Source organism: Asterias rubens, chromosome 18, assembly GCF_902459465.1.
Source record: "Asterias rubens chromosome 18, eAstRub1.3, whole genome shotgun sequence".
Classification (NCBI taxonomy): domain Eukaryota; kingdom Metazoa; phylum Echinodermata; class Asteroidea; order Forcipulatida; family Asteriidae; genus Asterias; species Asterias rubens.
In genome coordinates, this window is record NC_047079.1 from 8,745,980 (window position 1) to 8,867,266 (window position 121,287).

The 121,287-nt window shown below is 38.6% G+C and overlaps 2 protein-coding genes and 2 long non-coding RNA genes across 8 annotated transcripts; 2 read left to right on the top strand and 2 right to left on the bottom strand.

Annotated features, from left to right (window-relative positions):
* Positions 1-10,290: 10,290 nt before the first annotated feature.
* On the top strand, positions 10,291-23,993 carry LOC117302205 (ski oncogene-like). The gene is made up of 5 exons (XM_033786022.1): positions 10,291-10,590; positions 15,877-15,960; positions 16,475-16,596; positions 17,037-17,257; positions 17,706-23,993. Exons 1-5 carry the CDS (start codon positions 10,442-10,444, stop codon positions 18,129-18,131), a joined length of 1,002 nt encoding a protein of 333 aa, XP_033641913.1. The 5' UTR covers positions 10,291-10,441; the 3' UTR covers positions 18,132-23,993.
* A 2,002-nt stretch (positions 23,994-25,995) lies between these two features.
* LOC117302724 lies at positions 25,996-30,413 on the top strand. The gene is made up of 3 exons (XR_004520447.1): positions 25,996-26,406; positions 28,198-28,272; positions 29,934-30,413. It is a non-coding gene; the product is annotated as an uncharacterized LOC117302724 (long non-coding RNA).
* A 1,624-nt stretch (positions 30,414-32,037) lies between these two features.
* LOC117302383 lies at positions 32,038-38,087 on the bottom strand. Its single transcript, XR_004520419.1, has 3 exons — positions 37,971-38,087; positions 36,780-36,864; positions 32,038-33,678 (listed from the first exon to the last, which is right to left on the bottom strand). It is a non-coding gene; the product is annotated as an uncharacterized LOC117302383 (long non-coding RNA).
* Positions 38,088-56,763: 18,676 nt separating this feature from the next.
* Positions 56,764-120,942, bottom strand: LOC117302230 (rho guanine nucleotide exchange factor 10-like). 5 transcript variants are annotated; one of them, XM_033786071.1, is made up of 26 exons: positions 120,758-120,942; positions 97,597-97,945; positions 89,010-89,613; positions 86,877-86,999; positions 78,936-79,213; positions 77,981-78,034; positions 73,039-73,141; positions 71,478-71,653; positions 70,800-70,979; positions 70,148-70,264; positions 69,424-69,516; positions 68,557-68,727; positions 67,755-67,808; positions 67,245-67,250; positions 64,628-64,719; positions 64,286-64,461; positions 63,807-63,913; positions 62,928-63,064; positions 62,478-62,569; positions 62,078-62,202; positions 61,073-61,410; positions 60,599-60,750; positions 59,907-60,049; positions 59,298-59,472; positions 58,515-58,787; positions 56,764-57,996 (listed from the first exon to the last, which is right to left on the bottom strand). In XM_033786071.1, exons 2-26 carry the CDS (start codon positions 97,651-97,653, stop codon positions 57,596-57,598), a joined length of 4,227 nt encoding a protein of 1,408 aa, XP_033641962.1. In that variant the 5' UTR covers positions 97,654-97,945; positions 120,758-120,942; the 3' UTR covers positions 56,764-57,595. The 5 variants fall into 5 exon arrangements, with proteins under 5 accessions (XP_033641962.1, XP_033641961.1, XP_033641959.1 ...); XM_033786070.1 differs by lacking the exon at positions 77,981-78,034 and adding an exon at positions 75,164-75,178 and having other exon boundaries at positions 88,962-89,613; XM_033786068.1 differs by having other exon boundaries at positions 88,962-89,613.
* Between the last annotated feature and the right edge of the window lie 345 nt (positions 120,943-121,287).

A 121,287-nucleotide genomic window follows, 5' to 3' on the forward strand; every position in this document is an offset into this window, starting at 1 on the left:
GGTTTGAAATGGCGCCTTTATGCAGCCAGACTCATCGACCCAAATAGTTGAATTAGGCCTACCACAATTGAAAACAAAAACGTTATTCTAATTTTTATCCAGTGCTAATTGATTTTCTGTTATTGACACCAATAATATTGGTGTCAATGGAAAAAATCAATTCCTTCGCTGACTGAAGCAAGGAATCATATTAGTTCAACATGCAATTATTTTTTTTTTGCAGCAACAAAGTTCAGGTCTGCTCACTGCTTACAATACATGCTTATCCTAACTCCCTTTACTGATGGCAAGAAATCTGCTGAGACTATCACAGGTAACCCAACACTTGGACTCTGATTATGTTGGTATGCTGCCACCGCCTACATTTTCCATGTAAAAGTACAGATTAAATTACATACGGGTGTAGGGTTAACTAAGGTGTTTTTAATTGAAGAAAATATTTATTTTGGGATACTGTGAAATGAAATGTGTAATTGAAATAAGGGAAGGAACTGAGGAAATTGGTGAAAACTGTCCCTGATCACTGAAGGAAACTTCCTGGCACAGTTTAGAAGAGGAAACTAATTTCTTTAGTTGTTTTTTGGTAGACGCTGAGGAGTCCGTTCAAGGGGGAAGACTTATTTTAAGGCGTCCCTTTTGATTTCCTTCTTTCATTTCTGACCTGTAACGGAAACGGGTGTCAACTTTATTCCCTTATATGGTCAGTATGTGCGTGTGCGTACCCCCAAGAGTATTACATGATAATGGTGACAAGGGGGAGAGGGGGACCGAAGGGACCGAAGGGACCGAAGGGAATGGGGGCATTCATGGTTCTTCTCTTAGGGTTTGGGTATTTTTTGTACTCGACACAAAACACAATGTCCACAGATTGAAATTAAAATGCGTTTTGCCGAGGTGCTGTAGTTTTTGAGAATTGAGCAGGCCTTCATTCTTAAAATTTTATGGCACAAAAATATCTTTATATATTATATAGATATTGCAAATTTTGTCTTGTGTTCTGGGGGATTTCTTGGGCCAAATATTTGTTTATTTCTCTTCAGGGAGCTGTCCAGCCTCAGCTGTAATTGTTGCTGACAGCAGATGAGTCGGGCAGTTGCAAGGCTCGTTAGTTTTTCTTGATCTGTACTTGACCAAAAAACAAACGCCTTTAAGAGCTGCTAATTGTTGATCCTGACATCTTGGGGTAACGGGGGGGGGGGGGGGGGGGGGGGGGTGATGGAGGATGCCTTTTGAAATTTGTTAAGTCGATGGTCTTTTGGGGTTTGGTTTCGATTCCTTGCGTGATCTGAATGATGAAGAGTATTTCCTGTACGGGCGCTGGATGCCCTTGTGTGTCCCTAGCCAGTGAAATGGTCTATGATTCATGATTGATAAGTCCAAAATGAAGGTTGGATTATAACATTGTGTGAAATCTGGCCAGTAAGACTTGTTCTTATCCTGTTGGACTGTAATAAATTTTAATGGAAGGCTTTGGGCATGGGCTGACAACGACTGATTTGTGTTTGATGACTCTTTTTGTGCAGGGAAACCTGTAGTTTTGTTTTTCCATGGTTTTTCGCATTATGGAGTAAGGATGGAATTGAAACAGGAAAGGCTCATTTAACCTGAGGATGAGTAGCATTCAGGAGTCAAAATTTGAAGAAAAATAATTCTTGCAAATTTACTTTCTTTTGTTTAATTTCTGTCTTCAAGAAGTCTTCTACATTCAAAATGCAACAGGTTTCAATCAGTGATCTATGTCAACATCTAGTTACACAGCCGTACATTGTAGTATGCGTCTTCATCCTAAACCTTGATGTGGAAATGAAATGTACAAGTTTAAATTCTTTGCGCTGGGTATTACCCTCTGAAATAAGGTTGCAAAATATTTTGAACCATCCCAAACTCGTGGAACTCCAACTCGGCATGTTTAGTTTGATTATTTTGGACTGAGGACTGCGAATTGGTATACTAATTTAAGCTGTAATGTTTGTGATCGTGCATACCACCATTCACAAGAGTCCAATGGGTTTGGGTGCCAAGTTACCAATTATGGCATTGGGTTTTGTTGGGAGTGAGGAAGGTGAATTGCTCAAGGGAATTCAGGGATTTAATCATTTGTGCGAGTTGAAAGACGGGGAATGGTCTTTGCCAAACTTTAACATGCTGCAAAGTCAACACTAAGGGTGTGTAGCAACTCATGCAATTACAGGTTACAAAGTGCGTTCAGTATTTACTGTGGAAAGTAAGTGCCACTTTATCATACATTTCTGACACTCTGGTGTTGACAAATGTTTCTGAAAATGTTGGTTTTTTTCTAAAGGGTACAAGGCTATCATCCTTTATATCAGGTGAAGTAAAAAATAGATGTTAAGTGTCCCCGCCAGCTTCCATTTGTTATATTTTTTTATAGGGGGGTTGGGGGGGGGGCACATGCACTTTATTTTTACAAATTTCTGAACTTTACTACAACCAAAAAGAAACTACAGTCAGACCCTGTGGCAACATTTAAATCACAATGCAAATAATACATCTCTGCAATATCTACATGTTATGTGGTACAACAAGCGCAGATAAAATCATCCCTGATTACTGACAAAACACAACTTGGACTTTGACAAAAACATCGAGGGCGCAGTGAATGTTTATTCTAACGCACAGAACTTGTTGACAAACCACCCTTTGGTATAATGACACCCACCCATCCTTTTAGTGATTGCCCCGTACTTGGTGCTGAAGTCCTCTATTGGAAAGCTATAACAGTTTGTAATGCATGATACATGATATCACTGTTTCAGTTGTTTAGTCACATTGTTATGTGTGTGGTTGCCTGCTTACCAGGGCAAATTTTCCTGCAGCTGTTTTAGCATGGAAGGCTTCGCTTAGGCATGGGCTTACAGAGTTCTGTAAAATGTGTTTGTGTATACCGGCTGTACTAAGGGTGGAAGCGCAGGATTGTGTGGTTTTTGGCGATATAAAATTTGGCCCGGGTCTTTGTCATTTGTAGCATTCACTTTACCCCCATGGAATAAGTAGCAAAGTCCTCTTGTCTACTGAGTGAAAAGCAACACTCTTTGAACTCCTAGTATCCATTTCACTCCTGGTAGCAGAGAAGCAAGTAATGTTCAATGGCATCAGACACATTCAGATGCCTTAAACAGACACTCTGACAAGAACTTTAAATTCAAACCTATAAATACATTCAGTTTAGAAATAGAAATAATCAAGAAGGTATTATCAGTAAAGGTCATCGGCATTGGATTATTGCAGTTACTGTATCCACATTCTTTCCGCTTACTGAACAGTCCCAGTGTGGTTCATGCTGCAACCATAGAGGTTGGTCTGCTCTATGTTAATTCCACATGAAAAGGTCTCATTGACTGTTGTACTCCAATACAACTATATAGAGAAAGGCAATACAACAAAAGTAAATAGCTATTACATAACACCATCCCCCATAACACCCCTGAAAGAATCCAGTCAGGCTTGCTGAGAATGTAGACTGTAAAATTGGCTCTAAGCCAAGGTACATACACCCCCCCCCCCACCCACAACAAGATTGGATCAGAGCCCCCTATAATCATGCCCCCAGACAAACTAATCCTTGCCAGTAAGCTGAAAAGACAACATCAATTGATGCAACCTACTACTCCCTGTTGCTGATAATCTATCCCCTTCTCACACCACAGAGCCTCCATGCTCACACCAATCATTGATCTCCTATACCATTCATACTGAGATAGTTAATGCTTTTTGTTACCCCTGAACGCATCAGTGCACCCCTCTGAATGATGAGAGAACCAGTATAGGCCTTTTCAAAACAATGGCTTTGGGCTCCATCCTCTCGTCTGAAGCCCTGAGCGTGTACGCAAAGCACCCTCAATATTGTCCAATCAACTGCGGGGCCTAGCTAGCCAGAGCCGAATCCAAAGCAGAAGCCGTGGTTTGCAGGCCCTCAAAATTATTACATCAGACAGATTTGAGAGACCAAATTATAAAGGTACAGTGTTAAAAATTGTTACCCCATTGTTACCCCATTGTGACCCCGGGTATTTTGGGCGCCTAGGCCCTTTTAATGCATTTATACCATAGGTCTTTTTGGTTGGTACTACATGGAAAAGAGTATGCGTGTCTGTGCTGTGCACAATGGTAGCCTTTCACCTTTCATGCATTCATGTTTGACCAGCTTTTGATTGTGGCACTGATCAAATGAAAATCAGTTGAATGTCAATGTAAGGCCCTTGCCACATTGGTAAACAAAATTAGCCGCTTTGGTAAATCCGGAAGTAAACAAACCAGTTTCAGGGCATTATTTCAAAAGCAGAAAATACTGCTCAACAAATTTCTTAGCTAAGCAAAAATTTAGTTGGGCACCAGCCACATCAATGTAAACTTAATTTTATTTTTAGCGGCCAATCTTTTTCTGCTAACAATACTAATCTGTGCCTATCAAGGTTTTTTGCTTACAAGCATGTCAGGAAAGTTTCATTTTAAACAGAAATCGCACCCCCCCCCCCTTCTACTATACAGCCCTAAAGCTGCTAAACTGATATTAAGTCAAACTTGTCCACACCCATAACCACAGTGCCTCTGATGTATTGTGCCTGACCTCCATTAGCAGTTTCCTTTCTTAAATAACCTTCAATATAATTAACCACAGGCTACAAATCATAATCCTTATTCCATAACTTCCTCTCCACCCCCCCCCCCCCCCCCCCCCAACACCACCCTCCCTTCCAACTTCAAACCAAGCACAATACACTTTTAATAACAAAACCCAGAAGCTGACTACTGGTAAATGAGTAAACACCCATTTCCCCCCAATTGAGCTCCTTTGGATTCTGCAAACCCTCTGCCATGCCCTGTGGTCGGAGACCCATAACTAGATAATCCTAGGCAATGTTTGTCAGCCAATTACTCAGTCCAGACATAGCTCAGACCCCTTTATTGAAGCTCACTGAGCTGAGACAAGTCATCAAGGACCAGACAACAAGATTGAAGAAAAGTAAGATTCTTGACAGACAAAACTCCAGATGGTTATGAAGTTAGTTTAATTCATTTCAGGTAGACTTCATTCTGGAAGATGAACCCACCACTACCCCATGGTCCTTTCACACTTGATGCAATTTACCGGGGTTAACCCTGGGTAGACCCTGGGTATAACCCTACTCCCAAGTAGAGGGAGCTATTTCCTTGGAGTTTGCTACGAGTAGGATTTGAAACTTTGCATGGTAAAAGTATAACTTAAAGAGGTTTGCACAGTTGCACTCTGTCCTTACTCTATGGTTGCACCATGTAAATATCTCTCATTGAGTCGTTAACCCAGGTTGTTTTCATTTTCAGAACCAACACTACTCAAAAAGAGGCATTCACATGGTGTGACTGCAAACCTGTCTCACTGTTTGCTTCAGTTAGGTAAATGCCAGCAAAATGTTTCCTACGAATGTCCTGGGATATCACTTAGTGTGGAGGGGTGGGGTGGGCTTTTGTGAAAAAGCAGCTAAATTGGGGGGGGGGGACACATTATTGCCTCTTCAAGGGTTTGTGGGTACATATTATTGCCATGGTGATTGGTGAGGATTAAGTAAACTGATGTTGGTGATTGTTGTTGCCTTCTGACATGACGTGACACTCGGCCTGGTCTCATTTTTTCTTGCTTATCGCTCAGAGGAAATGACGGAGATCAAAGTTCAAACTGGCACGAGAAGATAAACTTATCGTTTTAAAACGAGATGTGATCTTTCTGTGTTAAGTAGAGAGACAAATCAGATTGCTTCACTAGCCTGGTTTTTCAGGACATGGGGTGGAATTTACATTAGGACTTATCCTAAAGTATTCAATAACTCATAAAGAGTCCTACGACTACATGTACATTGTTGCCCAAAGTTAGGACTACATCTAATGAAAAGGGCATGTACAAGTATATTGCAGAATAAGTTATTTACAAAACCAAGATGCTTTCAGAGCCAGGCAAATCCCCCAAAAAATATTGAATAAAAATTGAAAAAAAAACCCCAATAATGTCGATGACTTGATGTGAATATAACGGTACTCGTGAGAATGGGTCGATATAGCTTTTCTGCAGTCAAGGAGAGGTGATCTAGACTTATTGTGTACATTCATCTCCACATATAATCTCGGAAATATGTAAACAATAGAAAGTCTTTTTCTGTCTTTGGCTCTCAACTGCAAACTGAAGTAGTCCTTTGGCCTGGTTTTGGGCGATTTATTTTTCGTTCATAAAAAAAAAACACTAACCAATGGACTTGGCTGGAGGTAGAAAACAGGCCTGATGCATGACAGACCCTCAAGGATCTGATCAAGTTGGATTACCAGCTAGTGTCAACCCTAAAAAGCAGGATCAGATCTGATTCAAGATCCAGCAATTTTAATCCATCTTTTACAGAGGGTTGATCCACACGTCTGTTTTAGACTGGCATTTGTAATCTGTGGTTCAAGAATAAAGTCCAGTAGTCGTGGGTTGAGGTATACTCCCATGACTTGACATGGATCTTACAGAGGGCATTGCCCTATCAATGCCTAAAAGGCCTTGTTCTTTTTTTTCTTATTTTAATCTTGTGGGGCTTTATGTTGTTTACAATGATGTTCGTTTATTTGTTTGTTATTTTGGGAATGCTCATTACTGAGGGAGTATCACAATTAAGTCGTCCCCGCTTCACAAAAAGAGGGAATGTTGAGCTTCTTTGTCGTTGATAACTGCTTTTTCAAAGTGTGTACAGGCATGGATTCATTGATAATGCGTTTTATTTAAGTGTGTGCAGCTTGTGATTGTGAGCAGGGGAGCGTGCAGCTTGTGATTGTGAGCAGGGGAGCGTGCAGTTATCTTCCATTCTGCCCAGTTTCGTGTGTTATAGGCCAAGTAAAAAAAAAAAACATGTTTAGCATCCGCGACCCCGCTTCCTTTTTAGAGACCGTGTCCTCTTTTTTGTCTTTCAGATGAAACAAATAAATTTGTGGGGGAAAAAAAAAAAAAAAAAAAAACAGCCGCTTAACTTAAAAAATGTGGGCAGCCATTTTAAAAAGGTTCTCCTCCTTTTTTTAAAGAGGTAGTACGTTAAACAATTTTATTTTCTGCCCTTTTCAGTACAATTGGAATTAACCAGGAGCCCTCTATTCACCAATGTTGTGGTAATAGCCGGGCTATAGTGCACTAACCAGGAGCCCTCTTTTCACCAATGTTGTGGTAGTAGCCGGGCTATAGTGCACTAACCATCAAGGCAACAAAAACCCTCTCCCTAGTGGCTTGCCATTCTGCAATGCTTCCTTTCTCTTCCTTTCTCTTCTTTTCTCTTCTTTTCTCTTCTTTTCTCTTCTTTTCTCCTCTTTTCTCTTCTTTTCTCTTCTTTTCTCTTCTTTTCTCTTCTTTTCTCTTCTTTTCTCTTCTTTTCTCTTCTTTTCTCGGTAGCTGATCGTAGAATCAGTCACTCGTGTGCGCTCTATTCAGTCACTGTATGACAAAGGACAATAGTGGATGCATAATTCAGTGTGATGTTAGAAGGCGTATCTATTCTTGGCCATTCGCTTGTTGTTGTTTTTTTTGTAGTCCGCAGTTTTATGGAACGATGGGGTTATATATTTCTGCGGAGAGATGTTTGGGGAGAGTTTCTTGGGTAATCTTGAGAGTTTACCAGACGTCTGATTTCTAATTATTCTAACCTGACGTAAGAATTTTTCTTAAAACGTTGTCGAGACTTCAAAGTTCCTTGATTGAAAGAAGTAAAGCACTTAGCTCAATGAGGTGCCTTACTTCTGGTTGTTTGTTGCTTTCAGAGTTTGTTCTTTTGTGGCGGGCAAATTATACCTTGGCTTGGAGCCAACCCTGGTCCCACTGTTGCCTATCCCTGCTGTGAGTTTAGCAGCGTGCTTGGCACAGGTTTGTTTAGATGTAAACACCACATGGAACATTCAAGGCCCCAACACCTCTTAAAGGGAAGATTGCATAATAGATAATTCAACCTTTTGCATAATTTTGTGCTGTATTTAAAGAGGGCGAGTGAATAGGTAATAGCCTGTAGCCTTTGAGAAAGACTCTGCTTGGGTCGAAGCGTCTCGGGCCATTAACTATTTTTTGCCATTATATGTCCTCTGGTTGGTAAGTACTTTGCAGGAGCTAGTTCTATTTTCTAGGGAGAAGGTATAACTTTGGTGATCAGGGTGAATTTTCGTGTACAATTATCATAAATGATAGTCTGGGATACAGGGAATGTGACACAGATTGGAAAAGAAAATGTATTGTTGTATTACTAATGGTTTTGCCTGCTTTTTTCTGTTGTTTCTTTTGCCAGTGTGTGTGTGTGCACAATCTGTGAGCGTGGCATGTCTTGCCTGGAGTGTTGTAGCTTTAATTGGCCCCTATGCAGGGTACCAACCAGAGAGAGGTCAGAGACCCTAGCAGGGTTTCTCTTTGCTCTTCTTAATCCAGCGGGAAAATATTTAGGTGTTTCAGCAACAGCCCAGACATCAACACCACTAGCAAGGATGTGATTTTCTGATGATTTTTACAAGAAATCCAGTTTTTGTTGACACCCCCTTAACCACCTCCATTTGTATAAAATTTATAATAACATGAAGATGAAACCATATAATGCCCCAGATTGCAGAGTAGCGCTTCGGAAACCATAGATAAATAAGCTGGAGCGCTTTCATGCTTTTGAGTTTACAGTTGAGATTGGTTTTTAACAGCCCATAACATCCCTGTTCTAGTCCAACCACTTATTGGTATGTAGAATGGATCCTATGGGAGAGAATGTTGCTTTCCTTAAAAAAGATAAATTGGGAACAGATGGTAGTTGGCAATTTGATTGCTCAACTCCCACCCCCCCCCCATCCCTATTTTATGATGAAAAGAAAATAGAGCCAGAGTTAATGTGGTAAGCTGAGGAAAATGGTGACAGTGAATCGACCTAGAATAATATGTGTCAATAGTAAATATTATGGTCTGCGTTTTTAGATAGTGTTGACTGTAGGGTCTTCACCTATTGATCGAGTTTTTTGGGAGATAAGTTATAAAAGAGGTTGAGGCCACAGCCATGCTTTATAGTAACCCACATCAAACGGATTGTGGTGATTATGTTTTTTTGTCATATTGCCAAGTTTTTGTGCGTAGGGTTTTATAAGATCCGCCTACACTGTACTTGTACAATTATTTACTTGGCCAGCTGTAATTCCATGAATCCAGGCACCTGCAGTTTATTAGGGACCGGGAGTCAGCTGAATGCAGTGTAGAGAGCAGATGCTGCTTTTGAAGTCAAGGGAAAGTCATTGTTGGTCTTTTGAACTGAGAGTTTATTTGTTCCGGGTCGCTGGGTTTTTAGAAGCATGCTCTTAGTTTAAATTTAGCTGTTGTACTATTTTGGAGGGTTCCTCAAGTTCAACATTTCTAGTCAATGAAATTGGGGCATGGAGGGAAATAGCATGGTGCCTTGATTATAACATGAGAATCCTGACTGTATTTGTTAGTGTGGGTTGAGGGAACCAGACAAACATGGCCGCCGCGTGACGTAGGCTTGCCGTGTTTATTTTGTTCACTTTGATCAATCGTTACGAATTGAGATCCATTGGATATAAACATTGGATGAAGTCAAGCAATAACATTACTGCGTTATTGCAGAACGCCTGACATAACCAGCTCTTGAAATTGGCCACTGGAATGTGTTTACTACTGAAGCCTGTGCTGCTGTCTTTTTTCAATTTTGATCTGACATGTCATTAATAACTATTACATATCTAGGCCATCCAGGCTAGCTTGGGTAGCACAGTGACTATCCCTGGTGTTGCCACTGCCTCCCCCCCCCCTCTTCAAATTTATTAAACCCTTTAGAAAGGACCTTGAGATAAAGTAGAGGACAATAGATGGTGGAAATAAAGAGAAATGGTTCAAATAGCAGAAGGAAATTGGCGCTGGCCTTGACGAGATGAGTTTAGTGATGGTTATAAAATAGGTTTGGCAGAAGAGGTATATTATTTGCAGGAAGGGTCCAAAGATTCTGCCTTTAGAGGGTTTCAAGGTTACTTTTTGTCTGATACAAAACACATTAAACTGAGGCCTACATGATGTAATATAATGACGGTAAAAAAAGCTTCCCTTAATATATAACTCGCTGAGGTGTTGTAGTTTTTGAAAAATTAGTAAAACGTTTTTTTGCAGCTCTGCTAAAAAAACATTGCCCTGTGTTTTTTTTTTTTTTTTTCGAAAACTTTGACGACTAATGAAGCTGAAACTTTAACATGTAAATTACATTACAAACATCTTTATTCACAGTGAGTAGGGATTCGTACATGGCCAAAAACCTTACCTACAAAAGATATCAAAACCCTTTAGTTGTACAGCCAAACATTGAGATATTAATTTTTAATTTTGTATTTATTTTTTCTTCGTTCATTCCAGGCTATCGATGAAAACAGCAACCCGAAGAAGATCAAATTGGAAGATGAACATCTTATGTCCAAAGACGCCATTGTCACGTCAGCGTGGTCAGCGGATGGGCTGTCCCTGCAACGACCGTCTGCATTCCGGCCATGGTCACCATCGGCATTGGGCAAGGACAACAAGGGGCTACCCGAGCATGGAACGGTCCTGGTCAGAGATAGGTGGGTATTGCGCACACCCCTGTGTCAGCGTGCTTAAAACAGCTCCCTCTTGTGATCATGTCTGTCCTGTTGAATAATGCATAAACTCAGCCCCGCTTAACTTTCATAGTCCACCTCTAGGTGTTGTTGAGTTATGGATTCATCACTTTATTATCAGGATAGGTTTATCTTGCCTGGAATTGAATCTTTGAGGAGAGAGCAAGGGCGTTTTTATTTTGCCAGCGGCACTTCTACTTGAAAATCTTATAGGCTGTGGGAAACTTTTGAAGGGGCACCAAGACTGAATATGCCCATATAGGGGCCACCTCGGAAGAATAGTCCCAGATAGGAATGCACAATCTGAAAAGTGTTACAGCGGGAATGCTTCTCAGATGCAAATACGTCCAAAGCGGTAATGCTTCTCAGATGCAAATACGTCCATGGTCCATGCAAACAAAATAATCCCACAGAGGATAACCTTTTCTTAATAGCTGTAATGCTTTCCAGTATCAACTTTGGGCACATACAAACCGATATGTTTTAACATGATAGCTGCACTACTTCGAAGTGAAATGTTTCTCAAAAATGCTTTTACTTTCTGAAGCTGCGTTAGGCTTCTAACCAATAGTTTCTAAACTTATAGGGTCTACCTTCCCTTTAAGAACAAACTCCTTTCCCATCATGCTGTGAAGTCCTCACACACATTGAGTGTCAAGAGCGCATACTGTACATAGATAAAGGCCAACGAACTAGTTCAAGAAAAAAATTTCTTCACCTCTTTATTGATCAAGGACATAATAAATGTTACATCTGATTTACCCCCTCGAGAATCTTGGACTGGCGCCAAAATGGATGGTGGATAAGGAACATTGGTTAATTGTCACGTTTGCCAGCGGCGCTGAAAATGTCAAAAGCAGATGACTGAAGTGGAACACTCATGTAACCTCAAAATGAAGAAGCTTAGATAATAATGTTGTGCAGGGTTTGTGGTACATGTTTCTCAGCGGTGTTCCAATTCTTTACATCTGTTGAGACCGCTGAAGGTCATAGGCTTCTAGGGCCTATGACCCCCCCCATGCACGCCCACGCACAGGATGTAAAATGAACCATCAGGAGTACAACATTGTACACGAACAGTGCTATCAAAATCGCACATTATTTTGAGGTAAACTCAATTTTTATTTGTTAGAGCAGGCCTGGAAATTACCCGCAGGCCCTGGTGGCTACGGCCTACATTTGTGATTGGCCTTGGCCTTGGTGCCCCATCAAAAGTTTCCCGAAGATTGTAAGATTGTGTAATGGAAGTGCCCTTTGCAAAATGAAAACAGTCTTGCCCTATCAAAGATGAAACTTCATGTCGATAGGAGTTTCAACAAATATTTATTTTGAAGTAAATTCCTTTAGGTGAGGACAATCATGTGAACTCACATGTTTGTACGCGCTAATGTACAGCTAGCAGCTGAGAGGTCTTGCGTTGACCAAACTTTTCATAAAAAGAGATCACATTTTTAAACCATCATTTATTCTGCATGGCCCCTTATTATAATTGTGGATTTGAGCATTCTCTTCAACAATAATTGGATTTCAGAGTTCAGTGGCAATTGCCAATAGTGTCCAGTGCCTTAAAATAATGAAATACTGAACTGAGCGAATCAACCCATCATTGACCCCCAAGAGTTGAAGTTTAGCTGACACTGCACCTATTGACACAGAAACCTAGAGGTTTATTGTTACTGGCCATGCTAGCATCAGTAGTGGGAGATCCCATCGCTGGTTCAGTTTAGTCCAGACGAAGCAGATCATAGATAATTGGTCCCACAGACATCTGACCCCTACAAATATGTGACCACAAAGATTTTTTTCTTCACTGTTTTTTTCCCTTTTTTTTTTTTTCTTTTTTTCCCTTCACATGATGTGTTATTCAAGTAGGCCACTGCGGTTTTCCTGTCTTGGTTTATTGGGTGGGCAAAAAATATAATCTTTTGTCTTTGGTTGCTTTCATTTTTATTGTTTTATATCTATCAGCTGTAAGGCCAAATAAAAAAGAAAACTTGTTTAGCATCCTGGCTTTTTGAAAAAATATAAGGTTTTCTTTTTGTGTCTTCTTTTTTGTTTCAAAAATGGCCACTTGACACATTTTTAAGACAAAAGCTGAGCTCATTTTTGATTTTTTTTGTTTTCCCCTTTTTTTTCCTTCCAGATTGTTAAAATGTAATTTTTGTTTGTGGCCTCTCTAAAGGAAGTGGGTGGGGACATGAAACATCATTTTTTATTTGTTCGGCCAGAGGGAATATCTTTTCTGGAAATGATAATAGGGAAGTTCTCACGCTAAATGAAAGTAAAATAGCGATCTGTCGGCCCACTGAGGGATTTTTTATGAGACATATTTCTTGACATAACAAAATGCTAGTTTTACATTGTTGGTTTCAAGTACCGCTGACTGAAGGAAAGGAAACTTATCTATCATTCTTTACTCATTAAAGGGTCTGTTTGTAACGACCCAGAAAATGAATGGCAATCAAATCAATGGAAATTTTTGATTTTATATGAACCCTGATTTGTTGCAAGCCAAATCAAAAATGAAAGTTCAACATCTTGCTTTGTTTTGTGATAAGAACAAAATGGAGTAAGAATCAAAGACATTAAAGAGAAGAAAAGCATAGCTTTATAAACATACACTGTAGACAAATTTAATGAGCACTTCTTTGACACGCCCTTCTGGTGTGTGAGTAGTGCTATAATATAAGAATGGATTATTGTTATTGTGGGCAATTTATTGCATTAGATTAGACTTTTTTATTTGTAATGCCCAGCATGAAAATCACTTTCTCGATTTGCACATTAAATACAGACACAGCACAGTGCATGTAGGCACAGTACACTGATTAAATGCACTGTACATAATATGTGTGTATAAAATGCATAATGTTAATTAGGCATTGTAGAAGTATAATAATAATAATAATAATAATAATGCATTTATAATGCGCCATCTATCTAGTGTACAAGACCCTATTCCCAGGTTCAGAACTAAAAAACAATACATACAACAGAAAAGAAATGTAGAACATAATACAAAATTATATAATGAATAATCTACTGTCAAGACATGTAATGAGCTAAGTGTAAGAGGATTTAAATAAATGAGTTTTAAGCAAGTTTTTAAACAATGGAAGAGAACTACAGCGCCTGATGTTATTAGGTAAAGCGTTCCAAAGGCTTATACCAGGTATTTGTTTTACATGATTTATGTATGTACTTGTACATGTCATGCTCATGTATGTGCACATACTTACTATAAGCATGCACGGGCCATTTAGAATAGTGGATATTAAAATTATGTTTTTGAAATTGGTTTTCACCAGACAGTATTGAAATCTATAACCAGCAAATCACCACTTGAAGTCCGGCTATTTTTAACCAAAAACCTACATGTAGCCCCATGCCAAAGGTTTGATTTATTTACACTCTTCCAAAGGGCTGTGACTAGAATCCATTTAATGTGACTTTAGATAGACTCGGCTGTAGACAAACTGGACTTTGCAAATATTGACTTCCAATGTCTAAGGTCAGAGAAGTTATTGCTGGTACTTGTTGTCTGCTTCCCATGAACTGATTGGCTTTTAGCATGGAGGTAGATTTCTATCATAGACATGACCTCAGAGGTGGTACAGGTCAAACAAGGTCAAATTGCCATTGGGAGACCATAGATTGAACTTTTAAGTACTAAAGTTTAAAGTTGCCCTGTGAAATGTTCTAGTAGAAATTAATATCTTCTCAATAATGTGTCTTTTACAAAAGGAATAACTGCCTTGCCCTACAATGAATCATGAAGTATAGGGGTTACTTGTACATTACTGTGTTGCCCGTTGTGAAATGTTCTAGTGGAAACTTAAATTTGTCCCTGGTTGAGGTGATTTTATTGAAAGGAAAGGTGGTCTTTCCCAACAAGGGGTTATTAAGTATTGGGCCTTCATTGCCCTGGTGCCCTTTGAAATGTCCTAGTAGAAATGGAAATATCTGTTATTTAGGTGCCTTTTACATTTATAAGGAAAAAACTGCCATGCCCTACAAGGAATTATAAAGTATTGGGCCTTTATTTCCTTGGTATCCTTTGAAATGTTCTAGTAGAAACGGAAAGTTCAGTTATTTAGGTGTCTTTTACCATACTCTATGCTTTTACCAAAGTAAAAACTGTGATGCCCTCACATGTACAGTGCACTATGAAGTATCAGGGCTGCATATGTCTTGGTGCCATTTGAAAACGTTCTAGCAGAAATACAATTTGTCCCTGATAAAATGTCTCGCCTAGGGAACAACACTGCTCTGCCCTTAACAACTAATGTAACGGCCGCCTTGTTTACATAACTAGATATTTACTCTGCGCTCAAACGATGACCCATACCTCTTGTCTGGCACTCGTGTCCTTGATCGTGACCCAGACCATCTGTTCAGCAAGCTTTAACCATTGACGTACATCACTGTAGACCAGACTAATCCAACACCTTAACTCAACCCAATGGTTGGCTGTGCTCTTGTCATGCAAATTTCCTCTCGGACTCGCTTGTGTCAATACCATTTTGTTGGACTCAGCCCTGCAGGCAAGCTGTTGCAGTTTATTTCCCACCACATGGTGGCTGACTTTGCGTGTCTGCATGGTTAGGGAAATATGTAGAGAATATATTCAACAAATATAGTGTACATGTATGCAATATGAATTATATGGGTTAAGTTTACAACAATATTTGTTAAACATGTTGTATACTTATATTTGCTCTTTGTATAAAGGTTAAGTACATACCAATATTAGACAGCGCTGCCATCCAGGTCAAATTTCATGAAGCCCAAGTAAAAAACCTTGCTAAGCACTGACATGTTTTGCTTAACAGAAACAGGTTATCAGCCAAAATTACATTAAGTTAACGTTGTTGTGACTGGTGGTTCACTTAATTTTTGTTGGGTAAAGAAATAAGCAGTGTTTGAAGGCACTGGACACCTTTGGTAATTATCAAAGACCAGTCTTCGCACTTGGTGTATCCCAAAATATGCATAAAATAACAAACCTGTGAAAATTTGAACTCAATTGGTCATCAAAGTTGGAAGTAGAATAATGAAGAAAAATCCTTGTTTCACAAACTTGTGTGTTTTTAGATGCATATTAAATATCTTCAACTCCAAATAATAGTACAAGCTTTGTGCTAGATTTTACTGCGTTTTCGCAGTTAGTGATCAGTTCTTTATGAAATTGCAATGAATTATACAAATTAATTGAATTGTTTTCCTTTTTCTTGTCTTTCTTTCTTGTAGTCGTGGGATCCCGACCTACCTCAGTATGGGTCCACCTGTCTTGCTGAATCCAGAACGGGTTGTGCCTCACACTGCCGCCTCCAAGTAAGTCAAACCACACCCTTCTTTAAACTCCCAATTTCGCCATTCCAACCTCCTCACAGCAATACTCAGAATTTAAACCAGTAGCACTGGTGACATTATTCACCTACTGTATACTAGGCCTGGGCAACTAGTGAAACTTATTACTCGACCAGTCGCACCTCACAGAGTTGTGACTAAAACACTAGTTGCGACTTTTTGATTCTCAAGACGCATTGTACAAATGTTTGCCGCAGGCCCAGTAAAATTCATGCTGAAAAGATTGAAGGATGTGTCACTGATGTCTGATTGTTTTTCAGAAGTAAATTATATTGTCGTAAAAGTTTCAAGGACACATCAAACTATTGAAACCAGGTCCGTGTGCAGTCACTTTAACAAAAGCTTGGTCACTTTTTCCTCATGATATGAGGCAAACTTGGTCCATCCAGTGCAATTTAAGCAAAGCTAAAACTGTCTCAAGAATTGGTTCCCACATTGGACGCCCAATTTTAAACCTATTTGTTGTTTTGTGTTGTAGTTTCGACAGTCACTACGCCCCCAATGTTACGTTGGCACCTCCAAGCAAGCCAGAAACCCCACTGAAGAGCGATGGAACTGATTCCAAAGATTCAAGCTCGGAATCCAGAGATAGGTCACCAGGTAAGCGCTTAGTCTACCCCTCAACATCCCCTTAGTCTTCCCCCAACATTCCTGTTAGTCTACCCTAAAATCCCCTTAGTCTACCCCCAACATCCCCTTAGTCTACCCCCAACATCCCCTTAGTCTACCCCCAACATCCCCTGTTTCAAAACCTGACTGTCACTCTGGCAAGGTCATTTATGTTGCATTTTCCCCCAAATCATACTAAATGAACTTTGCTCTTGAAGCCGCACAGCAATTTTCCTTTGGTGAGGGGCAATTCTATGAGGAAAACATCAGTTTGTTTTGGAACTTTTCAAAGGAAAGCAAAAGCACAGGGTGCCCACGTCTGGGTTTCGTGGGTTATTCAAGGCCTGTACATGGCAACTCAGAAACCTGAAAGTCACATCTCTACCAAGCAAAGTATCAAACGATTCCCGATCTTTTATTTGTGTGTTAAGAATCGCCAGACAGTCCGACAAACAAGAGACGGCGAGATGAAGACGTGACCATAGACACCTCGATAGAGCAAGAGATTGAGATGGTGCGCTCGATGCTAGAGGGTGACGTTGTGGAGACGAGAGCCGGCCGCGAGAAGCTTCTCCACGAGCTGGCCAGGATCCGTATGAGACAGGAGGAGAGACTCCAGAATGCATTGGTGGCCAAGAAAGACTTGCAGCAGGTATGTAGTTAGAGTTCATATAGCACTTATATACAGCTACAGTACTTTCCTGCAAGGTATGTGGGGCTACATTGGAATCATGAGACCTGCTCAATTTATGCTGCGGTGCAATATGGCAGCGCTAATATAAATACGCTTATTTTAAGTGCGTTACACAGCACACTGGACCAACTGCTTTACATGTACTTCCCATCCAAAGGACGAACTATCATGGCTAATACATGTAAACTTAAGGGATTCTTTAGATCATATCATCACAACCTGCTTCGTTTAAACCTCCAAATTGTATCCCTTGGCTGATGGAAGTGGATTAGACCTCTAGAGAATGGCTGATTCACAGTAGGCCCTACTCTGGAAATTTGGTAACTTTTGTTCTCGAGAGATGCAAGAAGAAAATGATAACTAGAATAACAATAATTAAATATTTATTTTGTTATCTCATCAACAGGAATTAGAGTTTGTCCGAACCACTAAGAAAGAGAAGTTGCGAGAAGCAGCTGAGACCAAACGCAACCTGAGGAAGGAGAACGAGCGACTGCGCACAGACTACGAACGCAAACTGCGGGAGCTCAACGACTCTAAACAGCACCTCAAGAACGAGGTAGAGATGCTTCGGAATCGCAAAGGTCCCCAGGACGCCGGTAAGGAGCGGGCTCGGCTCAGGGCCGAGAACGATTACATGAGGGAGAGGCTGGATGCTGTTGAAGGTGAGAAGGAGCAACTGATGAAATGTCTGGCGGAGAGGAATGCTGGAGAGGCGGGACAAAAGAGGGTCGAGGGTACCGGGAAAGTTAAAGTAGAGAAAGATTCTACAGAGGGTGGTCTCGAACCAGGAAATTGTCTCGGAAGTCCGAAAACACCTGTCCATACTTAAAGAAATAAAAGATAAACAAAATTTAATGATGAAAATACATTGGCAAAGGCTAAGAATATTTGTTAGACAACACACTCGATCATTGTGGCGATTTCAATGGCTGTTCTGCTACCAGTGGTGGGAAACTTCAGCTGAAGTGGGGTTCGGGATCAGATGTAGATATTAAATCAAACAAAAACAAAAGTAACAAAAATTTACCTGCAGTGTTTCCTTATAAATATGCAGAAAGATGGCTGTTGTGGAAACTTAAAAATGGTTTAAAGGCAAAAGAGGGAAATGTGGCTCTGTGGGGTACAAATGTGCAAAGTAACGGGACGCATCTGTGTCGTGGATTCAAAATAATTAAAATAGGAATCGTAAAAAAAAAATGTAATACAACTATCATTGTGTGCCGAGTTAAAGATTCTGTGTGCACAATTAATGGAGCAAACGTTTCGTAGCATGTAGCAAATTTCTTAGCCTTACGGACAGTGTGTAAATTTTTTGTCGAACCGATTGCTAACTTCCGAAAAATTAAAACTACCTCATTTTGCATATTGAATAAAAAGAAAAAAGAAGATGCTTGTTTGAAATGAAGAAATGCTTTATATTGTTATACCACGGTTGAGATTGCATTTCTGCCATTTAAAGAGTGCTGCGTTTCTGTATTGTAATAAAACAAACTGGTGTGAAAAGAGTTGATATATTTTTTTGCTCGGCGGAAGCGAAGTGTTGTTGGGTTTTTACTTTGTACAAGGGTGAAACCTGTTCAGTTGGTGTTTTGGTGTTCGGGGTTTTTCCCTTTCTTGTGATGGATTGCGAACTTGCCCACACTATGGGTGGTGAAAATCCACAGAAAAAGGCAGATGTGGTCACGTGAAACATATGTATAATCTGAACTACACGATCCTAAGTAATGTGTTGCTTTAAATTGGACCGACCCCCCCTTTGTCAGTGAACACGTAGATGATGTCGTTAAACTTGTAAATTGGCCAGTAAGTATTGTTCGTATAATGAGATGGTTGCGTAATGCTAGTTGTTGATATAAGATAAAAATAACGTATTTTAATGTAAGTGTACATGTGTAAATTACCCTTAGTTGACGCTTGAAAGACTGCGGGTAAGGTTGTGACCTTTGACCTGGCTGGTGGCTAGTTTTTAATTTGAAAGTTTCGCTATTAACAAAACAGCGTGTATATTCAAATAGTGTGGTGCCTTCAATGTGTATTAGGGATTGGAATTGAAAAAAAGATGCTGCATTCGGCAAAACTTACAATGCTTACCTTTTTTTATTAAGCATTAACATGTATATTTGCTTACTAATAATAACTTTTGACTTTCTTTGTACAGCTTTAATTACCTTCTGAACATAATGGTATGTTCCAGTTTATCTATAATGACATGCAAACAGTAGGACACTGTATTCCGTTTTCAGGGGTGTTTAATTTGTGAATAAATACTTTAGAGAAATTACAATATACAGCCGAAAATCACCCTTGAGCTTAATCCAGTGCCCTACTGTTTTTTTACAAGCAGAAATTTATTATCATTCAACAAATTTTATGTAATTTTATTTTTTAGAGTATGTGTATTGCATTTTGATTTTCTTTTTTTACAACTGTTTTTTTTTAAATGCATTTCAGGTTCTTGTAGTATTGACATGGTTCAGGGTCCAAGAGTTGTTTGTCATAAAAAACAACAACAACAACAATAACAATCTCATCCCCCTCTGTAGTATTGACTAACATACAATTGAAAGAGATAACACAGGTACAGGTTATTTAATTCCACGAACTTAGAAATTGTGGAGAGAAAGAAAAAAATATGTTAATTCTTACAGACGTCATTTGCAACATTTGCAAAATCCGACTGCACTTGATGCAATCTTAAGAACCAAATTGGCGTTAACCTGCACAATAGACTCCTCTTTCAGATTAGATAATACTCCGTTGCCGTGGCAACCATGCATTTTATTTTATTTTTATAATCTTGGATCCTGGCCAACATCAATTTCAAGAGTCAAAACGAGAAAAACAAAATCAATTCTTTTTTCTTCTTTCTTTTTTTAAAGCACGGGTATCAAACTAGTATAAATAATTTAGCAGAAATCTGCGACTGATTTATATGTTTACGAGAGATTATATTCAACGCTAACACTGTAGAGTTGCTACCTTGCCTTATTCGTTTATCTCATTATACTGGTAATTAATAAAATATAAACGAATATTGAGCGGTAACGTAGCTTTTATTTCTTGTACGGCTGTGGATTATTAATGGCGCAAAATTTACTGAAATAAATACCACAAAGCCACACGCAACAAATCTAAGTTCATATATTAAGTAGTAGTATTATTTTTTAATGTAACAGTAATGGCTCAAAATATTGTATTAAAATTATTTGCATTTATTATAAAGGAGCTGCATTAAAAGCTAGAAATTCCGGGACTAATTTAAACTCCAAAAATCATGTATAACCTCAAATCTTGACAAATCTGTATTTTCTGTTGAATGTTAAAAGTAAACATTTAAAGCTTGCTCTCATTCTTGCAATGGAGGATTGCAAGTGTGTAAACAACAACAATATGGCAACATCTGCATGTAATTTGCATATTATTAGCATCAAATTTGAATATGAATGAGTATCAAAATTAGTGACTAGCATGTATTTTGCATAGATCTGTTTTACAAATGTGAGGTTGCCAATTGTTTTAAGTTGAATTGGAGAGGTCCCCCAAACCAATATGCTGCACTGGTTATCAATGTAAACAGTCAAATCGATCAATAATGAATCCAGTGATTATAAGCTTCATTATTGTAACATATTCATGACGGACAACTGATCGATAATCGTGTTGGTGATTTTAGTTAAAATTCAAATGTTTTCTGTGTGCCAGGTCTCTCTGTCCCAACCTTTTCCTTTCTTGAAATCCAAACCAATGTACGCTAGTATTAAGACTGAGCATTGAGTGTCTGGAAAAATGTACGCTTTACTTGACAAACATTTAGTAAAATAACACAACTTCTTATTTATGTAGCGCTCTAATCTGTCAAACTCATGGCGCTCCAACATTATTATAATTTATCTTGCGAGGTATGTGGAGCTATGTTTTTGAAGTATGATACCTTTTTTCTTGACATAGTACCATGTATTGCAAGGTGCTGTGGCCTAAGTTGCATCCCATCAAAGACAGGGAGAAGCCCTTCTCTTTTTGATGAGTGCATTACACAAGACACTACGTCTTTACGTCCCATCTTAAGGAAGCAGCAATGATGATAAAGTGACTTTAAAGACAGGGTGTACTTTTGGTTTTTACTCCACAAAGTATGAGCATAAAAACTCACTTGGTAAAGAGCACTTGAGAGCTATTAATAGCCTTTGAAGTAATGTAGTTTTAGAGAAAGGTAATGTCCACCCCCAAGACTTGAATCTAAGGAAAGGCCTGAAGCCTTTCTCGGGAATCTCAAAGCACAACATTCTACGCAACAATGTTGGTTTTTTTTTTTTTTTCTTTTTTTTTTTTGTCTTTGACAATTACCAAACGTATACCCTGTCTTTAATAATAATGTGAAGGAAACAAACTCGCGAACTTTAGTTAGTCCCAATGTTGGGTTCCACATTAGACTTGCGCAGTCCATACTTCTCCCTCCCTTGCTCTGTCCTTTTTCACGATATGCAATGAATGGAGAAAAACAAAACATTTGTTCAAGTGAAAAATACACACCTTCGCAGCTTTACTTAATAATATATAATAACGATATATAATTTTGTTGTGTTCTTTATGTGAAATTTGTGTCATACAAATTCAATTTGTTTCAATGTTAAAAAGGGTTAACAAAATGTATATCGTAAAAAGACAGCGTTGTTGCTGTGTTTTTCCTTTTTTTTTCCCTTTTTTTTTTTTACACTGACTGTATATTTTGGGGGTGATGTTAAAGATGGCATTGCTGGAAAAGGGTGTGGGAATGACTCTGTTGTGTTTGATCTAATCTATGTTTACTGTGATCTGTAATTCGTCAGTGCAAGCATTGTTAGATGGTGCATTGTTCCACGAATAATACTTAGAATGGTAATATCATAGCAAAAAAAAACATGCCCGTGAATATGACCACAAAATCCACTGCGTTGGTGTTTGCCTAGCAACTACTTAGCAACCATTTTTTTATGATTTGCTTGACACTAATCATGTTCACGCATCTACTGTATTGCAACGGATGAACTGTTCATGGTGAATACCATGCATATGAAAAGCCAGGGAACCAAATTTGAATGAAATTATTAAAATGAGCTTTGAAGCACATTTGTTAAATTGGTATTTGTTACAAAAAAAACAGTATCCATTCTTGATGTGACCAAACAGATACTGAAACATGGATTAACAATTATGTGGAAACTTAAGGTCAATCGGTCATTGGAATCGCAAGAAAAAAAGAGGAAAACGCTAAGTTTGGACTTGCAAGATCAAACTAAAAGAGGAAAACGCTAAGTTTGGACTTGCAAGATCAAACTAAAAGAGGAAAACGCTAAGTTTGGACTTGCAAGATCAAACTAAAAGAGGAAAACGCTAAGTTTGGACTTGCAAGATCAAACTAAAAGAGGAAAACGCTAAGTTTGGACTTGCAAGATCAAACTAAAAGAGGAAAACGCTAAGTTTGGACTTGCAAGATCAAACTAAAAGAGGAAAACGCTAAGTTTGGACTTGCTTTTACTCGCTTCCCAAAAACAGTTTTTTTTAAATATTTCAATAACTTAAATGGTTACTGGTCACAGGTTTTTTTTCTGGCATCTCTGAAGGACAATTTTTGTCGGGGTTCAAAAACAAACAAACATTTACCTAAAGAGCATTTTTTTTCTGGGGCAAATCTTAGTAACGAGAGTCGGATATTCAAATAGAGGGTTTATGTTTTATTCTAATTTGATTGTTTTCCATTGCAACCAATGTGTGTAACAGACTGTATATACTTTGTACAGCTCCGGTTTTAATATAATATGCATGCCTGTTTTGGGTTGTTTTGTTTTTTATTTTCATTTTATTTTTGAAAGTTGGGCACGATTATAAATGAATTGTATTATAATGAAATGGCACACTGAGAAAAATCAAAATGTTTAAGGGATGGTCGTTTCGTGTTTGTACAAAATGTTTGGAGTGGGGGGGGGGTGTTGGCACTCAGCAATTCAAAAAATGATAATTTCTTGTGTCATGCTGTGTGTCTCTGACTTATTCGAAAAGTCTCGACAAACTTTCAAAACGGATTAATTTTTGTTTCTGTTTGTCATATTTGAAGTTCTGCTTTTTTGTGTAAAACTTGTGTATACTTACCTACTTGGCTATTCTTACAGAAATATGTTATATTAAAAGCAAATTAAGATTTCATTTGTATATATTAATTATTATATTAATATTATAACGAGTAAAAGATATAGGTTATCTCCATACGTATAATGTGCTTGTATTATTTTCCATGAACCATTTTAAACCTAAAATCACTGTTAAGTCTGTTGTATGGGTTAATTTAACGTTGATTCTGAAGATTAAATTTGCTCTTTTACATGCTAAGCAGAAATTTAGACATTGTGCGAGCCAGAAGTAATATTCTCACAAAGTATCACAGTAATTCTTGTAACTGAGAATAGAGATGGGCTCAATTTTCGTCCAAACTTTTCAGCAAGTTTTTTCTTTGCTTACTAATGTAACATCAGGGCACCAGTCAAAACAATATGAATAAGATGAGTAGTTTGGCTGGTAATCAATTTATACTGAGCAAATCTTTTTGTATAGGAATCTAACTGTTACACTCGCCCATTACGATAATGGAATTGTCATAAGAAACCTGACTGAAGAATTGAACTGAAATTAAAGCCAAAAGGGACAAAATCATATCACATGGACATGTATTTTTGTTGTTTTGCTATAAAGAGTAAAGTGAATTAAATATAAAGATATGGGTAATGCTGCACTTAAAACAATGTATGAAAACCAATGCTGTCTGCGCACAGAATATTGGAAGCGCAGGTCTGTATTGATGAAAGTCAACCAATAAAATCGTATGTCACGCTACCTCAGGGAAAATATGAAATCTGGTCTCACATTGGCATGTGTCTTATCCATCAAGTTAAGTTCTAAGGTGATGGGGAACACTTTGTGTGACATTTTATTGCTTGTAACGCGAAAACTCTGGTCTAGACAATAGTAAGCACACTTTTCATTTAACACACACTCGCAGCATTTGTAAGAAATTTTGCAAAAGATTACAAGGGGTAAAGCCAGCATTTTCTATGAATTTTGTAAAAAATTACAAGGGGTAAAGCCAGCATTTTTAGTGAAAGTTGGCATTTCTTTTATTTATTTTTTGAGGCAAAGCTCCAAGGCTAAGGCTTATCGCTTAAGATTTTTAGTAAAAGAAATGCAAGGTTTAGCAACAAAAACCTAACTTAGGATTAGTCCTAGGAGATATTAAAAGTCCTAGTTAGGACGAGTAACTCTTTATGAAGTCCACCCTGGGTAGTTATCCAGAATCTTGTCAGCTCGAGGCTTCCCATATCAATCTTCTTGTTGGGGGAGGGGGGGGTCTAAGCTCCTCCCCTAAGCTTCGTTTCCTGGCTCTGATCAACACCAATGACTCATACACATGAAGCTCTTGCAAGGCATTCTTACTTTAGCCCCTTCCACACGAGAGCAATTTAGCAAGGGTGCCTTGCTTAATATTGTGTCCTTGAGCAAGTCCATTATTGCTCCGTCCTTTTCGACATGGACGGATGATGATATTGCTTTGGTAGACTGGTCCCCTGTTCTTACAGCTATTGGTGTTTATGTTATGTACATGCATGTTAGATTTGACTGTGAATCTCCATAACAACAAAGGCCATGTGAAATGATGCGAAGTCAAAGGTGATGCACGCAATGCAAAACTAATTCGATTACAGCTTACGCGCGAAAGATCTTTTTAGTTGCAAAAACAAAAACGAGTTGAGCATAATGTCACTGGCCACAAATGGCTACAATAGGTGGGGGCTCATCCAGCTACAATTGGGTACAACATTTCGGGGACAACTTTAGTCAATTAGACCCCTATTCTTAATTGGTGTATATCCCTACATAACACAAACCTGTCAAAATGAGGACTCAATTGGCCATCAAAGCTTCAATTGGACGGGAAAAACAACCTCGTTGCATAGCACAGTGTGCTCTCGTCGGATGCCTAAAAATGCCTCAGGCCTAAGGTCTTTGAAAACTTGATTGAGAAGTTACCTCTTTTTCAAAACGACGTTACCTCAGAGGGAGCCGTTTCTCCGTTTTCTTGTTACCCATTAAGTTGAGTAATTACCAATATTCACGGCGTCCAGTGCCTTTAAACTTTTCTTTGATCTCATTTTGGGAATTGGTTGCAATGAGTTATGTGAGGGGCGGGGGTGGCTCGTCGCGGGCGGCAGCTGATGGGAACGCTTCTTAAGAGCAAGCGTCCGCTGAGACTTCACAAAGGCTCGAGTGAATAATTATTCCCAGATTTTCGAACCGCTGATTCCTGTTAGGACCCAAATTTATTTATACGAACTGTACCTTTGTAATTTTGAGCGAAATGTGGGTCAACTTGACTTTCTCATTCAGATAAAAAACTCTGTCACCCCCGCCCCTCCCCCTCCCTTTTTGTGCTAAATTCTAAACGTACAGACAGTTGTTTTTGTTGTTCAAGTCGATTGACAAGACGACCTGTCTCCCTATTGGAGGACAACGTGGGTCAAAAGGTGGGTGTTTAAAGAAACAACCAATAACTGTGAAAAGAACATGCTCCATTACTTAACGTATCAAAAAATAAATAACTTTCTGATTTGTTTTGTTTGTTTGTATAGAGTGCGCCCTCTCTAGTTCAATTGTAGGTAACTATGACATAATGCATCGTGCTGTGGAGGGAATGTTTACGTTCGACGAGCGATGACAGCTGAGTAATTCAACAAAATGTCTGGTTTGAACCATATCAACAAGGACTCTTCTTATAAAATGTGGCTTTTCATACGTCTTGAGGATTACTCCAAAGCTAAGAATCATGCATACACTCCTTGGTGACTGTGGTAGTGAAAACTGAAAGATTAGTGACACCTTCTTTTCCTTCGTCGTGCACACATGATGGAGTGTACTACTGTACTACTACTGCTGCCAGTGAATGCTGTATCGGCAGGAAGGACGACGATGGTTTGGTGGCATTGGTAACTTCATCATGTCCTCACATAATGACATGCTTTGACAAGTAGCTGGATAGATGTAGATGTCTATAGTATGATCCTCTCCATGATGGAACAAAGGTAATTGTCACTTAACTAAAATGTTTTAGATAACCAAGGCAACTCTAGTCAGACTCTGACTTATCACTTAGCCCCACTTGTGTGGCCAAGGATTCAGCTATCCTTGGCCACACAAGTGGGGCTAACTCTGAGAATCAGAGTCAGAGTCTTTATCTCTAAAACTCAACCAAAAAGGTGAAGCAAGGCTGCTGGCACATGACTTCGGTGAAAATTGTTTGTCAAGTGCCTCTGCCTTTTCTTGAGCCCTTACTAAAATTTTGTTGTTGATCTGAAGAGGGGAGACCCCAATCGATTACCGATTGTTAGTCTTGATGAAAGTTCCAGAAATGTTTTGTGTTGTTTGATTTGAGACTATTGCCAATGTGACGTCATACTATTAAAGGAACATGTTGCCTTGGATCGGACGAGTTGGTCTATAAGAAGCGTTTGTAACGTTTTTTTTAAACATAAAATGCATATGGTTGGAAAGATGTTTTAAAATTAGAATACAATAGTCCACACAAACTTGCCTCGAATTTGTTTTATTGTGCAAACTAACACGGTCGGCCATTTATGGGGTAAACAATTTTACTCCTTAAAATGGCCAACCGTGTTACAAAGAGGTAAAAGGAAAACCATGCAATTTCGAGGCATGTTTGTGTGGATCACTGTATTCTACTCTTACAACATCTTTCTACCCTGCATTTTAAGACAAACGGTTACAAACGCATTTCAAAGACCAACTCGATCGATCCAAGGCAATGTGTTCCTTTAACAGCCTTCCTGATTTTCCTCTCTACTTGTCTGCAGAACTTCTTCAATTGATCCAAGCAAGAATTTGTTTCCTGGATTCTTGCCTTATTGTATACTGTGTTTTTTTTATTTATGTTCCATGATTATTTAATATAAACACAAACAGCTGTTTAAGTACACGGCCCATCACAGTCCAATGTCATGATTAGCAACGATCGTTTGACCTCTATAGAGGGCGTTCTACTCCAATGGCGTGAACAGACCCCTTGCATGAAACATAATTATTTCTTATATTGTTGTGAGAAACGTGGTAAAGATGTTTTGAGAAAAAACAACAATTTCCAGTGAAGTGTATTATTAGTTTGTTTTTTTAACCTACGGATGTTTTTTTTCTTCACAAATTACAGAAATTATGTTAAAAGAAAGAAAACTGTTTTCTTTGTAACAGTCCTTTTTTGTGTTGGAAGTTCTTTGTTCATCTTTTGTAAAAAAAAACTTTGGGGGGTTTTCAGATTATTATTTTTTAAATGGTGTTTTGGGAAATATTTGGAAGGAAGAAAAACATTTCTTTGTTCAACTTTTGTACAAAAAAATCAAAAGGTGTTTCGAGAAACAAGATTTTTGTAAAGATATTTTGAGAAACAATTTATTCTTTATCCAGGGGTTTTGAGAAATGTAATTTCTTTAACAGGTGTTTTGAGAAACAGAAATGTTTAACACTGAAGTGTATAATAATAGATTTTAAAAAACACATGTTTTTTCCCTCAAATTACAGAAACTATTTTTAAATAAACAAAAGCACTTCCTTTGGCATAAACCAATCCATTTTGTGTGTTCCTGAAGTACTGTGTTCAGCTTTGTTAAAACATTTTTAAAAGGTGTTTGGAGAAACATGATTTGTTTTTTGCTTTAATCAACCATGTAAAGCTGGGGATGTTTTTTTCCCAAAACAATCTTTATTTAAAAATCCAACAAAAATGTTTATTGGCTTTCACTTGATTTACTGATTTTCCTCTGTTGATTTCTTTATAATTTGACCTCAATGTTTTTGTTTAATAGTGTGCTGTTGTTCCTGGTCAAGGTCAATCAAGCGTCATGCTACAGTGGGAACATCTTCATTACATCTTAAACATGGTGAGTAAACATGTATGCCAGTACATTGTACATAAATCCTGATCATTATTGCTTGGCTGTGAGTTCGTGGAGGACAATCTTCCATTAGTCACTTGACCCTATACTATGGCAACTGTATCTTCACTTGAGGCATCTTTCTCATCCAATTGTTACTTTTTTAATGCTGAAACCAATCACCACAAAATTCTTAAATTTTCCCAATATTTATCCAAGGTCATTGTACATAAATTTTATCGGGGGTCGACTGGTTCCCTGGTTACCCATCAAACTGTGTTTATCCCTGGACAAAAATGTTTTGTTGTGATACTGCATGTAACTTAAAAACTCGAATTTCTAACTTTAACCAAATTTCCAGATCTATTTGAAACCCAATTTTCAACACCCCCCCCCCCCCCAAAAAAAAAAGAAGAAGATAAAAGTGAAGTTTAACGGCAGTGGACACTAGTCTATTGGTAATTACTAAAAATAAATATTAGCATAAAACCTTACTTGTTAACGAGTAATGGGGAGCTGTTGATGGTATAAAACGTTGTGAAAAACAGCTACCTCTGAAGTAGCGTAGTTTTCGAGAAAGAAGTAATTTTCCACGAATTTGATCTCAAGACCTCAGATTTAGAATTTGGGGTCTTGAAATCAAGCATATGAAAGCACGCAACTTTATGTGACAATGGGTATTTTTTCTTTCATTATTATTTCGCAACTTCGACGACCGATTGAGCTCAAATTTTCACAGGTTTGTTATTTTATGAGAAGACTGATCTTTGACATTTATTTACCAATAGTGTCCACTGTCTTTAAAACAAAACCCTTTGCATAATTTTTGTGTACAGTGAATACATCTGAGAAACACAAATTTCTTTTTAATTTGTTTTTGTTTCCCTGTTTTGTTCAATTTGAACAATTTACTCTTGAAGAAACATATATTGTTTTTCTCATGGTTTTGTACACATTTTTGGCAGTTTATGAGTATGACAAACATAATTATTTTCTGCATAGGCCTACACAACTGAAATAGGCCTATACTTTGGGAAATAAATACTTTGGTTAAAATGTCAAATTCGTTTGCTGTAGTTGAAACTGTAAATTAATATTTATCATTGAGAAATGTATTGTTTGTCGTAGGGTATCGTATATTGATCAGCTTGATTAACTTTTATGTGCTTGATTATGACTAACTTGTCATAGTTTTTTAAGAAACAACTATTTTTTTAAGTACTGGAACACCAGTTTAGCAGTTATTAATGGTGAATATTATTGAAAAAGGGGTTTCACTCAATACAGGGCCCATTTTCATGGCTCTGCTTACCGTAAGCGAAAAATTGGCGATTACGGAAGCAGGAAAGAAGGGACTCTTGCCTTGTGTGATTGTGTACTCCACATTACTAGACATTCTTCGCTTACACAGTAAGCACTGGGAATTTGGGGCCTGCAAGCGAAGAATAGTGAAGCACAGAATTTGCAGTAAGCAGTCATTTAAAGCCTTTTTGAGGTATAGCGGATGTGATAGGAGTGTACTGTTTGGTTAGGGTGTCCCAAACCTTTATAGTGTTGTAGTTTTGTGTCCACCATATCTCAAAATGGCTAAATGCAATTCGCCCAGGAAAGTTTCGTTCATGACATTTTATTTACATTATTTTTGTGGTTTTCATTTTTGTGTGCAGGTCAGACATCCAATTCTTATATGGGCGGTGATGTTTGATTCCAACGTTGACATCTGCATTTGATTCCTACATGGGGCAGCTACGTTTGGAATTCTACAGATAGCAACATCTGATTCCTACATAGACAGCAACATCTGACTCCTAAATGGACAGCAACGTTTGGATTCCACATGGACAGCAACGGCTGATTCCTATGGACAGAGCGACGTTTGGATTCTTACATGGACAGCAACGGCTGATTCGTATGGACAGTGACATTTGGATTCGTACATGGACAGCTTCTTAAGGATTCTTAAATGGACAGCAACATCTGGTTCCGAAATGGACAGCAACGTCGCTGATTCCCACATTGACAATGTTTAACACAGATCTGTGTGTGCAAACTGTGTAGTAAAGAGAATCTTAGTTAAAAAACAACAACAACAATTTCAGACTTAATATTATGGTTCAATTTAAGGCACTGGACACAGTTTTGTCAAAGACCAGTATTTTCACTTGGTGTATCACAACTATGCATAAAGTAACAAATCTGTACAATTTTTTTGTACTCGATTAGTCATCAAAGTTGCAATAAAAATAATGACAGAAACAAACCTATTGCTGCATGCACTAAGTGTGCTTCCAATGCATAATACAAGGCTTCAGGTCTGATGACTTTTATTATTTGAGTGAGAAATAACTACATTACTCCAAAAGAATTCACAAATTAATATCCATAATCCAGGAGTGATTGTTTTCAGCTTGATGGATAATAATTAAAGAATTCACAAATTAATATCCATAATCCAGGAGTGTCTGTTTTCAGCTTGATGGATAATTTAAAGAATTCACAAATTAATATCCATAATCCAGGAGTGTCTGTTTTCAGCTTGATGGATAATTTAAAGAATTCACAAATTAATATCCATAATCCAGGAGTGTGTGTTTTCAGCTTGATGGATAATTTAAACAAAGTATTGTACTCAGGTTTTTGAGAAGACAAGTGTTATTTGATCATGTGTTAAATAATAAGTAATCAAACTTTTCTTATTTAGTTATCCATATCAAACTTGAGTTATAATCAAACGCAGTTTTAGGACTTTGAAATGGTTAGTATTATTTGATGTAAATAATTTACTGGTAAAAAGCTGATAATAGAAATTCTAGATTTAATTAAAAATGAACGATTAACGTTAATTGCTGTTATAGCATGGAGACTTTATTGTAATTTTGTGCAATATTAAAACTGTTCATTATTATTATTACTGTAATAAATAAAAATGGTACACTATTAATCTAAACCTGTTTTTGTCTGATTATTATTTTGTTGCCAAACCTGTATTTACTTGTTTAAAAAGCTTTATTTGACTGCATAAAACGAAACAAACATGGCAATCTTAGCTTATTCAAATTTTATAAAAAATAAAAAAAATGTTTTGTTTTTTTAATTAAAAACAAAACAGACAAACAAGTTTATGTTTCCATGTGGCCGAGTAGGCTATTGATTGGTAGTCTTGATTCAAGAATTTTCTTGAGAGAGAGCGCGCCCTCTTGTGACAATATTAATTGATTTGCCACTATTAATTACATATTAATTAATATTGCCACAAGAGGGCGCACTTTCTACGACTGAATCGCTACCCTGTATTTATGCGTATAATACATGTGTACATCAAATTTCGTTCTAATGTTTACCACATCGAAATTTTTTTTCTCCAACCCGGAAGACGCCATAGCCTAGCGGATAGGGAGACGGCTTCGGAGGACTACACTGGAGACATCGATGCGGGTTCGAGCCCCGGCCAGGACACCACACCTACATGGAGACACCAGAGGAACGCCCACGGACCCCGGACCACGACGAGGAGGCAACATGGCGGAGATACACCAGGGGGAGGCGTGGACCCGGAGAGAGAGAGAGGGGGGAGTGGTGGACCGGGTAGGAAGGAAAGTGGAGGCGAGATTTTTTTTTCAATTAAATTTTATTTAATTTTAATAAAAAAAATTAAAAAAAATTAAAATTAACGGTGAATGATTTTCTTAAAATCGCCTGAAACGTACGCTCGTTAATTTTTTTTATTTTCCATTAAAGAAAATCCAAAATTGTAAAAACTTTTTTTTTTTGGTAATTCATTTTCTTAGAATCGCCTGAAACGCATGCTCGTTAATTTTTATTTGAATATTTTTTTTTTGCCTAAAAAACTCTAAAAATCACTGAAAATTACAAAACTGGAGAGTCAAAACCCTTCAAAACACCCTTAAAACAGTACAGGATACACTACAGAGTGTCCTATTAACATTCTACATGTAATACGTATTCTGGTGACAAAAATATCCACAGGAAAGTGGTTTTTTCAATAAATATTTGCTTATATAACTCTAAAAACGGCACTTAGCGTAAATTGTACATGCTGTAACTCTTATTTACATCAATTTAAATGCACAGAACACACGTTCGTGACTTCTAACCTTCAAACTTCTTATTTTATATTGTAACAGATAGTATGCTTCGCTTTACTGTGAATTATGAAGCTGTCTTATTTAATTAGCTTGTTTAAAAAGGGTCTTTTTATACACAATAACCTTGATAACATAAGCTATATTTAACAAGTGTGTGAAGAAATTAGTCTGGTACCTACAGTAAGAATAGTGTTGTAAAAGCACTAAGAGACAGGAAGCCAGACTTCCAAACTGTTGCTAAAAATGGTATGGAAGCTTAGAACGACCATCTGCATTGACAAATTTCCAAGTTAAACACATCAAAAAAATCTAAAAAGAAATTGATAACTCTGTATTTTAGGGTTCTCATGTATTTGCAGAATCTACTTTTCAAGATAAAATGGTGGAAAGATACAATACGGAACTTTAAGTACTAAGCATAAAACTTTATGGACATGCAGATGTTCACTCTAAGTTTCCATATATTTGCATTCTGTTTAAAACTAAAGGCCCTGCTCAATTTGTACAATGTTTTACAGTTAAATATCATCACGTGTAATACAAATCCACATTTACCACATAATAAAAATCAAACTAAGCATTTCAAACATGTTTTAACTCTAACTGACCTGTGTAAAAATTATGTTCACTTTACATTAACCATGCATACGTACAACAAGATTGCATGACTTTTTTACTTCATTGCTTTGTATTCAGTGCTCTTTGATTTCTGCATGTCATTACCCATTCTTCAGGCCTGATGCTTCATTCTTGTAAGGGGAAGGCAGCTGTTTCTCAGTTAAACGCAAGAGTAAGAGGACCATTTTGGGCACCAAGGCAATGACAAAGACTGAGTGCATGGAGGCAATTGCAGCGTAATTTGTCTCCGCAAAGTATCAGGCCTGATGCACAGGAGTTATAAAATGCACACGACTATATCGAGCAATGTTTTTACTTCATGACATAAACAGCCACATAGGGCTCAACATGGCAAAGATCTGTTTACGCAGTACACTTTACTTTGATTTAAATTCATAGCTTTTGAATAAAATATAAACTTTGTCAAGTTGTAAACAGTAAAGACTGATGTCTGAGTGGTTTTTTGAGAGTCCATTTGTAAACAGATCTTTTTACAACAATTTAAAACTCACTACGTGAGACGTACCTTAACATCTTAGTATGGAATGAATCACAAAGTTGAACTGAATCAGCTTGAGACGCTGAGAAGATGACGTATTTGAAGTCATGACAAGGCAGCATCTCACAGGCTCTCTTCAATCAGGCTGGCGCATCTTTCATACCAATGCTTGTCGTCATCTTGGGTGTTCTATAAACAAGTTCACAAGACAAAATGAATGCTCATGAATTATATGTCAAGAGGAAAACATTGTATACAGATGTAATTCAGTTTGTAGAAGGGGCTGATGATTGGTGGTGGATCCAGATTGGCAGAAAAGTGTTGTACATCTCAAGGGATGTTCATATTGGGGACAGGTCAAGAACGGCAGATGGGTGGTGATGAGGATACAGAATTATACAGAATCATAGCGGCGACGGGTCTAGAAAAACAAACAAGTGTTTTGTACCTCAGGCAGTGATACAGATTTGAAGTACAAGGGGTAATAACATTGGCGGCGGGTCTAAGAAAACAGAGTAAGCATTTTGCACCTTCGGCATTGACACAGATTGAAAAGTACTAGAGGTAGGCTAAGGACGGGTTTAAAGGCAGTGGACAAGTGGAAACAGCTTTGAAGTCGAACCGTCCCCCCCCCCTTACCCCAGTCAATGAGATCATAGGCACATCATTGTACCCTCATAGTTGAAAAGTCTTGAAAAGTTTAATAGAAAAGATGTTGATGGTTTGATGGTTGACAAATAAAGCATGTGTTTACATGTTGTACCTTCGACACTAAACTAAGGGGCCATTCACAGTTGACAACATTTTCACAAGCGTACAAAGCATACGCTGGGAGAGGGGGTTTATGCCCGGCATACAGTTTTCTGAAAAAGTGTTTTTAAATCTAACATTAAACAATAAAATCTTAGCCTACAAGAAGTTTCATAGCCATTTTAGCATTGTAAGACTGACAACTAATTGAATTATACCATTTAATAAACAGTATCACTTTCTTCAAATGATTACCTCTAGCAAATTATCAAGCCCTTCACTGTCAGCGCAGCAACCACCACTCGGCTGCTGACACCCCCCCCCCACCCCCTGATAAGTTGGGTGGGGTGGGTCTTGAATGGCAGACACAGATTTGAAGGGGTAAAATGTTGGGGGCGGGTCCTGAATGGCAGACAAGTGGGGCGCATATTGGGATTGATACAGATTTGAAGTAGAAGGGGTAAAATGTTGGGGGTGGGTACTGAATGGCAGAAAAATGGGGTGCATATGATTGATACAGATTTGAAGTACAAGGCTAACATTTTGGGTCCTACTACTTGCCGTCAACTCGCCGTCAACTCACTTGCGCCGTCAACTCGCCGTCAACTCCTCCAATGTACATTTAAAACCCACAAAAGAAGCATAGAACTGTAAAGTATCAGCTCAAAGAGAATTCGCGAAAGTTTTAGGTCATATTTCGGAATAAAAATTGAGTTTTTCTCTCGTGAAAAAATTATCTCGAAACAGCAAAACCGTCGGCCGCCATCTTGCTTTTTCACATTGATTAGTCTTGGCCCAAGATGTCAATGATTGGTACTTTATTTCTATCAACACAAAGTCGTTTTTGTGAATGAATTTTTACCGAAAACCATGAGAAAAATGTAGTTTAGCCCAAACTTAACACTTCCGTGTCCCATGTATAAATTTTTCATGTAAATTTAATGAGTTGACGGCACGAAAATGAGTTGACGGCGAGTTGACGGCAAGTCGGCGAGTTGACGGCAAGTAGTAGGACCGAACATTTTGGGTCTGGGTCCTGCATGGCATAAAAGTGGGGTGCATAGGATTGATACAAATTTGAAGGGTAAAATGTTGGGGCGGGTCCTGAATGGCAGAAAAGTGGGGCGCATAGGATTGATACAGATTTGAATTAGAAGGGGTAAAATGTTGGGGGTGGGTCCTGAATGGCAAACAAGTGGGATGCATAGGATTTATACAGATTGATACAGATGTAGGAGAAGGGGTAAAATGTGGGGGGGGGGCCTGAATGGCAGAAATTCCTGCCATTCAGGACCCCCCCCCCCCCCCCCCACATTTGAGTGGGGTGCATATTTGGTCCTCTGCTGCTTCAATTTAATTGTTTTTAGAGTTTGTTTTATAAAAACACATTATGTGGTATTATAGAAATAGGGAGTTTACCTGTTCAGTTGGGTAAAAAAATGCTATCATGGATTTAAAAAGTGGCCTCCTTCTTTCTTGTATAAAGCCAAAACGAGAAACTGTTTTATTTTTTTAAAGTATGTAGGCCTAACATGTGAAGTAGAAGGGGTAACATGTTTAATGGCAGAAAAGTGGGGTGCATATTGGATTGATAGTGATTTGAAGTACATGTAGAAGAGGTAAAATGTTGGGGGCGGGTCCTGAATGGCAGACAAGTGGGGTGCATAGGGTTGATATAGTTTGAAGGGGTAAAATGTGGGGTGCATATTATTGTGTTCACTGCTGCTTAAATTTTATTGTTTTTAGAGTGTTTTTTAATAAGAAAACATCTAAATATTTTCATACTGATTGGAGCACTTTTTTAATGAGTGGTATTATAGAAATAGGGAGCTGACCTGTTCAGTTGGGTAGAAAAATGCTATCATGGATTTAAAGTGGCCTCCCTCTTTCTTGGAAAAAGCCAAAACGAGAAACTGTTTTTTTTAAGTATGTAAGTAGAAGGGGGTAACATGGTGGGGGCGGATCCTGAAGGCAGAAAAGTGGGGTGCATGTTTTGGGTTGATACAGATTGGAAGTGAAGAAGGGGGTAACATTTTTGGGGTGGGTCCTGAATTACAGAAAAGTGGGGTGCATATTTCGGTTTGATACTTGCGATCGAAGGGGTTATATGTTTTGGCTGACAGATTTCAAGTGAAGAAGGGGTAAACATGTTGGGGTGGTCCTGAATGACAGACAAGAGATGCTAAAAAAATGCTATCATAGATTAAAAAAGTGGCCCTTAATTTCTTGTAATAAACCAAAATGAGAAACTGTTTTTTTATTTTTGTATGTAGGCCTAAGATTTGAAGCAGAAGGGGTAACATATTGGGGGCAGATCCTGAAAGCCCAAAAGTGGGGTGCATATTTCAGTTTGATACTTTATAATTTTAAAGTTTTATAATTATACAGTTTCACCAGAAAACAAAGACATTTTCAAAGTTTGGTTACTTATATCTCCATGTAATTTTTTGAAGGGGCATTATAGACGTTAGATTCACATTATTGATTTCTAAAGTACACACATCTAATGATGAGAGTATTTGTAAGTTTTGAGAACTCACCGTTATAATTTGAAGCGGTGATGTTCAAAACTGAATTCCATGAATTCCATGGTGCAATTGGATTCCAAACATCCCTTGATGAGATCTGCACAAAAAAAATAATGTCAAACAACATTCAATTCCAATAAACTGTCATGGGAAATTATTATCATTTTTTCAAGCAGATTAGACTGAAAAGTTCCTAAAAAAATTTGAGTTTCTAAAACTATGTCAAAAATATTCAACCTTATATTACTTAAGTTTAAGGCTTGACAATATTTTGTGTTACTGCTTGGCATCCAATGACCTGAAAATAAATTTGTGTTTCTGACAAAAATATGCCAACCAATTTAAACTTAAAAGAGAAATTCTCGCAAATTTAATTAAGGGTCTGATTTTTGAGACAGGACAATTTTTTTATTCTAATTGGCATCAAATGACCCCCCCCCCCCCCCCACAAAAAAAGATAGATATAGATGGGGGAAAAACACTTGGTGCTTTGAAAAATATATAGTGACTAAATTGTCAACAAATTTAAATCAAAGAGAGAATTTTTTATAATTTCTCACCAAACAGATTTTCCAAACTGAAAAACTAAACCTATGGTGTTACTAACTGATCACAATAAAATATCTTAAGGCGAATCAAAGTAAAAAAATACCAGGCATCAAATGGCCTTAAACTAGTTTTCTCAAAAATAATCATAATATGAAAACTCGAACCAGAGAGAAAAGTTAAAACAAAAATTATTATCAATAGCATTGCAATCATTATCACTGTAAAAAATAAACTAATTCATGTACAATAAATGTTAAAGTCGCGTGAATTGTTTTTCTTTAATATGGCCCCGCCCCCCCCCCCCCCATAAAAAAAAGTTTCACAGGGAAAACAAAACAAAATAGAAACTAAACATTTAAATGTGTGGGGACTCAAAACACTGTTTGGTCTTTGGTTGGTTGGAATCTTGGCTTGAAATAGGACCAAAAACTACTGTAAGTGTAAGCAGAGACAACTACTATGTACACGTACAACTACGTACAGTCACCCACCACATGCCAGAGGGCCGCGCCGTACAATGGTCAGGTACCACCGGTCAGGGTGTACGGCGATCATGCGGTAAGAGTCGTGTTCTCGTTAAAATCAAAACAATAACATGCACACATAAAAGTATCAGGAAATGCGTGTTTCTAAATATATCACTTTAAAACATACCTTGATAGGTCCAGTCAGCCTCTGATGAACAGCCACATTTACATGAATCCTATTGATGGTCTTGAAGGAGACATTTTGCCTGACAAAAATCAGCATGATCAACGTCAAAATAATTTCCTTGTTTACTACCTGCCTAAAACTGACCTCTAAAGGGCGCACTCCGTAATCAAATTAAAAGGGGCTGGATTTCACGGATGGCACAGAAACACACACAGACCCTTTTCGAAACCACGGCTTCGGATTCGACTTAATGCTCCATCCTCTCGTTTAGCCATAATAAAAAATAAAAATAAAATAGAGTGTATACAAGGCTCATGCAACTGGCAGGGGGCCAAAACTAGCCTGGGCCAAATCTTAAGACAAAGCCGTGGATTCGAAAATAACCCAACTCTAAACTTTTGTAATTAAAGCAGTTTCAGAAATTAAAACGATGATAAATCTAACTTATTTGTTTACTTAAAGACAATTTACACTATTGGTAATTGTCAAAGACCACCAGTCTTCTCACTTGGTGTATCTCAATATAATTATGCACAAAATAACAAACCTGCGAAATTAATTTGAACTCAATATTATTGGTCGTCGAAGTTGTGAGATAATAATGGAAGAAAAAAACACCCTTGTCACACGAAGTAGTGCTTTCAGCAGATGTTTGATTTCGGCGGAACCTCAATATTCTACCTCTGAGGTCTCGAAATCATATTCAAATTATTTTAGTGGAAAATTACTTCTTTGTCGAAAACTACATTACTTCAGAGGGAGCCGTTTCAACAGCTCTCCGTGGCTTTACCAAGTAATTATTTTTGAGATAGTGTCCAGTGTCTTTAGCAAACTGTCTGGACTCATAAGTTTATTTTTTGAGTTACAATAATTTGTAGCTAGCTTTGGCTTATTGTTTTCTGGTCCTGAATGGCAGACAGTGGGGTTGAAACAGATTTGTAGGGGTAATTTGGGGTTTGGGCTTCTGAATGGCACAAAAGTGGGGCGCATATTGGATTGATACAGATTGAAGTAGAAGGGGTAGAATGTTGGGGGCGGGTCCTGAGTGGCAGACAAGGGGTGCATGTTTTAGGTTGTACAAATTTGAAGTAGTTAGAAGGGGTAACATGTTGGGGTGGGTCCTGAATGGCAGAAGAGTGGGGTGCATAAGTCCGATTGATACTTTAGATCGCCTAAAAAAAACAACTTATTTTTCACTGCTGCCTCAGTTGTTTTTTGTTCACAATATTTTCATCTGGGGATAGGGAGTTGACTAAGCCAGTTGGGTAAAACATTCTTTCTTGGGTTTACAACAGGGCCTCCTCATTCTTTCTTTTAAAAAGCCCAGACAATAAACTATTTTTCAAGTATTTAGGCCTAAGACATTAATTTGAAGTAGAAGGGGTTACACGTTGGGGCGGATCCTAAAAGGCAGAAATGTGGGGTGCATATTTTGTTCACTGCTGCTTTTTAATAAGAAAACATCTAAACATTTTCATATTGATTGGGGCACTTTTTTAATGAGTGGTATTATAGAAATAGGGAGTTGACCTGTTCAGTTGGGTAAAAAATGCTATACCGGATTTAAAAAGTGGCCTCCCTCTTTCTTTAAAAAAGCCAAAACGAGAAACTGTTTTTTTTTTAAGTATGCAGGCCTAACAAACACATCGAAGTAGAAGGGGGTAACATGTTGGGGCGGACCCTGAAGGCAGAAAATTGGGGTGTATGTTTTGGGTTGATACAGATACTTTAAGTTACAATAATTTAGCTAGCATTGGCTTTTTGTTTTCTTCATTTTCATAAAAGCTGTTTAGCAAAACAAAAATCTGCTTAGCAATATTAAAGTTTAGACTCCTCCATGTTACCCGAGGTTTATGTCCCCGCCCACCCCCCCCCCCCCCCCGACTAAAGCAACACATTTTGTACCATATCATCATGCCAGAGGGCCCAATATCATAGAGCTTTTTGAGCAGGGAATTATTGCTTAACAATTTGCTGCTTAGCAAAGTGAAGCATGATAGCAGAGATAAATTTTACATTTGACATGCTATTTTGGATGGTAACTCTATTCTGGTAATCATAATTATTTTGTGCTAAGCTACTTTTTGTGCTCAATAAGCTCTATGCAAGTGGGCCCAGGCTTTATAGACATGGACACCTTTGGCAATTATTGTCAAAAAGCAGTGCTCTCACTTGGTATATCTCAACATTATTATGCAGAAAATAACAAACCTGTGAAAAAGTTTGCTCACTTGGTGTATCTCAACTATATCATGCATATTAATAAAAGACCTGTGAAAATTTGGGCTCTTCGAATTTGCGAGAGAATACTTGGAGAGAAAACACCCTTGTCGCGCAAGTTGGGTGCTTTCCTAGCCTGGAATTCGAGGCTTCAGCTGAGGTCTCTTATTCAAATTATTTGAGTGATAATTTTACTTCTTTCTCAACAACTACGTTACTTCCGAGGGAGCCATTTCCCACAATGTGTTATACTATCAACAGCTCTCCGTTACTCGTTACCATCATGTATGATAACAATTGTTTTTAGTAATTACCAACAGTGTCCAGAGCCTTTAAAGGGAAGGTAAATGTTTGGTAATTACTCATAACAAATATTAACTTAAAAACCGACTAAAATAATAAAAGACTTCTAGCTAGGAGTCTTTTATTCTTATCTGAAAGCACACACATACAAATATTGTCCAACAACGGTGTTTTTTCTTTCGTCATTATTTTTCTCACAACTTCGCGAGCCCAAATTTTCACAGGCATGTTTTTATTGTTACTTTTTGGTTATGGTGGGATACACCAAGTGAGAAGACTGGTCTTTGACAATTACCAAACGTGTACCTTCCCTTTAATGCAACTAATAAGGATAACAAAACGAAGCTCTCCCCATTGGTCAAATCGTCATTGGACGATTTTATTGTTTACTATCTGAGAGTACTCCTATAACAAATTTGAATCCGGAGGCACTTTTTATTTGAACAGATGCTAACCTTTTATTAAAAAAGCATGTTCTCTCTGTAAACACAATGATAAATAAAATATACGATACATGTATTTGAATATATAATAATTAAATGTTGAGCCATTTTGTGCCTACCCCCCCCCCCCCCCTCATTCAGAGCTGAGAGTGCAGTTAAATAAAGTTTCACCCATTAGTCCATTGTTGATAAACAAAGTGCGCCGGTTGGCAAAACAATCAATGTGTTGAAAACATTGTGACAACATTCAACATTTTCGGTAAAGATTTATGGTTTGAAATATCTCTTTATAACTTGTTTCCAACAAATTAAACATATTTTTAAATATTTCTGTAACATTTCTACAAACGATGGAGATCTGTTTTTGATTTGCATTATGGCTTTCCATATCTTTCCAATTCGTTTGGCAAAAACTCAGGTTGTGACCTTACAATACGAAGGTCTATAGGTAAATACTGAGTATGCCACTCGGTCAGAGTGAGTCTCCATGACTACCGTAATGTTCCAACTCCCGAATTCCAGTTCCTCAATGTACTGTCCACTAGCATCCTAGAAAACAGAACGAGAGAAGACAGCACTGAGTTTATATTGTAACAAATTAGGGCAATTATATGCAAGCAATTTAGACAAATTATGCGAACAAGTGTAAACAAAATACCGTTAACAAAGGGCTAGATAGCTCAGCTGGTATATAACATCACACATTAATCTGGAGGTCATTGATTCAAATCCCGCCGTTTTTAATTTCCCTTTGTTTAACCACAAAGTATTTTACCCAATCAGTTTCCCTTATAATATAACTAAAAACCAAATACTTGCATTTGTAATAAGTACAGTTTTGAAACTAAGCTTTTAACAAGCACATGTAAAGAGAAAAATCAATATTTACAAACCTGTAGAGAAAAAAAATGATAAGTTATTTACAAACCTGTAGAGAAAACCCAAATTAATTATTTACAAACCTGTAGAGAAAAAAAAATAATAAGTTAGTTACAAACCTGTAGAAAAAACAAAAATTGATAAGTTAGTTACAAACCTGTAGAGAAAACAAAAATAAATAAATTATTTACAAACCTGTAGAGAAAATAGAGAAACAAAATTAAATTAGTTATTTACAAACCTGTATAGAAAAAAAATGATAAGTTATTTACAAACCTGTAGAGAAAATAAAAATTAATAAGTTAGTTACAAATCTGTAGAGAAAATAGAGAAAACGAAAATCAATAAGTTATTAAAAAACCTGTAGAGAAAATAGAGAAAACAAAAATGTATAAGTTATTTACAAACCTGTAGGAAAAACAAAAATCAATAAGTTAGTTACAAATCTGTAGAGAAAACAGAGAAAACGAAAATCAATAAGTTATTTACCAACCTATAGAGAAAACAAAAATTGATAAGTTATTTACAAACCTGTAGAGAAAAAAAAATCAATAAGTTATTTACAAACCTGTAGAGAAAACAAAAATTCATAAGTTAGTTACAAATCTGTAGAGAAAATAGAGAAAACGAAAATCAATAAGTTATTTACAAACCTATAGAGAAAACAAAAATTCATCAGTTATTTACAAACCTGTAGGGAAATAGAGAAAACAAAAATTGATAAGTTATTTACAAACCTGTAGAGAAAACAAAAATCAATAAGTTATTTACAAACCTGTAGAGAAAACAAAAATTGATAAGTTATTTACAAACCTGTAGAGAAAAAAAAAATTGATAAGTTATTTACAACCTGTACAGAAAAAAAAAATCATAAGTTATTTACAAACCTGTAGAGAAAACAAAAATTCCCAAGTTAGTTACAAATCTGTAGAGAAAATAGAGAAATCGAAAATTGATAAGTTATTTACAAACCTGTAGAGAAAACAAAAATCAATAAGTTAGTTACAAATCTGTAGAGAAAACAAAAATTCATAAATTAGTTACAAATCTGTAGAGAAAATAGAGAAAACGAAAATCAATAAGTTATTTACAAACCTGTAGGGAAATAGAGAAAACAAAAATGTATAAGTTATTTACAAACCTGTAGAGAAAACAAAAATCAATAAGTTAGTTACAAATCTGTAGAGAAAACAGAGAAAACGAGATCAATAAGTTATTTACCAACCTATAGAGAAAACAAAAATTCATAAGTTATTTACAAGCCTGTAGGGAAATAGAGAAAACAAAAATTGATAAGTTATTTACAAACCTGTAGAGAAAACAAAAATCAATAAGTTATTTACAAACCTGTAGAGAAAACAAAAATTCATAAGTTAGTTACAAATCTGTAGAGAAAATAGAGAAAACGAAAATCAATAAGTTATTTAAAAACCTGTAGAGAAAATAGAGAAAACAAAAATGTATAAGTTATTTACAAACCTGTAGAGAAAACAAAAATCAATAAGTTATTTACAAATCTGTAGAGAAAACAGAGAAAACAAAAATTCATAAGTTAGTTACAAATCTGTAGAGAAAATAGAGAAAACGAAAATCAATAAGTTATTTACAAACCTATAGAGAAAACAAAAATTGATAAGTTATTTACAAACCTGTAGGGAAATAGAGAAAACAAAAATTGATAAGTTATTTACAAACCTGTAGAGAAAACAAAAATCAATAAGTTATTTACAAACCTGTAGAGAAAACAAAAATTGATAAGTTATTTACAAACCTGTAGAGAACAAAAAAATTGATAAGTTATTTACAAACCTGTAGAGAAAACAAAAACTCATAAGTTAGTTACAAATCTGTAAAGAAAATAGAGAAAACGAAAATCAATAAGTTATTATTTTACAAACCTGTAGAGAAAACAAAAATTCATAAGTTAGTTACAAATCTGTACAGAAAATAGAGAAAACGAAAATCAATAAGTTATTTACAAACCTGTAGAGAAAACAAAAATTGATAAGTTATTTACAAATCTGTGAAGAAAATAGAGAAAACGAAAATCAATAAGTTATTTACAAACCTGTAGAGAAAACAAAAATCAATAAGTTAGTTACAAATCTGTAGGGAAATAGAGAATACAAAAATTGATAAGTTATTTACAAACCTGTAGAGAAAACAAAAATCAATAAGTTATTTACAAACCTGTAGAGAAAACAAAAATTCATAAATTAGTTACAAATCTGTAGAGAAAATAGAGAAAACGAAAATCAATAAGTTATTTACAAACCTGTAGGGAAATAGAGAAAACAAAAATCAATAAGTTATTTACAAACCTGTAGAGAAAACAAAAATTCACAAGTTATTTACAAATCTGTAGGGAAATAGAAAAAACAAAAAATCATAAGTTAGTAACAAATCTGTAGAGAAAATAAAGAAAACGAAAATCAATAAGTTGTTTACAAACCTATAGAGAAAACAAAAAATCACAAGTTATTTACAAACCTGTAGGGAAATAGAGAAAACAAAAATCAATAAGTTATTTACAAACCTGTAGAGAAAACAAAAATTCATAAGTTAGTTACAAATCTGTAGAGAAAATAGAGAAAACGAAAATCAATAAGTTATTTACAAACCTATAGAGAAAACAAAAATTGATAAGTTATTTACAAATCTGTGAAGAAAATAGAGAAAACGAAAATCAATAAGTTATTTACAAACCTATAGAGAAAACAAAAATTCACAAGTTATTTACAAACCTGCAGGGAAATAGAGAAAACAAAAATTGATAAGTTATTTACAAACCTGTAGAGAAAACAAAAATCAATAAGTTATTTACAAACCTGTAGAGAAAACAAAAATTGATAAGTTATTTACAAACCTGTAGGGAAATAGAGAAAACAATAATTGATAAGTTATTTACAAACCTGTAGAGAAAACAAAAATCAATAAGTTATTTACAAACCTGTAGAGAAAACAAAAATTGATAAGTTATTTACAAACCTGTAAAGAAAACAATAATCAATAAGTTATTTACAAACCTGTAGAAAAACAAAAATATTCATAAGTTAGTTACAAATCTGTGAAGAAAATAGAGAAAACGAAAATCAATAAGTTATTTACAAACCTGTAGAAAAACAAAAATATCATAAGTTAGTTACAAATCTGTGAAGAAAATAGAGAAAACGAAAATCAATAAGTTATTTACAAACCTGTAGAGAAAACAAAAATCAATAAGTTATTTACAAACCTGTAGAGAAAACAAAAATTCATAAGTTATTTACAAACCTGTAGGGAAATAGAGAAAACAAAAATTGATAAGTTATTTACAAACCTGTAGAGAAAACGAAAATCAATAAGTTATTTACAAACCTGTAGAGAAAACAAAAATTCATAAGTTAGTTACAAATCTGTAGAGAAAATAGAGAAAACGGAAATCAATAAGTTATTTACAAACCTGTAGAGAAAACAAAAATTCATAAGTTATTTACAAACCTGTAGGGAAATAGAGAAAACAAAAATTGATAAGTTATTTACAAACCTGTAGAGAAAACAAAAATCAATAAGTTATTTACAAACCTGTAGAGAAAACAAAAATTCATAAGTTATTTACAAACCTGTAGAGAAAACAAAAATTCATAAGTTAGTTACAAATCTGTAGAGAAAATAGAGAAAACGAAAATCAAAAAGTTATTTACAAACCTATAGAGAAAACCTGTAGGGAAATAGAGAAAACAAAAATTGATAAGTTATTAACATACCTGTAGAGAAAACAAAAATCAATAAGTTATTTACTTACTGGAAATTATAAAACTTGCGAAACAATTTAATTTTATACAAACCTGTAAAGATATGTACGTACACACGGTTGCAAATAATGAGGTGACCCAACCTAAAGACATCGATTATTACACATAATTGCTGGATATAGACGGATTTGACTTATGAGATGAACATAAGAGGAACCGGAACATTACCCCCTTTTTTCTAAAATCTCCTCACTTATAAAAGAATCTTAGATTCAAGCAGTATATTATTTTGGTCTAGTAGTAGAATCAAGGGCCTTTTGTTTGACGTGAACGTACGAGCTCGTTCCCATCCCCAGTAAACAACAAGCGCGTTCGTTGCATGCATACGGGAAACCTTTGGTACCAGACTACTCACGTCTTTAATTAAGGAGCTCAACAATTGGATCTTAAAAAGCCATTCATTCCTCGAGACCAATCAAAATCATTCTTATGTCTCTAGAAGAGAATTGTCTATTGCTTGCGATTCAGTTGTATAATGAATGGAACGGTGTTGCTGTTCAATCTAGTGAGCGGCCGGGGAAACCGAGTTTACCTCCATGAATGTACACTTTTGAGCTCTTTTAGTTAGTCAAAAAGGGGATAGTTGCATGTTGAGAAATACAGTTTTGGGTTTTTTCAAAAAGAACGCACTCGACTCATAGGTGGATGTATGGTGACCATGCGGTCAGGGTCGTGTAATCGTTAAAATCAAAACATGCAAACATAAAGGTGTCAGGGTATGCGTGTTTCTCAATATATCACTCTAAAACATACCTTGATAGGTCCGGCCATCCTTTGTCAAACAGCCACATTGACACGAAGCCTATGGATGGGCTTGAAGGAGACATTTTGCCTGAAGTACAACATAAAAATATCAACGATTATCAACATCAAAATTACCCGCTTCATTACCTACCTAAAACTGAGCTACAGAGGGCGCACTCCACAAATAAATCCTTAATAAGTTACGAAAATAATTGTTAAACAACTTTTGAATGATTTAATTTCAACGCCTAAATTTAACCTACCAATTTGTAATAGGAAGTTTGACAACTTAAAATATCTCTTATTGGCTATAATTGACCTTTATTGTGCTGCATCCATCTTGGTCACGTTCCTCGTATCAAACAATAGTAATTGATGCTAATAATCATTTTGCAAAATATGAAACAGACTATTTTGTTCTTCCAGCCTCAGTTTGGTAACATTGATACCAATGGGAGAAATTCAAGATGGCTGCACCATGATCAAGGTCTATAGGGGTGGCCCTACGCTAGATTTTTGGTTGAAAAAAACATAACTATCGACCGAAATCTACTAAGCCGACTGATGGTTCCCTCTCTGCAAATGTTGGTGTTTAGCAGCTCAATGAAATTGGGCCATGTTAACAGCAGGCATGCTCTTACATACTGGATGTTGGTAAATCCACACTTAATCTTTATTTATAAACTACCCTCATTGAAACAGTAGGCAGAACGGTCGGGTGACCGCAATCAGATTTGGCTCTTAATTCATTCCGTGCCAAGCAGTCTCAATTCATAACTGGCTGAGCAAACCAACTTTGTCAACTCTAAATAGGTCTCTGGTCTTACACGGAAGTTCCCATGTAGCTCGTCAGGACTAAGGTTGACATCTGGCAATCTGGACTGAAACTTTAAATACCTCTGAATCAAAGATGTAGCATTGCAGAGTACTCCTAGGTTCTTGAGGAAGGTGGGGGGGGGGGGGCGGCGAGTGAATCTGAAGCTGCCTGTTTTCAGGTGTCAAATAATATGGGCTGGGATGGAAAGTTGTCGACTCCAACAAATTAAGTTCTTCAGGAAGCCACACTCAGCGATATCCTGCTGAGGGTTACGTTTGTTTACGACGCTTTGAATTACTCATACTCTGGTTTATGAGGACAGTCATCCTTTCTGACTCTCTCACATCCCCCTCCCATCTCCTCTTCTTTCTTAGACAATGCAAAAAGTGTGAGAAACCGTCCCCAGGGAAAGCATGTCTCTCTCCGAAGTTAAAGGCACTGCACAGTACTGGTAATACTCAAAATAATTGTTAGAGTCAACAGCTTTTGAGAGCTGTTGATAGTATAACACATTGTGAGAAACTGGTCCCTCTCAAGTACAATATTTTTGAAAAAAAGTACTTTCTCTCCAGAGAAGTCTTTTTATTTAAATAGGCATCTTAAAGAGTTTATTCGTATCAACTGGTATTGGCCTCTGATGATGTTTTTTTTGTTTTACACGTGACGGTTGTTAGCAACAAAGTGTGGCGTTTGTTCCATTTGACTGCAGCGATTTTCTATTTATTTTTGTGAAAGATTTTAACGGCAAAAAAAAAAAAAAAAAAAGGAAGTTTGTGCACTAGTTCCAATTTGTCTTAATTGTTTTTCTGTACTCGGTTCGTTTTGTAACCCATCAATTAATTATATAAATTACGCTATCATCAGTCCTCCACTCTTTAGGGATCAACATTGAGGAAAGAACAAGCAGAACGATGTCTGGAATTCTCTTTATATAAACTATTGAAGAGCCACTCGTTCCGTCCCCCATACCAATCTTGCAAAGAGCCATAATCGCGGACAACTCTTTTATGAGTGAAACACGGGTACTTTCAACTCCATTATAGTAGAGTGTGAAGCTCAGCATTTTCTGTATGTGTTTCAATTTCTTTCCTGAAACATAACTTCAGTGCAGGTCAAATCTGAGGCAAGTTGTTTAGTGAAACTCTGTGTCTTTTAAAAGAAAGTCAGCCTGACTGGCTATGGTTGGGACTGGAATGTGATGACACTTTAGTACTACTTTGCCTCAAAGGAAGTGAGTCACTGCAATACCCTATAGGTTGAATAATACAAATCAACAATCGGTAACGGGTCCATGTTTCACTAGTTTGGGAGTTGGAAAGATTGAACAAACCAAGACTGAACTGTTTAAAGGCACTGGACACTATTGGCAATATTACTCAAAAATAATTTTTAGTTTAAAAAATCACATGGTAACGAGCAATGGACAGCTGTTGATAGTACAACACATTGTGAGAAACGGTTCCCTCTGAAGTAGTTTTTGAGAAGGAGGTAAATGACAATAGATGGACCAAAAGGCAATGGATTTACATGAGGAGGGTTACATCTCACACTGGATGCACACAGCCTAAATGATCAATGATGATGATGATGATGATGATGATGACGATGATGATGATGATGATGATGATGATGATGATGATGATGATGATGATGATGATGATGATGATGATGATGATGATGATGATGATGATGATGATGATGACGACGACGACGATGATGATGATGATGATGATGATGATGATGATGATGATGATGATGATGATGATGATGATGATGATGATGATGATGATGATGATGATGATGATGATGATGATGATGATGATGATGATGATGATGATGATAAAGGAACTCATGTTCAAATGAAATAAACACAAATAAACATAATAATGCCACTTGCGGTTTCAACAACATGAAGATAGCGACATGTGACTAATTGCTCCTTATACATTCACAAGATAAGTGCAAAAGTGCATTGACACTGCAGAAGATGTTGTGATCTTATAGTTCCGTCAAAGGAAGCTTAATGGGCTTGAATGATACACACGTTTAAAAGGTTAAGTTCACGATGTCTTACACATTGCATTTTTATTTGTATACAGTTTGATCATAGTGTTGTTGGTGTTGACCGGGAGCCATTATTGGACCCACAAGCGCATTATGCCTGATTCAACAGGATATTTACCGAAATGACCGCACAATAGACTGGTTCCTGCAAAGATTGAGGGCGGAATGACTAGCATATGTTTGTTAATTAGAGTGGCCATGGGACTGGAGTCATGACCTGCTGATGTCATCGGTGGATAGGTGCTTCAAGTGTACAATGTTTGTATTCATGTGCTTACATTTTTGTGGAAGCGAATTCAGATTTCTTACATTTTATAGAACTTTCTTTTTGGGACATCATGATTGTCGCGAGTTTGCCAATCAGTTGTTTGGTTGGCAACGGTAGAGGTGGGCTTCAGTGGATAAAAATGTATTAACTTATCATTATTTTTGTTTATTTTCAGGGAGAGTTGGCAGCGTAGCAGACCTACTGTGTCCCAGAAGGTAGCTAAACTATTTAGAAACATTGACAACAAAGGTTGTGGTTTACTCTAAGACAAAATGGGGGAAAAGCTAGACTTGTCAGGAAGCGAGTCGGGTGTGGTTTTCTATCTCCAGGGGGAGGAAGAGCGGAGGAAGGAATGGATCTCACCTCAATCAAGCCAAAGATCACAACATAGCCTGGACTTATTACCAATGTCCTCCAGAGAGCATGTGGTATTGTGAGCCGTCGCTTAGCAACCGCAGTACAACTTTGTGCATCGCTAGGCGTTGCCGAGGTATCGACTAATGTGAAGCGGGGACTCAATGCTAAGACGTTGATAACAAGGCAGAGAGTCGAGCTCCGGAAACTTGGCGGCTAGAAGCATTATTAAGCTCATGTTACAAGAAAACTTATATTGGAAGACTGTTCAGATTTCAGAGTGATGAAGAAGGTAATGTGTCATGAAATGATGACGCCCTCTGTAGATGATCTGATAGTCAAAAGTGTATCCCTTCTGTGTTCCGAAGAGGTGTATTTAGACCATTGAGATCAATGATTAAGACCCTTTCATAACGCGAAACGCTACAGGACGCGTTTTACGCACAAGACCAGCACAAGTCCAATCATTTGCCTCATTTGAGCCCAGTGAGGGGGCTATTTGACCCCAATGAGGGTGATTTTGAACGTGTGACGCAACGTGCAAGGGGTCTATTATGTTTGTCTCTGTCAAGTTATTATTTTTGTTGAACGCTTGGGGTGGCCAATTGATTGACACAGGAGACACATCAGTGATAACCCAATAGAATAGCAACAAGAAGAATGGGGAATATTTTATATAAAAGCAGAGAAACGACAAGTAGCATTTAATAGTATCTGAGCGGTATAGGACTAATTATATTCACTTCCACCTGATGTTTTCAAAAGTTTCCCACAATTTGTTAACACTTAATACTCAATAATGTTACTGTGCTGTGTGCTTGCTAGGTCTTGTGACAGTCAGCCTTCCCTTCCCATCCACACATGGGAAGTCTAATAATTGTTCCCACCTTAACAATGTCAAACTATGAAACAAGGTTTCCCTTCTAAGGAAGAACCCCATCAAATATTTGACGACATAATAGTTGAAATAAATGAGTGCCCTCGTACAAAAACAAGTGGGCTAATCCAAGCCACTTTCACAAAACCCACAAGCACAGCTTTTACGAGCCCAACTTTAGCAGTTGGGCCAGACCATAGTACTGGCTTTTATTGTAGTTATATTAAACTAATTAATTACCAAGATATTGGTACCGAACCGTCCCTTTTCATTAGTGTTGGATCCGCCCATTTATTGTAGCCATTATATCTCCCTTTAGTACAATAGTGACTACGCTTTACTCTGCCGACACCCCTTGTTCCGAAAACCCTTGTTCTGAAAAACACATTATAATTACACGCAATGGGTAGTTTAGGTTTATTTAGGGTTAAGGTTAAGATTAGGAAAATGCACAAGGGCGGTCGGAACATAGTGTCGAATTAGGCCTATAGGGATGTCGGGACATAGAGGTTCAACCATTGCCATTGCATGTGTGCTAGCACAGATCAACCAAAATTGAAAAGAATATTATTATTCAAAATGAATAAAAACACGTGTCAAAAAGAAACACAACTTCACTGTCAAAAAGCGCCAAGATAGTTCAGCATTTTATGACATTTGATTGTTTCAGGAAAGCAGTTCTTCACTCGCGTTGATAGACACGATTTAAACAACCAATATCACATTTCCCAGGCCTTGGCCAGTGTTTCCTTACAGGAAAGACAGGCCCGGATCCCCTTTAATTCTAGAAAAGAAAAGAGAGTACAGAGGGCTGATGGGGGTCAGGCCCCCCCCCATCAGGATTTGATCTTAAAGTGACAATAAATTCCTTTTAGATAAGATGAAAGAAACTTCCGATATTGATAACATGTTGAGAAAAAGTTAGAAGTTAGATGTAATGAGGGTGTCATGGCTGATCAGATAAGAGCACCAGATTTAAGCTCTGGTGTTCCTTTTCAGCGGAGAATGGCTTCGAGTCCCGGTCATGACACTTGAGTCCTTGAGCAAGACACTTGCTCAGCGTGGCAGGTGTGATATACTCATTTTTGGGAGACAAGAGCGGAGAGAAAGTGACCAGAGTGGGATAGAGCCTGTAACATCCAGGTTTAAAAGCCTATGCCCCCCAACTGAGCTGTAGAGCGAACTTTGTCATCAAAAGTCATCAAACGTAGATTTGAAAGGGGGAAGTACAGTTAATTTCCAAACAAATTAGAACTTCATTTTTAGAACCATCACAAACCAGGAAGTGTCTTAGTGTATTAAACTGATATTCTTGGATGACTGAAGACGCATTTTATAAACGAACCGTGATTTTAAGGAGGGGAATTAATTTTGTTTTTTTTTCAGGAAAAGAAAAATGTTTTATAAGGTCTGATTATGAGTCATATTTTGAGAGCAAAAAGTGATGATTGAAATATAAGATTCTTACTGAAAAATGGCTATCGAGGAAAGCTTCTCTAAAAATCTCTCTAATAAATACACAAATTAATATTCCTCAAATAATGCTCCCCCTTACAATAATAAGTCTAACAAAACACTTGGTCCCGTGTGTTGTGTGACGCAATAAAAAGAACCCAGTACACTTATTGACAGGAGAAGATTCGCCATGTTGTTCCCGGTTTGATTGGCTGCATAATGCACATTGTAAACCATTTCATGGTGCCATGTAAAAGGAATTGGAGACTGTTAGACGATTCCTTTTCCACAGTGTCTCAGACCTGCGCGCGCTCGCTCAGAGCCGCAAAAAAGTACCGTTATGTCTGCTGCCGCCAGCGTCTCAAAATGCTCCCATTGGTCGCATACTTTAAGTTGCACACAATATGTAATACAGGGAAGCATTGCATGTTGGATGCGCCTTGGGCATCACTGGTCGACAGATACAAGCCACTATTCCTGTTATTAGTATTAACTCTAACTAATGTCAACCCACGATGCTAAAGTTAGCCTTGACAAAAGACTAATTTGAGGGAAGCTTCATAGCTGTTAAAAACAAAACAATTTCGTATCACCCCAACCCCACCCCCACCCATCCCAAACGAAACCCTTTCCACAAAATTATGAAAAAAGCCCTTGGCATAATCATAGAGCAAGGACAATGGCATAATGAAGAAAGGTCCTTTGATCTTAAGAAGCAATGGCGCCGATTTACATACGTCACTATTCTTAAAGTTTATTATGCAACGGAAAATTGGATCAGAGCCAAAACCAAAGTAATTTACCTTCGAGGTCTCTGTGCATGCCTCGTTAGATTCTTCATTAAAATTACTTAATACAAAATCATTAAAAAACACAATTTTTAAACCTTGAATAGCACACAAACATCAAGTTAATTCGAGTCCGGGGGCTGCAGGAAATTGGCTTGGGTGCAAGTATTGAAGACATATCCTTGATAAAGACAAGGAACTGTTTTAAATTTGAAATTAATTTCTGGAGTCAAGATTTCATAATGTTGGAACCTATCACAAGAGTGAAAAGTATTCTTCTGAATTCCATGTTCTGCTTCTACTGGTAAGCTTACTGTCTTTGAACTGTCTTTGAATCAAGAAAAGGTATATAAGTGGTAATCATAAAACAAAATTAAAAACATTTGTTTTAACTGTTAAACTAGATGAAGATGTTTTTCTGAAATATAATTTCTGATATAATAGGGGTTTTTTCTCGGATAATTATAACGAGTTTACTCACATCCATACAAAGTATGCCTTTAAAACTTTGAAATTGAAAACAAAAAACTTAATTGACCCAAACATTTTCCCGGCGGAATCTTGGTTTCATATTTTGTTGGGGCAGTCAGCCACCAAAAATCCGTACAATGGTAATTACCACACAGTGAAAACCAGCTCCCTAAACTGTTATCTCCTAACATAAACATAAATGGATGGGGATCCTGTTTCATGTCATTTAGCCATCGACCTAACATGACAGAGTCTAATGTCTTGTTTTTGTTTCAACTTAATTAAATGACCATCCGTGCTAATTGGTTTATGCATAGGAACATTTTTTATATGGAGTGATCTTTCTTCTTGATTGTTGTGATTACATGAGCTGTCAGTTATACCTATCATGACTGGAAAGGACCCTCACACTACTGTCATAATATTAACTGAGCATGCCTGGTTGAAACACAATACATAACATAAATTATAGCTCATGTCATTGTACCAGACATTATTAAAATCCAACTCACAAATGGCTTACAGCATGCTACAAGTTTCTACAACTGACTTCTGAACATTCAAACACATCGCCTGATAGTAAAAGAGATTTGATTTAAAAAAAAACCTCTGGGAAACTTCACCAAAAACCACAAAAAAACAATATTTTTCTCTGATTAAAGTGCGCAATTTTATTAATTTTGATTTTTGTTTTAAACTAAATAGGTTTGGTTTGCACCCTCCAAAGGCCATGTCACACAGGTTTGGTTTGCACCCTCCAAAGGCCATGTCACACGAGGCAATTTACAGGCAACCAGTTCCAGTCAATCTCCAATTCTTTCACGTTTTAGTTGTTTTCATTATTTTCTTGGGGATAGTGATTTACAGCAACAAGAATGTCGCTTGTGCTGCCGAAATGTTCCGGCAGACAAATTAGTTGCCCCCACAAGTTTTCTGTTTGAATTGCAATGTGTGACAAGGCCCAACGTTACACATTAATAATCCATCACTTGCAATTTATTTATTTATCAATATCTGTATGACTTGAGATAGTATCTATACAAAGGGAAAGTTACAATACTGTTGTCATAAAATTGTTAAATACATTCGTTGTACAAAAGAAATTATTACAGTTTTGTTTTTGGTCGTTTATACCAATCTCACGTTGTTCTCTATTTACTTGTTTATTTGCACCAAAGAAATTAAGGGTCTGAATATGAAAATAATAAAATCAAACACGACGGAATTAAATGAATCATTTTACAATAACAAAAAGTCTTTAGTAATTTCTACAAAAATAGAACTGAATAGATTTAACAGGTGGTTCATTAAAAAAAAATCTTCATGTGAGATAATTCGATGAGGAAATTTTATAAACTTCTATTTGAAAAATATTCTGTTAAATTCGAAACTAAAAATGCCTCACTCAACCGTAGCGATAATTTTTTTTATTTTTTTGTGAAGTTGTGTGGGGACCATTCATCAAACAGTGTGTAACGCATGATATTTTGACTGGTAACACTTACTCTGCTAAGCTAGATTTTAACCGTCCACTTAGCAGCTTAGTAGTTACAGAAATCGATTTGTGTGAAAATGGTCCCCACACATATTTGCTAAGTAGAAGAAACTTTTAATCAATATTTTTAAGATGGCCTCGCAAAACTGTAAAATGGGTACCTGTAGGGCAGAGTTGTTTCTTGTGGTTGTTTGATCTTTGTGAAATACAAACTTGGCAGCACATGCTGTATACTCCCAATGGAGCTCAGATTGTTTAAGGAAGGAAATGAAGGGCCCCAGTGACCAGGGGTAAAAATGGTTTAAAGCGCAATGCTCATTTCTTTGGGATTGCACTACAAAAGAGCCATTAATATTGTTACTGCTATCAATCGTTCTCGTAAAAGTGTCGACAAATACTCGGATAAAAATAAAATAAAATAAAATAAAACAGTTATTGAAGCACTAATATGTATTTCAGTCAACAAATTAAATAAACACTACTTTGAAAACAACCTTGATCATCTAAAAATAACACCACAATCAGAGAGATTTAAAATTAAATTCCTCACAATAGAGAAAAGGTTCTATAATCAGGTAGTTTTTCAAATTTGTTCGTAAGATTATAGAAAGATTTGTTTAGTATTTTCAGAAAATTCTCTTCAGAATCAGGTCGAATTGGCAGCTCTGAAACACACCCCAAGAACTAGTTGTTTAACTCCAATAATAGATTGTCATTCACATTTTTTCATTAGAACGGAACTTTCTGCAGAATCAGGGAGAGTTTGGAAGCTTTGAAACACCCTAATAATCCTCATGATCTTGTGGTCATTTTAAACAAACGAGGAAGCGTACATGAGCAATCCAGGACTACCACATTAATCTTTTACACAGAAACATTTCACTTTTTTTTAAGACAGAAGAAGAAGAAAAAAGGATTTTCAGATCCTCTTTGCAGTTTACCGGACTGCAAATATGTCGCTCCGATCCCCTAAACTATTTCATCTTGGTTGGTATGTATGCTTGTTTGTGCAGCAAAACATGAGCGGAAGATAACACAAGTTTCCGAAGTAGTGATCCATCTAAAGGAAGTATGACTCAATGAGAGCAACTGTCACAATGTTTCTCCAAACACAAAATGAGTTTAAAGGCACAGGACACTATTGGTAGTTACTCAAAATAATTGTGAGCATAAAAACTTTACTTGGTAAATAGCAATGGAGAGCTGTTGATAGTACAACACATTGTGAGAATCGCTTTCTCTGAAGTAACATAGTTTTTGTCAAAAAGGTAATTTCTCACTGCTCTTGCCCAAGGGCCAAAACAAAACATTAAGTTTCCGAAAAATAAAGCCAACATAAATCTTAATGACGATAACCCTCCAGAAGAGTGGAATAAGGAGTCTGATCATAAGTTGCCGATGAATACAAGTGTAGCCTACTATAGTCAAGTTCCTTAACGTTATCTTTTCTACAAGCAAGTAACCAATAGTACTGTTTAACACTTCCGAAGTACTGCAGAATTTTTTGGTTTGTTTCAAAGTTCAGACACCAAAGTACATAAAAACAAAAATTACATTAAAAGACAAACAACATAGGTTCAAACTCCAAGAAGCTTTAATATATCCCATGTGCTATGAACACAACGGTGTCCATGTCACTGTCATTGAATCTGTATGTATAGTCGATCAGTGCCACAGATTGCCACGGCAGAAACTGACCAAGGTTGAGAACCTTATCTCTTCCAACAGTGGCTCGAATTCACTTGCAATGGGAGACTTTGAAACCCTAGGTGGCAGCAGACTAACCAATAAATTTCCATTGTTTACGTAGTTCTGAGCGTGCGCACATTACAGAGAACAATGGATTTTACCTGGTAAGTCTGCTGCCACCAAGCGTCCCAAAAGTCTCCCATTGACAACAGCTCATTGCTTCTCCAGTTTACCACTCTCATTGAAGCACTTACGGCTAGCACTAACAGCTAGGACTAAACTCTTTAGCTAAGCATGTGTGTGCCTCAAAAAGCCACAGTTGTGACACAGTGTGTGACTCAAAATGCTACTGTCGTGGCATATTGAGGTACGGGTTGTTTGCCCCCTAAAAACACACCAAATGAGGGTTTTAATAGCCACCATGGACAACTTTTACCCCTAGAGGGCGGTGTGTAACTACAATGGTGGTAAACCAACTCTACATTTTGCCATAGTTTGTTGTCATTGCTAAAAAATCTGAAGCCTTGACTTCATCAAACATTAAAAAGTGTCACAGTCAAACATTTCCCCGCTATAATACTCATCATTTTAAAATAACCTTTAAAAAAACAGACATCTTTCAGCTAACATTTACAGCCATTTATACTCTTTTCAAAACTTTATGCTGAAAAGATGTTGTAAGAAATCCATGTATACAGAGGGCAAGCTTGGGTGAGGAGGTTTATACTACAAACTTGATATATTCCACCTAAAAATCAGCTGTTTTTTCTCTTCAAAGAAATATAATTTACATTATTACACATTGCAATTTATAAGTTTTGTTCATTCGTTGCAAGTACTGTCATAAAACTGTGATGCTCAATTTTCACACACATCAATGATGCTTCCTTTTCACAATGCCTTCTCATCAGTTATCCATTGACGCCGTTTCCACAAAGATACTTAGATTCACATGCATCCATGTCTACATTGACACTTGCCAGATCAGGAGCTCTGCCTCGCGACTTTTGCCCTCTGACCCTGACCCCTCCTGCATAAGGTAGTTGTGTCCCTCGCCTCCACACAGCACAAGGCTTGTTGTGCTTGTGATACTCGCTGACACTTGGTCCATATGACCTTTGACCTTTGACACGATGTCACACCTCCCGCTTTCCTCAGAGAGGCTGCTGCTGCCGGCACCGCTGTCCGCAGTACTGGGTTTGTCGTCTTCGGCTTCGTCGAATGCCAACGAGAAGTACTCCGTCATTGGTGACATGGCAGAGGTGACAAGGTTTGCGGTGTGGGTGCTTGCTTTGGTACGGGGCGGAGTGCGTGGCGCATCGTCCGGTGTGGAATGTGGCGTTGGGGTCGGTGTTGGTGTAGACGCTGGGGAAAAAATAAAAAGGAATACAATTACAATCACTACTACCAGAGGATGATTTTATAGACAATCATTGTATGAGTTTCTCCTACATGGGCAACCTTGACTTATAAATATTAATAATAGCGGCTTCTTAGTGAGCATATCCATCTCGCAGTGACACTCAAACACTTTATTCTACAGTATTTTCCTGTACATTGACGTCTTTGTATCCATATCTGTATCCATAGCCTTGCAATACCATTCAATTAGTTTTTAAAACAAGTTTATGTATATAGCGCCCTCTACTGGTAAAGTAAAGCAAGGATTGTTTTATCGGTATAAACCACAAGGGAAACTGAGTGGGTAAATATTACCCAGTCAGTTTCCTTTGTTGTGGTTTATATTGATATCTGAAACAAAAACTTGCATCCCCTCGTTACCAAGTAAGTTTTTATGCCAACAATTATTTTGAGTAATTACAAATAGTGTCCACTGCCCCTTAAATCAGGCTAAGCCTCGACCACAAAAACAAATAATTTACCATCGTTACTGTCCTCCTTGGATGAGTAATGAATCCGATCGCTCTGCCGGTTGATCTCAAGGGCCAGCATGAATCGCACCGGTCCCCCGTGGGTGTGATACGCCACCATGGCTGGGCCGTTTACCAGGGGAACTCCCTCTAGCCGAGGCAACGGGAAGTTGACTAATATGCCAAGGTTGGTGCCGACCCACAGGGAGCCGTAGCACGCCAGCAGGTTAGTCACATGGACGGAGTGAATGTTGTGGAAGATCGCTTGAGATTTGACGCCCAGGCCTTCCAGGATGAAAAACAAACCACACACACATGATGTATTAATCAGAAGGAAATGTTGAGTTTTGAACACAAGGAGTACATTTTGGCGACCCCAACCAAGCCCAACCGAGTCAACAAGTTGGTTACCAATTGGTCTGAACAGCCTCGTCCGCGATTTAACTGAACACGCGAAAACGCTCAACCAATGACCAAAGCTCAAACATGTTTCTCGTTGGGGTCGCCAAAACGCAGTCAAGTAGAGAGAGTACAAAAAAAGACATTAACTTTTTGCTAATCTATGGATTTTCTTGTAGTGAGGCAAATATGGTTAATCTTAACACATGAGTAGATGCTTACTTAATGGTGACTGTTGAAAATGGCTGAATATGTTTGAGGGCCGAAGCGCCACTCCCTTTTGCTGTCACCCTCACATATCCTAGTGTAACCCCTACCCCACTTCCAGCCCCTCACCCTTCCCCCTACCCCACCCTTCCCCTACCCCACCCTCACCCTTCCGGCTTCCCAACCTACCTGCAACCATCCTCCCGATGGGGCTAGCCAAGCTGATATCCTGTAGGTGTTCGAACGTCTCCGTGTGGAATAATCTGATAATATCCAACGTCTGGAAGGAAACCCACACCCCCACGCCAGCCACCACCATACTCTGGACACTCTGAGTCGAGTCCTGATGAACCTCGAACTCCCTCTAAAGGAGGAAACAAGAATTTCAGGTGTCAATCACTTTTAAAACTCTTTCCTTTTGCAGGCAGAAACCTGACCTGTACCCATATTCATGCTTAAAAGCTGAAAACATTGCTTAAGAATAGTCTGCTTACACTGAAAACATTGCTTAAGAATGCTGCTAAGTGGAAATGAGCAGAATACCAGTCACAATTTGTACATGTGACAGGCTAGTTTTGCTGGTATAATTATTCTGGTAAGCATAACTTTGTTATGCTTAGCTACTGTTTGTACTTAACAGTACGGAAAAAGGACATAACAAGGGAAAGTACCGAGTATACAGTGCATTACACACATCAGTGTATGGGTAAAACACAAATCCTAGATGCAAACTTATTGAGGGAGGGGGAGGGGGAATGGGGAGGGGGAGGGGGAATGGGGAGGGGGTTCCCTTCCTACCTGTCTGAATTCACTCTCTGTGTCGACGACGTGTATCTGATTTCCACATCCACACCACATGTTCTGCTTGACTGGAAGGAGGGACGTGACTGGATTCGAACCCAACTCTGATATGCGCGGCTCTTTCACCTTCCACTCCCCCTCTGAATGAGAAAAGTTTGACAAAAATTGTTTGAATCTTTACAGACAAAAAGATTTTCCTTAAATGATGTAAAGATTTAATATATCCTAAAAGGGTGGCCGATTTCACAAGGCCACATTTGTATAACAAGAGGACAAAGATTTGGAATCACAGAATAAACAATAACCCCAGAAAAATGGAAATTACGAGCATGAGTTCCAGTAACTTCTGTCCCTCTTTGTATGGGAGAAAGCGGAAGTGTAGCATGGTAGATGCATGCCTGTGCACACTACACAATGGAATGTGTGGGTGAATATACAAGTCGGCCATTTTGTAGTGTTAGTTTACAACGTATAAGAAAAACAGTCAAGGCATTTTTGTGCGGATCAGTATATTCTACTTTTAAAACATCTTTCTAACCATATGCATTGCATAACAAACAGTTACAAACGGTTTTCAAAGACAAACTATCCCAATCCAAGGCAACGTGTACCTTTAAAAGGAACTGACTATATTATTATTATTAAAAGAAAGAGCCATCAAATTTTCAAATGAGCAGCTTCGTATTCACCTTCTGTCCGGACATAGATGAGGACTGTGCCATCTTTCTGAGCCAGAAACATCCGATTGTTGAGATATTTCATGGATGTGACGGCTTTGGGAACTTTGAAGCTGACGAGACACTGCGTTTTGTCCATCTGATTTGCTTCATAAATGCTGATCCTAAAAAGAGATTCAACCAGAAAAAAGAGATTAAAAGGTTTTGATATCTTTTGTAGATCAAGTTTATGGCCGTGACATGAGTTCCAACTCATTGCGAATGAAGATGTATGTAATGTAATTCACCTATAGAAGTTTCAGCTTCCATTAGTCGTCAAGATTTTGAGAGAAAAAGTGAAAAAGCAGAGTGTCAAGGCCAAGAGACAAACCCACACTCCACTGATCTGAAAGTTTGAAACTGGTGCTTTACATCCGTACCACAACCTCACCACTTGAATATAAAAGGACTCTATAAGCAATGATATTGGGTCCCAGACAGACTCACCTCCCACTCTCCGTGCCGAGCCACACCGTTGTCTTCAAGAAACAAAACTCGCTCCGCCTGACGCTGTCCTTGAAACTCTTACCCGAGGTTCCATTCACCCCGAGCAATCTCCTGATCCCTGGCACACACTCAGAGCACAGTATCCTCAACTCCCCGAGCTCGAACGTCTCCAGTATCTTTGGGGATGGAGGTTGGAAGCCCACGATGCTGACGTAAGATTTCTTGTTGTCGGAGCTGACGACCCACAGACAGTTTTTGGCCGCCTCGCTCTCAATCGTTCGTTTCCGCCTACTTCTGGAGAAGGAGGGCTCTAATGGGCAGAGTGTGGCACACTGCACCTGTCGGGGAGATCAACAAGAGATATTGATAGAGGGCGCTGTGACATGAAAATGGTCCCAGGCTCCAGTTTGAAAATCTTATAACAATAATAATCGTTTTTATATTGGGCTTTTCACACCCAAAAGTTGTGTCTATTGTTTGGTTCCAGGAGGGGAGCCATGGTTGTGGACTGAACAACAATCGACCAAAATAGTATTCATAATAATAGAGCGTTTCTATATAGCGTTTTTTCACGCCCGAGGGGTGTCTCAAAGCGCTTCCTATACTATTACCCCTGGTCACTGGGCCTTAAATCATTTCTTTAACCATCTCAGCTCTCTGGGGAGTATATGGCCTGTGCGCAATATATGCGCTACTCGGCTAAACAAATCACAAGAACTATCTCTGCCCTCACAGGTACCCATTTACCCCTGGGTGGAGAGAAGCAATTATAGTGAAGTGTCTTGCTCAGGGACACAAGTGTCACGACCGGGATTCGAACCCACACTCTGCTGAACAGAAGCATCAGAGCTTGAGTTTCGGTGCTCTTATCCACTCAGCCACGACACCCTAATAGGAACAGCTTGAAGCTGGTCCAGTACACCCAGTTGCTCACCTGGTTTTAAGACACCAGGTGAGATACCAGGAGAACTTTTTTACCATGGAAGAAAATATCTCACGCCTTACCTTTGCTGAATGCCTGGTAGTGAATACTGGTAAGGCTGTCATGAGAAGTGGCACGCCATAATTCATCTCAGAGTGGGCGCTATCACTTTCCTCCGGAGCGTACCAACCCGGGTTGTTGTGAGGTTCTGTTAACAAATAAACGAACAAACATTTGCTACAACATTGCTAAAATAATTGTTCTCTCCTGAGACGAATATTATTTTGGTGACATTGTTTTACACATATCTCAAAGACTACAGCACCTCAGCAGGTAATATTTTAAGGGCGGAAGCTTTCTACCATCACTATCTTCAAACCTTGTAAGTTGAATGCAAATCTGTGGACTTTGTGTTTTGTGTCATACAAAAAGTACCCACAGTTCTTTAAAGTTTAAATCAATGTGAACAAGCTGTTGACTTACTCAAGGCAAGTTTGGCTGTTTCCAATGCCGTTATCCAGTCCAGTTTGGTCTTAGAGCTGACAGCATCAAACACTAACGTTACACGTTTCTCCCTATTCAGTTAGGATAAATTGATAACGATTTGGTTACTATCTGACCAAGAAACATCAATACAAACAATGTGCGGAAAAAGTGAAATTTGCTAAAGATAACATCGACCCCAACTCCAGGCATAGGCTTAGCAGCAAACCAAAATGCCAACTTAAAAGTGATGAAGTGATTGCTCAAGGGCACGAGTGTCATGACCAGGATTTGATCCCACACTCTGCTGCTGACAATCTCAGAGCTTGGGTCCAGTGAACTAGACCACTCGGCCAAGACAGGCCATTGGAAATTGAGTGCATCATAAATACTGAATTAGCCCTTAGAGCCCATTCTTTAAAAACAATTAAAGCAAAACATAGGACATACATTGCAACAGCTGGTAGTGAGAGCTGTATTTTACTGACATCAGCTTGTCTGATATCCTGACTCTTCTTATTTATAAGCTTCTGGATGATGTCAGACCAGTCTTCAACGTCATCCTTAGTCAGCATGCCATACGACCCCTGAATCAGAATTAATTAAATTAATGATAAGTTGATCAGCTCGCTTCACAATTAACCCTTTGGTGCACAGATAAAGTTTGAAAAAGCAAAAAATGAGCATGTTCAACCGTTGTTTTCGCAAATTTTTTAATAGCACCCCCTGTTGAACATCACACCAAAGGAAAGCTCAACACTCTCTCTAAATAATCGAATGAGGGTGTTATATTTGGGGGTTGTAGTTTTTAAGTTAAGACTGTTTATAAAAAGTCCAATTTGATGGGTTTTGGGTGGTCGCTAGCGACTGCCTTGTGTACCAAAGGGTTAAACATTCCTTTCCTGTCACTTGCGCAGGACTATTTCAACTTGTAGCTGAGTGTGATGTGGTAACCAAGGATACCTCATAAGCGAACTTCATCACTGTAGCTCGCAATCCTAAGGAAACCTGAAACCTGTAAACAAAGGTACTTGCTACCTGCTACCCCTTCTGGTAAAGAAAAAAAAACACGCAAGGACTGGATGCGTCCAAGTCCCAATAGACCGTATTGAATACGATATCACAGTTCAAATATCTGCCCTACAACATGGCGCCTGTGTGCGTGTGCGTGCCTGGTCGTAGAAATCAAACCGAGAAAGCTGCATGTTGCGTGCTTCTTTGATGTAAGCGTTTAGACGCGCATACAGTTTGCCCTACAAGATGGTTTACGACTTTTACAGCAACAAAGGGGTTATTCAATACAGTCTATACAACTGTTTGTGTACCAACCTTAAGTGTTGTAAGCAGAGCACCAATCTGTTTGACCACTGCCATGTCATGCATTAGGTCGTTGCGTTCCTGGTACATCTGACGAGCAGACCCTGCATAGGTATAATCTGAAGGAATAAAAGAAGACCAACAAAAAACTCATCACAAAGAATCAGAATTTTACCAAATTGGGAACTATTAATTTTTGATATTTAGGAAAAAAAAGAAGAACAAAAAACTCATCACAAAGAGTCAGAGTTTTACCAAATTGGGAACTAAATATTTTTTATATTCAGGTGTACTTTTTTTAATAGTTCGTATGACATGTCTATTTTTAACAATTGTAATGACTCTGTAATTTGACCTTCGGGTCACGAAGATTGTCAATTTTAATCAAATTCAAATTCAAATTCAGGATTGCTGGGTGTGGCCAGTACCAAATGAGATAATCTACTGCAAAAAAATGACGTCAATGAAAACACCCTGAAAGCTTTTCTCACCGCGTTCTTCGGCCTGCTGCGTTGTGATCGTCAGCTTCCCAGGTTCTTGGGAAACCTCTACTTCTGCCCCTGAATCCCCCGATGGCTCAATAATCTCCACTTCACCGAGTGGTACGCTCCATCTGTGCTTACACCTCGGCATATCAGAACCAGGTGAGAGACCTGGGGAAGAGGTTCTGTAAGGGACAAACCATTTTAAAAAGGGGGGTGTTAATGAACTCTTAATCTTCCAAGTAACTTTTTTGGATTGCCTGTTCATCAATAAAAAATAAAAAAATAGAGCTTGAGCTCAGATCACTTGATCACTCGGCAGCGACAACAACACAGGATGGGTTTACTCACTTTGATAAAACAGTTGTACAAACAAGAAGATCGTTCAGCATGAAGAGGCGCCTCTCTTTGCATTTTATCGACTCTCCTTGGCTGTCGTAGGTCTAGTCAAAACAAAACAAGGAGCACAAATTACTAGGTCTATTATTAAACCATTTATGATTCCACATCATGTGGAACTCTCTTCAGAAAGTCATTTGATTTTATAGACCGTCCAAGCCAATGATTTTGCCCAAGCAATGGTGACGCAGGCCACCGGCAGCATACAGCACTTGCGCGTGCGGGCTTAAATGGAATGGTCTATAGGATTTGGTATTGTAGGCCCAAAATACTAGCTTACTGTTAGGTCTTTCATGTCAATCTGATCAAATTCACAGATGCTAAGAACATGCATGCAATGTACAAAAGCAACCTTTTCAGTTTTCAAAACAATGTTAAATAGTGTGATAGAGGCTTAATGGGAGTTAGGTTTGTTAATAGAGGGGTAGGGGCAAAAGGGAGAGAGAGAGTTAGTTTTTAATCTCCAGTTATCAGGGCCATATTCTGTACACCATGCCAAACCACAATCACTCTCGTTCAAACCATGCTCTACTACTTGTTTACTCGTGCATAAATTATGCAACTGAATTAGGAAGAACAAAAAACGGAAAACAAAAGACAATCTTAATGTGCAGATTACTCATTCATGTGTTTGAGAGGCGGAGAAAAGAGGTGAGGTGAGGGAAACTAATTTCACCTATAAAAACTTGTTGAAGTCTATGATTATTTATTTACAATGCATTTAATTAATAACATGCTCAGATCATAGAAAACAATCACTCAAATCATTCGTAGCTGACGACAACTACGACAATATTTTCATCTCATTATCATACTTGAATAAATAGTATCTTATATCAAGGCATTCCATCCATGCCGATATCTTAAAATTTGTATGCAAAAGAGTTGTATCTGATGACCTATGTTCTTTTCCTTGTTGCACAGTGCTACAGGCTTTAAATACAGGCATTATCATTGACATCACCTGACCACAAAGGTGACAGACGCTCACACGGTGTTCAAAGCTGTAAACAGGTAAAGGAGGATTACATTACAACCATGCCTGGTGAAAGATTTAGGGTCAGGGTTAGAAGAGAAAGGGTGAGTGTAGCCTGCTCCTTGCTAGCTTGAGACACTGGGTATGAGCTCTCAAAACTCCAGGGCCCAATATTTCCATTGGCTCGTCTCATGACAAGATCAACATCTGAAACCAAGGTGCTCCAGAGTCATTCCAAATGGCTGCAACAGTCAATCTTTCAGCTTTTGGCCTGCCAGTCGCTCCTAACTGTTTCAGACGTCAAGCTTTTCATGTACTTAATTCAGAATTTGGTTCTGCGTGACTCTGGAGCGCCTGTCTGAAACAAGTGTTAGCCAGCCAGCCACATTGACCAATATTGTGACTGAGGAGCACAGCCAGAGATTGAAAGTGTTTGCTTGTTCCAGAGGGAGGAAAACCGCAGAGTCTGGAGAGAAAAAAACCTTGTGGAAAGGAAAGAACCACTGACACATCTACTCACTTATAGTCTGAGTCGGGAATGGAACCAGGGCAACATTGGTGAGAGGCAAGTGCTTTATGCACAAGCCAACCATGCCAAGATATTATTTATAGTAACATACACCACAAAGTAATGCTACGATCACATCATGAATAACAACATCAAATGGATCAACAAGAAAAACATATGGTAAAGACACAGGGAGTGTTACTCTTAAAACATCGATACCGCCAAGTTTTTAGGGTTTAGTTTACAATCACCTCACGACAATCTATAGTGGGGGGAGGGGGATCGGAGCATGCATACATATTTAGGTCAATGATTCTCCACTTGCAGAAAAGGAAAAAAAAAAATTTGGGGAACACAGAACTCTGTATCTGACTGATGAAGTTTCACTTCATTTTTTTTCAATTTTCGCCAATCTACAACGTTTGTAAGCTGGAACATCAGTGTCTTGCACCAAAACATGTTACAGTCACAGAGCTGCCAATATTTGCATCTTGCAATCGGGGAGTTTTTGTACAATGATCAGGAAGATATTTATAACTATATTCAACATCATAGGTGGAAAACTTCCACATTCAGGGAGGTTTTTTTAAACTAATAAAGGCCTCAATGATAGTGAATCTCTATCAAATGCATATAAAAACTACTTTTGTTCTTGTCTGATGAATCTACAATTTCAACTCTGCCATGGAGTGCACATGATAAAATACTTGTGGTTTTAAATTTGCATATACATATGGTGATTTATTTTGGCATGATGGGTGATTTTTGTCCATGTGTATTCTGCCTACTCTCTATTAGCGTGGGTAAAATCACTGACCCTACAATGTGAAAATCTGGACTACGGGAGAGCCATTGAGTTTTGAGTCTTTGAGTTCTAAGTTTTTTATTAAGCTACCTCTACAATACAATATTAGTGAACATTTTAACAATGAAGGATAACAACAGAGCCATTGTTCCCTTCACAAAGTTTACTGAAAACTCAACAACTCAGTTCAATAGTTCCATCAACTCAAAACTCAATGAGTTAACTCAAAACTCAATGACTCAGTTTTACAGTTCAACACTAGACATCTGCCAGTACTCACTTCACTCTATGATAAAAACGTCATTGGCCGAAGGGATGAGAAAAAGTAGTCAAAGGTCAAATCATTAAATGAAAATGTCAAACTTTAGCTATATATAGATTTATGTATATTATACCCCCCCCCCCCAAAAAAAAAAAAAAAAAAAAAAAAAAAAGTGATGTTTTGATTAATGGTTACCAATGAAAAAAAAAAAGTGTAAATAAATTAAACCACCATTGGAAAGACCATTTGAAAAGTGGAGACCACACCGGCTCTTTTCAGAGCCAACAATCCCTCCAAAGGGATGTACACGGTTGTACCAGCACGTAATACTATTTATTGATGGTTTCTGTCTATTTATCCACACCATGCAAAGCTTTGAACAATACTTTTATAACGGAAAGATGTCTTTTGAAAAAGTAAAGTAATGACTATTATAAGCCTTGATACTTCATGTTTTCTTGTACTTTTTTTTATTTGAGAAAGTGTCTTCACCTCCTTGAAAATGTAGAAATGAGTGAAATAACTTACAGTTTGAAGCATATCATCTTGTCTGATCAGCCATCGGCTTCTGTCATGTTTGAACTGTTTAAAAATGGAAAAAAACATGGCATTATCGTAACAAAGTTGTGACTCAAAACATCAAGGGAGGGGGGGGGGGGTGTAATACTTTGACACATACATTAATTGATAAAGATTGATAAGTGATGGCGCTGTCCAATTTTAGAGACACTCCAAGACTAGTTGACTTGAGAATCATAAATTTTTAAACTATTGTTACACGTTTTAAGGATGTGATTGATGTCAAGAGTATTATATTCATATTTTGTCATATTGCCTTTTTTTAGGGTAAATATTATGTGACCAGGAACAATCTGATAATAGTCATTAACCAGTCTTTATAAAGTGCATTGAACACTGAAGGCGCATCTCAAAGCGCTTCACATTATTACCCCCTGGTCACTAGGCCTTAAATCATTCCTTAAATCATCTCACTCCCTGGGGAGTATACAGCCTTGTGCAACAAATATGCACTACTCGGCTAAATCAATCACAAGAACCATCTCAGCTCTCACAGGTACCCATAACCCCTGGGTGGAGAGAAGCATGAAGTGTCTTGCTCAGGGACACAAGTGTCGCGACAGCTGAACCCACACTCTGCTGAACAGAATCACAAGAGCGTGAGTTCGGTGCTCTTGTCCGCTCGGCCACGACACCCTACAAGATGGGAACACGGCACAAGTCTGCTGCCACCTAGCGTTCTAAAGTCTCTCACAGAGGCGAAACAACTCAAAGAGTGAATTTCAATAGTTGCCCAGGATTAAAAACTAACCTTGCTGGAGAATTTGACATTGAGGCATTTCATGAGTTGCTTGACGGCGTATCGTTGCTCACTCTGCCGTTTCCTTTCATTCAAGACGCTAGCTAGCGTCTCTAGTTTGGTCAGTGCCAGCTGTAGAGGCATGCGGTCTGCATGGCCTAGAGGAGTTCGCTTTAAAAGATCCTGGAGAAGGAGTCAAGAGAAAAAAGGCTATCAGGTTAATTCTCATTTAAAGGTTTTGGTACCTTTTGTAGATCATGTTTTTGGCCATGACATGAATCCATACTCACTGTGCACAAAGATGTATGTAATATAATTTACCTGTAAAAGTTTCAGCTTTCATTCGTCGTCAAGTTTTTTAGCAAAAAAACAAAAATCACAGAGCAATGTTTTCAGGAGAGTCACGTTAATCCGTTGTCTCACTGAGCCAAAAACTATTTTTGTGAATTTGTTAACTAATTTCTCAAAAACTATGATGTGGGCATTCTGGGATCTTTGTCAATAGAGGGCAGTATATAAAGTCCCCATAGAAAATGAAACAGGGATCCCGCCTGAATAAAGAAATCCCGGTTAAATTCAGGGATATTAGTGTTATTACATGGCAGCAATGCAAACATTACAATAGACATTTTTACAGGGGATGGGGGTGCTGGAGGCAAATAATTTGTTTTGATACAGGTAGATCATTCATGGAGAAGACAGAATACAATTTTCGGGGAGAGGGTTGGAGGGGGAGTAGATAAGTCATTCCTGGACAAGACAGAAAACAATATTACGGGAGGGGGTGGCGGGGGGGGGGGGGGTAATAGATAAGTCGTTTCTGGAGAAGACAGAAAACCATATAACGGGAGGGGGTGGGGGGGAGTAGATGGGTCATACCTGGAGAAGACAGATGAATTGAGGGAAGCGTTGAATAGGTTTCAGCATGAGTGCATAGAGACTCAGACGATCAATGCTACTGACTTGCCGTGTCTAATGAGATCAAGAACAAAAACAGTTATTAGAAGGAGTGGTGATTAGTATAGGGCAGTAGTATGGCCAGTACAGCCATGGTCGTAATAAAAATAAAAATAACAAGTTTTTGTATATAGACGATGTGACCTATGTTTATATTCAAACCGCCCTCTGATGACAAAACACTGTACACGTCATGTTTCGCCGGGCAAAAAGGTGCGTAGTCATGGTAAGATTGCGAGTACTTTCTAGCTGGCTGCCAAAACACAAAGGTTTTGCTAGGCGGTATGCGCGCGAATCATGTTATGGTTTTTGAGTGACATCAGAGGTCACATCGTCTATAGTGCTTTTCACTCCTGAAGGGCGTCTCAAGGCACTTCCAACATTGTTACCCCTGGTCACTGGGCCTTCATTCATTCCTAAAACCATCTCAGCTCCCTGGTGGGGAGTACGCAGCCTGTGCAACATTAATATGCACTACTCGGCTAAAGCAATCACAAGAACCATATCTGCCCTCACAGGTACCCATTTACCCCTGGGTGGAGAGAAGCAATTATAGTTAAGTGACACAAGTGACACAAGTGTAACAACTGAGATTCAAACCCACGCTCTGCTAAAGAGTGACAGGGTACCGGTCATGAAAGCTCACCTCGATGAAGTTCCTGAACGCTGGCCTCTGATTGGCTGCTCTCTTGGCCACCTCCATTGCATTGGTGAAGTTGTTAACGTAGGCACTGTACACGTCTAATACCATCGCTTTAGAAAACTGAAAGGAGACAGTGGGATCAACTTAACTTAACTTAACTTTAATGCATTTATAAAGCGCTGTAACACTGTTTCAAAGTGCTGTTTCAATGTAGAAGTTAAGATTGACGATGTCGTCGCTACTGTGATTCAAATTCTTTTTTTTTTTAAACTTTTTTTTAATATTATTATTATTATTTTATTTTTTTTATTTTTATGGAAGTAGCCAGACACACAAGGCCCGAAGGCCACTTCAAGGTGTGGGCTACAATTATTTTTTCCAGAGGCCGTTGCCACCTACTCCTAGGGCTGAAACAGGGTTACCCCCTTCAGCATCCATATGAATGTGGGCTTGGGTATCATCAATCAGAAGCATGGCTAGTTGAGTAGAAAGCAATACCTCTCAAATTTTACGTAGGAAGTGTCACGACTAAACTTTTGTTTGCATAAGTATTTCTACTGTACTTTGTGGAAATGGCCGAAATGATCGATACTAAAATATTAATAATAATAACACTATGGAAACAAATTAATTTGATGGATAAGTATTCTGTTACCGATGCAACAAAGACATCTCCAATCTGATCTGATGAGTCCCAGTTCTTGACTCGGCTGGATAGAGCGATCTGGAACATGAGATGACACTGGTAGATGCCTCGTACTCGGTAGAAGATCATTCGAACCTTCTCCTTCTCAAGTAGCGGTGGGTTACTGTCCAACAGAGGTTTCTCATAGGCCTACGGCGGGAAAATAAAATCTTAAAGGCAAAGTATACCTCAAAAGCACTGGACACTATTGGTATAAACTTACTTGGTAACAAGCAATGGAGAGCTGTTGATAGTATAAAACATTGTGAGAAACGGCTCTCTCTGAAGTAACGTAGTTTTTGGAAAAAGTGGTAATTTTTCATATCATTAATTTCTGGTAGTGAAACCAAGGATGTCTCAATAATGAACTTAATCACTGTAGCTTGCAAGCCTCAGGAAACCTGGAAAGGGTGCTTACTATTTATACAAAGAAATACAAGGGTTAATCCCTACTCTTCAATGAAAGTGTTGTGGGTTCTTATACGGGCACTATCGATACTACAGTTTAGTATCCTTTTTTTATCATATATACAAAAAGAGCCTGAAAAATCTAGCAATGATCACCAGCTTTCACAACCAGCAAAAAAAAGGGCTTCCAAGAATAACATCTTTTTTTATAAATTGTTGGGGAGAAAAGGTTAAACCAACCTGGATAAGTCTCTGAAGGGAGAGCATGTATGATCGTTCGCTGTCGATGATCGATTGGACAACGTGCCTCCGCACCACCTCCTCCGTCGTCAATCCCTTGGGTTGGGGAGGCAAGGCGGGTGGCGGGTGCTTGACCTGCGACAACTTTACATCGATGTAGTGGATATCGTCTTTGTCTGCGAAATGATCAGCGAGAATAGCAGGGATGAGAATTTTTGAAATTCTTCCCAAAAACTAAGCCTTCGACCCAGTTTCACAGAGCTGCTATTTGAACAAAAAGAACTAAGCACAAAAAAATTATGAGCAATGAGCAAATTCCTTCCCAAAAATAAGCCACTTGCTAAGCACATTATTGCCTTGTATCGCTTAGCAGGATCAGGTGACCAGCAAAAATTACATTAACTTTGCACTGTTGTGGCTCGTGCCCCACTCAATTTTTGCTAAGCAAACAAAATTGTCAAGCAGTATTTTCTACGTACAGGCTTCATGAAATTTGGCACTGGTTTCGCTGTCACTGTTACTCACATCACATGTACGTTTGTCACGTTCTTAAGACAATTTCTACTGTACATTCGAATGTGAAAGAAACAGGAGTTTTTTTTCTTAACTGTTTTACAAAGATCCTGAGAAAGTCTGTGCCCACTCAACATTCCCCAGTGGGGTTGTGATAAGTGGTCGTCTGCAAATGTTGTCAGTAATGACTGATGACGGAATGCAAAGGTGGCATTCAAACTGAGTTAAGTTTGCCAGCACTATTAGTACCCATGGGGTTCTGATGGATGTGGGTCTTTTTTTCTTTAAAGACACTGGACACTAGTGGTAATTACTCAAAATAATTGTTAGCATAAAAACTTACTTGGTAACAAGCAATGGAGAGCTATTAATACTATAAACATTGGGAGAAACGGCTCCCTCTGAAGTGACATATTTCATGAGAAAGAGGTAATTTCTCACTCAAATATTAAAAGGCTTTAAAGCATTTTCAAGCATCTGCTGAAATTACACAAATTTGTGCAACTATGGGTGTTTTTTCTTTCATTATTCTATTGCAACTTCGATGACCAATTGGGTTCAAATTTTCTCAGGTTTGTTATCTTATAATGCATATGTTGGGATACACCAAATGAGAATACTGGCCTTTGACAATTACCAAAATGTCCAGTGCCTTTAAAGGAAGGCAGTTGTAAGCGTTTACTGGCTCAATGCAAACACTTTTTTCGAAAACACAGTCGGTTGAGAATAAAACCAATACTGCTCCGGTGAAATTGATTACAGTCAGTCCTCTACTGTTGGTTTAGGGCCACACCAATAGACAGTTGATGGTGTTTTTAGAGTACAGGTAGGCCATGTCCAAATTAGTGGCTACAGCTACGGCTACAGCTACGGCTAAAGCTAGGTTTCTGGGTCATTTCCTACTAACCCATAAAACATGCTTGACAGAACCACAGAATTCCCAGCTTCTGCAAGCCGCCGATTCTTTGCTTATAGTAGGCAGATGAAATTGGGCCCAGATAACAAATATCGACGATGCAGAATTCCTGAAGCAACCCTGACGCCTTACCTTCATCCATATCCTCCTTCTCCTCTTCTTTAGGTCCTGCGTTTCGTCCGAACAGGAAGTTTCTGACTTTGTCCAGATTGCTTCTCCCCTTGTACTCTTTCAGCTAGACACAAAGAATAATAATTGCATATAATTATGTAAGGATACTTGATTTGCTCAGGTTATTTCAATTAGAAGCAGGTGTTTATGATGCAGGGATGTGATAGGCTGTTGAGAAAAAAAGAAGAACTCTGAGCGCAAAGTGCGAAAGCAAGCAGGCTGGAAAACTTGCAAGCATGAATGCCAATATTTACATTTATTTTTGGTTTTAAAAGTCCTACTCTGCATTACGATATGGTAATATTATCTCCATTTCTTTCAGCATTTGATCTTTAAAAAAAGCCATACCCTCCCTTTAAATTTACTAATGAAAAAATTAAAGGTTTACAAAAAAAACCTAACATAACCTTTTCAAAACCTGCCATGCTGTAGTATCACTTTCCAACCCAACCCTACCCAGGTTAAAAATATCCACATTATTCTTACCCTGAACTCATCAGGCTAGAATAAACAATAGGCCAGACAACCTGATCATCCCCCCTAAGGGATGAGAAGCGAACCCCCCCCCCCCTCCTCCACCCCTCTCTTCCTTTCGCAAATGTCTTACGCTCCGAGAGTTTGGTGATCACTCCCAACACCATCTCATCCCTGGCCTTAAATAAAAATAACTTGTTTAGCGTCCTGCCTTTTTAGAAAAAAAAGGAGCCTTTTAGTTTTGGGTAAATTTTTTCAAAAGGGCTGCACAACACAATTTTGAAGAGAACCGGCTGTATTTTTCAAAATTTACTTTCCTTAATACTTGTAGTGTATCCTACATTTTTTCATAAAAAACAGAAACAAAAAGAAAGAAAGGAGGCAGCCCCTAAAAAGGACTGAGTTGCTAAAAAAGGAAGCGAGACGCTAACCTTTTTTGCCTAACAGTGCCCTTCGTTTCTAGCCGCCATGCAGGGATAATGCAAAGAAGTATCTTGCGTCACAAAGTGAATAGCGAATGAGGTACGCAACATGCGTGCATAGTTGACGGGTTTCATTGACACTAATGTGATGAGTAGCTACAACATTGCATACGCATGGCTAATGAAAAGAGCCTCCATAAAACCAACAAACCCCGTCACAACGTTTAAATATTCATAATTTGCCCCTTATTACTGACATCTGCTTTGCCCGGGGTGTTCGCAACCCCATCTTCCATCACAAACCATCCTGTGTAGGCGTCAGACTTGATACTTGAAGCGATTGCCTCCATGCCACATGGTGATTGCCTAGGTGCCCTTGAAATGGTCTACAGTAGAAATTTACAATTTCCTCATACACATATAGGATGCCCTTTACCAAGGAGAAAAGAAAATGCCTTGGTGTCTTTGCCCTTACAAAAAGTGAAGCATACAGGCCTAAGGCATTGTCTTTTTTGAAAGAGGATATTCAGAGTCAAAACATCGTGAACTCAAGAAACAAAAAAGAAAATCTACTCTGCGGCAGTAGAATATCGCAAGACAGTTCTAAAGAACAAACTCTACCTGGTGTTACCGCAAACCAAATATAAATAAACAAATAAAAATTACAAAAAATTATATCCTTACCTCTCACATAAAACCAATTGACAAAGAAAAAACAAACTGTAACAGAACACAAACATTCACTGCGGATCTAAGATGTTTCTTACAACAAAACAATTTTTGGACAAGAAAAACAACCCAAAAAACAAAGGGGATGTATTGAAAGCATATTCGCAGGAAAAAAAATGGCTGTGTATTTTATTTGTTTGAAACATTTTTTTTTTTTTGCATGCTTCTTGGGAACAAGAACTGCTGAATAAAAATACAATCGTGTACCCCAAAAAAAATTAGTTAAAAAAATACACAAACGAAAAACCGCAACCCAAAAGCACAACTGTAGGGAAATGCTGTCAGTCAATAGTTTGGCTCAAGACATTAGTGACCCATAGTGGATTATTCGCTTTGTTGTTTGTAGTAATTAGTAATCGCGCGCCCTCTGTTGGCAATATTTAGCCAACTTGACCAGAAGGTCTTGAGCCAAGACTATTACTAATCCACCTTTTATCATGATTAGTAGAACCACTACTCACCCACTCGAGATAAGACTACAGACAGAGGTGCAGGTTGACAGAAGGGGTGACAAACAGTGTGACAGGTGGGGTGATAGATGGGTGGTGAAAATGCAGGGAAGGAAAAAAAACACAGGGAGAAAATGTAGAAATGAAAAAGATGTAAGTAAAATATGAGACAGATAAATTTATATAATCTGGAACCAGGTTAGTGTCAAAGCTGCCGCCCCCTCCTTCTTGTTCTTAATGCACATATTGTACATTAAATGATACTGTAGGACCAGCAAAGTGAGCTTAAAGATTAATATGGGCTTTAAAGATTACCCCTTTTAGAGAACAAAATGCCAATAGCGGCCACAAATGGCTGCAAGATTTGACTAACATTTGTATAGTGTGTACGTGGGACAAACTTGGAAGTTTGCCCAGACATACCATGTAGGCCAGGCCAGGTCACCCCCCCCCCCCTCCTCTGGGCTATTATACTACCCTTGTTCTAAACAGTCTTGGTAACATACAATACATACATTGCCAGTAGAACGAGAGCCAACAAAAGTTACTTCAAAGATTAATATAGAAGCATTTAGCCGCAACCCCATCAGGAATTCCCCAAATTAATTGATTATTCACAGGTGTATTGCATTTATCTTTTCTGTTGCGAGTACATGTAGAAGGATCGACTGCAAAGATTTAAATACAGATGGGGCTTTAATGTCAGCCCTAAGCATTAATAAAGAATTTGCATTTGAAAGCAAGCTGGCTTAGGTATGGTAACATATAATGTATGTGGCTTTCAATGCATAAATGTATAATTTACATGTATGTGCACTTTGACGATGCAGGCTTGGGCAGGCTTGATACTTCATAGGCAATGAAGGCGATTGCCTCCGTGCCCCCTGGACATTACCTTGGTGCAGTATTCTCCAGTAGAAATTTAAAATGTCCTCATAGGGTGCCATTCACCAAAGAAAAAATGCCTAAGTTGGTGTTTAGTCCCTTGCCCTTTCAAAAACAAAGCATACAGGCCTGAGTCTATGTTCTTTTGTTTGAAACTATTGTTCAAATCCTATAAATGTTGACATCTCCATGAATCAGTTGCAGAGACTGAAGATGGCTCATGTGCAATTTTAGACTTCTTACTTTCATTTGTAAGAATTCTGTTGTCTCTTCACATATATTCCTTTGAGGTATCCATGCTGTCTATTTTTAGAGCACAAAAGCAAGCAACTGTCATTACAATGTTAAAGGCAATGGACACTATTGGTAATTACTCAAAATAATTGTAAGCATAAAAACTTATTTGGTAACAAACAACGGAGAGCTGTTGAAAGTATAAAACATTGTGAGAAACGGCCCCCTCTGAAGTAAAGTAGTGTTTGAGAAAGAGCCAATTTCTTACTCAAATATTAAAAGACTTCAGGCCTGAATCCTTTTATTATGCATCTGACATGCTGAAAGCACACACATTTGTGCAACAAGGGTGTTTTTTCTTTCATTATTCTCTTAAAATTTGGATGACCAATTTAGCCCAAATGTTTACAGGTTTGTTATTTTATGCATCTATGTTGGGATACACCAAGTGAGAGTACTGGTCTTTGACAATTACCAAACGTATCCAGTGCCTTTAAATACCAACTGTACTGGTGAAGGATAGCAACTAAGTGTCCTGATAGACAGAGTCCCCCAGAAGCACCGCATGAACAATAGAGAGATGACAGCCCAGAGGCCTCAGAGGAAATTACAAAATTACAAGAATCCCCAAATGTTTTGGGTTGACTCTCTCGGGATTTTGTCGAATAAAACCGATTGTGACATTTGTGACAAATGGCAGCATCAGCGGAAATGAAATTGGCTTTTATAATTTATGACTTATCTTAGAGTTTCATTAGATTGGAATTATTTTATAGATACGAGGACAAATCGCTTGGTAATTACCTTCTAATTAAGCGTTACAGGACTTTGCTTTGTGCAAGTAATCATGGAAAATCTCAAAATTTGAGGGGTGGAATAGTATTTTGAAATAATATTGAAGAGACAAAAACAAATTTTTTATTTTGTAAAGATGTTTTCCAAAAGTACTTAGCAAAGACATTCTATGCCAAATCGAAACACATTTCAGACTTTCTTTAATTTTGCTAAAATTGTTACCCAAGTACAGGTGTTTGGGGGTCATGTGGTTTAAAGGTTGTCACACTGAGTTTTTTTCACAACTTTTAAGTTCTTTATTTCCAACAAGTTTGGAAACTGTTCGAACAGAATTGCAGGGTAAATATCACAGTTTCTTTAAATCTGCTAAACATTCAAGTATTTGGGGTCATGTGGTTTAAAGGTCGTTGAACTTTGGACCTTGAGTTTTTTTTTAAACAACTTTGAATTTCTTCACACACTGGTTTGGGGTTCAAAGAAACATGATTCATACAGTTAATGTTGCAGATTTGACACTGAATGAACCGATTATAAAAACACTGATGCTGCATATATAATGTTTGCTTCCTCTAATTCTGTTTTTCCCCCAAAGCAAACTCTGAAAGACGCAGAAGAGTGGTCATAATAACGACCAACGTGAACAGTGAATGGACTGCCTGTAACAATAAGAAATTACTAAAAGGTCTTCCTCTTAAACAACCAACGTGAACAGTGAATGGACTGCCTGTAACAATAAGAAATTACTAAAAGGTCTTCCTCTTAATATTTTTTCTGACGGCTGTAATTTTTGCGTTTGATTGACGAAATCCCGAGGGGGGGGGGGGATGGAGTGTAAGTGCTTTCGAGTCTTGAGAATGGACTGGAGTTAATGCTTGTGGATCTTTGGATGCGGCATAAAGATGGCATGATTAATACCTTGGGTACATTTTTCGCTGTCTGAGGGAATTCCAAGTTGGTTGACGCAGAGTCCTATTGACAATCAAGGAAATAAATAAATACAAACTACTGTACAATGTATGTTTACAAGAATTCATCTCCTCAAATCTGACACCGCCAACATAGGGCTAGATAGCTCAGTTGGTAGAGCGCCGGCTCATTAATCTGGAGGTCTTTGGTTCGAATCCCACTCTCTAGTTAGTTCTTAGTTCAACCCCACAAATCTGAAGCGAGTACATTTATGTCTAAGCAGGAAGAATAATCCTCAATTGGAATAAAAACCTGAGAAACATTTTTGACAGTAATGCTTCTCACATTCAATTTTGTGGGGATAACGACTTATTTATTTATATAACCACGTTTATTGAAAAAAAAATGATTCTCAAAACCGAACGCTTCTGTAGTTTGCATTGCTAATTACTTAAAAAATGATTACCGAATACTAAACGCAAACCTCCCCTTTAAGCATTTCTTGAAAATTATAATTTGAAGAAATTACTCTGCTACGAAGCTTCAAGTTTGTGTTTCTTCTGATTTCCCGATGTAGATTCCCCTATTTCTTTCACTTTCTAAAACAATGCATCCAAGTACGTGTTGATGCGATTTTCTGTGAAAAGAAAATCCCCACTGAAAGGGAAAGTCTATATTTTTAGATTGAGTAAATTAATTCCAAGGGTTTCCAATTTCATCGAATCAGTGTTCGATTATGTTTGCTTCAGGGATTTTGTATCAAGATTATTTTGATTGTGGCAATCAAAACAAACAACATTGAATTGTGGGGTTTTTAAATGTTATTTTCTTGACTTTGGGTTTTACTGGATACCAACACCAAACCAAAAACTCCAAGGTAAATGCGGTTTGTTTTACAAAAATACATGAAAGTATGGAAATAAATGTGTATTTGAATCGAATTGAAAGGTAAATCAATGCCTACCTGGGGCTTTTCCTCTTCCCGTCTGTCCATCCCGTACGATGTTACGAGAGAGCGGTTCCTCGTTGACGACCTGTTGTCGACGTTGGAGGGTCCCTTAGGGAGTGGTGAGTTGGGCTCGATGCAGAAGCTGTGGACCATCTCGCAGTCGCTCTCGTCAGAGTAGCCCTCCCACTCGTCCGATCCCCAGCTGGAGTCCGAATCCTCCATGAGAAGTTCCTCATCCTCCTCATTGCAATCCAGGAGATCTTCGTAAAGGAGGTCATCGTCAATGAAGAAGCCTGGGTGGTGATAAGATAGGAGAACTTTTTGGTTTCAAACATTCTATATGATTAATCTTGATTCCCTTTAAGGGCACAGCAGCCGATTTCACGAAACGCTAGAATTAATCCTATGTATCTCGTCCGAGGATGGGTCCAATGCGACCTACATGTAACATCTATGGATACAAAACTTATTAAACTCATCCCAAGTCAAAAAATAAATCCTTAGTTAGGAATAGGAGACTTTCCAACACTAGGCGGCAGCAGACATACCGGGTAAATTTCCATTGTTTACGTAGTTCTGAACATGCGCATAATTCTGAGAACAATGGATTTACCCGGTAAGTCTGCTGCCCTCTATCGTCCCAGAAAGTCTCCCATTATTATTATTATTATCATTATTATAATATTTTTTGTTTTTTGGTGGGGGGGGGGAGTTGCCAATATCCAATAATTAATAAACAATTAATGTGTCCCTATGATCAATTTCTCAAAAACAAATTCTGTACAGATACTGTCTGTACTTGACACAAAGCTTGTACTCGCAGTCTGCATAATCGCGTTAATCTCTTGCCTTGCAGACCAAGACATCCTCTTCACAGATGTCGCCATTGTATGATTATCACCATGGTAACACCCGAGTATGTTTGCATTAACTGCCCTTCAAATATCTTTGTAAGCGGCATTTTCATTCATTCTGGGTTTTGTTTTGTGGCTTTGTACTGCTGCGTCCCTGAGTGAATTGGTAACCTTCACTTCAATAGAATGATATTATTGTGGTCAATAGAATGATATTATTGTGGTCAATAGAATGATATTATTGTGGCTAAATAAAGAAGAATGCTTTGTGTATTACTGTTAATGAATTGTTCACACTCAATGCTAACTCTGCATTCAGGGTCATGCACTATGCAGTGGACTGGATGCCTTTTTATTTACTCTCCAGCGTAATGACAATTCGAATAAATGTGACATAAATTCATTTCCTGAAATTCTGTTTTTAAGTCATGCATTGATTGTTCTTGAATTTTAGTTTCATAAAAGTTTAAATCTTATTGTACTTGTTTATTTTGTGTGTTTAATTATACTTTAATATTTTTTGTGTAAGATTTTGTTTATGTGCAAACTGAGGTATTGATTTTCATGCTGGCATGATGAAAGTGAATTAAATTGAATAAATGTAAATACTCATTAAACTTTCCTACGAGGTATATGGAGCTATGTTTGAAATCAATACGGTTGTTCTTTTTCTGTAATGGTTAACAAGAAGCTATTCTGCAACTGCATCCAATCATACCAGGTCCAGGCCAGGGCTCAATTTCAAAGAGCTGCTTTAACATACTTAAAGCAGAAAACAAGCCGAGTGTAGGCCTTGTGTGTTGTGTATAGAAAAACAGTCATGTAGCAAGTTTATCCTTTTAAGGCTAACACAGTTAGCCCGGCTACACATTGTCTAGTAATGCTATGAGCTACTTAAAACCTTGGTTCTGACAATGGCAGCAAGTGCATTTCAGTTAGCCCGGCTACACATTGTCTAGTAATGCTATGAGCTACTTAAAACCTTGGTTCTGACAATGGCAGTAAGTGCATTTCAGATTGTCTTTTCCCCACCCAAATGGGACAAAAAAGCTGACACAATGAGGCTTGATGTTCATTCATACACAACAAGAGAGAGGGCCTGCCAGAGGAATCATCATCAATGTCTACACTCGCCCGTCAATGTATTCAGAAGTACAACGGTCTGAAACTCAATATCCAAGTATTATATTATACATTTTTGTAGGTTCAACATTCAATGTCAGCGCAGTACGCTGGCCCTTAATTGTATAGATGAGCAACCGGGATTAATGTCCGTGCATTTACACAGCTTCTTCATTTCCTACTCCTAATCAACTATTTTATTCCCAGCAAGCGAGGGGGGTTCAGCCGGCTTTAATTTCCTGCAACGGAATCTCTCACAATGCCCTACGGATTCATGTTCCGACATTTTTTCCATTTTGTTTTACTATATCAGCCAGACAAAAATTGACAAGCAATTTTGTTGCTCTTTTTATCCTTGAGCCTGTCAACAAAGCCTATTAGTGGCTATGGATTGATCGTCATGGGAATGGCATTGAAGCAAAGGGTGCACACATAGCAACACTCATAGCAACTGCCATAGCCTTAGCCAAAAGCTGCAAATTAGACCACTGCCGTGTCTTGCAATCTCATGAAAATGTGGATACAAATTATTGAGATAATTCTGAAGAAAAACGAATTGGTAAACTTTCAAAAAAGAATCTCGGTTCTGAAAGAAAGACAATGGCATGACTCGAACCTGCAACCTCCAGATTAACGTACCACTGCTCTACCAATCAAGCAATGTACCCACAAAAGTAAACATTATGAAACTGTTTTGCATTGCATTTATGTTTTCCCATAGTTTTCCAACCTTGGTTGACAAAAACTAGGGTTGTGACGATGCAATATTACAAGGTCACAGCCCTACGTAGACCGTATAAGACGGTTTCATTTAGAAAGGTCTACATTACAGTCTCGAATAAAGGGATCAATTGTGGAAGTTTGTACCTGTCATGTCAAAATAAGAATCCCAGCGTGATTGATAATTCATGGGTGAGTACAGCGTGAAAGGCGGTATAATAGTCCATCCTGACAGGAGGCTGTCAAACTCCATCAGGACACGTTGATTCATGCGTCCAACCGACTGGTCCTGCTGCTCCTCCTGAGAGGGTGAATTGCCCCACACCAGAGTCCGAGGCGGGCTGCATCCTTTTTGGCACGGATCCCCTCCTGAATCTTGCTCATTGTCACCGTTGGACAGTGTCTCATATGAATCTGCATACATCATCATCATGGCAAATCCCGCAGGGATCCAGGGAAGTGAAATTTGAATAAATCTCCCATTCAATAATTCATGGAGTCCACTTGGTGTTAGTTTATAATCAAACAGGAAATAATTGGAGTTGTACTGAAGTCAACGACACAACATCAATGTGAACAATTGAAGCGCCATCCTTGGTCTACGTTTAAATTAACTTTCAGTCTCTTTATAGTTTTTTAATTTCTATGAGCTGCTCAAAGTTTTTCTTGTTCTAGCGAAAAGTTCTCAAAGCTGCCATTATCCACTATTGGAAAACTGAGACCCTAAAAAATCCTAACACAAATTGCATCACAGTGAAGCGTTCATGAGATGAATTGAGAGGATCATTCCATGCAAGAAGTACAATCTAACTGCCCTACTTCCTTTTAACCTCCAGGTTGTCAAGACAAGGGGTGGATTTCCTCTTTACGCACATCAACCGAATCCTCTGGGGGCAGCAGATTCCCAAGACTAGACGCTGATAATTGGCAACGGTCAATGAGAACCTTTAGAGTGAGAATACGAGCTAACGCTGGATCGCCGAATCCTAGGCTTGCTGGGTGATGAAAAGATCAAGAGAAAGCTTGTCACAGTTGCCCCACACGGCATTGAGTTGGCTGATCCTCTATGCATGGATGTCGTCAGATGTCTTGATTTACGCGCTCCAACAAAATGGTGTCTATTCCTGAAGTCTATTCAATGCGACAGCATGAATGTTATTGAGATCTCGCTACAGCGCTCACCAGAACAGTGAAATGGAAATCAGAAATACATGTAGGACTGCAAGACAGGAGCAAATGGAAGTTGAAACGTCGTTCACCAACTGCTTCTCTGTCATTTGTTACAATGAGCTTTTTTATAGTAGCTACGTTAAAGATGATGTACACATATCCCGGAGTAGTTCAGGATCCTTTGTCCTCATCTAGGGACTTAATTAACTATTCATGGGCTTAATTAACTCACCAGTTGTTAATCACAAAAGCTCTGACACTCCACAGTCAGCGTGATCTTCACAGTAACTGCACACGTAGTTTAATCAGACAGATGAGAGATACTGTTGTTATTAAATACAGATTCTATACTTAACTCCCAATGTTCAAGAGAATTATGTAAAAGTTCAAGACACAGGCCTGTATGCTTAAATTTTAAAAAGAGCAAGGGCACCAATTTTCTTCTTGGTTAAAGGGCACCCTATGATGAGGAAATTGTGAATTTCAACTGGAGCAATTCAAGGGCACCAAGACAATGACCATGGGGCATTGAGGCAATCGCCTACAGTATGAATCCCATCTGAAGCTCTTCTTGGTCTCCTGACGAAGGGCAGGACACAAAAAGTAAAACATTCAGCCGTAGGGAGGAAAAAGCAATTTGATCTTTTCCCAACACCACCAACTTCTCCAGATATGTATGTACTTCTGGTACAATTCAGTCACACTACTTCAGGGATAAAATTTGACAAGTGAGATTTCCCAAATGGGAAAAACTGCCTAGGGGTCTCGGTTCCTCCTTACACTCTAGTCCCAGAACCTTCAAGACGTTCCTTGAAGACTCTATGCATCACCTATAAATAAACCTTGCTCCATGCCTAAACACACAAGTTTACACTCAATTTCTTTCTCCATTTGGCGACTGTTTCTTTTCTATTAAAGATAATTTGGAGTCTCGATAAGATTTGAAGAAAATCCTGGGAGCGACTAAAATCCTTAGAAATCACCGCGCCTGCTACTTAAGGACTTCCTCCAACTTCCTCCAACTTCCTCCAACTTCTAGTTGGAGTTGTTTTGAATTGTCCTGCTGGAAGATAATGATGCAGCTGGAGAAGTATGAGTTCAAATCTCCTATGTATTTTCAACAACCAAATCCTTAGCCTAGATTTCGAGAAAATCCTGAAATCGTGAAAAGTCCTCAGAAATCACTTGTCTGCTACTTATTTTCTTTCATTCCCAAACGTCTAGCGGGATGCAGTTCGAGTTCGGAAGAAAACGAGGTACAGTAGCTAGAGATCTGTTCCTATTGCTGTACAGTTGTTCCAATCTCACATCAAGAAATCATGTTCTGCCTCCATGGTTGATGGTTGTGTCCTTCCTCTATGGTTGTACTGATGGACAGTGTGCCTGGTCATGCATCCTTCTAGACCTTCACCCAAGGTGCACATCAAAGCCTAACAACAATCATTGATTATGTAATCCAGCCACTACTTGACCAACAACAGGCCTTTGTCTTTCTGCTTCACTGGTCATCAATCCTTTGTATGTAATAAACTTCTTATTAATGCTGGTCTTGGGAGATTAAGGTGGTAATGACCAAACAAACTGGCTGTTGCTTTTGGAGCTCAATACACCTTGGGTCCCCCCCCCATAAATTGTGTCTTCATTGTGAATGCTCCCTTAATAAATCCACTACAACACCTGGGGACTGCAGTGAAATTTCCCAGCTAGTCCCCCAGCTAGTGTGGCGTTGACAAACATCTATATTTCTGAACTGCTTCAAGTTTACACTCCATCAAGGAATCTTCAATCAAGTTCCATGCTTCTCCTCATTGAACCCAAGTCTCAACACTCATGGGGTGACAGGTCTTTTTCTTCAGCCGCGCCACGTATCTGGAACTCTCTACCACTTAATCTTTGATCTTGTGTTTGTACCGCAAAATTCAAGTCTCTTCTCAAAACTTATCTTATGTCACAGGTTTTCAATGACTAATCTTGTTGTGTCTGTTTTTCTTTGTGCTGTGTTTTGTTTTTGTTTTGTTTTTGGTTTTACTGCGCCTTGAACACCCAGCAGGGTGGATATGTGCGCATTACAAGTCTTATTATTATTTATTATTATTTATATGTTGACAAACATCTTGGTGTTGACAAGCAAAAAGCAGGACAGTCCTTTTCAGAACTTATGATTTTCCCAAATTCAGAAAATCTATCTGCAATAGTAGAAGATAAAGCAAGACAAGTTCACAGAAGAAATAATCTACCTGGCAAAAAGACTCACACGGTGTTAAACACACACCAAATATATAAATTATTGTGAAAAAAGTTGTAGTGTTCCAAATAATGTAGTTTTTTTAAACAAATTATACAGGAAGCTGAAATTTAATGTTTGAGAGGGATGACCAATTTTATTTTGTATACCTTTACTACGTATAGTAAAGGGCACTTCTAACTACACAAAGGCAACCTCCAAAGCTGGAAAAGTTTCTTTGTTTGACCATGGAGGAAGAAATAGCGCCGTTTACTGAGTTGACCGATCCAAGAAAACCAAGAAGGAAAACAACATAATTGTGCACGGGGGACCTTACTAAGAACCGTTATTCACTCGCTTTGTTTACTCGCAGCTGATCCCGACGGATAAGAGAAGGTAACAAAAGTGAAAAATTTCCCGAAGATTACTCCCTAAAAGCCTTCAAGCTTGAATTCAAGTCAGTAGACGAGGGAACATAGCTTTTGCGTATCCGAGGGGGTCCTTGCGTAAGATAACCAGATTACAAGTGTCGAGAGAGATGTAGATTTCAGATTGGCCTATGGCATGCACAGGCTCACTGGGGATTCTCGTTCTGACCTTCAATTTCTATTAGAATAGGCGGCTATGAAGTGTTTGTTTGAAGAGCTGCATTAGATATTTAGTAGGCTTGGGAGAGAAGCTTGTTATTGATGGTATTTATACGTCTCGAAATAGCCGCACATTACATCAATTCAGTTCTCGCCTTTTTAATTTATGTACATGTTTGATTGTGCAGGGCTTAAAATTAACACTGGAGCGTAAGCTGAGGCCAGTGACTTTAACATTGGGCCATAACTGGACAAATCTGGCAGTCATTGGGCCAATTTCATAGCGCTGCTTAATGGTGAGCAAATTTGCGTGCTAACTAAAAAGAAAATTTCTATATATAAGCATAATTCACAGGTTAGGATATGCATGTATTTGTTTGTACTTGTTTATGCCTTTGAAGAAGTTCCGGTATGGATTGAAAGCTAAGGCCATCTCCCCTTCTCATTATGATATATTAAAAAAAAATTATTGAACGGCATATATACTAATTTATTTAGTTTCATAGTTCATTAATTTTTCACCTAACTGATTTCATTATTTAATTCTGTAAAGTAAGGAGTTGTAGAATTGTGTTTGAGCTTGCCGGGCTTAATCAAAACTGTTTTTTAATTTAAACAAGAAAAGTAAAGAACGTTGTATTTGCACTGACTGGGGGAAAAGTTGAGTCGTTAGATGGAGAGGTTTAGGTTAACGGCACAATACCTTAACTTGGAGCAGCGAGCCAGTTGGTATTTCAAGGGACTCCTTCAAGAAGCTTGAGGGGTGTTCCCCATCCTGGCCGCACCCTAATTGATTTGATCTAGAAATTTGAATGTAATAATGACAACTACTCCCACGTCATCGACTGACGTCACCATCTTGCGGGGAACTGTTCCCCTGGAGGTTCGATAGGAAATTAAACAAACATCGCTGACAAATGAAAAGAAAAACAGCGAAATTGTAGGAGGGGACTGCAAGTGGAATGTGTTTTGCTATCTCATGTCTTCTGTTTCTAGAGTAGTTACCAAACATATACCCTGCCTTTAAAAACAGTGTCGCCTGTTTTTTACTGTAAAGTACCTCCACTGTGCAAACCCTGACATCATTCTTGATCTTGTTTTCTACTAAACACCTCTTTAAAAGGTTAAACACCTCTTTAAAAAGTAGGAATCCATCAAAAGCAGGAGAATCCAGAATGCAGAGTTTTCCGAAAGGTTCAGGGTAGTCAGAGTTTACTTGTCTGAAAATCCTAACACAAGTTCAGCTTAATGGATCGCTCAATCAGCGTTTTGTACCAACCTTGTTCCCCCTCGTCAAAGTGGAGATCCTCGTACGGTCCGCTATCATCACCTCCGCACTCCAAGGCATCAAAGTGGGTCACATGATGATTCGGGGACTCGCCAACTCCCTCGATGTTATAGCCTGGGGTAATGTTAGGAATGGGAAACAGTTAATGACCAGTGTGAGGCAAAGACCCTATGGGTAAAATAACTTGGTCTCTATCTCCCCTCTCCCTTCCCCTATCCCCACCACTGAGCTTAGGCTACTGGTGAAATTTTAATACTACTCGACAAGTCGGGCCTCAAATAGTTTGTTACTTTGATAATAGTCGCGATTAAAGATGCATTGAAGCAGTGAAGCAGTATGCCATATAGGCGAAATTTATAGGAACATTTATGCTGAAAGGATTGAAGGATTGCGTCACTGATACCTGATTGTGTTTTGTCAGTAAGTTGTTGTTGCAAATAGTAATGAACAACACATTTGGTTCAAGCATGAGGTTGCAACTAATTTGTAGTAGTCGCGGCGGCACGATTAACCAAATACATGTAGTTATATAACGGTAGACTCAACTAGACTAAGCAATCAATAGTCGCAACTTCAACCACCGTGGCTACAACACTGCTTTTTAAGTAGCGTTACAACAAAACAAAGAGCCACATTGTAATGCTGTACACAAACACAGACACACACATAACGATGCACAACTATCATCAACGAGTGAGATACTGACAACCGACCCCCCCCCCTCCCCTCCCCTCTTCCCAGCAAAACATCCCAAACTGTAGCTTCACAATCATGACTTGGCCCCTTTAATCCCACCAGGTCTGGGATTACCCGCGACTCTCTTTTTGACAACCTGTGACATTAAAAAGCGAATGCAGACGAGCGAAAATAATTACAGGGGCAGCAGGCTTTGGGTAGTGACCCGCAATTTGACAAGTTGGGGACCTACACATGTACGTCAGACGACTGAGAGGGCTGCAAAATATTAGAGCTTTGACACCCAAGCCAGACGTACCCCTAGCGTTAAAATCATCCAGCCAGCGACACCTCTTATGCAAAAGCGGGAAGGTCGCTGTTGCTGAGGAGTAATGTCAACAGGCTAGGAATTAATCCAACCAATATCTGAGAGGTCCCGTAAATTCTGAACGACTGAAAAAATGTTTGCTTTGCAAAATGTGAAGTGAAGAGGGAAAAAAAAGTGTCTTTTTTATCGATGGATGTGAATTAAATACACAGCCCTGCCGAAAAACTCATTAAAAAAAAAATCCACATTATTGGTGATTTCAGTCAATTCTGCAAATAGTTGCAGGTTTTGAAATTCATTTAAAAATTCCTTTGCAGTAATTACAGTCCGTTTTACAGAAGACAGCGCATCAGAAGGGGAAAAAAACAAGTAACAGAGACAAGTAAGGACATGTTTTACAGAACATAGTTGGTGCGTTCGTTTAGCTTCCCTGGGTCGACCCCGGTCTGTTCCCGGCTGCGTTTCAATAGCTTTGACGTCATTCCAGGGGCTCACCCAGATCAGCCCCCATGGCCCTGCTTGTGGGGTGGGTCACTTGGTGTGACCCAAGGTGCATGATGTCACCAAGAGAGGGCGGGGGTGATCGTTTGATTAGCTCATGGCAGGGGCTCACCTGAGTGAGCACCGAATTTGTCTGTGCTTAGCAAGTTTTTAAGCTTACAGGCCAAGCATAAATCCCACTTAAAAGTGCCAAGCATACTTTGTTTGCTTTTGGATCCCTCTTCACATCCGTGACTCAACCTCGATCAGCTCATTCAAGACTCAGTTAAAAACACATCTTTTCAAACAATGTTAAAGCGTTTTCAAACGCCTGTGGAAAGCGCCATACAAATGATATTTATTATTATTATTATTTCACAGCTTAGGTTAGAAAGGAAATGAGACAGTACATTTAATCTAAGCTATTTCTATGAATATGACAGATGTACCCTTAGAATGAGTTCACATAGAATGTCGTAGAGTTTATACATACAGAGACTGGAGACATGACAGAAGATGGATGTACATGTGACGAAGATGATGAACTCCCCATGACGTCTCAGAGAGGTTTTGTAAAACCACAAATACCCTACCTTGATAGATCTCATTGTCATGCCAACCAGCATCTTCCAGATCCTCACCTCCATTTTGGTTGTGGTATTTATCCCTCCAGTGTGGAGCATCGACCTCGTAGATTGTCGGCTCGGCACTGGAACTCCCATCATGCCTTGGTGTCGGCAACGATGTTTGCTGAGGTCTGTTCGCTTTGCTGTCACTGGCGAACGATAATAGCGCTCCCGGTGGTTGGTTTGAGAGTTTTTCTATGATCGTTGCAACTTTGACGGACGTGCCTTTTGTCTCTACGTACTGTGTCGGCATGTCCAGGTTGGTTGGACGATTCTTCTTTGCCTTTGTGTGACCATTAGCTTTGGGTTTGTCTGGAAGCTTTTCATCGTCATTGCTGACTGGTCGGAGCACGCCCACACACGCCATGTTGGCTGGAATGACATCGTCGTAAATATCCTCCTCCTTGTCCTCCGACCTATTGTTGGAATAGTTTAACTGAGGGCTTTCTACTGGTGGGTTGCCAGGGATGACATCATCATAAATGTCCTCTTCCGTGATTGTTAGTAACTCTGACATATCATGTAGTCTGTTCTCATCAATATTGCTTTCCGTTTGGTCATTTGTCACCTCAGTGGAGTCAAGGTTTTGCAGTGATTGGCCTCCACTTGGATCGGATATCTGTAAAAAAGAAAGAAGAAAAAAAACTATAAATAAATAGTAAACCTGCAGGTACAACCGTGTAAATCTCTTATGAGTATGAGTACATACTGTTCGAAACGTCAAGACTGAACAATATACTGTTTGTTAGTGCTCCAGAGCACCTCTAAACTTTCAAAGTCACAAAATGATGTGACTTTTATGTGACTCAAGTCCAGCTTTAATACTTCTCAAAAATCAAATCACATTTAATATCGAGGGAACCTATGAAGACATCGACATCTTCATCCAACAATCTTGTTTAAGACCGTTGATTTGGCAGAACAAAAATCAGACTGAAAACCAAAGCCACACACTATCTTCAGTTATCCTATTACGTATGTTAGAATGTATAATGCAGATGATTTGTTTTTGGATCAACAGATCCAATGAGTGTCTTATCGCGACGTCAATTCAAATACGCGTAAAGTCTACTGACATTTATACAAGGAATTATCAAATGCGCTATCCATAACCATGGTAACCTATAAACAGAATCATCTTCGCATCCTCAGAGATCCCTCAAGGAACCTAGTGTACAGAAAACTCAACCCAAAAACCCACTATAACACTTGTTTTTAAAGGCACTGTACAATATTGGTAGTTACTCAAAATAATTGCTTCAGCATAAAAACTTATTGGTAAAGAGCAAAGGAGAGCTGTTGGTAGTATAAAACATTGTGAGAAACTGCTCCCTCTCACAAAGTTTTTGAGAAAGACCCAAATACTAAATGCCTTCTTGTGCCACAAGATTGTTTTTTTTTTCTTTAAATATTCTCTTGCAACTTTCGAAGATCAATTGAGTCCACATTTTAACAGATTTGTTACTTTATAATGCAAATGTTGGGATCACCAAGAGAAAATACTGGTCTTTGACAGTTACCAAAGACGTCTGGTGCCTTTAAACTGAAAAAATTGAGTTCTGTGGTCTCAAGTATTTTATGCCAGGAATACCTAGGGAGAACCCCCCCCCCCCCTCTCCTTCTCAGAGTCTCAAGATTTCAGAAGAAAAAAGAATCAATGATTAACAGAGTACAAATACAGCAGAGAATCATGAAGTCCTCGTTTGTACGGAGCGTACACGCAGTGTAAGATGAGCTTGCTGAGCTAGGAGTGGGGATTTGCATAGCGAGTGAATTATATTATAGAGAGGTCATGTGTGCGGATGTCATACATGTAGACATCTCCCGTTTGGCATGTTAACGATTCAATGGATCCCAAACACTGATGATCTAAGAAATTGTACCAAGGATTTGTTGAGATTATTGAATGGGATAACTGGGTATGGGGAAAAGTTAACTTCACCACTGGACAATGTTATTAAATTTGTAGTGACAAGTAAATGTTGGGCCCTGGATTTTTGCCTGGTAACCAGTTTCTGTCAAGCAAGATGTTTTGTGCTTTGCAAGTTTGTTTGTGCTTAGCAATTGTGTTGTGCTACAGGCTTTTAAAATTGGGCCCTGGTCCTGTTAGCTAGTCACTGAAAAAGTTAGTGGCAAAGCCTGGGGTCTACTGCTAAGCATTCTGTGGTACTTGGGGGGGGGGGGGCAGGGGATGATCATTTCATACTACACCCACAGCTTTGGATATTGCCCTGTGCGCGAAAAACACTACCTTGTCCTACTGGTAGAAACATCACTCACTGGAGATTTACAGTTTAATCATGTAGTAATATGCATTTGGTATTCCAGACTAGATTCAGATACAGCTTCACCCCCCCCCCCCCCCCTCCCCTCCTTCTCCCCTCCTTCTCCCCCAATGGATAAGGTCAATGTTCATGCTCTAATTAACTTCCCGGATCGCATGTCGTTTCCTGACCACCGACACCTGTGATCGTGTGATTACATGGATGTGGCACCCCGGTTTCTTAGGTAGCCTCCTCTGCCCCGACCGACTTTCCTCCTCCCCTTAAGTTGCCTTGAACTTGAGTGATGGGATGAAGGCTGTTGAGCCAGGGCAATAAGACTGGGAAGGGGGGAGGGAGGGGAATAATGAAGTGTAAATGACAGGAGGTTTCATTACTGATGATCGGTATCAGGGGCTCGCGACAAGGGCCCAATTTTGTAGAGCTGAGCTGAGCACAAAAATTTGCTTAGCATGAAATTTCTACATGATTTTCAGGATGAGCGAACATCAGCTGATACCAGTAACAAGCAATATATGCAACAAACATAATTTTTTTTGGTAATCCAGTTTTTATGTAGGAAAAAATGTCATGCTAAGCAAAGTTTTGTGCTTAGCAGCTCTATGAAATTGGGGCCTGTTCCTACCATCTGCCACAGCAGTCTGTTTTAGATTTAAAAACAAAAGTGTGTAATTTTGCTGTTGTTTCATGCAAAGCTTTTGATTGGCCTTATGTTTCAACTCGGAGGCTATTGTTAAGTGGGATTCATGGCTGGCAAGCGTGTGAGAGAATTCTTAATGGTGATTAACGTGGACTCTCTGCTGCCTCAGGGAGTTTGTCTTGTTTGTGTGGCATTAAGATCATTTCACTTAAGCAGGAGTGATACAACATTGAGGCAATGAAGACAACTGCATCCGTGGTCATGGTGATTTCATTTGTGTTCGCTGAAACCTTTTAGTAGAAAGATACAAGATAATTTAACTCATTGATGTGGCCCAAAACATGAAGGCAACAGAGAAAATTGCCTCCATGCCTTTGATCAACTCATGCCTGATATCTCATGGGGGCAACAAAGGCAGTTGCCTCCATGCATGCCCTTGATCAATGCAGAACTGATACTTCATAAAGGCAACAGAGGCGATTGCCCCTATGCCCCTGACCAATGCAGGCTCAATACTTCTTGATGGCACCCCGCCCGTTGCAGGCCTGTTACTGTATGGAGGCAAAATCAGATGCGATGTGGGTGTCCGTTTGTATCGGAGTATAATATCCAGATCCAGATCCAGAGGCAACAGAGACAATTGCCACAATACCCTCCTGGTGCCCTGGTGCCCCTCAAAACCCGACAATTATAATTTCCCTTAGCCTGTCCTTTACTTACGCAAATTGTTTATGCCCTATGTACAGACATGAACATGTTGCCCATGTTTTTAAGACAAGTTTAAAATGCAGTCAGCAGTACCAGGTGTTACCTGCAAGTCATAAATATTAGGTGGATCTAATTCTGATAACTCATATCGCATAATTCCCGTCAAACCTCCAAAATGTTCACACATATTGGCGGTATTTCATAATCGTTAAGTAATTCCCTGAAGGCAATTCCTGTGAGCGTTTCGTTCGCTTCACTTCAATGCCAATAGGAGACTCCCAGATGCCCTGCGCCGTGGCGGGAAGTTAATTGTGGACCTTATTTGCACGGCACGCCGTTCTTACTGTGTGTTTCATCACCTGTTCCGGGGGAGTGAAGTTTGGACTTGGAAATTTAAAAAAAAAAAATTGATTGTGTTTGGAATTTTTTGGGGCCAGTCAATTTGTAAACTTGATTACTAGTATTTGTTGAGATACATAAGAGACTCTGTACCCACTAAAAGGCATGTCACAGTACCAGTTGAAGTACTACAAATGATCGATTGACAAAAAAAACAATGAATTGATAACTTTTATCACGCCGTACTATTCAAAACAAAACTGGATACAAACCTGGAGCCGTTATGTTTGCGCAGAATGAATAATCCATACACAATCTGAGAAACATCCCATGCAGAAACATTTCTCAGATTAAATGTCAGATTGATAGGCTATGTTTTGAATACCTCTTTCAAAAAACACTCCTTTGGAGTGAACTATTTCTGAAAATTGTACAGTATCAACAGCTGTAGTGCTTGTTAATGTTACCATGTTGTTACCAAGTAAGTTTTTAAATGTATTTCCCCTTCACTGCTTGTGTTACTCTGACATTGATGTTTGTTGTGTTATCATATTAACCTTTGAGAAAGACTCTGCTAGGGTTGCAACGTCAGACCATTAAACTATTGTTTGCATACAGTTCTACAGTATGTCCTTTTGGTTGGTAAGCTCTTTGCAACAGATAATTCTATTTTCTTTTTAGTTCTAAACCAATTACCAAAGGTATACTCTCCCTATTTTATGCTCAATGCCTATTATGCCTCCATTACTGCCCCCTTGCAGTACATCTAGTCCCATTAAATGTCTGCGACTATCAGGTCTGCTACATTCTAATTTATCCTCCCTGCGGGGCTAATGACTGGCACATTAGCTACCGTTCTCCAAACACACTATGTCTAGTCTCGTTACATACACACAATCATCCATCACCGGGATTTTTTCTTCTTCTTCCAGTGCCTTTAAAAAGAATGTTATTCCGTAAACCGCTATTCAAGAAAGCCTGAATGCTTCTTCTGCTGCCGTGAAAGGTTGTATGTCTCGTAAACAACATAAACACCCTTTGCCCTACTGCCGCCTCCCACCCATTGCCAAGAATCCCGGGTTCCTTTTATCAGTCTTAAACATCTCGCTCGGACGGGTTTCATCCGTCCAACCACTGAGAGTGATTCTGCTCTGGGACAGTTTTGGAAACGAAACTGCAACGGAATCAAACGATTAGGGGGAGGGTAAAATTGAGCGTTTTTGTATAATCAAAGGATCTGGGGCAGAACATTTACTAAGAATTCTTAAACGTACGAAACTTACAATCAATTTGCCATATTTTTGACGGCGTGAGGGCATACATGTATATGTGGACCAATTTCACGACATGAAGAACAAGTAAACAAATGAGGAAAAATCATCCATAATTGGAATACTCATATTCTGAGAAACGCTTCATGCAGAAACATTTCTCAGATTTAAATTCTTTGAATCCCTCTCTCTAAAACTTCATTCCTTTGAAGGGAACTGTTTATGAAAATGACCGTGTGAAGGCCTTTTTTTATACCAATTTCAGGACATGAGAAACAAGCAGTGGTTGCTATTATTATGTTGATAAATTTTGTCATTGATGCAAGAAAATTACATTTATAAGCAATTAAAACGAGATGAACTGTAATTTGTGATGCAAGACATTCCTTGATGAGAGTGCCCTCATGTGGTCAAAAATATGGTCAATTAAAAAATGTACAGCACCCTTCATATCTCTTATTGTATATTCAACCTCACTTGTTAATTTTCTTTCAAATTGGTTGTGTCTGTTTACAACAACTTCAAATTGAATTTTCACCTACTATTGAGAGGGCAATGCCATTCATTTTGCTTTAAAAAGGGCACTACTCTTATTTTATGCATACATGTTGGGATACACCAAGTGTGAACACTGGTCTTTGACACTTACCAAAAGGTGTTCAGTGCCTTTAAGGTTTAAGCTGATAAACCACACGTTTTTTTGTAAGATGCAAAATAATCAGCACAGCAGGTCAAACAGATTTCCAATGGATTTGGTCCAAAATAAAAAGTGTTTACCGGCATGACTAGGCGCGCAAACAGCAAATAAATTATCCGACTATCGGCACACTGAATACTCCCGACTGTTCCCCAAGGTGGGAAATTCATCGTGAGCTTGACTCCAAAACGAAGGAGCAAGGCATTATGGGATGTGCGTCTACGACTGACATGGCTTGCAGGGGAAGTCACTTAGGCATGACAGGTGATATTAACGCTGGTATTCTATTGCGTGGTGTGTCCTAAAAGTTCCTCGGGTGCTGCTCTGTAAGGAGTGTGTGTGTCTCTAAAAATGCGGAAGAAATATCCTTCGTGGGGTGAGAGTGATATCCCTCCAGCGTGTCTAGCAGAGTGTGCGGGATGATGTGAAAGGAAATTTACTGGATGGGAATTAAAGGTACATTCTCTGTACAGAGCTACTTCATTGAGGACATTTAGTAAGGTTCTCGCCAATAGCACAGTGGCAAAAAGAACGATCGAAGGAATAAACAAGTTTCATTGTATGTAACTAGCCGTCTCCTTAAAAATTAGACTAGGTTTAAAGCCAACATTTCAGAGTAAATTGATACAGCTGCAAGCAATCGTTTTTAATACAATATTATGTTATGTACTTGGTTCCAATGTTTTGGGGGAAATTACTTTGCATCATGTATGAGAATATGAGAATTTAAGGAAACCAGCCAAATTACAATGATTTATGACAGGTATTTTGCTCATTTATGCTAAGCAGATTGCTTCCAAAGGAATATTCGAGCACTGCTTAAGCAGCTCTATGAAATTAAGCCCTTGGCTCTGGAGTCTAAACCAACAAACCAGACTCATTTTTCTTGTAAATTTTACAACATTCCGGACAAATTATTTGCCTAATTTTTTTCTTCCAATTCCCCTCTTGCAGACAGTCAATATTTGGACTTAAAAGTCTTCAACAAAGACTCGCCCTAAGAACAAACGTGTCAGACGTAGTCTTCAGTTTTCACCAAGAACACCAAACAAAAACATTGTTCTGGTGAGGTGTACGACAAACACACCAAGGCGAGTTGGGATGCAAGAACTGTGGTCGTTCCCCCACAGTATCCAATACTGCTAATGGGCTTGCGCAATCAATACCCGTATCCCGCACGATACCCGATACGCATTTGCCAGATTGATTGCACTGATAATTTCTAAACGGCCAGTGTAGACACTGCACAACGTGCAGAATGTTGTACAAACAAAAAGTGTAAGATGACGATACAAAAACATCCAGAAATATTCACACTATAAACACTCAGACTGTCAGAAAACAACCTGAGTGACACAAACATACATGTACTTTATGACCAAGTACAGGTACAAGTTACATCTATTCCCATCTGCTTACTGACACAGTGCATGGCTGCTGTATGTAGTGCAGATTTGGTGTTGTAATTTCTGCACAATTTCATCTGCATAATAATAACAATAGTGGCTTCTTGTATAGCGCGCATGTCCGTCACAGAGTGTCGATGCTCCTGGTGCTGAACATACAGTTTTCCAAGTTGGACTACATATTTGAATTACAATGAGGCCCAATCCTTGTCTATTGTATGTTGCTCTAAAGGGGATCTAATTTCATGCCTGTGCTGACCATGAATTCTGCGCTTATCGAACCCTGTAAGGCACACAGGCCGTATTTAAGTGCAGAATTTTCCGGCAAGTAACAAGTCATGGAAATGAGCTCAGATCATCCTTCGGGAGAACATCCCGAACTGCATAATTCTTGAGATTACTAGTGAAGAAACAATGAGAGGGATGGGGGGGGGGGGGGCACCACGCCACATACCCATTGAGAACCAAATGAAATTTGCAAAACATAAACACAACATATGTTTTTCAATACAGTCCAGTCCATGAGCCGGACTCATGCAGTTCAAATTCAATATCGTCGTTTCCAATATCCGCTGAGCGTGGTCTGCAATAGATACAAACTAATTAGTTTCAGTAACTGAGTTTGCCACGGGGCATAAAAGTCCGACCAAGAATGTTTTTTTCCTCCGCAATCAAGCTTGCTCAGCCTGGCTTTTACCATTCCAAACACATTTCACGAACGGAGTTTATGTATGGACAAATGTACGTTAGCCATTGTGTAGTCAAAACCAAAGAACACATGATGTTGCGACTCAGGATTCAGCAGACGTTTTCAAATCACCCCAAATCCTATCAAGATACATGACTACACACCCAAACAACAATTTCTTATAAAAAAATTGGGATACACAATTTTACCCAAGTCCAAACATTTGGGTAAAGAGTTGACCAAAGAGTGGAGTATTTTGAAGAATATGGGTAAGGTCTGTAGCTAAAGATGGGTGGTTAGGGCAGGGTTAGGCTCAGGATAAGGGTTGGGGTTGTATCGGATACACGGTATCCGCTGCTAACACATAGAATTCAAACTGCCTATCGGGCCATCCGGCTACATGTACATGTACATGTAGGTGCTCGGTGGTCTAGTGGCAAGACATCTGCTCTAATACCAATACAAAGGTCCGGGGTTCGAAACCCAACCGGCCAAGTGAATCGTCTGTTTTCACAGAACTTGGGAAAGTACTGAGTATTCAGTGCTTTTAAAATATCATTAGTCATCTTACCTTTGAGTTTCTATCGTCACACACAGAGTCATAAACCGGATCACCCATATCATCCATAGCTTCACCTCAATCCAAACAGTGGAAGTCCCTGGAAGATGCCTCCACTTCCCCTCCGAGTGTGGTCTTGTCGAGCCCTGGGCTTACTAACTCCAACAACCATGGAAGACTTCTTGTCAAGCATGAGGGTACTGCTGCAGTTTAAACAGCAACAATTGTCAGGCTCTCGGCGAGGATGGTAGGGGGGGTAGGGCGACCCCCCAAGGCCTTCTCACCCGGAAGCACCTGAAGACTGTGGCATGTCAGATCCGTCGATTACTCTGGCTTTTAACAAATGTTAACCTTGTCCAATCTGAAAATAAGATGATGAAGTTGCAAGTGAGTGAGTGAGTGAGTGGGAGACAGACGTAAGAGAGAGAGAGAGAGAGATGGGAAAAGATGAGAAAATTACGACGATGTGAGAACGAAGAAAAAACATGTTCAAGGCGCTCCCCACCTGCCGCTGTTGTGGATGACCCTAATGACAAAGGCCTAAGCCACAATGGGCAGCCAAAATAAGAATGATGACGCGACCGTGAGAGGCAAAACCAATAAGAAAAAATACTCCAAGCATCTTTGAGGAGCAACGTCATCCCCAGACAGACTGAAGGTTTGCGACTGTTGTGTCAATGTCGTCTTATAATGGCAGCGGAATAAATTGTGTTCCTTCTAAGTAAATAAATCTAATAAAGTGGGTGTCTTGGTGAATGACGGCGGAGTAAATTGGCGCTTTGTTGTCTGCGGTCATGCAACTTAGCAATGTGAAATAAGAGCATTAAGTGTACGGCTTTAATTTGAATTTGTGGCGACAAATATTAGTGTTTACAGTTTCACGTTGAGCCGAGAGGAAAGGAGTTGTCATGACATTTATTACCCTGATGTGACTCAGTGAAGAGGATGACCTTGGTGGAGACAAAGTCACATACTGAGTTACTGTTAGAGGTAAAGTGTTTTATCATAACATTAATAATGAGAAGTTAAAAAGCGTACACATCAGGAACAGTGCTCATGTAGCTAGTACAAACAAGAAGATACATTAGGCCTACAATAATTCAAATGAAACTTAAAAGCAAAGAATACCTTTGGTTTTCACAACCGTTTGCGTGTTTCAATCCTGAATAAATGTAGAGATATGAAAAATATACCAGTGAAAATTTCATTTCAAAAGATGGTAGCATTCTTGGGATTTCATCGGAAATCTGGAGCAAATCGCAGGATGAATAATCCATGAATATCCAATATGAATAATTTTGATCTCAGATTCAAATTTTTTGGGGGGGATAAAAACCGATATCTTTTGATATTTCAAATTCACACCAATCTCAATCTAGTAGCAAGAACATCTTACGGCTGTGGATTTTATCTACTCGAACTTAAACAACGAACAAGTCTAAATGTTTTGGAGAGGTCACACTGACCTAAGCAATCTCAGAGGAATCTACAGAGCGTATAAGTTGTCTTTGAGGAGGTTTAAACCGCAACATGACAGTAATTGTTCTCGCTGGAGAGCTTGGGGAGAGCTTGGGGAGGGGGGAAGGAGATGAGGCAAGGTGGGGAGGAAAACTCTCATATAAGGCCAAACAAAAAAGAACATGTTTAGCATCTTGCCTTTTTGAAAAAAGGGAGGAGGTTTTTGTCTTTTTTAAATGGTCGGCTGACACATTCTTAAAGACAACCTGCAAGGCTATTTTTTTCAATCTATTTTTTGTTTATCTAAGATCGTTAAAATGCATCCCTTTTTTTTTTTATCATAAAAATAAAAAATATTAAAATTAAAAAGGAGGTTGGTATCAAAAAAAGGAAACAAGAGGGGATGCTGAACAGGCCAATTTATTTTAAAATATAAGTTTTAAATTTATTTTGTTTCTATTTATATAACAAAACAAAAAAGAGGAGGTGGCCTCTAAAAAGGGAAGTGGGCGTGGACACTAAACATAACTTTATTTGTTTGGCCTAAGGAAGAAAACGCTCATATAAAGTCAAGCCCTCACATCAGCTGGCTATTTGTAAGAAGTAACTGAAGTGTTAAGAGTGACCTTGGCCCTTCAATCGCCGCCTTTGATCAGCCAGCGCTTGGACCCCATGCATCAGTCGAATATCGGCGATGCAAGCCGACATCCCACTCACCCGTTGCTTGCTTCTTCAGATGACAAATGGTGTATTAATCAAATCCAGTGATCGCGACGGAGCGTGGAAAACACCAAAACAAGTGTGAACAGAAATAATTTGTGCACAATAAACCATGTAGCAAATAAACGCGAAGCGCAAAAAGCAAAAGGCTGTAGAATTGATCTGATGAAATTCCATGGATGAGGCGATTCCGCTTTATTTAGAGTGTTATTTGCGTGTTTTCATTTCACTTTTGACATCGGTCTGAACTCAGCTAGGATTAGAGCTTCGCGTAAAGTACTGACAACCAGGCCTGATACTTCACGGAGGCAACGAAGGCAATTGCCTCCGTGTCCCACCGTCATTGCCTTGGTGCTTTTGAAATGCTACAGTAGAAATTTGCAATTTCATCATCAGGGTGCCCTTTATCAAGAAAAAAATGCCTTGGTACCCTTGCCCTTTCAAAAACGAAGCGTACAGCCCTGGACAACAATTATTTTCATTATTAATATTGTCCTTTGATCATTGTCTTGGTGCCTTTTGAAATATGCTCCTCCAGTAAAAGTTTACAATTTCCTCATAGGGTGCCCTTTACCAATTACAAAATGCCTTGGTGCCCTTGCCCCGCAAGTACATACTACATGTACATGAATGGTTATAATATACAATGTAAGTTCCTGCCGCACATGTATACATTGTAGACATCCTAATTGGGAATTCGAACCCGGTTCCACTTGATTGAAGGTTGATCAATACACATGACGCTCAACCATAACACACCACCACAATGATGTTGCCAGCTAAATACCTTGCCAGGCGTCCGTGTTATGTGGAAATGCTTCTAATGACATCCTGTATCAATGTTGGGATAGCCTGAAGGTGTGCGTATTGTCCAGGTGGCGTCTTTGTCTATGCGTGCTCGGTGGCAGGTGGCATTGCGATTGCAATCCATCTCGATTCGGGATGTTTGATCACTCCAGCAAATTTAGACTGCCTTGGAAGTGTAAGCTACATTGTATTTCTAGTTAAAGAGCATCTTTGTGCAAATGGACCCAGCAGGTGTTGTTATATTGTGGAGTCCACTCTATATTGGATTTTTAGGCATAATTTTTCAAATGACAGCTCTAACAAATAATGCTTACTTAGCACTTATGTTCATGTACAGTACAGTTGGTCAACAGCAAAAACATCTTCTTAAATGCTATTCACTTGGTGTATCTCAACTAAATGCATAAAATAGTAACCTGTACAAATTTGGACTCAGTTGGCCGTGGAAGTTGCAAGAATATAGTGGAAGAAAAAACACCCTTGTTGCACAAGTTTTGTGCTTTCAGATGCCTTGAGTTTGAGACCTCAGCTGAGGTCTCTTAAGTTCAGTTCAAATATTTTAGTAAACTTTGTTACTTCAAAGGGAGCCGTTTCTCACAATGTTTAAACTACATTGTATCAACAGCTCTCCATTGTTCATTACCAAGAAGTTTATGCTAACGACTATTTTGAGCTAGTGTCTCCTGCCTTTAAGGTGTACCGTATGGAAATGCTGAAGGGGTATAGCACCTGGGGCTTCAACAACCTCTAGTCAATCTGAAGATCAATACGGCTAATGTAGACGTGCCTACATGTACAGTTGACAACACGCGCAAACATAATGTACTCAAAGTGCACATATCAGTACACTAAAATGTACAGTCCATGAATGCGCTATACAGATATTTCACTCTCTCTCGAGAAAGGTTTTTTTTTTGGGACGGGGGACAGTTGGGTGTGGGGGGGGGGGGGTGGGGGACAGAAGGAAGACAAAAGTGCACTCACACCATTCCTCAGTCTGTAGCTTTTCACAAAATGCATCATGTACAACATGTAAACTCTGAAACCTTATTGGCATGGGTCACCACGTTTTTTAGAACATGCACACAGGCACGGCACACATGGACGTGACATATGGTTCGTTCCAGGTCCGTATCGACTGGAAGACGTGTGTCCTCCCACATGGGGCTTTCTTTTAATAAGTTGTAAAAAATGGTGTGCTACTGGGTTAAGACGCCACATTTATCATTTCAGTTGTCAGCCGAATAAGAAGTCACTTCGCATTTGGACAATAGTCAACATGGTTTCGTACATCCCATGGCAGAATATGCTGCCCCCTGTATGGCATCCTAGTCTTACTACCCAGAAGACACTGCACTGAAAAACTCTTCTTTTGGAATGTTCTTCTCTGGCTTTGGCCATATAGTCGTATTTATTATAGGCCTGATAAAAGAAAACAGAATTCATGGACCTTTTCAGCACTGTACAGTCATTGCTTTCCAACCCGGAAAGTATTGAGTATTTACCTTAACAATCATAGGTGTGAAAAAAGAAAACAAAATTCTCTATTCTTGATGCATTATTTACAATCAATTAAGCTTCCACAAGTCTTATCCGAGGTATTCAGAAATGTTTGCCCACAAGCTTGACAAGTACATTCTAAACAGCTTACTACTACCCGCCCACACATCAGTCACTTCATACACATTACACTGACTACTGTTTAAGCCTTGTCTTGGCCTCGCTCAATTACGAGTACAACCTTCTTGCTCATTTACATTTAAAGCAATCGCACAACATCGGTAAACAGTATTGTCCAAAGGCCCACACTTCGTGTATCACAACTTATAAAATAACAAACCTGTGAAAATTTAGGCTCAATCGGTCATCGGAGTCGGGAGAAAAAAAAGGGAAAACCCACCCTTGTTTCCGCATGTTTCGCCGTGTCATGACATGTGTTTAAAAATCTGTTAATTGTTTTAATGTTTTCTCAAAAGTAAAGCATATGAAATAATATTTCAAGGGAAGTCTATCACCATTACCTTCTGTTAACTAAACCCTGTAAGTTATTTGTAAATCTGTGAACTTTAAATTTTTGTTCTGTTCAGAGAGTGTCCAATGGCTTCAAAGGCAGTGGACACTATTGGTAATTGTCAAAGACTAGCCTTCACAATTGGTGTATCTCAACATATGCATACAATAACAAACTTGTGAAAATTTGAGCTCAATCGATCATCGAACTTGCGAGATAATAATGAAAGAAAAAATAACCTTGTCACACGAAATTGTGTGCGTTTAGATAGTTGATTTCGAGACCTCAAGTTCTAAACTCGAGGTCCCGAAATCAAATTCGTGGAAAGTTCCTTCTTTCTCAAAAACTATGGCACTTCAGAGGGAGCCATTTCTCACAATGTTTTATACCATCAACCTCTCCCCATTACTCGTCACCAAGAAAGGTTTTACGCTAATAATTATTTTGAGTAATTACCAATAGTGTACCAATCACCCCCTTTGAACTCTGACTACACTTTCCAGTAATATCCTCGGTCTGGAAGAAATAAGACTTAAGACAGCGGTCGCTTAGGATCTCATCTGTCTTGATATAGCAACCCTACTACTCGGTACAATCCATCCTCCTTAAAGACACTGGACACTATTGGTGATTGTCAAAGACTAGTCTTCTCACTTGGTGTATCTCAACATAGTATGCACAAAATAACAAACCTGTGAAAATTTGGTCTCAACTGGTCGTTGCAGCTGCGAGATAATAATGGAAGAAAAAATACCCTTGTCGGATAAGTGTGCTTTCAGATTCATTGAATTCGATACCTCAGCTGAGGTCTCGAAGTCATTTCAAATATTTAAGTGAGAAATAACTTGTTTCTCAAAAACTATGTTACTTCAGAGGGAGCCATTTCTCACAATGTTGTATTATCAACAGCTCTCCATTGCTCGTTTCCAAGTATGTTTTTCATGCTAACAATTATTTTGAGTAACACCAATCGTGTCCAGTACCTTTAAAACCTTGATATAGCAACCGATAATGATGCGTTGTAGGAGACAAGTGCCACTGTATTCTCAAGCTAGGGATTGAGTTGATGTCTACGCAGCTGGTCTCTGTACTTTTCCATTTTCATTTCAAAGCCAATCTTGAGACAATCTGTTCATTTGAGGTTTCATAGACTACACTGTATACCTTAAATGAACGATGGTACATGTAGTTTGTCATGTACTGTAATGTTGCGGGTCTGAGTCACAATACTCAAGTGATACTTAAGTTTGACTGAAGACTGTCTGACCATTCAATATCCACACTGTGGTTTTGAATAATAAGGTACCTAAAAAATGCCTTGTGCCTGAAGTCTTATAATATTTTGAGTGAGAAACTACCTCTCCCTCAAAAACTATGTTACTTCAGTGAAAGCCGTTTCTCACAATGTATCATAATATCAACAGCTCTCCATTGCTTGTTACCAAGTAAGCTTTCATGCTAACAATTATTTTAAGCAATTGCAATTAGTGTCCACTGCTTTTAACATCACGCTAACTGCTAACATCATTTCAATAGCGAGCTGTGGCTCCAGAACGTCCCCATCAAATCCACACATCACCGCGTAGTACAGACTGTCTGACCCAATTATGCGCTAGCAGTGCTTAAAATATCCTCCAGAGCGACGACCACAATCCCTTGGAATTGAGTGTCCACGGGTTTAAAATACTCGCCACGAGACGAATAAGAAATGTACCTAGGCACTATTTCATACAGCTGCTGAGTGGAACACCTTGAGGAACAGAATACTTGAAAGGTGAAGAGAGTGTACTATAGACCATTATCATACTGCCTCCATCTTGGTCATGTTCCTCGTATCCAATAACAATAATGAAAGCTAATAATCATTTTGAAATAGGAACCAGACTATTTTGTTCTTCCAGCCTCGGTTTGGTAACATTGATATCAATGGGAGAAATTCAAGATGGCTGCACCGTGATAAAGGTCTATACCATCCATGAGCAGTTATTATATAATTTGGTTAATTTTATGACTAGTTAGTGCTTACTCAGCAAAGCTCTGGACTAAGTTTTACTGAAAAGGTTTGAATTTTACCTTGTGAACAACATCTACGTATGCTCTAGGAAAATGCAAAATGGGCAAAACCCATGGATGCAATCAAGTAGGGAATGAAAACACACTACATGTGAAAGGAGGTCACAGAGGCGAAATTGTACAAAGTGGTTAAGGGGCTGATGCTTTGGGTTTTTGAAGGAGCATGGGCACCACCAAGGTGCTTCTCCTTAGTTAAGGGCACACCTATAGGAAACTATAGGAAAAGGGCCACCGATGGGATGACAAGAGCCACCGAGGGGATGACAAGAGCCACCGAGGGGATGACAAGAGCCACAGAGGGGATGACAAGGGCCACCGAGGGGATGACAAGGGCCATTGGAGGCAATTGCCTCTGTAACATCCATGAAGTATCGGGCCAACATGTAATTGGTCACAGGCATGGAGACCTCTCTTGCCTCCTAGAATTCAATCATACCTGTCAAGTGGTGTATATTCTATTTAAAACCCATACAAACTTTGAACCGGTACTGACAATTATCATGTACCACATTAGCCAGCAAAGGTACATTAGCTCAGATAAAGCAGCTGATACAATGATAAACCATGGAATACAATACACAATATAACAATCATCCACATTTCAAGTTCAAAAACAAACACAGTACTTTAGACTGTGCAGCTGCCACTATACTTGAGTATTATGTAGGAGCATGGCGGTAGTAGGGGTGTGGTACTTAATAAGAGCCCCAAAGATTACTTCACCCTCCTCCCATCCTTAAGTCCCGCCCCTAAAGGCAAGACTGCTAGTGTTATCCATAGCTACTAGGTCATGAATATTCAGTGACTGAGTAGACAACAAGTTCTTAACCTAGATTTCAAGTGTATACACACTGGAGGATTGGTTTTTTAAAAGCTATGATGTCATTCACTGAATATTCATGAGGTTGCATGTCAATCAATGGTACCCCACTCCCCTTTCTGGTTCTCCCAAACTAAACCCAGGCCTCTAGAATGTATGCTTCGTTTTTGAAAGGGCAAGGTCACCAAAAGGTATTTTCTGGAAAAGGCACACCCAATGAGGAAATTGCAAATTTCTACTGGAGCATTTTAAGGACATCTCAAAGGCAATAAGACCAGCCGTCGATTTCACCAAACTCTTCCTAACTTAGAATTAATCTTATAGAATATGGACGCATTAAACCCATCCTAATTTAGGATGAGTTACTCGTCCTAACTCTAGATAGGATTAATCCTAGCGTTTTATGAAACCGACTGCAGGGGGCATGGAGGCAATGTGAAGTATCAGGCCTGTAAAACACTCTCTCCAAAAGGCTACAATTAAATCAACAAACGTGAATGACAACAACTATACACAATGTGCGTCCCATTTCCCCACATCTCAAGCTCTCAAGATTTACACATACCCCAAACAGCCACCCCCCCTATGCCCCCTCAATATTTAATGCTCCATCCCCTACTCAACACCACTTCCTTTACAGACGACCTCATGCATATTCAGTGAATGGCATCAGAGCACTGCGTTCGCCGTAATCACAGGTCTTATGTATGTTATTCTCTCAGCCAGGCAGCGTCGATTGGTCGACATGATATGATCGGCCGCATTTTCAAGTACCATGGCGCTGGCGCTCACTACCATGGTGACAGCCCTTGCTGGCCCAGGTCCACCCTAGGCTGATAGTCTTGGGACAAACATGTTAAAAAGGCAAAGTAATTGTCAAATACCAGTATTCTCATCTGGTGTACATCCCAACAGAAAATTTGGACTCAATTGGTGATCGAGTTTGCAAGAGAATAATGAAAAAAAAAACGTTGTCCTTGTTGCACAAATTTGTGTGCTTTCAGATGCCTTACAAAATATTGGAAGACTTCAGGCCTGAAGCCTTTTATTAATTGAGATTAAGTACCTCTTTCTCAAAAACTAGGTTACTTCAGAGACAGCTGTTTCTCTCAATGTTTTATTCTATAATCAGCTCTCCATTGCTTGTTACCAAGTCAGTTTTATGCTAATAAATATTTTGAGTAATTACTAATAGTGGCCAGTGCCTTAAATTACTACACACAGCTGTATTTATAATGGGAATATGGGCAGGGTATCAAATCCAGGGATGAATTTGAATTTGGAGCATTGGTTCTAGTCTAGTGCTTTTTTACCCTGGAGGGCAAACATCTTACAGACTCGTCAGAATCATTAGTGGCAAAACGTTTCGCCTGCGCAGGAATATAAGGTCATTAGTGCATTTTGGTTTCATAAAATTGTGTTGCATATTTGGAAGCACCTTGTTAATGGGGTTTATTGATCAAGAGTGGTCTTTAATTTTTGGTTTTCACCCATATACACCGATGTGTGTAGCACTGTATACTCAGTACTTTCCCGAGTCCTGTGAAAAAAATCACAGGCATTTTACTCGGGTGGGATTCGAACCCACGACCTTGCAATTCTAGAGCAGTGTCATACCAACTAGACCACCGAGATTGCCCGGTAGCTAGAGGCAGTTCGAATCCTAGTCAATCCTTTCAGGTTCATTAGTCCTCAAGTCTTTTATGAAAAAAGGTGAAAATCACTTGTTGAAACGTTTTTTAAAAGGGGCACCATGTTAAAAACCCACACAGGCATTCACATGCTGCAAAACACATTATGGTTTCAGATACTTATTAAAACCGAAAACAAAAATTGGAAAAACTGTTAGTATGAAAACTGAAAAGTAGAACACTCTTGTATTTCAGGTTGCACCATATTTATTTAGTTATAATAAATAGGGTAGATGGCCTTAGCTTTCAATCCAAACCGGACCTTCTTCAGAGGCATTTATTTAGTTATAATATAAAGCAAGATAAATACAGAATAGTTATTTTTTGTAATATGAATGGTTTTGCTTGATTATAAGGAAAAAATTATGCATCCCTTTTAGGACGATTTGCGTTACAGTGCGCCCTTTAAAGTTAGCGCTGGAGAGGCCATTTGCAAAGTTTGCCATGGGAAAACTGACAAGGTTTTTAGTCATCTCACAGCGCCTGCCACATGACACTGGGTTACAACAAAAATTGGCACAAAACAAAACCATGAAAACCTAATCAGCAGATTGCACACTTTGAATTTCAGTTTCTTTAAACACAACAGAAATTGCTCAAACAGCAGTTGTTGTAAAGGACAAATGTTCCATCAGCAAATTTTTTATCGGGAGAACGACCATAAGTCATGTAAGTTGGACATAAAAGAGTTTGGCACAATTAAAACAAAACCATGAAAACCTAATCAGCACATTGCACACTTTAATTTCAGTTTCTTTGTACACGACAGAAATTGCTCAAACAGCAGTTGTTGTAACGGACAAAATGTTCCATCAGCAAATTTGCTGTCTCAATTTGGGAACAAGACCATATGGAAAGTAGTTCAAAGGAAACAAAATCTTGATCTACGGATCATTATGCTTTTACTGTCCCTTGCCCATTTCGGGTAAAATTTGTCTTGTATTTTGTTTTGGCAAATAATAATAACAATAAATAATAATTAAAAAAAAGATAAAAGAACGTATGCAACACAGAGCTCAAAATGTGTGATAGAAATGTGCTGGTTGGTTTATCAGATTATATGGATTGCTTTATAGAATTCTGGTCCAAAAAACACTCTGAGCAGAAATCCCTGGGGTCTTGTCGATTTTCCCAGTGAGGACACTTTCTTGAAAACGGAACGAGCTACCCTGGCAAACTCATTTATAAACGGCAACAAATTTTACAATTATGTAAAACAAAAATTTCTGAGGCACCATTCATTCAATAACTATTGACTTTGTTTCTTTGTGATCATGACTGTGTGTGTGCACAGATCTTGAGCAGATGCGTATTTCCAAAATGCAAATGAGCGAATTAATGAGGCGCCTAGCATCATGAATTATTCATGAATGCACCAATGACTCAGCCTCTCCACTTCTTATTCGTTCATGTGTCTGTGTCTTGAGGTAGGGATGGCCATAATAAATAACATGTTACTCAAAATAAAAAAGAGTTCACTATTGCATACTGTTTTCTTGGAAGTGTCAATTAATTTCCGTCCTCCACTTTTTCATTTTTTTTCAATAAACACATTATGTAAACAAATCTGTGTAAATGCAATAAAATTGCTGGTCAGGATTTACTGAAATGTATTTTAAACACACCAATTTTATTTTAGTTTATAACAAAATAATGGTTCAAAAAAACCAAAGGTATACATTCCCCAATTTCCATCTGCCTTTGGAGTAAATAAAATAAGATTAGTTTAAAATTTAAAAACATCCTGTTTTAAGTCAAGATCCATTCTTAGACAAAAGTAAATTCCATCAATGTCCCAAATGATCCCAACCACAGCAGCCATGCTCTTAAATAAACAACTCATAACATAATTTTTCTCTCCAATTACCACAATTTGCTTTCATGACATTTTGACATATTATTATTAGATTAATTATCCAACCAATTATTGCCCACTGCCACGCGAATGTAAGAAACTCTGATGCAATATCAGCAATTATGAGTTTAGATGGCGCTGCCATTTAGCAATTTGTCATTTGCTGAGAACTCTTCATGCTCATGGACCAACGCAATTAGTCTGGTACCTGTACTGTACATTGTATCCAATATGTAAGCTAAAGGCACTGGACATGTTAGGTAGTTTTCAAAGACCAGTCTTCACACTTGGTGTATCCCATAACAAATCTGTGATTATTGGGCTCAATTGGTCATCGAAGTTGGAAGAGAGTAGTGAAAGAAAAAAACAACCTTGCTGCACAAATTTGTGTGTTTTCAGATGCCCAATAAAAGGCTCCAGGCTTAAAGTATTTTATTATTTTAGTGAAAAAAATACCTCGTTCTCAAAAGCTACATGTAATACTTGAGAGAGAGCCGTTTCTCACAATGTTTTATACTATGAACAGCTCTCCAATGCTCGTTCCCAAGTAAGTTTTTATACTTACAATTTGTTGAGCAATTACCAATAGCGTCCAGTGCCTTTAAGAAACTGTAATGAGCACAATTTACAAAAACTTGTTTTCACAAGTACATAGTACCATGTATGTAGTTTGACAGCTGCTGGGGTGTTTTGGTAAGCCGGGTAGTCATAGTCTCCTACAAGGTTCTGTAAATCAATGGAAACCAACTTCAGTCCTGAAGCTGCCCGCAACGAAATAAAAACCAAATGCGGCGGATCAAATATGAAACCCCTAAAAGGTTTTTAATGGAAGCTAAACATATCTCTGGGCCAGAGGGAGGCAGTACACTAGAGAAACCAGCTCACATTTCAAGGTGTAATAACCAAAGGCCCCTCAGGTATTGAGGAACTTTTATTAAATGATAACTCCAAACGTTTTGACGTTAGTGCAAAGTCAAAATCTTCCTCACAAGTTCACACTTTGTTTAAAAATATCAAACAAAATATCAAAACATCTTCGTTTCTTTTAAGACTTTGATGACCTGCATGCTTTTTAGTATGACCTGAGGGACCATGGGTAAAAAACTTGTGACTTCACATGTCACATGATCCCGACCCAGAGTCTAGGAAGTTGGATGAATGCCAACATTGGCACTTTCAAATTTACATAAAAGGATCATCCCTTGTGTCACTTACCGGCCAGACATCTTTTTATGGAACGGGAAATGCAAAACATTTTTTTCCTGATAGTGCCTAAAGCAATATTTACACACACAGTCGCAGTACATTTGGATCTAATCTCAGAGTCCAGATGTGTTGAAATCAGGAATAAGAGTCATCGTTGACTATAATTTCTAATACCTCGCTCAATATTTTAGAAGGTATGATGGTTCCATCTTATGGTCTGTTCAAATGATGTTTGTTTCCACCTGTTGGTAACTTCTGGAGTTCTCAAGGAGCTTTTGGGAACAGTCTCCTCAGTAGAAAGGTTGATAAAAGGAGCTGGATTCCATTATAATAGAGAAAACAACAGTATTACATGTATGGTTGGGAAAGTTGTTCACCCCAAAGGTTTGAGGTAACACCATTGTATAACACCATTGTGTGTGAATATCTCTTTTTGTGTAGGGTTGGTTCTAACCACTGGTGATTTTCAGAACCAACACTACTCAAAAGGAAATATTCACATGGTGTTATTACCGCAAACCTCTCTTAGTCAATTGAATATGTAAGCAATTGGAAAATAAGCAAATGAAAATAAGCAATTGAGAAACACTTCCAGTGGGAATTCCGCACAGGTGAGGATCAAAATTACCGCTCAAATTGTCATATAAGATCTCATGCATGACAGTCGACAATGTCATCTCGTTTTAAACTTGGGAATTTGCACAGTATACACTGACTCTGCATACACCACGGCCGCTGTCGGACAACGTTAATGAGCGCCATTCATATCACAACCGTTTTTGATTGAACGTGCTCAAAACAAATATCAAGTGGCGCCTGGAGAGCAACGGGAACCCAAAATAAAATACACATTTTAAAACACTCAAGGGTAACGTTACGGGTGTCAGGGAATTCATTTTAAAAATAATAAAGTGCCTCCGGGCAGAGTAATCGCCGACAGAGAAAATTTGCATATGACACTTAGACTTGGCTTGTGGAGACTGCAGTGTGTGTGTACGTACTTTCGGCTTAAGAGTGAAGGAAGTTTTCTTAAAGGCACTGGGACGGACACCTTTGGTATTTGTCAAAGACCTGTATTCTCACTTGGTGTATCCCAACAAAGCACAAAATAATAAACCTGTGAGAGAGCGATTGACTGAGAAACCACTTATTTATAACCAGCTTTTAATTTACAGGCTGTATTTTCATGAATGGAAACTAAAAGGGTTACTGACACATCGTCGAGGCTACAACTATACTTAATATTCTGACAATCATAGTACGCCTGAGCTTAATGAAGTTTATAAAAAGAAATTACAAAAAAAGTATATATTTTGTTGTTTAATGCTTTCTTTACCCACCAATCAATGAGTTGCACTTAAAACTTAAGTATTTTTAGCAAGCGTGACAGGAAACTTTCCTGTCTTCATCTTGACACTCTCTGGAGAGATATGCCTGCCTAGCCGTCAAAATACCCCAGGAACATTCCAGAGTACATGTACATGTATAATGCTACGTCAGATTCTTAAGATGCACGTAAAACAATCGCCCAATGAGTTGTACTGACGTATAAGGGGGGGTTGTAGAACGATCGTGATCTCCTCATTGAAAGATTAAAATCAATTCCAGCAAAGCTCCGACGAAGAACCACCCAAAAAAGAGTCTTTAATATCAGAAATATCCCTGGGCTTGAAACAGATGAAGGGAATAGTACACAGTAGTGATCGCGTGCATGCGTCTTCTCCCCTAAGGAAAGGTTCAAGATTGCAGTGCAAAATAATGTGAAACAATTTTCTTGATGTACTCATTAAAATTAAAATCAAGTTTCATTACACAAGAAATCAATAAAAAGAAAGCTTTCCATTTTACAAAGGAATCAGAAATCAATGTAGGAAGAATTATTATCATGAATGCAGATACCAGGAAAATTTAAGTCTCAAAACGTGTTTCAAATTTTCTGACCACGTGGCCCTGGTCTTGATGCCCCTTAGATTTCAAGATTTTGCAATGGAATAAAAGGAAGCTTTTGGTTTTATCAGTCACATATATTTTGTAAGGTCGATGATTTCATCATTTAAAATCCTTGGACATGTTGGAGCCTATAAAGGTTTAGAGTAATTGCTATCTTATAAAAATGTGGAAATAAAAATGGTCCTCTTTTAACCGAACTGAATTATTACTCCACACTGTACCAGCCTAATACTAGCCCAGAGGTTGGTTACATACTTGCAGTTTACCCCAAATTTTATTTGCAACACATACTGTGTACAAAAGTAATGGTGCGAGATATTAACGCACAGCCTATTTTATAGTATGGTTTCCGAATGGACAAGTAATGGGGTCAATGTGTCAATTGAGCCTGTTGGAGGACAGACCTTAAGAGGGTTGACCTGTTTTGGTGAGCAAAGTATTTTTGACAAGTAATTAGAGGTAGGGTAAAAGATTGGTTGTTGTAAACGTAATGCTGATTTATTGGCAAGACTTTAAAAGAAAGATGTACACATGTACAATAAAAGTCACATACAGTTTCAGCAGAAGACACAGGCTGACAGGCCTAGGTACTTGTCGAGAAAACTGCCCAAAAAAATGCTTGATATTTCCTTAAAGTTTATGTATGTATGAGAGAAATACAAATTTGAAATGGAGGATCTCTGGATTTCAAGGGGCAGCAATTGCAATGCCCACAAGGGCAATTGGCCAATCATCTCCATAAAGTATCAGGCGGGCAATACCAAGCTACTGTATATAAAGAGAATGGACAATGAATACATAGCTGAAATTTTGAGCCTTTTTGTGTGTGTGGGTGCCATTTGCGGCCATTGAGTTAAACTGTATGAGAGAAATAACAATTGATTCGGAGGATTTAGCAATGCTAAGCCCAAGGGGGCAATTTCCTAAATTGCCTCCATGAAGTATGAGGCAGGCAACACCCCTTTAGAGATAGTGAACATGATTGTAGCTCAAGTTTTGAGTCTTTTTTGTGTGTTCCAGTTTCAGTTATTATTAATCAAGTTTGGAATACCCACGTAGAGGAAGACCTTGTAGGCTTTGAGATGCAACTCAATACCTCCATGCCAAGACAATTTAGTTAATGGTTCTTGGCATCTTCGTATCAGGTATGCATTGTGAGAACCAATCAAAGCGCCGCTTTCTGATTGAACATGAGGAACATACGACACTTATCATGAAACGGTGTTGTGTTCCAGAGGAACATCCTTCCGCCCCACCCCCTCCCTCCCTCCCTCCCTTCCTTACCCAGATAAAAAAGAAAGAGGACCTCCAGAACGGCAGACTAAAGGCACTGAACACGATTGGTAATTACTTTTACAATAATTGTTAGCATGAAAACTTACTTGGTAACAAGCAACTCTGTATACAAGATTGTGAGAAACGGCTCCCTCAGAAGTAACTTTTGGAGTACCAAGGCAAAACAAATCAGCTACAAATGTAGATACATTTTTGTTTGGTCAGAATGACTTAATTTCAGAATGTTACATTCATATTTTGTGCATTGTGGTAGCATACATTGATATTGGGTCCTTGGGAAAAAAGTAGGTTACATTTTCTTTAGTACGAGGGTGGAGGTATTTTAGGTTAAATATGCCCCAGAAGTGGGCACTGAAAGAATATGACAATGTAACTTAAATACATGTATCATGTCAGTGCACAGTGTGTTGCCAGACGTCAACATCATTCAAACAGTCATCAGGTCATGAGGTTCAGTGTAGAAATAACAACATTGCAGACAATGCTTGTTAATCCTTGTGTGTAAATACACAGCAGTAGTCCAGTCTAAAAGTCATCCGTCTGTAATGTAATGCATTACAAAATGCTATACACGTAGCTTCCAACTTGAATTTTGCAATCAGGACGAAATTGTACAACAAAGGGATATTGTAAATCCAACATACTCTGCACCGAGGCAACGAGGGCGATTGCCTCCATGCCCCCTGGTCATTACCTTGGTGCCTTTGACATCATGTACAGTCCTACGTGTACGTACAGTGTTCATGTAGGCGTCGGGCCTGATACTTCACAGGCATTGAAGGCAATTGCCCCCTGGTCATTGCCTTGATGCCCTTAAAATGATCCGGTAGAAACTTAAAATTTCTTCATATCATAGGGTGCCCCTTTACCAAAGAGAAGATGCCTTGGTGCCCTTGCCCTTTCAAAATTGAAGCATACACCTGTACTGGCCTGTCAGTGTAATAAGGACATTTCATAATCAGGGAGATTTTCAAATCTGTTCATCAAAACATGGAAAGATTGATTTATTTTCAGGGCGCTTTCTGCAGAATCAAAAATATTTTGTACAACTAGGAAGATATTTAAAACATTCAACATAATAGATTCCCGATTTACTGGAACACAACATACATGTAGCAGCAAGCAAGCAATTAAAATGCCAACACAATTCATTAGTTTACAATAGCTTCACAGATTTCCTTGTTCGAACTACAGCAGCAAGTAAATCATTTTCCAATGGCTCTCTATAATTTCTTTAAAGCAGCAGCCTTGGTTCTTTCATCAAGTCCCTACTGCCGATCGATTTTTCCAACCTCATTACTGGATTGAACACGATGAGCAACGTTCCATTGAATGTTGTTAATTTGTCATTTCACCAGATTAGTAGTGATGGCAATCTACGTTTAGGGCCAATCAGCCCTGACTGGGGTTCGTGACGTGAATGCCTGGAATAGATTGATGACAACGCTATCAGCGATATCAATAGTTTAAATTATGGTTTAAATTATGGTGTCTAAGGCAAACTGTGCGAGTATGACATCAATTCTTCATGAGGAAACCAAGGTAGAGAAAGCGGTCAAAGGGAGAAACTAGTTTCAATGGTTTAAATTATAGAAATGATGTGATGTGGGAAACTGTGTGTGTATGAAATTTGCATGCTTATCAAGTATGAGCCTGATATGCACAGTCAGTGTAAACAGTATGACCCAAAGCCAATAGACCGATCCAGTAGGCTCCGCCCACGACGCATGTGTGAGCAAGAACACGTGGGGCTCTCCAATGCCTTTCTGCACAACTCTGCCACGCGCGCCAAGATACGCGCACGCATGGGACCTTTGTTGCGTTGTGATTGGTCAATACGCAATGGGCGGAGCTTAATGGATCGGTCTATTCCACAATATGATGAATTGTACGAAAGAGGAAGTTGGGTTCTCCTTTTCTCTTTTTTGAAAACAACATCTGAGAATTAGCACCCTCGATCTATTTTTTTTTACCCTTGATCTCATATTGCATAAAAACTGCACAAGTAGAGTTCAGAATTATGCATTCAGACAATTTGCACACTCTGCGCCACAATGGATCGCACATATTTTAAGATAAGAATCAGCAAGCGTAAGAAGCTAACCCGTGGGTTATATATTGACATCTAACGACTCGTCTGTGCCCCGCTGTAAAGGTCACCTACTGGTTAGACAAAAAACAAATGTAATTTTCTTAAATTTCAGAATCTGTTTGGCCAGCACTGCCAACACACATCTAAGAGCTCTGTACGCTCGAGGTGTGGGTTTTGGAAATCTTCTCTCCCGAACGGCTGTTGGGGTGTGTGAACTGACGGGTAAATCAGGAAAGAAAATTATGCTTTGGCGAAGTTCCAGATGTTGTCGTCCGTGGTAATGTCTTTATATTGCTGGGTCGGGTCTTTTTCATGTACATAGATTTGTAATGACTGTGATCCTTGCCCTGCTGCTTCCCTGGTTGTGCCGTAAACTTTGGTGTGATCCCTGGTTATGTACAGCCAAAGGTTGAATGGCTCCTGACGGGTAACCCCGTACAACGATGGCACTGATAGCTCAGATGGTAGAGGGCTAGCCTAGTTATCTGTATGCTTCAATGCTTCATATCTTGTTGTAAGCCATTTTCAAGTTTTCCTTGTTCAACGTTATAATAATCCTGCCAAATATTTTTGAAATAACACCAGACTGCAGGACTTAAATTAAATGCAGTTATTGGACCAATTTTTAAAATTACTCGACTTTGACCAGTGGTCCCTTGCATAATGTACTTCAAGCCTTGTTTGTGTATGTCTTCGGTTGACTAAAAACAACATTTCCACAACATTCATATTGCCTATTTCTGGCAAAAGTATGTTTTTAACAGTAATCTGAATTTCTCTAAAACCCCTCAGTACAAACTCAACCTTTCAGCACTCAACCACTTTACTTCAAATGCGTGTATTTAATCTGATCTACCCAATTTTACTGGACTGGCCTATGGCGGACAATTTATTACCACAAGAAAGATGTCAGTCCAATGCTGTAGGCATGTAAACGTAAACTGTATCGCACTTAATCTTCTAGGCCAAAAAGCTTTCTTGATCGAAGTATTGTATTTATTATTATAATACAAATTTTATCTGTTTTTTATTTTATTTTTATTGTAATTTTTATTATCTCCTGTTGTATTTGATTCAATATTTTGATTTATTAGGCCCCCCCCCTATTATTCATTTTAAGGGGGCGGGGAGGTCCTTACTTTAATGGTGTTGGGAGTTTGGGGGAGTGGTCAAAGGAGTCCAGCTTATCTGCCTTTCAGCCCATTCACATTAAAACTAAAAAAAACAAGCAGAATGTCTTTAATACCAGCTGTTCCGAGAATACCGGGACGTCAGAAGAGAAGTCCCTGGCAAGCCCTGCTCTTCACTTTCGCTTGAGGGAACCTTACAATAATGACAAGGATAGTACAGTGCCGGCTATGTTGCCAGTTCACTACGTCATACATCTTATGAGATGAGCTTCAAACATTGACAGCACTCCGAGAATAAATTGGTTTAATAGGAAGCCACTACCTTCAACTACATGTAGTGTACAATCTACAATTACAGTTAGGCCCCCTACTATACATTACACGTACAGTGTTGTACACCCATACATGCCATAACATTGAATGTCTGCTTGCTTTTTCTGCATGATGCAGTACGATGTACAGCAGCCGGCCACGCTAATTCACTGTTGAACAACAGCCCTGTTTTAGTTTTATGAATTGTGGATTGTATACTTGTGAAAAAGCTGCGGACTTGTGACAAAGCTGCAGACTACGACAATTTAACTGGTCTTGCTGGCTAGTCACTTGACCGTACATGCACAGTCCCGCGATGCAAGTTTTTGAAAGGGCACCGAGGCATTTTCTCCTTGAAGGAAACAGTAAATAAGGACATTGTAAATTTCTACTGTAGCATTCACGGGCACCAAGGCAATGACCATGGGGCATGGAGGCAATTAACTTCATTGCCTCCGTGAAGTATCAGGCCTGCAAGTTTCAAATCTTACATGACAATGGCTTGATGTACACGTGTATCATTTCACTTGAGGCCTACCAGTTGTTTTGATTTGGTTTTAAAAATCAATTTGAAGACAAAACACTTACCACTCAAATCTAAGCTACAAATCTTTTACCGTCTCAATACAAGAGTAGAGTACTTCGAAAGTGCAACGACTCCTAAGAAAAATATCAACTTCTGACTATGATTGCTCTGGCTGACCTTCAGAGGCTGAGCAACGATAGTACAGGAACCCTAACAAAAAGTGCAATCACGATGAAAAAAAAACAGCCACAAAATAGTAATTCCAGATGAAGAATAACTGCATAAATATTAAGACGCCAGTGTCTTCCTCTAAGCATCACCCAGACCAATCAAAATAAAATATACAAGACAAGAATTTAAAAAGAGAAACCTGTAGGATCGTAAGCGCATCCTTGGTATCATTGTTTCCCCTCCCAATTAAGAGCCAATTTCAATCAATGAGGGAAAGATGAATATAATATCCTGACTGCCGGACAGCGTGTGCGGTGAAGTGTCAAGTCGGACGTTGAGGGGCTTCCTAGAGGAAAGGGTTGCCAGCGGGCATTTATATAGGGCCTAACGGCCCGCTGAGGCGTTTTATAAGCATGGGTCACTTTAACAATCGAATTGGAATCGCAAACAAATAAATGCAATGAACAAAATTTCAATTGAATAAACAGTCTCCCCCATTTACAAAAATATATTTTCAAGGTAGAAAATGAAGGAAACGTCAGTATTATTTTACATTGAACATGTAGGTCACTCAATTGAAAATGCTTTACAGTTATTCCCCTACTTACTTCATTGACATACATATTTTGTTTTCTTTGTTTGGCTATTTCCGAGAATCATTGATGAAGAAATTTATATCAAAAATCAGGTCAGTTCTACAGTCATCAAAATTTTGATGAAAAATTCAGAGTGTACCCTGATCAGTTTTTCTATTTATAACACTGATACCTCACCATACAATGCCTCAAATCACACACTGATACAGTCATCATTATCAATAAAAACAAGTAATAAAGTGAAGTGTTTGCTAGGCGTATACATTGTTGTGTTTTCATTTTTAGGGGAGTTATTTAATTGAAAAATCATACAAAGTATGGTCCTGAAGCCGACGTAAGGGGCACACACAACCATTTTATGTGTTGAAGAACAGGATTTAAAGGAATGCCCACTGAGTGACTGCAACACAGAGCTTGTGTTCTTGTTAGAACAAGACAAATGGCCTAAAGGGCAACCTTAAAAGAAGGACAATTGCGACTGCCAGAACATTTTACAGGGCACCAAGGCAGTGACCAGCAGTGTAAAAAGGCAATCGCATTCGTTGCCTCGAGCCTGCGTATCCCCTTTAAAGTGCCATCGACTAAATCAATTTTTTTTTAACAGGATGCGTAGTGAGGCCTACATAATTAGTTTAGAATAATGAATTTTGGTGTTCATGGTGTACATGGTGTTAGGTCATTACGATGGTTGAGATTGAACGGTCAATAATTATGTGTCTGAACAAAATTAATTTTCAATGCAGTACTGTCAATATAATTTCTGCATATGGCGCAGTTTAGTGACTATTCATGACGAAAGGTTAAAAAAGGGTGAAGTCGGGTCTGTAAAATGTTGAGTCGGATGATAATTGAGTGGAAAGCATTCGTACGTGCTCTAACCCAGAATTGCAATATCGGCATGACTACCACAACGGCCCTGCAAGAAGAGCAGTTAATAACTGGGAACATGCAGACGAACCCCCTTTTGTGTTACGCTGAATAGGAGAACTGGTCTAAACAATTGAGTTCAAAGCTTACGTGAGCAATCGTGATGTATTCCAAGCAAGATATTGATGTGGTTATGTAGAGGATGCCCACTGTAAATGACAATAGGCTATGTGATTGATTTGTGTTAAAGGGAATTTTGTTTTTGTGGGAAGTATTGCGTTTTTGTGATGCAATGTTACTCAATCAAAGAAGAAAAGATCCTGCCTCGGGACAGCCATGAGATTTAAATCAAATTTTATAAACAGTTTCCCTGTCTAAATCCTTTCGTAGGGACATAGACTTTTGATAAAATTAATTTTAAGAACCTGTTTTGCTAATGGGATAATCTGGTAGTAGGTCTTACAGTTTTTCAAGTTATGTGATTGTTGTTGTTGTTGTTGTTTTTGCATTTATTTACTGGTTACACAGATTGTAGCAACTGTATTGTAAACAACTGGGATGCATCTTTCACCAAAATGGCCCTATTGGGAAACGTTTCACAAAGATGAGCTAAATAATGCAGAGTTAGTCAAACAGGCTGAGACATCAGAACAGTTCAAAACCTGGTTAAAAACATGTGCTTTCTTCGTACAATACTTTGTTTCCATATACAGTGCATAGGGACCTCGCGATGATGCGCTATCTCTCTTGGGAATTGGTAGTTACAATAATTAATTATTATCTTTTTAAAACAAACCATAACAAGACCATCCCATAGCCTATAGATAGGCCGCAAAATAACTTTACTTGTTTATAAATTAATGATTTTGATACTAAAAAGCCTGTTCATCCCTCCCTGTCATTCTGCCATAAATTCTTAATAAAATATACTTCCTTGACGCATGTAAGTAAGAGGTTGGAGAAATACAGTATTTTCGCCACAATAATGTTATCCTGGAAAAATATGACAAATATAAACTGTTGTAAATGTAAGAAATCAATTTGGTCATCAACATAAATGAGTGCTCGTATTGTGAATAAAGACTTAACAAAACAATGGCAAGATAAAATCATTAAAACAAAAAAAGAAACACAATTATTTGATGGGATCACAGCTATTGCCAACAAAAAGTACCTACATCAGATAATATTGATTGAAGAAGAGTGTCAACGGTTGTCCGTCAAAATAATCTGGTCAAAATAAATTGTCCAATGTCAGCAATTTCATTCATTGAATTGAAATGTTATTGTCACAACTTATTATTAATATAATATTATGATTCCCTAAGAAAGACAAGAGAGCAATTGAAGAAGAAAAACACTTCCCTTATTTGGTATTCACGTAAAGCCAAAGTCATGTGATACTGATTTATCACGACTAAAAATGATGGTCCAAAATGGTTTGTTGACAAATGGCACCCACAATCACACACAGCTCTACACATCACACGTTCTGCTGCCGACTCCCACTGCAAAGTTCACGCGTATTTTTGTCAAACATAAAAACTGAATACTCTAGTTTTCACGTCGTGATTTTAACCATTTTTACCTACCTTGCACAGATGTTTTTGGCTCAGAATACAGCAGTATCTTCTTCTTCGACTATCAGTTCTTCAGTTCCGTTGTTTGCTCACTGCACTGGCTCCATATGAAGACTTTGAAGACATATTTTTGTTGCGAATTGCGAAGACCGTAAAGTTAGCACTGCCTGCTAAATGTCGTCGTCTGTCACGTCTTGTTGCGCGGGCTGAGTAATACTGCCCAATAGGGGGCGCCCTGTCGAATTTTCACAGCCGGATTTTGAAGAAACGCCCATTCATCTCAACTTGATTGAAAAGAGTACGGTTCAAAAGTTTGATTTATAATTACTATACTATGATTAACAAAAATAAAAATAAAAGTCTTAGAAAACATAATAATAAATACACACAACTTTGAATTTTGTTTTATTGGTTGGTCTTAATTTTTTTGGCATAAAGAATAGCCTGGGCGTCGGTCATGGTCAGCTTGAGAAAAATAAATAATGAAAATGTTTTTGTATAAAAAAAAGGAACGATCATGCTGGTCAAATCAATGTTTATTA

Coding starts and splice junctions, on each gene's coding strand:
- LOC117302230 (XM_033786068.1), bottom strand. CDS start 97,653: ATGGATGATATGGGTGATCCGGTTTATGACTCTGTGTGTGACGATAGA. Junction 79,214..86,876: donor CTTTGACGAGGGGGAACAAG/GTTGGTACAAAA, acceptor ATCACCACCCAG/GCTTCTTCATTGACGATGAC. Junction 62,570..62,927: donor TCACTACCAGCTGTTGCAAT/GTATGTCCTATG, acceptor CTAACTGAATAG/GGAGAAACGTGTAACGTTAG.
- LOC117302205 (XM_033786022.1), top strand. CDS start 10,442: ATGTCCAAAGACGCCATTGTCACGTCAGCGTGGTCAGCGGATGGGCTG. Junction 16,597..17,036: donor ATCCAGAGATAGGTCACCAG/GTAAGCGCTTAG, acceptor TTGTGTGTTAAG/AATCGCCAGACAGTCCGACA. Junction 17,258..17,705: donor CCAAGAAAGACTTGCAGCAG/GTATGTAGTTAG, acceptor TCTCATCAACAG/GAATTAGAGTTTGTCCGAAC.